The 144,179-nt window shown below is 40.9% G+C and overlaps 3 protein-coding genes across 7 annotated transcripts; 1 reads left to right on the top strand and 2 right to left on the bottom strand.

Moving 5' to 3' along the window:
- Positions 1-34,408: 34,408 nt before the first annotated feature.
- Positions 34,409-48,182, bottom strand: LOC124130892. Its single transcript, XM_046493946.2, has 5 exons — positions 47,950-48,182; positions 44,366-44,474; positions 42,013-42,080; positions 39,224-39,313; positions 34,409-38,582 (listed from the first exon to the last, which is right to left on the bottom strand). The coding sequence occupies exons 1-5, from the start codon at positions 48,089-48,091 to the stop codon at positions 38,260-38,262; spliced, it is 732 nt and encodes a 243-aa protein (XP_046349902.1). The 5' UTR covers positions 48,092-48,182; the 3' UTR covers positions 34,409-38,259.
- On the top strand, positions 45,831-61,758 carry LOC124130872 (transcription initiation factor TFIID subunit 6-like). 3 transcript variants are annotated; one of them, XM_046493927.2, is made up of 12 exons: positions 45,831-45,880; positions 50,814-50,997; positions 51,571-51,657; positions 52,483-52,636; positions 53,167-53,393; positions 54,381-54,446; positions 56,596-56,673; positions 57,074-57,175; positions 58,031-58,155; positions 58,691-58,949; positions 59,283-59,462; positions 59,845-61,758. In XM_046493927.2, the coding sequence occupies exons 2-12, from the start codon at positions 50,830-50,832 to the stop codon at positions 60,298-60,300; spliced, it is 1,902 nt and encodes a 633-aa protein (XP_046349883.1). In that variant the 5' UTR covers positions 45,831-45,880; positions 50,814-50,829; the 3' UTR covers positions 60,301-61,758. The 3 variants fall into 3 exon arrangements, with proteins under 3 accessions (XP_046349883.1, XP_048246626.1, XP_046349874.1); XM_048390669.1 differs by lacking the exon at positions 45,831-45,880 and adding an exon at positions 48,460-48,644 and having other exon boundaries at positions 50,817-50,997; XM_046493918.2 differs by lacking the exon at positions 45,831-45,880 and adding an exon at positions 48,460-48,644.
- A 1,144-nt stretch (positions 61,759-62,902) lies between these two features.
- LOC124130885 (amine oxidase [flavin-containing]-like) lies at positions 62,903-124,382 on the bottom strand. Of its 3 annotated transcripts, none has more exons than XM_048390592.1 (15): positions 124,102-124,382; positions 105,189-105,283; positions 103,184-103,321; positions 101,475-101,579; positions 100,348-100,439; positions 98,859-99,000; positions 86,316-86,379; positions 81,970-82,058; positions 79,766-79,925; positions 78,613-78,709; positions 76,838-76,949; positions 72,661-72,758; positions 71,801-71,912; positions 69,674-69,736; positions 62,903-66,056 (listed from the first exon to the last, which is right to left on the bottom strand). In XM_048390592.1, exons 1-15 carry the CDS (start codon positions 124,223-124,225, stop codon positions 65,913-65,915), a joined length of 1,635 nt encoding a protein of 544 aa, XP_048246549.1. In that variant the 5' UTR covers positions 124,226-124,382; the 3' UTR covers positions 62,903-65,912. The 3 variants fall into 3 exon arrangements, with proteins under 3 accessions (XP_048246549.1, XP_048246550.1, XP_048246548.1); XM_048390593.1 differs by lacking the exon at positions 98,859-99,000 and adding an exon at positions 91,696-91,837 and having other exon boundaries at positions 124,102-124,381; XM_048390591.1 differs by lacking the exon at positions 98,859-99,000 and adding an exon at positions 97,535-97,676 and having other exon boundaries at positions 124,102-124,377.
- Between the last annotated feature and the right edge of the window lie 19,797 nt (positions 124,383-144,179).

Here is a 144,179-nt window from a genome sequence, read left to right as displayed (position 1 = left end):
TTTCTCCGCTCTTTAAATCGCCATGTTGTGCTCATACGATAAAGCTCTACATGTTCTTTGAGCACAGAAAGACACTAGTTTGCAGATGTTATATCAAGTTCAGCATCAGGAGCCCAAACAGTATACATGTATGTGCTTTTCAGCACTATCAATCACTTATGTTTCCACACCTGTTCTTGTTCTCTCGATTATACGGTTGAACGGCATGTTTTTTTCCATAAACATACACTGTACTTATATCATAAAATGCCAGTGAAAGTAAACTACTGATCAAAAGAAAGCATACATTTTTAGATTGCTTAATATGTTACATACCTAGATGAAAGGAAACTTAATTCAGGTTCAAAACGATTCCTCAAATAGATAAAAGTGACAAAATCAATTCCATATACGCGGTCTCATTGGTTACCTATATTTCTTGTTCGGGTGAGTAAATCAGCGGAAGGGAATTGTCCATTTGATGGTTTTTGAACGATATCAGATCATCAGTATACCTGATCACGAAGCTTTAACGTCTTGGTCAAATTACCACGGTTTGACGTTGCCAATCCGAGCAGACATTCTGATTCATATGCATTAAGAAAAAGACCATCAAGAAGGACAGCGGATGCCTACCTCCTGCCGAAGTACTAAATTTTACATTGATGCTACCAATGAGGTCCAGCATTTCTCAGTACATTTCAGATGACATTTGCTTTCAGTTGTGACAAATTTACCTGAACCTCTGAAAATAGATATGTAACCATATCAATGGACACCCTGTTTTGTTAGAAAAGATCCGTGGATCAACTCAAATGTTTTGACAGAACTGAACCAGGTTCTTTTCTGAGATTGTAAAACGTCAAGAGTTTTTGAGAATCCACGTAGTATTAATTCCACTCGTTTCAAATACTTTCTGTGAATATAAAGAAAGTCCTTCCTTGATGTATTAAGGATTATGGTTAATCTTTGAGACAGGGATTTGGTGGTACATTTGTTGATCCAGCAATATATAACACGCTCAACATCATCAGCCACGTAGCAGTTTTGACTGACTGTCCGTGCATTTTGAGAAAAACCTTTCGTCGTAGATCTTGGGAAAAACCAAGCACTTTGATGTTATAACATGATGAAAATGCATAGAGGGTATACAAAGCAACCGATTGGGCACCAACACATCGCCAATTGGTGGCGAAAGATAGGCATGTCTTGCCTTCATCTGTGGAAATTTGAACGCCCAACGTTACGTGATATGTTTATGCAGCCAGTGACCATCTCTTTCTCAGAAGAAAGCCACGTTGGATACTGTTCCAAAAGGTAAATGCCAGGTCCCACAATGTTCGAATATTACAGGACTTTCCCAACATCAATAACGTACCCCAGATGCCCTGTGCGTCACACACGCCCGACCTCTCATCGATAGAACATCTCTGCGAATAGCTTTGGCGACAGATAAAACAACATCCAAACCTGCCGAACAACATACAGCAACTGCAACGTGCGTTATTAGCGGAGTTTATCACATACCCAAGCCGTCATTGGGAGGCTTACGTCATCAATGAGGCGGTGTGTCTTGTTTGGACGCCCGAAAAGGGCTCACAAGATATTAGTTTTATTAACGATTTGTTATCGAAGCATTCAGAAACTTTGTCATCAGACTTCTGTCTGTTTCTGTTTTGGAATATGACGGATATGACCCTGGATATGTTTAATTGCTTTTGATAATCCTTACCTAGTGCAATGAAATTGTTGGGTTTTTCGGCTTCTTGCATCATAAATGAACAATAAATTACACTTCAAACAACATTTCAAATGAGATGTGTACGTTTTATAGCTTTCTTTTCATCGGCAGGCCAAGTCGATGTTTACTTTCTTTTGATAAGTAGTTATTAATTAAGTCATGCTTACATTATTAGGTTAGAACCATTTGCTTTCCTTATTCCGAAACAATTTAAGTGTGAATGCTTATGAATCGTCAATACCTCGTACCCACATACCAAAAATATAATATGGGCAACATCTCTTTGTCACAGTAGTTATCCATAATAGATGCAGATTTGCAATTTAGGTGTGAGATGCTTATGAACCATCGATACCTCATACCCCCGACTGCTACATACCGAGAATATAAACTGCTGCAACGCGCACCATTTTAGGAGATATCCGAATGAGATGAAGTTTTGCAGTTGTGGTGTTGTACTCCATCAGGACATCCTGACCAACTGTCCACCCTGTTCCTGTAGACAGAACTCCATCCCCCCAGCTGGTCCAGTAGGGTTGAAAGTCACGACATCCTTCCAGCGAGGCGGGTCTTCCTTCATCTAAGATTGTAAGGTGGTTGTATCTGATGAATCCACGTTTTCCATTGTATCCTCGTAGTACGTATTCAAAGACTCCGTCAGATGGTTTCAGGACCGCATATAAATGTATGTCATCACATGTCTTTACTTTGAAAGTGAATGAAGATGTGTGTGATATTGTTTCAGGCCTCCATATTTTGTACACACGACCTGGTGCAACTGAAATAATAGATATCTTCAAATGGTGAAACTCAAATTAATCCGGATAAATCATTAACTGAGTGTAAATCCCTGTACAACTTTGCAAGGTCTGTCATTTCGTGAGAAGGACGTCTGTATTATGAGATTTTGATAGTTCCTTGCATCAAATTACTTTTGTAATAGCTCATTGTAATCCGTATTGCCTTACTGACGGACTCAAGTAGTTACAGATTTTTCTGTGTTCCACCTATTACACACCTGACTTACGTTTTGAACAGTATTCACTTCAAAGAACGCAAGTGCATATACAGTTGTGTAATTCAAAACCTGAGGGGTTAAGAGACAGCTCCATTCCTGCTTGGACAATATCAGGGATTTATACAAATAATGTACGAGATCACCGATCACGGAGCACAGGACGCTGACTGTTCTATCTGTTAAGACGCGCAATATATTTACATAGATAGTGCAAAAGATTTATGATTGGATGATACTGAAAAAGATGGTACTTGTCATCTTGTCTGACGTTCGGAATAAAAATAAAACAAGGACCGGCTGACTCGAAGTGAGCACAATGTTGGGTATCCATGTTGAACTGTGACATAGTATCTCATAGTTTCAGTGTTTTACCTACCCAGGTTGAACATGGGAGTATGAGTGAAGTGGGTGTTCATACACAAAAGTCTGAATGGAACGTGTGGAACGTTGTTGTAGTAAAGCAGCAGTAAGTTCCTGGATAAGTCAAACCACTGTGCCACTCAAAATGTAAATGCTCATACGGGCCCAGACTCCCATAATAAAAAAAGATGAAAAAGGTATACATAATATAAGCTATGCTCTTGATAAAGTTCATTTTCTTACCGCAGTTGGTCGTAATAGCACAACTTAGTACCATGATCACCTGTGAAGAAAAAGAACATGGATGTTACTTGTACAGTGAGTGAGTGAGTGAATTTGATTTTACGCCGCCTTTAGCAATATTCCAGCAATATTACGGCGGGGGACACCAGAAATGGGCTTCACACATTGTACCCATGTCGGGAATCTGAGCATGGGTTGCTGAAGACCTATTCTACCCCAGATCCTCAGGGGTCAGGTACATGTATGAATGCAAAAAACAGAACCTTCAGATCCTTTGAGCCCCAAATCAAAACCTTAACAAATTAAACAACAGTTAGTGGAAGAACAACTCACGTGAAAATGCATTGCTGATTGCTTCTATGTTCTCCCTTGTTGCAACTCTCCTCAAAGATGTATTTCAACTGCGATTGATAGTTCCAATGTAATCGGTATATTTCAGGGAAAAACAAACTATATATATATATATACTAGATATATATTTAATCTTCCTATATATGTACAATTACCATATCAGGACATTAGAAAGTTAGAGTGATACATGTACAAAGAGTATCAATGTATTATTTAGAGATTAGATAAAGAGCATCTGTTATCGTGAAACGATTGTCTCTCTCTCTATATATATATAGTCGGCTACAGATGGTGCCAAATGTGAGGAGGTCCAAATAGAGTATGCTTGTAATACACTCGAATTCGCATTTTGTCGTATGATTCTATTTCCGAAATAAATAGTTTTATCATAACCTCGGCAGCATATACATACAGTGTGATAGTATATTCAATGTCAGAATTTTGGTATCGTAAATCAACTTCATTGCAAAACATGAAACACATCTGTCTATTTTACTAATTTGGTCAGTCAACTCGTGGCTTGGAGACCTCGAGGTCGTCATGTTTATTTCACGAGTTCGAGATGTGTTAGCTGCACCACACACTATCATTTTGCCATGAGTCCAGAGGACAAAAGTCACTCTTTCTACTCTGATTTTCATACAAACATATTACGATGCGAATGAAAATAGATAATCATTACAAAGTAACTCGAGTGTCAAAATAACTAATCAGTTGGTTAGTTTGTTGTTTAACGCCGCAATCAGCAATATTCCAGCTATATGACGGTGGTATGTAAATAATCGAGTCTGGACCAGACAATCCAGTGATTAATATCCTGAGCATCGACCAAGTCAGCGAGCCTGACCACCTGATCCCGTCAGTCGCCTCTTACGACAAGCACAGTCGCCTTTTATGGCAAGCATGGGTTGCTGAAGACCTATTCTACCCCGGATCTTCACGGGTTTATAGGTTGTGTGGGGATAATATACATAAGCACGTGATTTCTTCACGTGTATACGCATTGCGTAAATGATATTTCTATGAACCTCTACTTGATAAACAGTACCAATGGCGCCAACGACTGCTCACGTGACTGTCTTGCTGACTGGCTGCTTCTTGTTTCGTTGAATGCAATCCTGTTCGACTGTCGTTGTAAAGGTACAGGTAAAGAGTTTTTACAGCATAAGTATAACTATTTATAATAAATATTAATTTTTTTGAAAGTAAAAACACAGGAGAACTGGTTAGCTACATTAACAATTTCACAAGTTAAACCCACCTCGTGTGTGCTCTTTCACGTCATCTTTGTTGATGATGGTGGGCAATGACATCCTTTTGGGTGGCACTCAGGAAATTCAATATTTAGATATCACTATCAGCTTATCATGCCCCAACAAAGTATCTTTAAAAGGAAATTATCTTTATCTATGAATGTCCTTAGTGTATTATGTGACTGTAGTTTGGAAGTCAACATCGTTTATTTATGTGTTTATGTCTGTCATGTTCTTATCACTTTAACAATCATTAAGTGTAAAGTTAAACCACTCTGTTCTGTTGATAACTGATACCAAACAAACTTCCAAATATACCAGATGCACTCTATGGACCAACCTTTACTAGTTAGGGGCTGAGGTGGGGGTGGATTAGGGTGGGGTGAGCGGACAGTTGAGGGGGGGGTGGGGGGGTGTCATGGGCTTTTCGAAGAAGAAAAGCTTGTTTTATCTCAAGAAAATGCTAGAAAGTGTTTGGCTTTGAGCTTCCAGAAAAGCAAACTCCAACCAAAGGTCCTAAGGCTGTTTACGATTGTGTGTAAAACCTGAACAGTTCGGAGAATAGCATGTTTTATCTGAAAATGGTTCACTTTATACCCTTCAAATCTATGATTATGAACAAAATACATATTTCCATTAAGAAGAACCTGAAATCAGTCAAAATCGTACAGGAAAGACTCTGATTATTTCTCCTAGCATGTATTCTAGTGATGATTCACATAACGATATTTAAATATCCTCCATTCCAAACATGTTCGCAAACTAAATACTAGTACTCGAATATCTGAATATATTTTTCTTCAATGAATTTATATTATATTAAGTTTTGAACTATAAAAGCGGCTTCTTTCAGTTTGTATTACAGACGCTTTATATCCCATTGCTCAGTCACATGATATCGGTTCATATGCGCATGTAAATGCAAATGATCTTAATAAGGTGTCACATTTGAAACAAGAAATACATAATTATAAATTATTATATGATGGTCAAACAATGAAAACTTTATATCCAAATTAAACTGATCTGTCATCCATGTTATCCCCGCATTTTCTGGATTAGTGTAAACACAACGCAGGATTCTTTGTTTTTAAGAACACTTTTCTCGGATCAATGTCCGGTCCAGGCCATAATTCTTTGTTCGTCTACACTCGCCACATATCGTTGGAGTGTGCGTGGTTCCTCACCATAATGGTTACTGAAGTTGCCAATGCAACCTGCCCTGGTCACATCACACGTACGCACGCACGCACGCACGCACGCAAGCACGCACGCAAGCACGCACACACGCATAATTTTACTCGTGGCTGCACAATTCAAGACAATGTATCATCTTGTACCTCACGTGAAACACGTGATACTTGCACACGTGGCCGCCCCATACAAAATAATGTATCATCTAGTACCTCACGTGGAAATCGTGTTAGTTTCACTCGTGGCTGCACTGTTCAAGGCAATCTAGTGAGACGGAATTTCGACCTTACGTCGCAATAAGAATCGAATGATGTCATCCATGCTGTCCGGATGACGTGAACAATACACTGGTGCACGTGAAGTGATTTATAAACTAGTCCACATACACATTTTATGAATTGTTATTTCTAACCCTATGGGTATTAAAATGTGATTTGACCACATAAGTGTACTGTAACATTGTATACGATTGTTAGATTTATTGCTATTTCATTTAGTATATACCGTAGATTCCGTGTGGCGGAAAAGCAAACTAGCGAAGAAAGAGGTATGCCTGTTCTCTTCTACCGGTAGCACCTACCAATTAAACAATATGAATGGTGTCATTTAAAACATGTTTGAGGTAGGTGAAAATGCCAAATACACATTGTTACCAGGTTACACGTACATTCTTGTCCAAAAGCAGTTTGTTGCCTAACGTCGCAGATACTCCCACCATATGACGTTGTCCTCTAAACAATAGAGTCTGTACCAGACAATCCAATGATTGATAGCATTAGCAATGATCCACCGAGCATGACCACCCGATCCATTAAAACATGTGCCAGAGAGTAAGGAGGTGTGAAAACTCTATTTAAACATTATAGTATTTCTGTTGACAAGTGATGTTTCATATTGAAAAATTCCTCTGAATGTCTACCATATATGTATAATATCTTGATCATATATTTTACTTCTGCGGCCTGACGTTAATTCTTTTAGGTGAACAATGGACTTGTCTTTGCATGTGTTTGTGACGCATTCCACCGATGGGGCAAGACATGCTCACCTTTTCGCAAACACCTGGTAAAATTACTATTTGATAGTGATTCATAAACAAATGCTCATGACACAGTCGGAATCGTATAATGGACACTGCTTTTAGTGGCGATTTCTTGTGGCGATGGAAAGTGTTGGTTTTGTATCGTTTTTATTTATATATGTTATAAATACATACTTAACAATCGTGTTACCTGTCAATATGTTCATGAATCTTGTTTAGCTTACGCTGTTCCGCTCGACGTTTCCGAAAATGTAAACCTCCAATTCAGAGATCATATTTGTACTTGCCTACTTGCTCATGGAAGTTGCCTGTGGCACCTAAAAAGGACACTAATGTGTATTTATTTTTACCGTGCGCCATTTCAGGGCGAAACATACAATAAAATAATACCACAATGCCCTTCATTATTAATACGTATACACCAACGTGTACACACATATTTTAATAAAGAAAATAACTCACGTTGAACAATGGGGACATAATGTTAACGTTAAATTGTCTGCACCGGACGCTTCACGTTTTTCTGTTTTTGCAATTGTATAGTGTTCTCATATATATTGTATCGAGTAAGAAGTACCTCCAAAGGGTACACATGTATTACACCGGACACCTATCTTCTATATTGGATTAGATCACGTGATGTTCAAATACTAGGATAATCACGCGCAAAGTAATAACGAAAACGGAGAAAAGTAGGTAAAATTAATTTTTAAATTGAGCTCCATGCACCACTTGTGTAGACTGAGTATTTAATGATGTTACAAATGAATAAAAATTAAAAATGTAATGGTTTTGTATGTTTTTCTGGTTATGGAATTACGGGATGCTGAACATCGGACCGTGAGAAATTTCTAAAATGGTAAGTGGTTCCTGATTGGTCCCGTATGACGTCATACATAGTAACTGCTTTATTTGGTAGAGCTACTATTTAGAGTTTACGATGAGCATCTGTTTGGCATGAAGCTGTATGCACTGTACGAATTGACGAGAAAGAATGAAGAATTGTTTAGTTATTTACGTCTGAAGAATAATATTTGAAATTGGAACGGAAAGGCTTGTGCCAAGTGTCGGATAGGATCAATGCATCTTCATCAGCTGATATCTCCCAAGTCATGTTACATTCTCTTGGGGTACTTGGGAATGAGGCACTTTACAATGTGTTGTGAGATCACCCTAGATCACTCGCGTAGGACGTGGTACTTAAACCAACATGGCGACTAATGCATTTGTATTAGATACATAGAAGCAATATCAGAAGAGGAAATGTGTTTCGGGACGTGCTTTAGATGACGTAGACTTGATTTCATTGTTTTGATTTCCAACATACGTTATCATGGAACGCTATAATACTGGACCGCCTCCGTGGTCTAGTGGTTGAGCGTCCGCCCGGAGAGCAAAAGGTCCGGGGTTCGATCCCCGACCGCGTCATACCAAAAGACGTTTAAAGATGGTACTTGTTGTTACCCTGTCTGGCGCTCGGCATTAAGGGGCTAAAACAAGGACTGGTCGGCTCGGAGTCAGTATACTGTGTCTGAGTGGGGTATTCATATTAAACTGCGGCATGGTATCTCAGTGAGCTAGCACTATAAATCGGCATTAGTCCGGACTAGTACAAGCAGCCATACAAACACACACACGTACATGCACGTCGCTATATAAGTGCAACACTTCACCTCACCTGACCTTTAATACTGATTAACAATTTACTCGACATCGAGCTTTAGCGTGCCACATCAATATATTTCCATGTGGTGTAGTTTTGTACCTATTTGTTGAACATTATTTGTAGACTCATAAGGTCGTAGCATTGATACAATAATGTGTGTAACTAAGTTAAGTTTGAGAAGCTACATTTTCAGAGAAGATATAGAGTATGCCAGCCATTCTTCAAAGTGATTGGGCGATCGTGTAGGTATAAAGGTCTATAAGAAAGATGACTGGGAATAATGAAATCAACTCGTTTTAATAGTTTCGCAACGTACTCGGATAATCAGATGAAAGAAGCTGTCTCAAAATCAGCACTAAAACACTATGACCTAAATAGATCTACGCCACACCTCCACAAAGGTCTTCACGCCGAATACCTGGGTTCGATACCCTAAATGAGTACAATCTGTGGAATCCATTTCTAGTGTCTTCCGTTGAAATGTTGCAGGAATATTGATAAAAGTGACATAATACACAACGTCACAACGTTTCACAGACTGCCTCCGTGACGCAGTGAACTGTGCGTCTGCCCAGAGAACAGAAGGTCGAAGGTTTGATCATCTGCCACACACCCAGTGAGAGAGAGAGAGAGAGTGAGAGAAGAAAGAAAGAGAGAGACAGGGAGAGAGAGAAAGAGAGAGAGAAAAAGAGAGAGAGTGAGAGAGAGAAAGAGGAAGTGGGGGAGAGAGAAAGAGAGTGAGAGAGAGCTATATAAGTGTAATCTTTTATGGTTTACGTGGTACTTTGGTAATTTGTAACTCATTTTTCAAAATGCACTCGTGGTATTCACCTGTTGTGAGTGTCCAATGTCCTCCATTAGTTCAGTTTTAGAGTCGTCAATCTGTCGCAGGCACGCATTCTCTGCCTGTTTTCAGGTGCAGCAGTTACGGTTATATACGGGTCTAACCGCATGTATCTTGTGAGACTGCATGACTCCAAATGTTGGGAATTCTGCTTCTGTATTCAAACGTTCCGGAATGACAACCCTTCCCAGTGCAAGGCCAGACCGCTGTTACAGGCATGTACATATATTTTACGTGCGCTTTGGTTGTACAGCGGACCCTTTTGTTATTTGGACAATTAAGCCCGTCAGTGACGGTATTATACAGTAGAGCATTTCTGTGACTCTATGTCATACATTAGAATCTGTAAGATGGGTGTTAACACGTCTTGTCAAGTAATAGAAGTGAAGTCGTGTTCATTAGAATAACTTCTTTCAGTTAAATGTCATTCAAACCTTGTTGATTATATATTGCCTTCAGTGCAATCTATCAAGAGAACACATGTCTGATCGGACCTGGGGACAAGAGGCACTGAGTGGCAGTAAAGCAGCAGTAAGTTCTGAAGAAGTCAAAACACAATGAGTGGTAGTAAAGCAGCAGTAAGTTCTGAAGAAGTCAAAACACAATGAGTGGTAGTAAAGCAGCAGTAGGTTCTGGAGATGTCAGAACACAATGAGTGGCAGTAAGTTCTGAAGAAGTCAAAACGCAATGAGTGAGAGTAAAGCAGCAGTAAGTTCTGAAGAAGTCAAAACACACAGACTGGCAGTAAAGCAGCAGTAAGTTCTGGAGAAGTCAAAACACAATAAGTAGTAGTAAAGCAGCAGTAAGTTCTGAAGAAGTCAAAACACACTGACCGGCAGTAAAGCAGCAGTTAGTTCTGGAGAAGTCAAAACACAATGAGTGGTAGTAAAGCAGCAGTAAGTTCTGGAGATGTCAGAACACACTGAGTGGTAGTAAAGCAGCAGTAAGTTCTGGAGATGTCAAAACACACTGAGTGGCAGTAAAGCAGCAGTAAGTTCTGGAGATGTCAGAACACAATGAGTGGTAGTAAAGGAGCAGTGAGTTCTGGAGAAGTCAAAACACAATGAGTAGTAGTAAAGCAGCAGTAAGTTCTGAAGAAGTCAAAACACACTGACCGGCAGTAAAGCAGCAGTAAGTTCTGGAGAAGTCAAAACACAATGAGTGGTAGTAAAGCAGCAGTAAGTTCTGGAGATGTCAGAACACAATGAGTGGTAGTAAAGCAGCAGTAAGTTCTGGACATGTCAAAACACACTGAGTGGTAGTAAAGCAACAGTAAGTTCTGGAGATGTCAAAACAAACTGAGTGGTTGTAAAGCAGAAGTAAGTTCTGGAGATGTCAAGACACACTGAGTAGTAGTAAAGCAGCAGTAAGTTCTGAAGAAGTAAAAACACACTGACCGGCAGTAAAGCAGAAGTAAGTTCTGGAGATGTCAAAACACAATGAGTGTTAGTAAAGCAGCAGTAAGTTCTGGAGATGTCAAAACACAATGAGTAGTAGTAAAGCAGCACTAAGTTCTGAAGAAGTCAAAACACACTGACCGGCAGTAAAGCAGCAGTAAGTTCTGGAGAAGTCAAAACACAATGAGTGGTAGTAAAGCAGCAGTAAGTTCTGGAGATGTCAGAACACAATGAGTGGTAGTAAAGCAGCAGTAAGTTCTGGACATGTCAAAACACACTGAGTGGTAGTAAAGCAGCAGTAAGTTCTGGAGATGTCAGAACACACTGAGTGGTAGTAAAGCAGCAGTAAGTTCTGGAGATGTCTAAACAAACTGAGTGGTTGTAAAGCAGAAGTAAGTTCTGGAGATGTCAAGACACACTGAGTAGTAGTAAAGCAGCAGTAAGTTCTGAAGAAGTCAAAACACACTGACCGGCAGTAAAGCAGAAGTAAGTTCTGGAGATGTCAAAACACAATGAGTGGTAGTAAAGCAGCAGTAAGTTCTGGAGATGTCAAAACACAATGAGTGGTAGTAAAGCAGCAGTAAGTTCTTGAGATGTCAAAACACAATAAGTTGCAGTAAAGCAGAAGTAAGTTCTGGAGATGTCAAAACACACTGAGTGGTAGTAAAGCAGCAGTAAGTTCTGGAGATGTCAAAACACAATGAGTGGCAGTAAAGCAGCGGTAAGTTCTGGAGATGTCAAAACTCACTGAGTGGTAGTAAAGCAGCAGTAAGTTCTGGAGAAGTCAAAACACAATGAGTGGCAGTAAAGCAGAAGTAAGTTCTGGAGATGTCAAAACTCACTGAGTGGTAGTAAAGCAGCAGTAAGTTCTGGAGATGTCAAAACACAATGAGTGGTAGTAAAGCAGCAGTAAGTTCTGGAGATGTCGGAACATAATGAGAGGTAGTTAAGCAGCAGTAAGTTCTGGAGATGTCAAAACACAATGAGTGGTAGTAAAGCAGCAGTAAGTTCTGGAGATGTCAAAACACACTGAGTGGTAGTAAAGCAGCAGTAAGTTCTGGAGATGTCAAAACACAATGAGTGGCAGTAAGGCAGCAATAAGTTCTGGAGATGTCAGAACACACTGAGTGGCAGTAAAGCAGCAGTAAGTTCTGGAGATGTCAGAACACAATGCATGGTAGTAAAGCAGCAGTAAGTTCTGGAGATGTCAGAACACAATGCATGGTAGTAAAGCAGCAGTAACTTCTGGAGAAATCAAAACACAATGAGTAGTAGTAAAGCAGCAGTAAGTTCTTGAGTAGTCAGAGCACAATGTAGGTCGTATAGTGAATTCTTACACGGGCCTAGATCCCCATTTCACATGGACGAAAAAGGTAGTTAAAGGTATTTTTGTTTATTGGTTTATTGTTTAACGTCACACGCAGCAATATTCAAGCTATATGACGGTGGTCTGTATATAATCGAGACATCCATTGATTGATATCTTGAGTTACCTAATTGGGATACGATGACATACATCAACCTGCGAGCATGACCACCCCATCCCTGTAGTCGCCTCTTACGACGAGCATGGATTGATGAAGAACAATTCAAGCCCGGATCTTCATGGGTAAACTTGATTTTGTAAAGAGTGTATATAATATAAGCTATCCTTGCATGTACATATCCGCTTTATAAAGTACAGTGTCTTACCGTAATTGAACCTAATAACACAAACTAGTACCATGAGCACCTGTGAATAACATGAATGATAAAATATTGTTATCTGTTTATTGCCAAATAGAAACGCTAAGTTTAACTCAGAAATCGGTACCTACTGAATAAAAATGTGAAATAGGTAAATAACCATACATGATCAATGAATCGGTAACAAATCATGTTAACATAAACAGGATTACGTTTACAATCATAAAATACAATACAATGTGTCAACTATGTGGCAGTAACAATACATAACAGGCCCTATACACAAGTCAGTGCGATCACGAATGTCCACAAACTGCCACAGTCACACGACGTGATTTTTGTCTGTTTGCTGTTTTACGCCGCACTCAACCAAGTCGGCGAACCTGACCACCCGATCCCGTTAGTTTCCTCTTACGACAAGCACATCCGCCTCTTATGACAAGCATGGGTTGCTTAAGACTTATTCTAACCTGGATCTTTACGAGTCGGTTCATGAGGTAGTTCAAGTATCCAAATTACGCATACTGCATTTGGTTCCCTCTTGATACTTTAGCGTAGATGTTCCTAACTGGCAAAGATCCTTTGTAAATGGTTGGGAATAAAATAGTTTTTTATTTCATAGATGGGCTCCAATAATGGCAACTGTGTCAAAAATACGATTTGCTCTAAAGTCTTGAGCATGCATATTGAACTTCGATGTCATCCTCTTGAATTAGACAAAAATGTAATGCTGATTCTGAACACTTTTTAGGGATCGTCCCACTCGCCCGGAACCCTTAATAAAGGTTTGATTACGTGTTGTTTTGCATCAACATTAAAGATTCATCAACATCTCTGGATACATGTTTGAATGCAAGCACATCTTCAGGTGTATGATTTTCCTTGAAGAACCTATGAGCCCAAAACCAAATCAAAATACCAAACCAAAACAGATAAATGTATAGTCTAAATACAATTTCAGAGTAGTTCAAGAAAGGCATTGAGTACAACTCACGTGACAATGCATTGCTTCTATGTTCTCCCTTGATGTAATTCTCCTAACAGATATATTTCAACTGCAATGGTTATCAGTAAGGTAATCAGTGTATATCAGGGTTGTATCTAGGTTACAGAAATGCATGTACAGAGAGTATATGCATTATTTAGAGATAAGATAGCGACTAGGGTGATGTTACAGATAATCTGTTCTCGTGAAACGATAGTATCACGAACAGAGGACGTCATTCCGAAATCATCCGGAACTTATCCTGCATTTGTAATGGTTAGTTCCAATGCAGGTCAAGTACAAGATACATCAAGAGTTGCAGTTAATTACTGACAGCACCTTTGGGGGCGACTAAAAGCATTATTTCACGATGGACAAATAATTATTTATATCAATTATAATCCTATATTTTACACACTATTAAAAGTGTAGAGACTGGTTTCGAACAATGGGGCCGTAAAGTATATTTATAAAGGGTTACGGATCTCTTACTTCGTGCATAGTGTCTGCAATGGGGACAAGTTTTCTAACAAAACTACTGACGTTACCTTATTTACAGATAATGTCCAGGTCATTTATAATAAATGAATGTTATTTATTTTCATTTTAGGAGTTGACGTTGTTGTAAAAACTATGTTTTTGGTATTTGCATCCAGACAATCCCATGGTTGACATCATGAGCATCAATTGGGAGACAGTGAAGTGCATCAACAACCAAGGAAGCGGGCCTGACCATCCAATCCCGTTAGTTGCCTTTTACAGCAAGCATGGGTTGTTAAAGACCTTTTCTATCCCGGACCTTCACGGGTAAATTAGATTCAAAATATATTGATAGCACCTACACCAGCCAGCTCATAAACTCCAGTTTAGTGTCCCTATGGTCTCACTCAAAGCATTCGGCAACAGAACTTTTGCTCACACTGTATCTGTGCTCTGGAATTCCCTTCCAGTGGAAATTAGACAATCTCCAACTCTGGACACTTTCAAGACAAACTAAAGACTCTTCTCTTTAGATGTGTCTATGACCCTGTGTGAGGCGCTATGAGCGACTACGTAGACGGAAATCGCGCTAAAGAAATGGACTTCATTATTATTATTTTTATTATTATTACGGCAAGCATAGGTTGCGGAAGACCTATTCTTCCACGGATCTTCACGGGTGTGTTGCTATTATATATGTGTAGTTATTTGTTGGGCTCAACGCGAATGTTCCGTGATTTTCCTAGTACTGTTTACATCTCTTCAGAAACCATGTAATGAATGGAGCTGAAACTTCATATTTCATCTCACTAATGATGACACCCCTATTTTTTTCAAGAGGTTCCAATATGATTTTCAACATGGCCACCATAAGAGCTGCAATGTACAAGGTATTTAAGGCCATTACCGTGTCATGTCTGTTCAAAAGGTAAAGAAATGTGGTGCATATTTAAATTGCAGTCGGGTTCAGCACACTAGTTTCTGTTATGTACGATGGTTTATATTTTGGCCTTGATTTGACGTATACGCTTTTACCATACTGAAAATGAAACTTCTTGTAGTCATTACTCAAGCATTGGTGTTTCAAATGTAATCGAATTTAGTATATGTGTAGGTGGTATTGGGGCTCAACAAATATGTTCTGATTTACGAGATATTTTGAATTTTGACCTGTATTTGACCTTGTGCTTTGCCCATGCTTCTAATTTCCTGGCATCACCTCAAAAACCAATGGATCTGAAATTCAAATGCTTAATCTCATCAACGATGACATCTTAATCTGTTCGAATCTGATTTTCAATATGGAAGTCACGAAAGGCATTTTGAAATTCCTACACATTTCGTTCTCTATAGTATTTGGCTCTGTAAATGTCGTCTTCTGGATTTGCCAGACTGATTATGAGGTAATCTGAGCTGTGATATGTATGTTTGTCTGATGATGACACTGAAATCTTTATGAAACAGTTAGGAAAAGGCATGGCATTGGATCAAGTATTTCTTAGAAGGTATCTAAGAACTGAAACCGAAACGTAACTTGACCTGTAACCAACAGAAGTTCCCCTGATGCTACAATTAATTGTGTCCAGTCATACACATTTGCGCATTTATAAGTCCATTCTGGAAACTTTTCATGCTTAGTCAGGACTCTGGACCAATATGTTTATTCCAAATTAAAGTATAACTACGAAAAACACTTTCCATAATCAAAAGAAATATCTGCTAAAAGCAGAGTCCGACTATATCATGAGCTTGCATTTACGAATCAATGTAAAGAAAGATGAACGTATCCTGCCCCAACCGGTGGCACCTGTCACAAAACATGCAATAATCATCAAAGAGTTATGGGGCGGTCGGGTAGCCTCGTGGTTAAAGCGTTCGCTCATCACGCCGAAAACCCGGGTTCGAATCCCGACACGGGTACAATGTGTGAAGCCCATTTCTGATGTCCCCCGCCGCGATACTGATGGAATATTGCTAAAAGATGCGTAAATCCAAACTCACTCACTCAATGAGTTATGCATGAATGCAGAATGCACATGTTGATGAATTCCTCAGTATCGTTGTGTAACCAACAGAAGGTCCTCTGAAGCTACCTTTGTACCACTCTTGAATGGTCCAACCAGCTTACATTGATGTGTTTCTCGTGTGTAACTGATGGCCGCACATCGCGGTTCTTCTCGGCAGGAAGCTGCACATCTTATCATCGACAGTGTGGTGACGACAACTGATGATGCTCGGCTTCTGTACAGGGAGCGTGGTGTTCTTCTCAGAAACGCAGCATTTTGATCATCTGAAATAACAGCGATCATGGGGCCACTGTTTTCAACATTTAAATTCAGTGACAATTCATGATAACTTTTTGCGTCACAGTATTGGTCCAGTTATTTATGACAGTTCTTTTCATACAAACGAGCGCAAAAAAGGGCGTTACTGCAAAATGTAAGCATTAATTTCTCCGCTCTTTAAATCGCCATGTTGTGCTCATACGATAAAGCTCTGCATGTTCTTTGGGCACAGAAAGAAACTAGTTTGCAGATGTTATATCAAGTTCAGCATCCGGAGCGCATACAGAATACATGTATGTGCTTTTCAGCACTATCAATCACTTATGTTTCCACACCTGTTCTTCTTCTCCCGATAATACGGTTGAAAGGCATGTTTTTTCCATAAACATACACTGTACTTATATCATAAAATGCCAGTGAAAGTAAACTACTGATCAAAAGAAAGCATACATTTTTAGATTGCTTAATATGTTACATACCTAGATGAAAGAAAACTTAATTCAGGTTCAAAACCATTGCTCAATTAGATAAAAGTGACAAAATCCATTCCATATTCGCGGTCTCATTGGTCACCTATATTTCTTGTTCGGGTAGGTAAATCAGCAGAAGGGAATTGTCCATTTGATGGTTATTGAACGATATCAGATCATCAATATGCCTGATCACGAAGCTTTAAACGTCTTGGTCAAATTACCAAAGTTTGACGTTGCCAATCCGAGCAGACATTCTGATTCATATGCATTAAGAAAAAGACCATCAAGAAGGATAGCGGTAGCCTACCTCCGGCCGAAGTACTAAATTTTACATTGATGCTACCAATGAGGTCCAGCATTTCTCAGTAAACTTCTGATGACATTTGCTTTCAGTTGTGACAAATGTACCTGAACCTATGTGACTATATCATTTGGCACCCTGTTTTGTTAGAAAAGCTTCGTGGATCAACTCAAATGTTTTGACTGAACTGAAACAGGTTCTTTTCTGAGATTGTAAAACGTCAAGAGATTTTGAGAATCCACGTAGTATAAATTCCACTCGCCTCAAATACTTTCTATGAATATAAAGAAAGTCCTTCCTTGATCGTATTTAGAATTATGGTTAATCTTTGAGACAGGGATTTGGTGGTACATCATCAGCCAGGTAGCAGTATTGACTGACTGTCCGTGCATTTTGAGAAAAACCTTTCTTCGTGAATCTTAGGAAAAACAAAGCACTTTGATGTTATAACATGATGAAAATGCATAGAGGGTATACAAAGCAACCAATCTGGCCCCAACACATTGCCAATCGTTACAGTGATCCCCTTCTGCAGCCAGTTGACCATCTCCTCAGAAGACAGCCACTTGGGATACTGCCCTGTCCGTCACGCACGCCCGACCACTCATCGATAGAACATCTCTGGGCGACAGATAAAACAACGTCCAAACCTGCCGAACAACGTACAGCAACTGCAACGTGCGTTATTAGCGGAGTTAATCGCATACCCAATGCCGTCATTGGGAGGCTTACGTCATCAATGAGGCGTTGTGTCTTGTTTGGACGCCCGAAAAGGGCTCACAAGATATTAGTTTTATTAACGATTTGTTATCGAAGCATTCAGAAACTTTGTCATAAGACTTCCGTCTGTTCTTGTTTTGGAATATGACAGGTATGACCCTGGATATGTTTATTTGCTTTTGATAATCCTTACCTAGTGCAATGAAATTGTTGGTTTTTTTCGGCTTCTTGCATCATAAATGAACAATAAATTACACTTCAAACAACATTTCAAATGACGTGTACGTTTTATAGTTTTCTTTTCAAAGGAAGTCCAAGTCGATGTTTACTTTCTTTTGATAAGTAGTTGATAATTAAAACATACTTAAATTGTTAGGTAAGAACCATTTGCTTTCCTTATTCCGAAACAATTTAAGTGTGAATGCTTATGAATCATCAATACCTCGTACCCACATACCAAACATATAATGTGGGCAACATCTCTTTGTCACAGTAGTTATCCATAATAGATGCAGGTTTGCAATTTAGGTGTGAGATGCTTATGAATCATCATTACCTCATACCCCCACCTGCTACATACCGAAAATATAATCTGCTGCACCGTGCACCATGCGAGTAACTATCTGCCACAGATGAAGTTTTGCAATTGTGGTGTTGTACTCCATCAGGACATCCTGACCAACTGTCCATCCTGTTCCAGTAGACAGAACTCCATCCCCCCAGCTGGTCCAGTAGGGTTGAAAGTCACGACATCGTTCCAGCGAGGCGGGTCTTCCTTCATCTAAGATTGTTTTGTGATTGTATCTGATGAATCCACGTTCTCCTTTGTATCCTCGTTGTACGAATTCATAGTGTCTGACTTTTCCGTCAGGTAGTTTCAGGGCCAGAAAAACATGTATCTCACCACATGTCTTTACTTTGAAAGTGAATGAAGATACGAGGGATATTTTTTCAAGCCTCCACTTTTTGTACTCATAACGTGGTGCAGCTGAAATAATAGATATCTTCAAAATGTGAAACGCAAATTAATCCGGATGAATCATTAACTTAGTGTTAATAAATCCCTGCACAACTTTCCAAAGTCTGTTATATTTTATTTTTTTTAACGCCGCACTCAGCAATATTCCAGCTGTATGACGGCGGTCACTGATGACAGAGGTCCTGACTGACATAATTACATTTGTTTGTTTGTTGTTTTAGGCCGCACTCAGCAATATTCCAGCTATATGACGGCGGTCTGTAAAATAATCGAGTCTGGACCAGACAATCCCTTGATTGACATCATGAGCATCGATCCACGCAATTGGGATCGATGAAATGTATCAACCAAGTCAACGAACCTAACCACCCGATCCCGTTAGTGGCCTTTTTACGACAAGCATAGTCGCCTTCCAAGGTCTGTCCTTTCGTAAGAAGGACGTCTGTAGTATGAGATTTTGATAGTTCCTTGCACCAAATTACTTTTGTAATGGCTCATTGTAATTCTTATTGCCTTACTGACGGACTCAAGTAGTATCAGGGTTTTTTTCTGTGCTCCACCTTTTGCACACCTCACTTAAGTTTTGAACAGTATTCACTTCAAAGAACGCCATTCGTGACCAACTCGTGTTATTCCGGGACAAGCCGAAATGCGACGCGTGCCCCTCTCATGGCCATTTTTGCGACCGGGTTCCGTCTAAGCGCAAACTGGCATACCTAAAACAATTGTCAACTCGTTGCGTAATGGTACACATATATTTCCCCGTATATTACATATATTTTAGATGCAATTTAAATCACATCGGGACATGCGGAATTATACAGTATGATTGTACACATTTAACTGTGTCTTGGGTATATTTTTAGATGCAAGACATATGTAAAATCAAAACTTATTTCTGAGGGATTCTTTGACGAAGAACTTGAAATCATACATGCATTCTGATTGGTTTGTCGTATTTTCGCACATAACATTCATCGATAGGGGGACGAGTCGTCTTACAGGTTACGGATAGGGGTGAGTGGTGACTAATGCAAAGAACGCAAGTGCATATACAGTTGACTTGTGTAATTCAAAACCTGAGGGGTTAAGAGACAGCTCCATTCCTGCTTGGACAATAACAGGTATTTATACAAATAATGTACGAGATCACCGATCACGGAGCACAGGACGCTGACTGATATCCAGTTTTATCATACAATGAGTAGGTTTCTCGGCAGTATAAAGCCAACGGATAAAAACGATATCCGTTGGGGTCATATGCGGATAGAGATGCAAATATCAATGGCCAAGTAGGGCAAGTCAGAATTAATCATCGGGAATCTGGATAAACAACAGGGATAATTGCTATCATTATCAAAAGAACAGTCTAATATACTTATAAGTTATAATCAGTGTCTAACTGTGACGTAACTGAGGCATTTATAAGTTTTGGCAACTTTGGAGATATAAATTTCGAAAACAATTTTGCGAGGGCACTAGGCCTAGCCAAGCGGGATCAGTAGCCATATCTGTGCTTGTAGACCTCTGCGGCTTGAAACCTTTTCCAGAAATTAAAATAGTTGGATTTGGCCGAAATATGTTTGAATTGTTACCTTGTTTGGTTTTGTCGCTGTGTGTACATCTGATTGCACTTCTTAACGTTATGACAGGACAGGCCGACTGTCAACAACGTCTGAACGTGGCCGTGACGTCTCGTAGACTAGGGTTAGAGTAGCTTCCCTTTGACAAAGGGCAGTTACTCTAGCGGACAGACCGATGGATTGCCGCGAAATGCAAGTGAAAACAATTGTTGTTTTGCGTGTATGTTGCTTCGCCACTGTATAAGAAACAGATTTCAGTTGGAACTACATTGGCTACTGTCACTGTCCGACTGACACATCACTTACCCTGTGACGTAATAAATAGTAATGCGCACAATCCAGGAAAACTCGCAATGTTTAGGTAATGTTTGTGAGAGAGGGAAAGCGATTTTGAAGCACAGAATTAAAGAATGACATTACATGATAAAAAGGTCATCACGCTTGTGTGTTTGGGGATGGTAAATATCCTGTATTAGGAATAAACACTATGTATTTAGCTCGCCGAGGCTCGCTAAATACAATGTTTATTCCTAATGCAGCATATACCCCCAAATACACTCGCGTGATAACCTCTATCTATCTGTTAAGACGCGCAATATATTTACATAGATAGTTGCAACAGATATATGATTGGATGACACTGAAAAAGATGGTACTTGTCATCGGGTCTGACGTTCGGAATAAAAATAAAACAAGGAATGGCTGACTCGAAGTGAGCACAATGTGGGGTATCCATGTTGAACTGTGACAGAGTATCTCAGATGGTTAGCATCATAAAAACTCAAAGTCGGATCAGTACAAGCAGCCACACACACACACACACACACACACACACACACACGCACGCGCACGCACGCACACACACACACACACCCAAACACATACACATACACACGCTGCCTTTCCTGTTACCGTATGTGCCTTGCACTGGTGTTATTCGCCTATTATGAGTAAAATGTGACTATGCATGTCGTAAGATGCGACTAACGAGACCGGGTGGTCAGGCTCGCTGTCTTGGCTGATGCATGTCATTGTATTCCAATTGCGTAGATCGATGTTTATAATGTCAGTCAGGATTGTCTGGTCCAGACTCGACTTTTTACAGACTGCCGTCATATAGCTGGAATATTGCTGACTGCTGCGTTAAACAACAAACAAATGTCTTTTATTGGTTATGTGTCTGAATCGTCAGTCCTGTCGCAGGCACGCTTTTTTTTCTAGCGGTATTCCGTCTGCAGCTGTTACGCTTTACATACATTCGTCACCATTCGCCCCTTTCCGTATCCTGTAAGACGACTCGTCCCCCTATTGATGAATGTTATGTGCGAAAATACGACAAACCAATCAGAATGCACGTATGAATACAAGTTCTTCGTCAAAGAATCCCTCAGAAATAATTTTTGATTTTACATATGTCTTGCATCTAAAAATATACCCAAGACACAGTTAAATGTGTAAAATCATACTGTATAATTCCGCATGTCCCGATGTGATTTAAATTGCATCTGAAATATATGTAATATACGGGGAAATATATGTGAACCATTACGCAACGAGTTGACAATTGTTTTAGGTATGCCCGTTTGCGCTAAGACGGAACCCGGTTGCAAAAATGGCCTAGAGCGGGTTACATAGAGGGCTAACTGCGTGTATCTTGTGAGACTGCATGACGCAACAAATAGGAAATTCCGATTCTATATTGGAAAGAACACCCATCCGTTCTGTTCGGAATGACCAGCCATCACATCCCTTACCCTCCCCCGGAGACCATCATACAAAGAATTTGATACGAGGGCTGGCTGAAAAGTTCTAAGCCTAACTGTGAAAGATCCGTACCAAGTCGATGGTTTTCATTTATTTCTCCACATAGTCCCCTTCCAGGTTTACACACTTTTGCCAGCAATGCTGCAAGGCCTGGATGCCGGTCAAGAAGAAATTTTCTTCTGCCACCCTAAAAAAGTCATTCACAGCGGAAATGACGTCATCATTACTCGGAAAATGGCGACCGGCTAGTTCCTTTTTCATTTTGGGAAACAGGTGGAAGTCTGACGGGGCCAAATCGGGTGAATAAGGGGGATGGTCAATGAGTTCGAAGCCACAATCATGGATCGCTGACTTGGCAACCACCAATTTGTGAACAGGAGCATTGTCTTGGTGGAACAGGACTCCTTTAGTGAGCATTCCCCGTCGCTAAGCTTTGATAGCTTCACGCAACTGTCTCAGTAGGTCAGCATAATATCTTTCATTGATATAGTCTGGCCTTCTTCAAGATAGTCAATCAGCAGAATACCCTTGGAATCCCAAAAGACTGAAGCCATCACCTTTCCAGCAGAAGGAACCGACTTGGCTTTTTTGGGAGCTGGTGATTCCGGATGCTTCCATTGTTGAGACTGAATTTTGGTTTCTGGTTGAAAGGGATGAATCCAGGTCTCATCCATGGTCACAAATCGGGCCAAAAAATCATCGGGATCTGCTTCAAAACGGCATTAATTGTCACGGGACGTCAGGAATCTGACACGTTTCTGATCCGCTGTCAAGAGCTTTGGCACCCATCTTGCAGAAACTTTTGTCATTCCCAACTCGTTGGTGATAATGTGCTCAACCCTCTCATGAGAGATGCCCACAACACTGGCAATATGTCGAATGGTCAATCGTCGATCAGCCATCACCATGTCATGCACCCGTGTAATGTTTTCCGGAATGGTTGCTGTTGAAGGCCTTCCTGGACGCGGGTCATCGTCAAGGCTCTCTCTGCCACGCTTGAATTCCGCAGCCCACTCCTTTACAGTCGAAAAGGAAGGGGCATCATCCATTAAAGTGGAGACCATGTCAGCATGTATCTGTGTTGGAGTTGCCCTTTCAGTTGCAGGTACTTGATGACTGCCCTATTGCCAGTTTTGTCCATTTCTGGTGATTTCAATGGCTAGGTTCACAAGATGGTCTGGTACAAAGACAATAATAACACTACAGTTGCACTTCTTATGTCTATGATACATTAAAGATTGTACTTGTTGGTTTCAAAAGTTTGTTTCAATCCGATTGAGATATCCCACTTAGGCTTAGAACTTTTCAGCCAGCCCTCGAATCAGTTATAAAAGTAAACATAATCGTGGGTTAATGTTACCACGTTGACATGAAGATGACACGGAATCTTATTCTGTAGAAAGTACTTGGTCAGACCGTTGTGTTGTCGTCATGGAAATTCATTTTCATTGCGTTGATGGTACAGCGGGTCGTGTTGTTATTAGTGAGGTGAGGTGAAATTGGGTTTAACGTCGCGTCCAAGATTATTGCACTTATATAGCGACGTGCATGCACGTGTGTGTATGTGAGGCTGCTTGGACTGATGCCGATTTATAGTGCTAGTTCACTCAGATACCATGCCGCAGTTCAACATGAATACCCCACTCAGACACAGTATACTGACTCCGAGCCGACTTAATGCCGAGCGCCAGACAGGGTAACAACAAGTACCATCTTTTAATGTCTTTTGGTATGACGCGGCCGGGGATCGAACCCCGAACCTTCCGCTCTCCCGGCGGACGCTCTACCACTAGACCACGGAGGCGGTCCTGTTATCAGTACATTGAGCACAGTCTATATAATAGTTACTTAACAGCAGTGTTTTACCTACCCAGGTTGAACATGGGAGTATGAGTGAAGTGTGGAACTTTGTTGTAGTAAAGCAGTAGTAAGTTCCTGAATAAGTCAAACCACTGTGCCAATCAAAATGTAAATGCTTATACGGGCCCAGATCCCCATATTCAAAAAAGATGAAAAAGGTATACATAATATAAACTATGCTCTTGATAAAGTTCATTTTCTTACCGCAGTTGGTCGTAATAGCACAACCTAGTACCATGATCACCTGTGAAGAAAAAGAACATGGATGTTACTTGTACAGTGAGTGAGTGAGTGAGTGAGTTTGATTTTACGCCGCTTTTAGCAATATTCCAGCAATATCACGGCGGGGGACACCAGAAATGGGCTTCACACATTGTACCCATGTCGGGAATCGAACCCAGGTCTTCGGCGTGACGAGCGAACGCTTTAACCACTAGGCTACCCGACCGCCCTACTTATACAGCAGCACAGGTGAGAAACATTTTGTTACCTGTTGATTGTCAAATTGGAACGCGAATGTTAAACCCGAAATCAGTACGCACAGAATTATTTTGAGTGAAACTAGGTAAAAAGCCATACATAATCAATGAATCGGTAACAAATCACATTACAATAAACAGGATTATGTTTACAACCATAAAATACAATACAATGTGTCAACTATGTGGCAGCAACAATACTTAACAGGCCCTATACACAAGTCAGTGCGCTCACTCACGAATGTCCAAAACTGCCACAGTAACACGTCGTGAATGAGTCGCGTGCTTCGTTCTTGAATCCAGCAGTGTTGGCAGAAAAGTTGGTGATTCCAGATACGAAACCGTGTTTTAAAATTGGAACTTAAAAACTAAGGAAAGATATACAAAAGCTAGTGTATATAGTATATATATATTAATAACTCTAAATGGCTGGAAATGAAATAGTCTTATTTGTTACATTGTCTCCAATAATTGTGGATGTTACCAAAATGTATCACTCAGTTTAAACATATTTTATGGATTGGGCACAAGTTATCACAACTTGTAACGCACTCTCCCATATATTTACACGTATGTTTATTTACAATTGATAAATTAAATGACAGAAAGGACAGTAAGAAATAGAGAAACGTGTGTACATTGAATTTGCTCCCTCAGACCTTTTTGTTTTCTTTATATACGTAATTACATTCCTAAAATTGGGTTCTTTCTCATGATTAGGTAAAACTGCATTGTCAACGAGCATCGGGTCAATATTTACATCCCATGTATCTTTCATAATTAAAATAGTGAGCGCATCAGTTCGTTTCTGGCTGATTTAAAAAATGGACATTCAATGAAAAAATAATATGAATTTTGACATGGGATGCCACATCGGCACTTTGGATCCTCGTTTAAATCTTTCCAAAATAAGTAATCTTTTAATGCATTATGTTAATTTTCTTGAGAACACATGACAAATATGATGGAACTTTATCTGTTCTTAAATTGGATATAAATCGAGAGAAGTTTTCAATATTCCTTTGTTGAATGTTAATATATTCCACAATTTAATAGAAGGTGGTATAAACAGGGATTCAGAAATAGCTGTAAACAACTGTTCATAACTGTATATGGTTGAAGATGAAATCGTCTTGTTTGATAGATTGGCTCCAATAATTGCGGATGTGTCGCCAAAACTTATCAGCTACCGATGGGATACCATGGTTCATCAACATCAAAGCCTAGGAACATGTATGATTTTGTGTGTTGTTTAACGCCGCACTCAACAATATTCCAGCTATATGATGGCGGTCTGTAAATAATCGAGTCTGGACCAGACAATCCAGTGATTGACATCATGAGCATCGATCAACGCAGTTGGGATACGATCACACTGACCACCCGATCCCGTTAGTCGCCTCTTACGACAAGCATAGTCGCCATTTACGGCAAGCATGGCTTGCTGAAGACCTATTCTACCCCGGATCTTCACGGGTCAGGTACATGTATGAATGCAAAAAACAGAACCTTCAGATCCTTTGGGCCCCAAATCAAAACCTAAACAAATTTAACAACAGTTGAACAACTCACTTGAAAATGCATCGCTGATTGCTTCTATGTTCTCCCTTGTTGCAACTCTCCTCAAAGACGTATTTCAACTGCGATTGATAGTTCCAATGTAATCAGTATATTTCAGGGCAAAACAAACGAGCCGTAGACGTTTATATTTAATTTTCCCATATATGTACATTTACCATATCAGGACATTAGAAAGTTAGAGTGATACATGTACAAAGAGTATCAATGTATTATTTAGAGATTAGATAAAGAGCATCTGTTATCGTGAAACGATTGTCTCTCTCTCTATATATATATAGTCGGCTACAGATGGTGCCAAATGTGAGGAGGTCCAACTAAAGTATGCTTGTAATACACCCGAATTCGCATTTTGTCGTACAAAGAGTATCGATGTATTATTTAAAGATTAGATAAAGATCTGTTATCGTGAAACGATTGTCTCCCGAGCACAAGACGTCCTTAAATTATCCGCACACGGATCGAAACGGGCAGCTAAGAGAACATACCCAGAGAGATGCGGCTGTGTCTTAACTGCAAAAATGTCATAGAAGATGAGAAGCATGTCCTTTTGTTCTGTCCCCTTTACGACGAAATACGTTTTAGCCTCTTCAACAAGTGCAATAGTTTATGGATAGATTTTACTTCTTTGACAGAGCAAGATAAATATATTAGGATTCTATCAACTGATGACCTCACATTTTACTGTGCCAGAACCTGCCATGACATTTTATATACCCGGAGGAATATTTTATATCACTGAGTCTTAAACATTGTATTGTATATTAATGTATGTATATTTTAATATTTAGCTTTTGCTATCTTTTACTATGTGCCTGTTAACAACGAACCGTCTCTCATAAATCGCTGTGCGATATGGTTGTATACAACTTTAATGTAACTATATTTTTAATTTGTTTTAACAAAAATGTGGTATACAAGTGAGACGTTAATAAAATCTTCTTCTTCTTCTTCTTCACAGTGTCTTTCATCTATAGCAGTTAGTTCCAATGGAAGTAATGACATATCAAGCGTAGCAGTTAACTATTGACAGCACCTTATACAAACAGCTGCAAGCGTTCTTTCCTGAATGACAAATAATTAGTTTTGATGCCGAATTTCGTTGTTTTCTCCATACCATCACACCAGTAATTACGAGAATACTAGAATTTACTGTGGAAATATTGATTATGATTGTACCATTCACAGATCTTCCTTCGCGAAGCACGATTGACCATTAAACAGCAATAATCTGAACTGCTGGCTGTGAGACACAGAGTACAACACAATATAGCTTAGGTCACTGGGATATGATTGTGGATGAGTTCGGAATGCATTAAAACTGAATTTATATTGCCACTTAAGTTCTTCACAATAAATTCGAACTTCATTTGTTAAAATTATGTTTTTTATCACACTTATGGTTTAGCCTGCATCTATACCTTTCCACACCAAACTGGGGGCACGGGTGGCCCAGTCGTCTAAGGCGCCGCAATTCGCTGTGCAGAGTTGCGTCCTTGAACGCGCCAGAAACCTATGATTGTGGGTTCGAATCCCGGTTCGCCCCGATTATGTTTCTAGGTTTGTCAGTACCATACCCGTGCTCGTGGGTTTCACCGAAGTGGTAAACGTCTGAGACCTGCATCACTTCGGGCTTTCCACCCACATTAAGCTGACACGCCGTGATATAACTGGAATATTGTTAAAAGCGGCGTTAAACCCAACTCACTCACTCACTCCACACCAAACTAGGGAAGCAGTTACAGAGTTGTTTGAAGAACTATTTTGGTGTGTATATACATTCATGTCAGATGGATTACACTGAGTGAGAATCAATCAAATTAGAACAATATATATATAAAGGTACTGTGAAATAAAGTTAGCGTTAGGTTACCTGTTAATTGAAAATACGGTGCGTTTACCTTATCCTACCATGACATTGTATGCTGGAGGTAACATATTAACACTGGACATCCCATGCCTCACAATCCAATATGATTGTTGACTTGCCACCATTTGGTAGTGTTTGGGTGTCTGGTTCCTTACATTTGGTAGTGTTTGGGTGTCTGGTCCCTTACATTTAGTAGTGTTTGGGTGTCTGGTTCCTTATATTTGGTAGTGTTTGGGTGTCTGGTCCCTTACATTTGGCCAATGTCAAAGGTCAGTGTTATGATAAGGAGGCATTCGTCACCACTCGCCCCTTTCCGTAACCTGTAAGACGACTCGTCCCTCTATCGATGAATGTTATGTGCGAAAATACGCAAACCAATCAGAATGCACGTATGATTTCAAGTTCTTCGTCAAAGAATCCCTCAGAAATAATTTTTGATTTTACATATGTCTTGCATCTAAAAATATACCCAAAACACAGTTAAATGTGTTCAATCATACTGTATAATTCCGCATGTCCCGATGTGCTTTAAATTGCATTTGAAATATATATAATATACGGACAAATATATGTGAACCATTAAGCAACGAGTTGACAATTGTTTTAGGTATGCCCGTTTGCGCTAAGACGGAACCCGGTTGCAAAAATGGCCATGAGAGGGGCACGAGTCGCTATTCGGCTTGTTCCGGAATAACACGAGTTGGTCACGAATGGATAGGGAGGAAGCATCGTCCAAATGCCAAAATGCGCATGATATGTGTGGGTATGCCTGCACAGGGTATGAAGGTTGACACTGCTGAATCAGGTCATTGCAACCACGTTGGCCGAGACATTAAACCTGCACTGTGTTGCAAAACGAATGTGTTTCCAAAACATGTTTCTTTACTTATAAGGAGCAGAATAGCTGCACCTGTTCACACTTGTAATTCGATATTACCATATCGTTTTTATTGGCGTCAATAAAATCGGTAAATGCATTATCGTGTCATTGGAGTTCCTGGTTTACCGATCACTGGATTGACGTGTTTGTTTATAGGCTGTCGTCGCATGGCAGGCAAAAATACTTAATTTTCCATGTAACATGTTTATCCTTTTCTTAAAAGAAAACATTTTGACGATCAGGCGAACAACGCGAGGTCGCTTCAGATATTATATCAACGGCTGGAGTAGGTAGCAGTGGTCGCAAGTTAGTGGCTTACAGATGACAGTTGGGATCACAGAACCTCACTTTATCATGTCAATTGGAATCTGATTCTCCATAGGGACGAACTTTTTCTGCCTGCTTTGACTGAGATTGGGTCTGGTGTCACACGTATCGGCCTCACAGGTCCCGTGTTGTTAGTGACTTCATCAACCAAACGGGGATCACCAGAATGCATCTTCCCGAGGCAAGAGAGTAAACTGACTTTAAAAGTCCAGTTTCCACCCTTGCCGAACTCGACTGGAATTACTGGGCTCGATCGTAGCGCCACCAGTGGCTATTACCAGGTATGTCCCCTATAAGCCTCTCCTATGGACCAATCAGATTCCACCTGTCGTATCACTTGCGTTTGTTTCACAAAAAATGGTGGCGCCCAGTCAGGACGATCTGATCGATAATCGAGATCTATATTGTGATAAAACGGGTCTTACATCGCGAAATGCATCAAATCACGTGAGCACCTTGATTAAAAACGTGAAAAGATTTGGAAAATATCTGCTGAGTTGGCGGTGCACATGCTTTGAAAATCCTGCAATCGACCGAAATCTGCACGACAGTTTACGAACCGGATTTCGATTTCGGTGCGCGATTTACATTGGACTATGCATAGATTCGTTAGTCCAGCCAAAAATAACTCCATAATACCAGCCTAGTTCGGCAAGGGTGGAAACTGGCCTTTTATAGTCAGTTAACTCTCTTGCCTCGGGAAGATGCCAGAATGCAGTGGCCCCTGCCTATTACCCAGATCTGGCACCGATAGAACACCCGTGGGGCGGATAAGAACGACGTTTGCGTGCAAATCCCGTCCCCCTGTCAACCTGCAACATATTCGTCCAGTCTCGGCAATCTGAGTTGCAAGCATTACCTCAGTTCCCGCTCGTCCAGTGTCGGCAATCTGAGTTGCAAGCACTGCCTCAGCCAAACTTTTGTCAGGTCCATGAGACAGCAGTGCAGAGACTTCCGTGCCAGGGATGATCGTCACGTTACTGACACCTCTGTCATTCATGTGACCTTATGACATGACACTACTGGTTATGAAGGCGATATCTAGGTTACCGTGTTCACAGATGTGACCACCCTATGGCTATACTTCATCGCTTTTTGATGCATTATATTAAAATCATCATTTTCTGTCGATTGTATTTTGTATTGGTTTCCCATACAAAAGACCTGAGTGTTCCCAATCTTGTGTATATGAGTGTATATCCCCACACTACCTTAAAAATGAATGTAATAATCTTGATGATCACTCAATGATTGCATTATTGTATGTTTCTATATTTTAGCCTAGCATTAGCATGTAGATCTATTAATGTTTTTAGGGTCATGAGAATTTCAGAATATGTTGCCGAACTACTTTTATATGTCTATGAACCTCTACTTGATAACAGTGCCAGTGGTCCACGAGTACTCACGTGTAAATACATTGCTGACTGTCTGTTTCCTGTTTCCTTCAATGCAAACCTGTTCAATAAGGTTTATTTGATTGTAAAGGTACGTTTTCAAAGCATGAATATAAGTATTAATAATAACTAATATTTCATAGGTCAGCTACAGGAGCGTAGGCCAGCTACATTCAGTATCATTGTTAGCATCATTTTCCAAATGATAAGTTAAAAAATCCATACTCTCGTGTGCTCTTTAACATCAAATATTGTTGATGGTTGTGGGCAATGAACGGTCAGCCCTTTCAAGCCCAGTAAAGTATCATTTAAAAGGGTAATATCTGTATCTTTGTACGTCCATAGTGTATCATGTGACAATAGTTTATTTATGTGTGATAGGTGTCATTTCCTTATCACTGGAAAATGCATTAATGGTGGAGACCAACCACTCCGTTCTGTTGATATCTGAAAATAATCATGAGAACATTGAATAATCTTCAAGATACGCTAGATTCACTTTCGTGATCAACCATTCGATACTCTGGGGCTGGGGGTGGGGTGGGATGGACGTACAGTAGGGTAATGGAGTCGTGGATTATTTTGTTAACGTACAAGATAAGTTTAGAAATGCGAGAAAACATTAATTTAACACCAGGATTTGTCAACAACAAAAAAGTTACCAAAGAATGTGTTTGGTTCTCGTTTCAGAGAAAAATATGTACATGTATATGTCTTCAAGTACAGGAGCGGTCGGGTAGCCATGTGGTTAAAGCTCATTTCTGGTGTCCCCCGCCGTGATATTGCTGGAATATTGCTAAAAGCGGCGTAAAACCATACTCACTCACTCACTTCAAGCACAGACAGGAAAAAATATTGTCTGAAACGAAACTCCACAGAAAAATCCAAAGTTGATTACGATTGTCCTTAAATCCTAAATCAGAGATGATAGTGCGTTTTCCTACAAATTCAGGATTTTGTGAATAATGTTTGATTTCATTTTGCATGATTTCGTCAGTTCCGTATCACTATCATTGTTTCGTGTCCTTCACCGTACGTGGGTCAACAACTAACAGACATTTATCTATCGAAGTGTGGTCGATCTAAAAATTGCGCAGCTTCTAGGGTATGACAATATAAATAAATACGTGTGTAAATACGTTCATGTGCGCGTGTGTGTGTCTATGTGTGTCTGTCTGTGTGTGTATGTGTGTCTGTGTGTGTGTGTGTGTGTGTACCATTCTAGATGCGTGTCTGTGTGTGTGTGTCTGTCTGTGTCTGTGTCTCTGTCTGTGTCTGTGTGTGTGTGTATCTGTGTCTGTGTGTCTGTCTGTGTGTCTGTGTCTCTGTGAGTGTGTCTCTGTGAGTGTGTGTCTGTCTGTGTGTGTGTCTGTCTCTGTGTGTGTGTCTGTCTGTGTGTGTGTCTGTCTCTGTGTGTGTGTCTGTGTGTGTGTGTCTGTGTGTGTCTGTGTGTGTGTCTGTGTGTCAGCAACCATGGGGACAGTCTGATATACCATTCAAGATGTTTTTACTGAGGTACCAAAACGCGCTGAATGGAAAGACAAATACTCATTTAGGAGGAACCACTGAGGGAATTATCAGGTTATCTATGACGTTATCACGTCACGATATCAAGTTTTGACGTCACAATTGGATAAATCTTACTTTTACAGGCGTGATTACAGTTAACCGTACATTTCTTTCTGTACCTACTCTGGGGACAATGTTTACATTTTCTAGGTACATTGAAGTGAGACTCACTCTCATGTTCCAGATCATGAAAGCTTAATCAAAAAAGAGAAAGAGCAATTTTTAATTTGCTTTGAGTTACGAAGTTCAAGCCGTTTTCACAATTGATAGAAAATAATATACATTTTGCGTAAAAGGACATTTTTGGACTTGCAAGTAAAATTAATCACTCTGCCAAATGTGCCAGAAGTTGTCGTTTACACGTTGTTAAACCATACATTTTAAATAACCACATATCTCCAAACCCTTATCTAATTGATGTTCCTAATTAATTATCTAATTGTGATTTATTTGGCTTCCTCATCGCGTGTTCTCTGCCCACCATGCTGTTACAGTATCATCATTCTGTTGTTATCACCAGTAGTGGATTCTTAATATTGTGACAGTACCCTCCAATATCTGGACCTGGTGAGTTGGTCAACATACTTAACGTGTATGACTCTTGCTCAGAACTTGTTTGATCGGGGTTACAACATTTAAAGCTTCAAAATGTTTTATGGTAGACATGGGGAGGACATTTCCAAATTTGATGCATCCGTGAAAAAAATGATGTCCGATGCAATTCACTATTTTGACTTGTACCATATGTTCCCATGTGTTTTCAGGTGAACAATTGACTTGCCTTTGCAGGGGGCAGAATACACTCACCTTTTTGCGAACGCCTGGCATCATTACTATTTGATAGTGCTTCATAAACACATGCCGCCTCCGTGGTCTAGTGGTAGGGCGTCCGCCCGGAGAGCGGAAGGTCCGGGGTTCGATCCCCAGCCGCGTCATACCAAAAGACGTTAAAAGATGGTACTTGTTGTTACCCTGTCTGGCGCTCGGCATTAAGGGGCTAAAACAAGGACTGGTCGGCTCGGGGTCAGTATACTGTGTCTGAGTGGGGTATTCATGTTAAACTGCGGCATGGTATCTCAGTGGGCTAGCACTAAAATCGGCATCAGTCTGGACTAGTACAAGCAGCCACACAAACACACACACACACACGTGCATGCACGTCGCTATATAAGTGCAATAATCTTGGACGCAACGTTAAACCCCATTTCACCTCACCTCATAAACACATCCTCATGATATAGTCGTAATCGTATAATCGACTCTGCTGTAAGCAGAGATTTCTATTTTCTATATGGAAAGGGTTATGTTGTTTTATCTACAGTACTATGTGTTTTTGGGTAACATTAAGAACTGATTGATGTGACTGAATTACTATGAATTTGTTTAAATGTTGTATAACGCTGCAGTAAGGATTATTCCAGCTATGTGACAGTAAATTGTAAAACGTCAGGACAAGACAACGTTATATGCTGAAAGGTTTCGATGACACATACTCAACCAAGCCAATGATCCAAAATAACAAAACTCACCACGTTATCCCCTAATTATTATATCTACCAAGTTTGGATGAAAATCTTGAATATTTTTTTTCACATTCTGCTCAAGAAACAACATCTTACCTCGTTTCAGCTGTGTCTAACTTGTTTCCTTGAAAACAGGAAAAACTAACATTCTTAAAATTCCCACCACTTCAGGCCCTAGTGAATAATTGTACCTAGTTTGGATGAAAAGTCTTTCACAGTTTTCAAGTCATGCACCGGAAACGAAATATGGATGCATGTACGGACAGACAGACCTGATGGTGACTACCGGTATTTATCCCCCTGCATTATATGCCGGGTCTCTTTATTTGATGAAAAACATAAAGTAGCTAGATTGACACGCTTGATTCTTTGTTATATATTGTCTAACAAGCGAGTTGCTGCATTTTGAAAACCCCAAACAGTGAATACACATTTACAGAGCAGTAAACACTGTTGCAGCAAAACACACTTCACCCGTAAAGTATTATGTGTGAATACCCCACACGATCACAGGTCAGGGATATTTCGTGGATATTCCATGTTTCGAGATCTCATATAGGATACACAAGGAGAAAATAATATTTCGTTGTGAGTGTGTTTATTATTAGCATAACAACGTACACATGCAAACATGTACAGATAACAAGACGCCTTGGTGGCTGGTGACTACAAGATGACACTGTGTGTGCAAATACACTCAATATTCTACTCCAGTCAGTGAAGCTATAGAGAATAAGTGCTGTTGTGTTACCCTGGTGTTAAATTCAAGGTGTTTAACTGAAGCTAGGTAGGAAACATTGTACTGACTATAGTTAGGTATGGATCAGGGACGTGCATCCGACTGTGACAACATGCTGTAACGCAGTAGATCCTGGAGAGACGGTCAAACTAACCAACATAGTCTCAAGGTACAGGAACCCACTGGAGACACCCTGTCAGATCAGAACAATGACAGGAGTAACATTTGTAAACATTCTTTGTAAATATTTCATAAAACATACAACATATTTTTCCAGGATATTATCACAATTCTGTAGCATAGGAAAATGCAAATATTCTAAATGTAGTTTGCCTTGTGCAGCAGTCAATGTACCACATGGATATTTGAGAATCAATACAATCTTGCTTGACAGTCTTGCTTGACAACGGTATAAGGATCCATACCGAACGTCACTTTTTACAGTATTAAAGAAGTTGTTATCCATAAAATTTTGTCTACCTTGTCATCCGTCTACTTCTAAGTAATGCCTATCAAACAATTTAATACAATCCCTGCTGGCTACACTAGAACAAACACGATCCACACACACCATTGTTAAAGGGGAAGTGTACACGCAAAAATCACTTTCTTTCTTGTTTTAAACTAAACGCAATTTTAGAATTAGTTGAAAAAATACACTCATTTTTCTCACAGTCAATGTAGCGAGCTCACAATAAGTGTGAAAATGTCATGCCGTTATGAGGCCTTCGTTTACCGAGCTAAACAGGCCTGAGTTATCCCCCTTAAAGTCTTATGACGTCATTCCTTTATCAATTGGCACCAATGACGTCATATTGCAAGGGGCATAAGCCATGGTGTGTTTATTATGGAGATAGAACTCTCTGTAAATGTGAAAAATATGAACCGATTTTATGAATAAAATAAATTTGATACATGTGATATTTTAATTGTTTTGCCTCCGAAACTATTAGGTAAATAATTTTCATGATGAAAAAGTACAAGAAAAATAGGTTTATTTTCGTGTGAACTTGCCCTTTAAGTATGTTAGAGCCAGAAACCTTCACAATGAGTTTGTGCTAACGGACACCATAAAAAACAAACCTGACGCTGTCAATATGATCAGTCAAGATGCCAAGGCACAGCCATCTTCATTCACAGGATAAATATATCGAAAGTACCAACAAGGAAAAATGTTACAATTACAATTTCATAACAAGAAGAAAATATCACAGTGTTTTCCCCGCTAAATACCTGGGGATAAAAGTTAATAACAGCTGCACATCCTCATGGTTTGTGCTCAACAGTTGGCTTGTTTGTTGTTTAACGCCCGCACTCTGCAATATTCCAGCTACATGACGGCGGTCTGTAAATAATCGAGTCTGGACCAGACAATCCAGTGATTAATATCATCAGCATCGATCCACGCAATTGTGTTCGATGACATGCATCAACCAAGTCAGCGAGCCTGACCACCCGATCCCGTTAATCGCCCCTTACGACAAGCATAGTCACCTATTAAGGCAAGCATGGGTTGCTGAAGACCTTTTCTACCCCGGATCTTCACGGGTCTGCTCAACAGATAAACTGTATCTCATTCCTTTTGGAAATAAATTGAAGTCAGTAGGGAGTTACAAATGAGACCTATGTTCTGGACAGTGATGGTTGTCTGTTATTGATGAGTGGACAATTTATTCCTTGGTCGTCTCAAGAGTGACCGTTATTCATTACAGACTTCACAACACCAGAAGTCACAGGCTGCATTAGAACACAGACCTAGGTTGACATCTTTGCATAGATTTATTACCAGTCAATAAATCTGACAAAAATAACATATTAAAACCATGCACGATCAAAGATAACATGGCCACAGGTGTACATACCATTCACTTCCTCAATATCATCCAATTTGGGTAGTTATAAACATGTAGATATGCCTGTTTTCAAAATGAATTCTGTTACATCTTTCAAAGACTTCATCCCCTATACCAGAACAAACATAATCAAACATTTGATATGGATGCATTTAGTTGTCTGTCAATGGCATTCCATCTGTATTTAGGCCAGGTGCTTTATATTTTTCGGATTACGGACCGCGGACTCTAATTTTTGAGAAAATGTAAAAAAATATAATCAGATTTCCATTTTTTTTTCCCCGATAGCCACGTAGTCAGTTATTTTATTTGTTATCATCACCTTTTAATAAAAAACATATGAATTTACCGTTGTAAACTAGTAAAAAAGATACATAATCGATCTTTGTTGATCTCGAAGCCGAACTTGAATAGCCTCCCTTGACAATTGTCATTGTTGTAAGGGATAGAATTTTTATTGTTACAAGGGGCTTTATCGTCACAAATGGTGGTCTTTTGAGCACAGAATATGTTTATAAAGTATGCCAGAGGCATTCTGCATTTAAAAAATGCATCTGGCTTTTCTTTTGTTTTTCCATCCTCCAACCCTGGACTTTGGGCTGAAAAATCCGTAATCCTAAAATTATAAAAAGCCTGGCCTTAGTACTGTTTACCTGGGCTGTATCAACAGAGAGGGGATCAACTTACGAAAATAGCGGACGGTTTTCATTGTGCCCATGTATGGGGTCTACCGACCTCTGACCTGTGACCTCTGACATCTGACCAGATGAGCCATGTACATTATCACAGACACATACCATAGAAACGATGGTTACCTAAGACACTACGTGAAGTTTCAAATAAGATGGAGAAGACACACATCTAATTCAAAATGCATTGATATGACGCCATGGACTTGATAGTTCCTCCCGGCACCTGTACAAGGCAACTTGTTGAAAATGTTTTCAAACATAACAGGTATTAAAAAATACTAATACTTTTAATAATTTGTGTTCATAGGATTTTCGGTAACATATTGAAAACAAGGTGTCAGATTATATGTTATCTGTATGAACTGGCAATACTGATAGCAATACAAATATGATCATTACAAATATTAAAATATTTATCGTACGTTTTTCAATAATGGCACATATAGAAAGTCTTTGTCATAAACTATCTATTTTCAATCTCATTAAGATCAGATCTTAGTTCTCGCTACCGCTAAACAAAGATCTGAAGACATCCCATTAGGGGTCACGTCAGAACAACCTTTCATCCGACCAATCAGAGTGTTGCTTACCAGATCATGAAAGTGACAGTCGGTATGTGGTTTCTAATCATGCAACCTCGAAAAAATGTAACACAGGGGTATTCCGAACGATAGTTACGGGTTTAACGACTGAATCAATACAATCTAGACCACATATCTGCCATTCAAGAATGTTCTTTTGTTCAGGTTTCAAATTTTTAATCGAGAATTTGTCAAAATATGTTTTGAAGCGTGGTCGCCAATTCAAAATCAGTGCCATAAAGCACGAGAAAGCTGCCTTCTGATTGGCTAATGTTGACTTCTTATCAGTCCTTCCATTGGTCGGTCAAAATTCGGGCAAGGTCTGTGTGACGTGACCTGTAATGGGATGTCCTCAGATCTTTGTTTAGCGATAGCGAGAACTAAGATCTGATTTTAATGGGACTGAATTCTTTTTAGATATGATATTACAAGTCAAAACTTTACAGTCTCCAAGGTGTTATTATCAATGCATTGATAATGTTGATTCATCTTGATATTTTGGAGTCTAATATCAATTCATAAACTTCAGTCACAGCCATAATAAATAAATGCTGAATTATTCAAGAACTATTCTGAGATGTCGTTCCACTGTGACAACTTCATCCTTTCCCGACCGGTGGAGACACTCATTTCTCGTACGTAGTGTGCGTTGTCCCACCCCCGATGTACCTGTCTCCGCAGCGCCATGTAGGGCATGTGGGTCTTCGGAATGGATGGACTGGGAATGAAATCATTCTCTATGCTGTACGAGGTGTGTATGGGGCGGGTGTGGTAGCGAAACGAGGCCATGCTTGTAGCAGGTCGTAGCATCGTTGTAGCCGGGATCTTGTTTCCCACTGCATGACTCAGATGGTGGTGTTTTTGTGTCACGTAGTGAGGATAACCATTTTCTGAAATCACAGAGATTAAGGGGCAGATCATAAGAAATGGCACGCGAAAGAGGGAGCTTGCTCAAATGTATCACAACTATAGAGGCAGGTAGAGGAGAGGGGTTTGGGGATGTGAAAAATGACAAAATAATTTTTCAGATATTTCTTCCTTTTTTTTAATTTGAACATTATTTAGGGTGTGGTCATTTATTATAGGGAGAGGGCGGAGGAACATGAATAAATGTTACCTGTATTAGCGGGGGCCATGAACATATGTTTAAATTGCCAGTCTCCCAAGACAATTTGGCAAGAAAAGTGTTGTTTTACAAAATAATTGTAGTGATAAACAGATTGTTTTTTTATTATTCTTTCACAACAATGAATATCTACTGAATTAACAGATTTATAAGATATGACCACTTATATATTTTTAATTATTCTGTCATTACAATAAATATCTCCTGAATTCAAAATGGAGTGAGTGAGTGAGTATGGTTTTACGCCGCTTTAGCAATATTCCAGCAATATCATGGCGGGGGACACCAGAAATGGGCTTCACACATTGTACCCATGTCGGGAATCAAACCCGGGTCTTTGGCGTGACGAGCTAACACTTTAACCACTAGGCTACCCGACCGCCCCGAATTCAAAATGGAACATACCAAGGGAAAAGTCCAATGAGGTCCTCATCCTGCTGAAGTCATCTGCGGACATCCGTACCGGGTCGTACGGGCCATTGCTGACTGCCGGCTCTACGCAAAAAAGAGAGAATATTTACAAACAACCATAGAGTATGTATGTCGTCTAACCCCAACTCTTTTAAATAATCAAGTCTGGACCAGACAGTCCAGTGATTACTGTAAAACGTGAAATTAATGCGTCTCCAAAAGAATGCGACCGCTGGCCCCTAGCCAAAAATGCGACTCAATATGAATGCGACACCTCCTCCTCTCAAGCATCAGTGGATTTATATCTAAACAAAATGTCCTCTGTCAGGTTTACAGGAGAATCCTCACCTTAATCCAACCTTACATTAATCTAATCACACACCAAATAGCACCGCTTATTAGCGCTGAGTAGAGTACATCAGCTAAAAGAATAGGCGCGCGCTGGCTCGTGTCGGCCTTTGATGCAGTCGCAAAGAGCAAAGACACCGTGTTGGGTGGCGTCTGTCAGGACTTGCAGGTGTGATCAGTGATGACATGAGTGAGTAGAACGCTTGTCTTGACCCCAGCAGTGACAATTCACAGGATGTAATTAGTGTTTGAATGACATTGTTTATATACTAGTAACAAGTGCTGCTCAATAAACAGTGATGTGGAATACATAGTTGTTTGTTTTCAGCGTATGTCTAAGTTGGTATTTCAGCTATCCAAAATGTATTATTGTTGATATATATGCGATGTTGAATCATGCGAGCAAAGACCACTCACATTTTTCGCATTTAATTCATGCTCGCGTTAATATCAAGATTTACAGTATTATTATGAGTAACACTAAAAAATGATGGTGTGCCATCACTGTGTCTGCCCATCTGATCCATTGAGTCGTCACTTACGACCAGCATAGATTGCTATGGCAAAGGATAGAATCTTAAAAAAACAGGTAAGATCTCGTCTCTCACGTCCTGCTTAGTTAGTGAAGAAGAGAATAATGACACCAGATGTTACGAGGGTTATAGAGGTCATATTGGGCAAAAGAGTTACTGAAGATGCTGATAGATGCTGACCAATTCTAAACCAGAATCCTCATGGGTCCTCAGCGTTAGGAATTGGCACTAGTCCTGTAGTCCTTACCAAACTGCCCAATAGTAAAGGGATCCTAAGGACTAGTAGAAATTGGCTCATTTTAAGGGTTTTGCTATATGTTAAAATTTTAAGGGCTAGTGGACAAAAACTGTTAGTTTCTAACCCTGGTCCTTAGTTTAGTTACCTCTAATTACATGCTATGACCATCTTCCCCTTGTAATACCCCTTGTAATGAAAACGCGATATCCAATCAGATCACTGTTCTTATCTTGTTAAGCTTCACAAAGATGGCGACTACCATAGGCAACAACCTAGTCGATCAGATAACGAAAACCTTCGCGATTTCATCCCTGAGATATAGGCAATCATTTGGGGGTTTAAACGATGTAAAATATATATTTGTGTCGATAAAAGACAGACAGCATTAATCACTTTCATACGAATGTGTACTAGTGGTGGGTGTTGATTTTGTGAAATGTTCTCCGATTGGACTATAGATATGTGCAATAGTACAATCATATTTAGCACAGGAAAGTGGGCTTGATATGGCAAGGGTGGAAACAAGACTTTGATAAAAAGGCGAGTGGATGCTCTTGCCTCGGGTAAATGTGCTATGAGGTGCTGGGGACACACTCTACCCTTGGTCTCCACAGAGGTGATGTAACGGCTAAGGATGGATCGGATTCCTATTATGGCACAAGACTATTAAAACTTTCAGTTGTTTGTTTCCACTGCTTCTTAAGAGTGAGTGAGTATGGTTTTACGCCACTTTTAGCAATATTCCAGCAATATCACAGCAGGGGACACCTGAAATGGGCTTCAGACATCGTACCCATGTCAGGAATCGAACCCGGGTCTTCGGCGTGACGAGCGAACACTTTAACCACTAGGCTACCCGACCGCCCCTGCTTCTTAAGAGAAGACAGCAGGTAATAGGCAGGCAACAGATGGACTGACAGACAGACAAGGAACACACTGCCACACCATGACAGCACTTGGATCTGCAGATAGGACATGGCTAACTGATACAGATTGATGTGGATGGCAACCCACAACATATCTCACACATAATATGTTATGAGTTAAAATTTTAAGTCACATTGGCAATATTTCAGCCATATCGTGCCAATCCAGGGTTAAACATGTTAAATACATTGTCATTTGAGACAACTGACAACGAAGGACAGTAAAATAACTAGACTTATCACAGAAAATCAGCATTAGAAATTGGCACTAGTCCTGTAGTCCTTACCAAACTGCCCAACAGTAAAGGTATCCTAAGGACTAGTAGAAATTGGCCCATTTTAAGGGTTTTGCTATATGTTATCATTATAAGGACTACTGGACAAAAACTGTTAGTTTCTAACCCTGAAAATGATATAAAACTAGCATGAAATCATAAAAAGGATATCACTATATATAATAATACATGATAAAAAACGGGCTATATATCACCAGCCACTGAAGGCAGATCACATACTGGGGACCATGGAGACTTACAGTACCTTTGTTAACTGCATGGACCCCAGCAGGATTTACATCATCCCTTCAAGTGTTTGCGATAATTGGCAAAGTGAGTCGAACATATTGAAATGACACATATTCTGCGATTGAAAACATGGCAGTTCTAAATTTACTTTAACATAACATGTAGAAGTTTTCAAAATGAGCTGTTTATTAACAATAATGGAATTGGTTCTTACTTTCAGTATGAAACAGATTCTCCTCCATGGCATCATCACCTATGACTCGATGGTATTTGTTGAATAGCCTGAAAAACAGACACAACCAAGCAGTGCTTGTCATGCTGTACAGCATTCAGAATATTCAGCAATTCAATATATAGTTCATATGTATACATGAGTATTAATTACCGTATTCGATGTAATAAACTCCCTGCTCTAATAAGCGCCCACGGCGATATTTGCTAATATATTGGCTTGTGAACAATACCAATTAGCACCCCTTCCGATTGATCAATGTACATAATACTTATTTAATCGCGTATTATACGCACTCATGTGTTATATGCACCCTTAATTATGGGCAATTAAATTCTGGAAAAATGTATCTCTCGTATATAAACATTTCAGGCCGTCAGCATAAACCACGAAATTTATCTTTCATTTTCACCAAAATAATTTTCTAATAAGAGCCCATTTTTAATTTTGAGAGCGCCCTAGGTGCTTATTATGTCCAATACGGTAAGCACCACCAACTTTTTTGGCATGAGTGAGTGGGTGAATATGGTTTTACGCTGCTTTTAGCAATATTCCAGCAATATCGCGGAGAGGGGCACCAGTTATGTGCTAAAGGTGGAAAATTGAACCCTGGTCTTCAGCATGACTAGCCTCTAACCACTAGGCTACCCCGCTGCCCCAACTTTTTTGGATTTGTGCGACATTACAAAATGTGTGATTCATTGTTGGAGGCATGACAAAATAGACGTAAACTGACAAAAACAACGCCTGGCACAACCATCACACACATGATGAAGCTGACACTAGCAATCAGTAATGATTTTCTGGCATTATGTGACGAAACCTAAAAACACTCAGTTCAACAAGGCTGAAAAGTGTCTGCGGCCGGCCCAGTCCACGAATAGGGCTGTCACATTATGAAGTGAAAGACGATTATCAGCTGATTATTGTCAACGTAGGAATCACCAGTCGCAGACGTAAAGTGTACGCTAGACGGGTGCGGTCCGCAGTACTCAGTGAAGCGCTTGATACTAATTAATTCAATCTCCGTGGCTGTGCTGTCACCCGCGACCTCCGTGAAAGTAATCAAAGCGCTATGGAAAATCACCCACTACCGAGAGGGACCACAAAACACTCAAGATCGCGTGTGCTTCGAGGCATCCGCCTTCCTATCTTCGCATCGTACGATCACCACTGACTCGGCAATCAGTGTCTGGAGTATCCAGCCCTCTCACGGATGACATTCGCGAGGCGTCTCCTCATACTGCGGATCAGACGTCTGATTTTCAACACTGGGATCCTCTGCCATTCCTGGTGCAGTGCCTGGGTCAGTTCATTCAGGTTTTGAGTGAGTGAGTGAGTGAGTATGGTTTTACGCCGCTTTTAGCAATATTCCAGCAATATCACAGCGGGGGACACCAGAAATGGGCTTCACACATTGTACCCATGTCCGGAATCGAACCCGGGTCTTCGGCGTGACGAGCGAACGCTTTAACCACTAGGCTACCCGACCGCCCCCCATTCAGGTTTTGAACTGGAGGGTCTCTAGCTCTCACTAGGTGCCCAAGAATAATCCCAGAAGTGTTCAGTTGGGTTCAGATCAGGGTTTGTAATTATTTTTCGGAAATGAATTTTGAATCCGGTTTGCTAAATCAATGTTCTTGTATTTCTAGGGGTTACATAAAAATTATTCCATAAAGACGAACAAACACTTGTGTAAAAAGTCCTTAAAATTGACCATCACTGTTATATGCCTCCAAGTTAAGAGCAGGATGTTGTTTTCTTCATAACTGTTTGGGTGAGTGAGTGAGTTGGGATTAACGCTGCTTTTAACAGTATTCCAGTTATATCACCGCGTGTCAGCTTAATGTGTGAGGAAAGCCCGAAGTGATGCAGGTCTCAGACGTTTACCACTTCGGTGAAACCCACGAGCACGGGAATGGTGCTGACAAACCTAGAAACATAATCGGGGCGAACCGGGATTCGAACCCACAATCATAGGTTTCTGGCGTGCCCAAGCGACGCAACTCTGCACAGCGAAACGCGGCGCCTTAGACTGGGCCACCCGTGCCCCCTCATAACTGTTTGGAATTCACATGTTAGCAGCATACAGAAACGGTAGGTGAAGGGTCACTTAAAAAATGCAGGTGTCCTGACAGTGACACACAGCCTTCATTTGAATTTAGTTAGGAAATGAATATACTGAACAAGGAATCATGACACTGACATAGCATTTTAATAATTGCACCAGCCACTGTTTCAGTGGGATTAATTTTTAATGAGATTAAAATTCATAAAACAACTTTGTTTTGCACTTACTCTTAGAGCATTATAGTGATGTTTTATCATTACATACCTTCTACCACTAGAGATGAAGCGGATTTTGTTGGCTCTGACAAAAACTCCATATTTGTCTCGACATTGAAAATATCTGCGTCCTAAAATCATTCCACAGCTGTCACCAACTGAAAATACAACATCAACATACAAAGTCAATAAATCACAATAACTGACTCCCTATGAATCACTATACAGAGTCAAGTAGCTAATTATATGTTGATATTGTAAATGCTGTACTAATAAATTGTATATTTATGATACTTATCCTATCTCACACTATGCATTTCTTCCTTTTTTCGATCCTTATGTGGAAACGTGAATAAAGTTTCCAGCTTCTAACAAAACAATTGGGTCCTACACTGAAATCCCAAGCGATGTGATCTACCCATGCTTTTTATCTTCAAAATCATTCTCTTCCTTAGCGCTAACAGGCAAGAGGAGCTGTGATGTGGGGATGTTTTTTAGAAGCTGGAAACTTAGGAATGAGTGAGTGAGTTTGGTTTTAAGCCGCTTTTAGCAATATTCCAGCAATATCACGGCGGGGAACACCAGAAATGGGCTTCACACATTGTACCCATGTCGGGATTCGAACCCGGGTCTTCGGCGTGACGAGCGAACGCTTTAACCACTAGGCTACCCGACCGCCCCACTTAGGAATGAAGAGAGGTAGAAGTGCATAGTGTGAGACAGGACAAGTATAAAACTTTAACATGAAAGAAGGAACTTTACGAATTCATGTTAAGATAGGTCTGCAGAACTCTATAGCTTGTACGAGGTGACTAAATAATTATTTGGATCAGCTTGTCAGTGTTAATGTGTGGATACGAAACTTTCCCTCGAATACGAAACTGCCGTCTATGATTTGAGAATGACTTTACGGCGGCCATCTTGGTTTGGCCTAGCCAGGCACACACTCCGTCGCAGTGGTGACTCAGCATAACACCACTGCCACAGGCTAATTTGCATATCACGTGACCGGACTTTTCTCTTGTTTGTAAACAAACGCGCTTTTTCAGAAATCAGTATAGAACCGACTAATGCAAGTATTTGGGGGCGCTTTACATATTGTTTTGCATAACTATATAGATATGCTACTACAACTGCGACAGTGAGTTGTATGACAATATATATTTATGCATCAAAGTGACCGTGTCGCTAGCTCTCCGTTGGGCTTCGATGACAGCACGTGGAGCCGTACAACCAATGCAAACATAGGATAACTACGCAAAAACAAGTAGATTTTTAAGTATTTGCATACTTTCTCAATGAAAGTTAACCATTCTTTGACATTTGTTTATGAAAATGTGTAGACTTGTCAAACATGAAACGGATGAAAAGCATATGCAATATCTTGAATGGGCTGTGAAAGATGTGACGAATCGTCACATGGCGCTGGCCTGTGGCAGAGGTACTATGCTAGCTGGCTACCGGCCGCATGGAACTCTGGGTAGGAGAGTGAGCCAGGCAGTTGAGTGACAACCTGTGTGGGTGCAGGAGGTGTATTGTGTTGGCAGTCGTTTTGAATACAAGTGTAAATGAAGAACCTGTGTCTGTCTATTTTAACAGTCAGGCTCTGTGAATCTAATGTGATATCTCTTTTCATGTCGGGTAGCCTAGTGGTTAAAGCGTTCGCTCGTCACGCCGAAGACCCAGGCTCGAGTCATGACATGGGTACAATGTGTGAAGCCCATTTATGGTGTCCCCCGCCGTGATATTGCTGGAATAATGCTTAAAGTGGCGTAAAACCGTACTCACTCACTCACTCTTTTCATGAAGATCTTGGGACACCACCATAGTCAGGTGAACCCGGAGCAAACTTTGACTGCCCAATCCATGAGAAGAATGCATGGGTTCTTGAGCCAGTCAGATGTTAGCTTACTAAACAGATTTAGCTTCATTATTTGCAACCTATATTTGGGAATATTGATTTTAGCAAAAGATAACACAAATATATCCTTGATAGTACACCCTTTTTGGTCTCAGTCCATTATTATATCCAGTTTCAAGATACACAAATCACAAATACATATCTGATTGCTGCGCTCACTAGTACTGAGAAATTAGAAGCCCTGATGCTGGTTGGTTGATAAGAAATTTCACATCCTTAGCATCCCTGTAAAGCCACCACCGTTAGAATTAGGCCTGGGACGGCCCGGACGGGTAACCCGAATCTAAGACAATTATCTCACACATGAACAAATTAATGAATTCTATATGAAGTTGCCGGCCAATGGAACTTAGTTTGGAATCCTAGGTGAAAACCCTGGGTTAGAGATATTCTTGAGACTTTCAAAGCAGCTTCTTAATCTTAAAAAAATGTAGAAAACAGTGACCATATATTTTCCGAGGAATTAACTTTTTGTCATGCTTATAAGTTTTACAAGCATAATGATTTTCTTTCTTCCTTCATTCAACTTTGTCCAGATTAAATCATTCAAAATTACACCAGTCATAGCATATTATTAATAGAAATACAATTACTGATCACCTCACTATGTCATGTATAACATTAGCACAACACAAAATATGTGTACCATGTAAATCTGTAAAGGAGCAATTGATACTGCAATAGTGTAATACAAAAGCCACTATGACTACTATAATTACACGTGTTCCCATTTGATGGATTGGGACAAGATATCTAGAAATCTTGCATAACAATCAATGGCTATATTTCCTCTATCAACAACCTCTGATAATTAAAAGGGCCAGGTCTGTTTCAGCTAACCCTTACTGAACAGTACATTTAAATACCGTCAAGTAGGAATGGGATGAGTCCAAATTTACTCACCAGCTTCTCTGTCACCCTATTACCCAGATATCCACTGTAGCACTCAAGAATAGGGTACAAAATGTCCGATTAGCAATTGTTTTAGCAACTGGCAAAAAGTATTTAGATACACATATAGACCAATCTGGTCATGCATGTGCTGACGTTGACCGTTGCTGCATTTAATATTTATTCAAATATATAATAATCAGACGGAATCTGTGCATAGTTAGAAATAAATGTTAATATTAGAATCTAGTGATTTGTAGCATAACCATTAAACTTGATCCTGATGGCCCTGTGGTGGCGCTGTGTCCTACTCAGTACCCATGTACCCAAGCTTCCCGTCCCAGTCCTATCATCAAGTTTACTAAACCAGGAAACGATACCACATGAATGAGAGCCGGGTCTAAAATAAATGTCCCTTGATGAGGGTCGTGATGGGTATTAGGGTTAACGTAAAACACCCTTCAAACACTATCGTAAACGTAAAAGTCATCTTTTTTTATCGTAAATGCTTATTGTAAAATACCAAAAAATAACTGCTTAACGTAAATAAATAATTTACTGCTTATCAAAAAATTATTAAAATGGTCAAAAACAGTCTGTCTTCAAGACCGAAATGCTTCGCCACAGAAAGCAATATGAATTGTCAGGATGAAACGAAAGCAGAATTAAAAGTCCCATGTCCTGCCATGGCTGATTTAGGAATTTCCCGCGACGATTTTATTGAAAAAGAAGAAAAATTACTGCTTAATGAAAAAGTACCCTAAATTTTACTGCTTACTGCTTATTGGACACACCCATCAGGATCCTCCTTGATTACGTACCTGGTTCATCAAGTGAAAGTCCAACCCATTCACCCTTTTTCGTGATGATGCATCCTTTATACTGAATAGTGCCGCGAAATATCTCCCCACCTAGTAAAACTTCGACCCTTTGACCAACGTTTATGTTAATGAACAACACCATGACTGCAAAACACGAGTGTTTCTTTGTAGCAAGTGATGTTTTATTCCTAGCGCCTCGAACGAGCACCTTGCTAGCTAACAGCCATGTTGTTTATTTCCGTAACCATGAAGTAGAAATGCTATTAGCCTAAAACCTATTGAATTTGGAAACACCTTTCATTCTATCAGAATACCAACTTACATATTATTAATATTCGCCTGACTTCCGAAAATGTTTTATAATTAGCCCCTTACTAAAACTATAGTTGCATGTCTTCTAGTGACATGTTTCCAATTATCCCCTTCATATTATCACATACTGTAATAAAGTTGTAAGGTAAAGAGTCTTTCCCAAATCGCGCTCGCGTATTTCCAACAACGAGACTTCAAGAGGATAAATGGCGTCTTCTGAGAAGTCGTGTATTGACATCCGCGTAAATTTTGCGTGTATTTATAAAATCTCCAAATGAAGCTCTTCATTAAACGTTCAAGCTGCTTTATGAAGTATCCATTACACATTTAGGATATATACACACACTCGAGGAAGCAACCTTTGAGTGAAAACCTTTAACGCAGTACGTGTTGATTTTATGTTGAACTTACAACTCCATCAGTTTGATAGGTCCCGTCTACACAATGAATCCCAATAGATATGATGAATGTACTGTGTAAAAGTAGAAATATTAGCAACTATTTTCCACTATACTACCATTCTCTAAGATAAAAGTGCTTCACCGTCAGTATGATGCCATCATGAGGTGAATTTTGTCTTTCCACTAAATTCCAGTGCACATTTTGTTGTGATGGTCCAACGTTATTATCAATAGTTCGTTGGTTGCGCATAAGAGATGTAATGATAGTTTGTAAGGAACTGGTAGGTGTCATTATCGATATAATCAGTCCTGTCACTTGTGAAGAAAATATTGTCAAGAATACACACATAAAATAAAGTTCCACTATCTTTTCTCGAACTTTCAAACTGCTGGAGGAAATTCCTACTACTTCTCAAGTGTTACTTGGAGCATGTTCTAATTCAGGGATTAATGTAGGCATTATCAGAAGTTGATATTTGGCCTTAGGCCAACTGAAAATATTGGTAAATATTAACTTATAATATTTTACTATTGCAAAAGAGATTTGGTTTTGAGAGACCAAAGACCTGTTTTACAACACCAATAGTAAGAGAAAAGCATTAATACTTTGTTTTATTCTGTTGTATTTAAAGATGCTGAACTACTTTTATACTCCACTGTTGCCCATGTCCATCTTTGTTCTAGATTTTGCTATTAGTACCATGTATGAAACTGAGACATTGTCTCTGTGTAATTATTAACTAATAGATGATAAGCAGTATACAAAAAGACTTTTCGATAGCACACAAAGCTGACTTGGAAAAACTTGAATAAAGCTTTACCAGGTCTCCCAATTTGCTCAAACCTTGTCTTTCTATGGCTAAACATTGTTTTTTTCCAGTCGCCTCAAAGACACTTAGTTGAAAGTCCTGGATGTCTCTGTGTTATAGATCACATTATGATGTCTTTAGAAGCACATAACCAATGATGGCTCCCCTCTTTGTTTTGAAAACTACCTGATGACAAGCTTAATAGGCCTTCTAAAAATGTTCCACATAACAACAAAACCAAATTTCATATTTTAAATTTTTAAATTCTACCAAACAATTTCTGTCATTACACATTTAATGTGGTAAAATAGGTCATTATTTTCTTGTCCGTTATGTCAATTCCTTTTATGTTTTTGTCATAAATGAGCAAAGACAAAGTCTTTTTTAAGTTTGAAATGCTTAATACAGTCCTAATGTTTATGTACTATAAATTGGATGTATGAGTGAATGGTTGATATCTTAGATAATGTTGTTAAAGGAAGTAATAAAGGGGAGAACGTTACTGATCATTAATAGTAATGATCAGTTGAGGCAGGATAACAATTAATGCTTTGTTACTGTCCTTCAGCATGCACAGTACAACCTAATATTCCCAGGGTCCATGGGTGGCCCAGTCATCTAAGGTGCTGTAGTTCCCTGTGCCGGAGTTGTGTCCCTTTGGCATGCCAGACACATATGATTGTGGTTATGAATCTCAATTCAACCTGATTATGTTACCAGGTTTGTCAGCACCATACCCATGTTTCAGCAAAGTGGCAAATGTTCACTTTAGACTGGACCCGTGAAGATTCCGGGGTAGAATAGGTCTTTAGTAACCCATGTTTGCCGTAAAAGGTGACTATGCTTGTCGTAAAAGGCGACTAACAGGATCGGGGGGTCAGGCTCACTGACTTGGTTGATGCATGTCATTGATCCCAATTTCCGTGGATCGATGCTCATGATATTAATCACTGGAATGTCTGGTCCAGACTCGATTATTTACAGACCGCCGTCATATAGCTGGAATATTGCTGAGTGCGGCGTTAAACAATAAACCAACCAACCACTTTAGACTGTCTCCCCCCCCCCCCCACCAAGCTGACATACTGTGATACCTGTAACACTGAACATTCAAAGCAACAGCATTAAACATTCATTCTCTCACATGGCCGAGTCACTCATTCACTGACAGCTTGATACAGTGGATAAGTTGGCTCTGGAATTTGTTCACTGTGGAGACGAGTCACACACTTATGATGCCCAACTCTAGCAATTAGTGATTATTTCAGTAGGATGTGTTCACGCAGTCTTGGTTTCTGCATCATCTAGCACCTGATGTTTTGAGTATCGTCGGTTCTTTTAGCAGTCAGAACATCAGGATGTCAAAGGGTGGCTCAAAGGATGGAAAGGAAGGGAAGGTCAGCAGTCACCTGACCGTGGAGTCCATGAAAACCATTGCAGAGTCAGTGGGAGTTTCTGGACTTGCTGATGAGGCAGCATCACAACTAGCAGAGGACTGTACATATAGGATGAAGCAAATTATTCAGGTAAGAATGAGATGAGGGGTTCGCACTCTTTCTTGGTGGAAATATAATAATCTGTATTTTACTTCATGTTAAGATACATATCCTTTTGGTATTCAGTTGTCTATGACATATGTCACATTTTCCCTGTTTAATGCATCTTCCTGAGGCAAGTGAGGTAACTGACTTTAAAGTCCAGTTTCCACCCTTGCCGAAATAGGCTGGTATTATGGAGTTATATTTTAGCTGGACCAACAGGGCTACAATTGAGCCCTGAAGTTCCAGCCTAGTTCGGCAAGTGTGGAAACTGGACTTTTATCATGTTTATAGTCAGTTAAGTCCCTTACCCCGGGAAGATGTATTTAATGAGGTTTTGCTATTTTTAACTTTTTGCCAATTTCTATTATCATTCTGGTTGCATTTTATAAACCTTTCTTTGCATGACATTGATTTATGTATAATGGACAGCAATCAACATGATCAAATTATAACCAGTTAATATTTTGTTTTGATTAAACATATTAAGTGTGTTTTGTTTTACAAATTGTTGCAATACATGTACCTGAATATAATGGTTTTCATTGTTCAACATTTCAGGAAGCTGTTAAGTTTATGCATCATGGTAAAAGACGGAAACTGTCTACATGGGACTTTGACCAGGCACTGCAGGTCAAGAACATTGAGGTAGTGAGAATAACTATAAGACATTGAAATGAATCTTAGCAGGGAGTTTATGAATGACATGGAATTCAATGATGTGGCCTTATCTTTATTATGTGACTTGGCATGTTAGCAGGATAAACCCAAATACTATCAGACATATTAAGATGAAACATTGTAGTCTTTATGAAGTTAGATACATCTGTAGCATAAAAACTGGACTTTCAGGGGTGTTGGTGAGATATGATATATGATATGATATGATATGATATGATATGATATATGATAATGGAAAACACAAATGAGACAAAGAGAATTGATATTCAATTAAACATTAGTTGTTGAGGATCATGTCTCCTTGAAATTTGTGGAAATCATTTGATCAACACGTTGTCTGGATGGAATCCTGGACTTGGCATTAATTCACTCTCTGCCTTGTTAATGATGCATTCCCTGGTCTACTTACCTACCATGCTTACTGCCATTGTCATGATTGTGCTGTTATTGAGGGGGAAATAAGCATTTCATTCTTGATCTGTTGCCTAAGGCGCTGCCATTCGCTGGGCAGAGTTGCATCCCATGGGCACGCCAGAAACCTGTGATAGTAGGTTTGAATCCCGGTTCGCCCCGATAATGTTTCTAGGTTTGCCAGCACCAAACTCATGCTCATAGGTTTCACCGAAGTGGTAAAAGTCTGAGACCTGCATTACTTTGGGTTTTGATCCCACATAAAAGCTGACATGCCTCATATAACTGAAACACTGTTCCAAGCAGCTTAGAACCCAACTCACTTACTCATTTGATTACCTACTTTCGAAATACGGCATGTTCAATTACTCCTTTTCGCAGCCCCTGTACGGCTTCCATTGTCCTGATCTGATCCCGTTCAGATTTGCCAGTGGTGGTGGCCGAGAACTTCATTTCAATGAAGAGAAGGAGCTGGACCTGCAAGACATCATTAATGGTCAACTGCCCAAAATACCTCTAGATGTCACTCTTAAAGGTAAGAACCTGATCATGCATTCTAGTGATCATTGTAACCCTTCAGAAAGGCAGACATTCAGTGAGCAGTCTAAATGCTGCAATTTGATTATTCGTTTTGAACTGTTATTATTCATTCAGGAGAAGCTATTGATTTTGGAAACCTTACAGTTCATCATCAATTGATGTCACTGCAATTGGCAGGTCAGGGATAATTTGTGTAATGTAAGTTGAAATTCTAAAGTTCCTTCTCTTTGACCCGTGAAGATTTGGGGTAGAATAGGTCTTCAGCAACTTGCTTGCTGTAAAAGGTGACTATGCTTGTCGTAAGAGGCAACAAACAGGATCGGGTGGTCAGGCTCGCTGACTTGGTTGATGCATGTCATCGATCCCAATTGCATGAATTGATGCTCATGATATTAATCACTTGATTGTCTGGCTCAGACTCGATTATTTACAGACCTCCGTCATATAGCTGGAATATTGCCGAGTGCGGCGTTAATCCAACCAACCAACAACCAATCATGTTCGTTCTTCTCACCACATATTCAGCTCATTGGTTGAGTATTGACGGAGTCCAGCCATCCATCCCAGAGAACCCTCCCCCAGCCACGAAGGAGCAGCTGAAGATTGAGAGCCTGGACACTAACATCAAGACTGCTATTGACAAGGTTCTCAAGCCCAAGACACAAGCCGAAGGAGGCAAAGCCAAACATAAGATGAAGAGTGGAGCTGAGATGGTCAAACTGAAGAATCTATCCATGCATGAACTTTCCGTGGTAAGACGGAGTGCAGAATGACATGAGGTTTATCCACAAGGAATTACAGGGGATGGGGGTTGGTCATAGGGGTTTGGGTAGTCCTCTTGATTTTCATGTAGTAAACAAGAATTTGGGGTGATCAACAAGAGGTCTGAGTGGTCAACAAGAGGTTCGGGTAGTCCATAAGAGGTTTGGGTTCTCAATAAGAGGTTGGGGTTGTCAACAAGAGGTTTGGGTGGTTAACACAAGGTTTGGATGGACAATAAGAGGTTTGGGTTGTCAACAAGAAGTTGGTTTGTCAAGAAGAGGTTTGGGTGGTCAACCCAAGGTTTGGATGGGCAACAAGAGGTTAGGGTGGTGTGGTCAACAAGAGGTTAGGGTGGTCAACACGAGGTTTGGATGGTCAACAAGAGGTTGGGATGGTCAACAAGAGGTTTGGGTGGTCAAAAGAGGTTAGGGTTGGGTGGTCAACAAGAGGTTTGTATGGTCAACAAGAGGTTTGGATGGTCAACAAGAGTTTTGGGTGGGGTTGTCAACAAGAGGTTTGGGTGGTCAACACGAGGTTTGGATGGTCAACAAGAGGTTTGGGTTGTTAATAAGAGGTTTGGGTTGTCAACATGAGGTTTGGGTGGTCAACAAGAGGTTTGGATGGTGGTCAACAAGAGGTTAGGGATGGGTTGTCAACAAGAGGTTTGGGTGGTCAACACGAGGTTAGGGTGGCCAGCAATAGGTTGGGGTATTCAGCAAGTGGTTGGAGCAGGCAACATGAGGTCATAGTTGGCAACGGGGATCAGAGCGTTATGGATTATGGGTTAACAGGGTTCCTGTATCCTAGTTTGATAATTTACTGGGTTCTGCAGGGTGGAGAAGGTTAAAACTGACAGAGAACCATCATAATTGATGTGTATTGTGCTGGGGACTGAATACGTTTGAAATTTAAAATATGAGTTTTAGTTGTGGATTCTGTCATGACCCAATCAACTCAATTTCATCCCACTCTTCCAGGAGCAGCAGTTGTACTACAAGGAAATCACAGAGGCTTGTGTCGGACCTGACGAGGGAAGACGATCGGTAGGTGGATCAGGGACAAAGATAATAAGCAGACCCGAGATCATAATTGTAATGAATACATTGATGAAGATATATCTGTATCCGTCATCAGGGTACTTGGCTGGGGATACATTTCATGTGTTGATTCTCATGTCATGAATACCAATACTGTCTGGTATTGTTTGATTGTTATTTGTTTATATATGTACCCTTTCATAGTTATACTTTCAGTCTAGATAAAAATGGGGGCATGTGTGGCCAGAAACTTATTATCCTGGGTTTCGAATTCATGTTTCTAGGTCTGTGAGTACTATACCCGTGCTCATGGGTTTCTCCAAAGTGGTAAACGTCTGAGACCTGCATCACTTTGGGTTTTCCTCCCACACCAAGGTGACATACCATGACATATATAACAATACTGTTGAAAGTGGCATTAGACCCAACTCAATCACTCTAAATAAAAAGCAAGGGTGAAAGACATGAGAGTGAGTGAGTGAGTATGGTTTTACGCAGCTCTTAGCAATATTCCAACAATATTATGGCTGGGGACTCCAGAAATGTACTTCACACCTTGTTGGGAATCAAACCCGGGTTTTCAGCATGCTGAGCGAAGGCTTTAACCACTTGGCTACCCAACCGCCCCCAAAAAGTGAGAAATATTATCAAAGATTGCACAAGTCACAATATATTCAGCTCAGTATATATCATGCAGCGTATCACACCTGCAGCTATGTGTGGTGATAGTGTGGACTATTTCTCACCACAGTACACATAGCACTATGGACACGGAGTGAGCACACACCAGGCACTTTGATTATTAGGTGCAGCTGGACTCCAGTGGCAGCATTAGACAGTGACACTGTGACTAGGTGTGACAGTCTAATTGTGAAGTAGCATTGCACAATATCATGTGAAGACTCGGGTTGTGAAGACCATTTCTGTTGTGATATTGCTATTAGAAACAGGATCATATCTAACTTAATTGATCAGTATATTGTGAGTTGTGTCAGGTATCTGGTTATGTGGGTAATGATATATCTCTATGTCTTATGATGTATACCATAAATGTGATACCACACCTTTGTTCAGGAAGTGACACAATCTTTTAGCAGTAACCTCAGTCTAAACTCAGAATAATGGCTATGCTTGTCGTAAAAGGCGACTATGCTTGTCGTAAGAGGCAACTATGCTTGTTGTAAGAGGCGACTGCTTGTTGTAAGAGACAACTATGCTTGTCGTAAGAGGTGACTATGCTTGTCGTAAAAGGCGACTATGCTTGTCATAAGAGGCGACTATGCTTGTCGTAAGAAGCGACAACGCTTGTCGTAAGAGGCGACTATGCCTGTCGTAAGAGGTGACAATGCTTGTCGTAAGAGGTGACAATGCTTGTCGTAAGAGGCGACTATGCTTGTCGTAAGAGGCGACAATGCTTGTCGTAAGAGGCGACTAACGGGATCGGGTGGTCAGGCTTGCTGACTTGGTTGATGCATGTCATCTTATCCCAATTGCATAGATCGATGTTCATAATGTCAATCATTAGATTGTCTAGTCCAGACTTGATTATTTACAGACAGCCATTACACAGCTGGAATATTGCTGAGTGCAGAGTTAATCAACAAACAATCAAACATAATACATTTGATTTTGATTGGAAAGCTATATTAAGCATCATTTCCTTTTGAAACAGAAAATGGTGTATTAAGCTGTTGTAGGAAAAGGTCAAGGGTATTCATCATGATCATGACTGGAGAGATTGTGATCATGATGATACTCTGGAATCTCAGTAATGCTGACTAAGGCATATTCGGAGTCATGGCATATTGGTATTAGACGTGCAGTATATGTTCCTGCTGTATATGTTCCTGCCCTCCAGACCCATGAAGATTCCGGGGTAGGATAGGTCTTCAGCAACCCATGCTTGCCGTAGAAGGCGACTATGCTTGTTGTAAAAGGCAACTAACGGGATCCGGTGGTCAGGTTGCTGACTTGGTTGATGCATGTCATCTTATCCCAACTGCATAGATCGATGCTCATGATATTGATCACTGGATTGTCTGGTCCAGACTCGATTATTTATAGACCGCCGTCATATAGCTGGAATATTGCTGAATGCGGCTTTAAACAACAAACCAAATCCTGCCCTCCACCTGTCTACTGCTTCGTGTTCCAGGAAGCCCTGCAGAGTCTTGCCACAGACCCAGGACTACATCAGATGCTGCCTCGGTTCAGTACATTCATATCAGAGGGGGTGAGTACAACATACAGTCAAAGAGTTAACACAGAAGATTTACAACAAAACTCATGAAAATGTTTGAAATATACTCCATAGTGTTAATACCAGTTTATTATTTTTGTGAAAGAAAACTTTCACTTTGTCCAAAATGTGTCCATAATAGGATTTTAATTCGTACCAGCCTCACTGAAAGACCCCTTTGTGGGACCTTTTCCAGTGCTTTGTCATGGAGAGACTGTTCTTGTCTCAATCTACCTCTCTTCTTCAAGACCCGTGAAGATCTGGGGTAGAATAGGTCTTCAGCAACACATGCTTGCCGTAAAAGACACAAACCAAAAACAAAAGAAGTATTATGTTGCCGACTGGCACAGAACTTCCTCTCTGATTTAATTTCTGTAATTATCTCCCCTGGAAGGTTAAAATCAACGTGGTTCAGAACAACCTAGCTCTGCTCATCTACCTGATGAGGATGGTCAAGTCTCTCATGGATAACCAGACGCTCTACTTGGAGAAATATGTAAGTTGTGAAAATATTCCCAAAAGTCCGATCTCACAAAAAAGGTATTTTTAAGCGTGAATATCAAATGTTGATGCTCATTGGATGAATGCTAGTGCTTCATGCTTTAAATTCCTATGACTTACTTCTGATTTCATCAAAGAAGAGCCAGTTACTCATGTCAATTTTGTTCTATCACGATCAGTCAATTGTAAAATGTTGCAATGAAGCATGGTCCAGTTTACAAATCAGTGATTGTGCAGTGAAAGCATCACTCTTTCTCATGACTTGTGCAAGGGAAGATACATGTTCAGTCAAACACTTTTGTGTCGAACTTTGATGTGTCGAACTTACTGTTGTCTCGAAGTAAAGACTTGATCCCTGGATATTCCTTCTTTATTCATCATTTTCAGTTGTCTCGAACCTCAGATAAGTATTTACATAGGTCCCTTCAACTTTGACACAACGGCTTTTGACTGTACTTGGTAGTAATAATATAATCACACTTTGGCCTAATATCATGATTCTGATCAGAAAATAAGTTCTATAAGTTCCATATTTAACCTAGTCACACAAGATGCAAGTTTCATTGATGTAAAAATGGGGGCGGTCGGGTAGCCTAGTGGTTAAAGCGTTCGCTCGTCACGCCGAAGACCCGGGTTCGATTCCCGACATGGGTACAATGTGTGAAGCCCATTTCTGGTGTCCCCCCGCCGTGATATTGCTGGAATATTGCTAAAAGCGGCGTAAAACCATACTCACTCACTCACTCATTGATGTAAAAGTAATGCATGAGTTATCTCCCCTCATTAGACCATTCATTTCCAGGAGTACATGTATTGACTATATATTATTCAAATTTCCTCTGTTACATAGCTGCATGAGATAATTCCTGCAGTAGCAACTTGTATTGTGAGCAGACAACTGTGTCTACGTCCTGATGTGGACAATCACTGGGCTCTCCGAGACTTTGCTTCCCGACTCATGGCACAGATCAGCAAGTAAGGATTTATATTACTTTGCACTTACACCATACTTTTAATCATGTTAAGAGCAACCATACCTAGTGCTTACGAATATTTTTTGATGGCCAGTTTGGCAGATAACATTTTCCATGCACTTGATTTTTGGGTAACGAAAAATACATGTAAAAAATTGTTATCAGAACACTGTTGGCAGATAACATTTTGCATACTCTTGATTTGGGGGTAATGAAAAATACATGAAAGTTTTTTTTATCAGAACACTTTTGGCAGATAACATTTTTCATGCCTTGATTTTGGGGGTATTGAAAAATGTGTGTCTGCAAAAGTTTTGAGTCCGAGTATGGCATGATATCTCAGTGGGCTGGCACTATAAAACAGGCATTTGTCCAGACTTGTACAAGCAGCCATGCACGCACACGAGCATGCATGTCACTATATACATGCAATAATCTTGCACACGACATTCAACACCATTTCACCTCATCAGTAGATATATGAAGCTGTGGCAGGAGCATGTAACAGACGACTTATTCCATCATTTCCATTGCAGAAATTTCAGCAGTAACACCAACAACATCCAAGCCCGTATCACCAAGACTTTCAGCAAGGCTCTGTTAGGAGACAAGTCTGCACTGGCCACACAGTATGGGGCTCTGTCGGGGTTGGGGGAACTTGGGCCAGAGGTGACGAAGACGTTCCTGCTGCCTCACATCAAGGGGCTTGGGGATAGGATGAGGATGGCACTAGAGGGTCAGATACTCAACAACGCTGACAAGATTGCTGCTGAACATATCAAGAAACAATTAACTGTAAGTGAAGGACTTGTGCGAGTTTATTTCATGGATCTTTGAAGAAGTTGCATTTATTTTTATTGTGAAAATGGTCCATATAGAGAATTTTATACATAAAGCATTGGCCTAAGTTTGTTACACTAAATTGTTTTCTCTGGCATCATAACAGTACAATAGCTGAGTGTTGCTATTCAGAAAATATATGTACAGTGCCCAGTGTAATATAGCTGTTAACACACATCAAGACCAGCTACAGAATTACATGGCTCTAATTATTGGTTGGGCTCTCTTGCTGATGATGGTTACTACTTTCCAGAAATCTAATAAAGACCTTGTTTTCTTCCTGCACAGAAATATGTCCCACCAGTCCTGAAGAACCTCAAATCTCCGAGCGAGACGTTAGAGGACTACAACAATGAGTTTGGGTATGTGGGTGCGCTGCTGTACAATGCTACCCTGAAGGAGAGGCAGACTCCCACAGTCAGCACCTGCCCTGTCACCCCAGCCAGGCCAACTGTGCAGCTGCAGCCGGTACGTCACTATAGAGGCATTTAGACTAAAGCTGAGTAGCGCCTGACATCTCACAACTACGGACTGATGATGCCACTGGCATCACGATACACGACAAAGAGATAAGAAATGATGAAATCACCGAGTGATTTGAATTATTTAGAGGTCTGCCAAAGTGTAAAGTTAAATGAGTCAGTTGTTTGAATGTTCCGGCAATTTCTCTGGCAATTTCTCATGAAATTCTATGATAGAAAACAGTTTACCCAAAATACATGATTTGCCTCTTGTAATATTGTGATCAGAAAAGTATGATAATTAAAACCACTTATCAATTCAATTTTCATTATGCCTTTCAAAACATGTCCACAGTGTTACTGTTCACGTACATTTTCTCTGTTTACAGTCTCGGCCTCAGATATTGATCCAGTCATCAGGATCTACATCACAACCAGGCACCCCCACCACTCCAAGGTTCCCCACCCCCACAGGAGCGGTACCAAGAACACCTACCACTCCCTCCCTGGGGGGGGCACAAAAGTATGTCATTGTCTCATCGCAGCCTCGCTCCACCACCCCTTCATCACAGAACATCACCATCAACAGTGGCAGTGCTGGGTCAGCCCCGACAATTGTTAAACTTGTTACCACAGCTCAAGGAGCTAACACTAACACAGTGCCTAGAACTACTCCACAGAAAATTGTGGTCATGTCCATGCCCTCTAGCGGGTCAGGGTCACAGCAAGGTCAGATGTTGACCCCAGGTGCTTCAGATGACCTTGGCGTCAAAAGTGTGTTTGGAGGTCAAGGTTCAAACTTTTCATTTGCAGTCAAAAAGGACCCAGAACAGAGAGATACATGAAGTAAAGGATTTAAGATGTCAAGGACCAAATATATCCAGGTGGATGCAAAGTGTGTGTTACTTTATGCTCAGCTGGGGGGCACAGGTGTCCCAGTCGTCTAAGGTGCAGCGATTTGCTGTGCAGAGTTGCGTCCCTTGGACACGCCAGAAACCTATGATTGTGGGTTCGAATCCCAGTTCGCCCCGATTATGTTTCTAGGTTTGTCAGCACCATACCCGTGCTTGTGGGTTTCACTGAAGTGGTAAACGTCTAAGACCTGCATCACTTCGGCTTTCCTCCCACATTAAGCTGACACGCCGTGATATAACTGGAATACTGTTTAAAGCGGCGTTAAACCCAACTCACTCACTCACGCTCAGCTGGATGATTACCATGGTTACAATGGATGTGAGATATCGTACAATGGAGACTTAACTGTTGATTCTGAATCGCAAAGGGATCGTCTCTGCTCCTCACATCTCTGTCATTCCAACATTGTCAAATAGGAATAGTGTGTTAAATCCTTAAATTTCTAACACGACTAAACAGTTTTCTGTATCAACCTCAAACAATAGATATGTGTACATGGGGAGCGTAAACAGCGCCAAACCTATGTGGCACTGCAACTCAATGTGGAGAGTTGTGCCCCTTGGCTGCCATGACAAAAGTAGTTGGTCCCTGACACTGACATCTTCCCGAGGCAAGGAGTTAACTGACGATAAAAGTCCAGTTTCCACCCTTGCCGAACTAGGCTGGTATTATGGAGTTAGATTTTGGCTGAACTAACGAGTCTATGCACAGTCCAATCAAAATCGCCCAGCGAAATCGAAATCCGGTTCGTAAACTGTCATGCAGAGTTCGGTCGATTGCAGGATTTGCAAAGCATATGCACCGCCAACTCGTTGTCAACAGATATTTTCCAAATCTTTTCATGTTTTTAATCAAGGTACTCAAGTGATTTGATGCATTTCGCAAAGCAAGAACCGTTTTATCACAATATACATCTTGATTGTCGTTCAGTTTGTCTCGACTCGGCGCCACCATTTTGTTTTAAGCAAATGCAAGTTATACAAGAGGTGGAATCTGATTGGTCCATAGGCGAGACATAGAAGGGAAATAACTCGTAACAGCCACTGGTGGCGCTAGGATCGAACCCCGGAATTCCAGCCTTGTTCGGCAAGGGTGGAAACCTGACTTTTAAATCAGTTAACTCTCTTGCCTCGGGAAGATGTGACACTGACTATCATTGGCTGACTAAGAACCAGGCAATGCTTGTGGTTTTCACCAAAGTGGTGATCTGTGATCATCACTATTGGAAGGAATAGCTCTTCTTGTAGTGACATTCCATACAGGGGGTCTCACATTGAATTGCATTCCACTTACATTGGCATATGTATAAATTTGAAACAGTATTGCTGTACATCATGACTGCACACATCATTATCATGTCTTTTGTAAGTAAAACAATATGCTGGTCACCAATGTTGTGTTATAAGTCACCAGATATCTCCATTATAATTTACTTGACTGGTGACGGACTTGAATCATTAACATTATGACCATGGATTCATACGGAGGCTTTGCTATTTTCTACCGGGGCGGTCGCATAGCCTAGTGGTTAAAGCATTCACTCGTCATGCCGAAGACCCAGGTTTAATTCCCAACATTGGTAAGACCGCCTCCGTGGTCTAGTGGTAGAGTGTCCGCCCAGAGAGCGGAAGGTCCGGGATTCGATCCCTGACCTCGTCATACCAAAAGACGATAAAAGATGGTACTTGTTACCCGGGTATATAGCGATGTGCATGTACGTGTGTGTGTGTGTGTGGCTGCTTGTACTAGTCCGGACTGATGCCGATTTATAGTGCTAGCTCACTGAGATACCATGCCGCAGTTTAACACGAATACCCCACTCAGACACAGTAAACTGACTCCGAGCCGACCAGTCCTTGTTTTAAAGCCCCTTAATGCCGAGAGCCTGACAGGGTAACAAGTACCATCTTTTAACGTCTTTTGGTATGACGCGGCCGGGGATCGAACCTTGGACCTTCCGCTCTCCGGGCAGACGCTCTACCACAAGACAACGGAGGCGGCCTATCAGATTTTGAACAATATCCCGATTTTTTTCCCAATTTTTCTGTCTTACCAATAATCCTTGGGAACTGATACTGTGTGAACCACTGAACATCTTTGTTTAGTCAACATTGTGCAACCTGCTTTTCATTGGACTGAACCTGGACATTTTCAGAACCATTGACAGGATGAAACATTTTTATGTATTGTGTACCAGTAGTTTTTTTCAGCAGGCACAACATCAACATCAACATCAACATGGGTGCTTGTTAAGTGGGGACCCGTATAGATTCGGGTTAGAATCGGTCTTCAGCAACCCATGCTTGCCATAAGAGGCGACTAAAGGGATCGGGTGGTCAGGCTTGCTGACTTGGTTGATGCATGTCATCGAACCCAATTGCGTGGATTGATGCTCATGATTTCAATCACTGGATTGTCTGATCCAGACTCGATTATTTACAGACTGCCGTCATATAGCTGGAAAATTGCTGAGTGTGGCGTTAAACAACAAACAAAACTTGTTTAGTGTATTGAATGAAAGAAACAAGTTGATTCAAGGTGAAATAACGTTTATTCTTAATGTAACAAAATTGCTAATTCTACAAAATAATCATTTATCCAGATCAAGGTACTGTTGAAAGAAAGTTATCTTATCCATGCATCCTCCGTAACCACAATTTGATAACCACCAGACTACCCCACACCCATGCAAGTGGAAGATAGTTACCATGGTTACAGGAATTCTCACGATTGATTTTTTTACTGATAGTGAGACCCTTCAGAAATGACAGAAAATCCGGAACGTTGTAATTTTCTAGAAAACATAGGGATGCTGGTAATGAAATTGTTGTCATTGGATTTCATACGTTAAATGTGTTCTCACTAATGTTAGCTTATTTTGTACGCAAACATAGTATTGACACTGGCACAGAAACAAGCTGACAGATTAAAGAGTCCTGGACCAAATGAAATAGCAGGTGAGAATCGTGTGATAGATACCATGTGACAATCACGACAGAATGTGAATCCTTAACACGCATCATAATCATCATAATAGTTACATCAGATTTAATTGTTGCAGCTTTTATCGATATTTTCATCTTTGTAAAAAAACACCAAATCAGAATTCACAGTTGGTTGAAGATCAAGGTCTCGCTAAGCATAGAGCTCTCCTATAACCGAGTAAAGCGTCTGGGATATCATAGGGTTATGAATTTTCTGAAAATTACATGTGAAACATCTATCCATGCCCAAACTAAACTGAACAGATAATGTTCAGCACCATATCCCCATCTGGTGGAGCCGTGTGGTCAACAAGTGAATACTTGTTCAGTCTGGGAACATATATCGCCAACAACCTTCGACCTGATGCCACAATATCTGCATTATTAAGGAAATAACATTCTTGTAAGCAAGTTATGAGGTGTTTTATGCAGTGATTTTTTTAACAACAGTCAACAATGTCTATATTTTGCTAAAACAATATACATAACAACATTCAAATGTCAATATAATCAACATTAAAATATCAATATAATCTATGGACATAGTTACTACACCACAACCTGAAGATGAGCTAGTTTTCCTATTTTTTGCGGTACAAAATTTAGAAAAGTTAAAAAAATATTCTACTGTGTAAGAATTCATTGAAAATGTCTAATCTGGATTTTCTGTACAGTGATATTTAAAAACAAACCAATGGGTTTTAAGATCTTAAGGGAAGTCAAAATGATCGCACCTTAATAAGAAATAATAAAAAATAGGTCTAACTCTTGTTTGAGAAACACTTAGAAATGTTTTATCCAAATATCTTTTCAAGGAAGAATACTGTTCCAGAAACGACTCAAAGACAAAATAATGTCAAATGAGCCAAATAATTTGGGGTAAGGTAGTTTCTTCGTCCAGTTGCATCTCCCCTCCAAATCTGTAGACGTGGCCGGAAGGGGCAACATCTTGTATGCATAGAGACTGACTACTTATATGTTTTGGCTTCGTCTAGCAAACAAATATGTTGTCAACACATCAAAGCTGTTCTCATAAGTCAGGCATGTTTCTTTTTGAGACTGACAGTCTTAGCAATCTCTTCACGATGAATCTTAGTTTCAGCTAGCACCTGCTCTTAGAAATGTATCTTTCAGAATATGCGCTGGTTCTTGAAATAGTGCAGGGCATGTTACACATGGTGATTTGTTTTCCCAAAATGAAACAATTGAGTTATTTTAAAAACTTCCAATCTGATCTTGCACCCTAAAATAATAAACATTAGGCCAAAAGGAAAAACGTGTGTTTCTGGTTTCTCCACCAACCCTAATCTAGAGCCCCCAACCCTAATATTGAGCGACTGGCCTTATTCTGCAACCATAAATCCTAATCACGATACTGCAACCCTAATTTAGAGCCCCCGACCCGAATATTGAGCAACCAGCCTCATATGCAACCGTAAATCCTAATCACGATACTGCAACCCTAATAATAGAGCCCCCAACCCTAATATTGAGCGACCGGCCTCATTCTGCAACCGTAAATCCTAATACGATACTGCAACCCTAATTTAGAGCCCCCAACCCTAATATTGAGCGACCGGCCTCATTCTGCAACGGTAAATCCTAATACGATACTGCAACCCTAATTTAGAGCCCCCGACCCTAATATTGAGCGACTGGCCTTATTCTGCAACCGTAAATCCTAATCATGATACAGCAACCCTAATTTAGAGCCCCCAACCCTAATATTGAGCGACCGGCCTTATTCTGCAACCGCCAACCCTAAACTGGATCCTGCAACCCTAATAATGGAGCCCCCAACCCTTATCTGGAGCCCATAACTCAAATCTGAAAACACCGCCTCTAAATCTGTTTTCTCGTGTGATCACCGTCCTGTTATTTTCGTATTTCACTAATCCGAATCAGAGCATTTACTGCTTGACTGTAAACTATATTGTCATTTCAAAGCATAATGCAAATTACTGAAAAATAATCAAATATGCCCAATTGACCCTATTTAGGGAGGGACCGAAATAGGAAACACGCATATTTGTTTGAATGTTGTGGCCTAAGACTAGATTTTATAGTTGTAAATTTGTTTATACACTGACCGGTTTGTATATTACCGGTACTATAACATGTTTCAATGGAAGTCCAAATCACCCCTAGATAAATATGTATATATATATATCAGATAATATCTGTGACACTCCCAGAGCTAATACTAGCAAGTTGTAATTAACATTTGTTTTCAGTTTGTGTTGCAAGTCAATGATATTTTGGCAACTAAACATGATACATGGCTCAGCTGAAGTCCTTAAATAACATTATACAAACAAGCAGCTCTAGTAATATAGTTATCAAATGTTAATGATCAACAACTTCCTGATGGTAATGAAGACAAGTCTAAAAATATTTTAGAATTCGTTAGGTGGTACATGTTGTACTTTCCTGAAGACTTGGAATCAATAGCAGATGGCTTGGACGTGGCAGCCATCCCTGAATAGGATATTTCTGAGGTGTGATGACAGTTCAGATGCTTTCATAACATTGATAGATTTGACTATATTGTTGATGGCTTATCTGAGGTATTTGTAGTAAACAAATCCTCCGGCCCCTGCTGCTGATAACAATGAGGTGAAGCCAAGGAGTTTCAACAACCCTGGGACTGATGGAGCATTGCTTTCCCAGAAAGAGACGTCGAATGGCCGTGCCTTCACCTCCTGGAAAAGAAGACAGATTTCTTAGTTGTGTTTGATGTGTATGCTTAAATATAGTGCCACGGCACCGTAGCTCACCTGCAAATGTGTTCCATGGTTAACAATGTCAACAAAGACAGCCACTTATCAACAAAAGTTGCTGTCAGTGGCCATATTGAAAATCAAACCTCGTCAACAAATTGGGGTGTCAACATTGGAGGGAACAAGAAGGTGAAGTCTCATTTTAATTGGTCATGTGGTCTCTAAAAAGATGTTTACAGTGTGATGAAATGTATGTTGAGAGAATTTAGGAGCATTGTCAAAGTGCAAAGGTCATTTCAAGGTACAAAAATATGAAATATGGCCAAAAATGGAATATGTGGAGCCCAACTACACACAACAAATTTCATTACATTTTGAAGTATAATCACTGAATAACAGCCATAAAAAGCTTCTTCAATATGGCAGAAAACCAAATTCGAACGTCTTGAACAAATTCATTGATCTATCAGTTTACAGTGCAAGGAAATCCATTTTGAGAGGGACATGGTCAAAGTGTAAAGGTCAAATAAGGGTCAAAACTTATTAGAACATATCAGAACATACTAACTACCATTGTCCCATATTTCATTTCAATTGGATCAAAAATGGCTCAGTAATGGCACCAAATAGGTTTTTCAATATGTTGAAATTTAGAGTGAGTGAGTGAGTTGGGTTTAACGCCGCTTTTAACAGTATTCCAGTCATATCACGGCGTGTCAGCTTAGTGTGGGAGGAAAACCCGAAGTGATGCAGGTCTTAGACGTTTACCACTTCGGTGAAACCCACGAGCACGGGTATGGTGCTGACAAACCTAGACACATAATCGGGGCGAACCGGGATTCGAAACCCACAATCATAGGTTTCTGGCGTGCCTAAGGGACGCAACTCTGCACAGCGAATCGCGACGCCTTAGACAACTGGGCCACCCATGCCCCCTTGAAATTTAGAAGCAGATCTCTTTGACCAATTAGTGTGTCATCAGTGGTTGGAACACGGATGGGAAGTTTCATCTTCATTGGTCGAGTGGTTTCTGAGAAGATGCTTACGACAGATGGTAGGCAAACAGGCAATGACATAATCTCACTTCACCTTCTATTCCCTGAAGGTTTATACTTTCATCATATTAAAGAAAAAAATAATAATACCGTATTCGACGTAATAAGCACCCAGGGCGCTCTCAAAATTAGAAATAGGGGGCTCTTATTAGAATATTATTTTGGTGGAATAAAACAGAGTTGAAAGATAAATTTCGTGGTTTCCAGAATTGAATTGCCCATAATTAAGGGTGCATATAACACACGAGCGCATGTTATACACGATTGAATAAGTCTTGTGTACATTGATCAATCGGAAGGGGTGCTAATTGGGATTGTTCACTTGCCAATATATTAGCAAATATCGCCGTGGGCACTTATTAGAGCGGGGCGCATATTACGTCGAATACAGTAATCTTGGTTCTCAGGCACCGCCCCCATCATCATAAAGTCTTGACAAACATTTCGTCTTTATGTCCATTTTCAACAAACAAAAATCCTAAAATATTCTACATCTCGAACACACGAACCAGGCAGTGAATTGCTACAATACTGAAAAACAATGAGATCACTGGACATGAAGATTTACAAATTCAATGGTGTTTGTGTACTGTATGTTGGACAATATGTCATCCACAGAGATTAAGATTACAAGTGTACTAGTCCCGAGTATTAGCAAGGGTGAGGTGAGGTGAATTAGGGTTTAATGTCGCGTCCAAGATTATTGCACTTATATAGCGACGTGCATGCACGTGTGTGTGTGGCTGCTTGTACTAGTCCGGACTGATGCCGATTTATAGTGCTAGCTCACTGAGATACCATGCCGCAGTTTAAAATGAATACCCCACTCAGACACAGTATACTGACTCCGAGCCGACCAGTCCTTGTTTTAGCCCCTTAATGCCGAGCGCCAGATAGGGAAACAACAAGTACCATCTTTTAACGTCTTTTGGTATGACGCGGCCGGGGATCGAACTCCGGACCTTCCGCTCTCTGGGCGGACGCTCTACCACAAGACCACTGAGGCGGTCTATTAGCAAGGGACAATGAAAACATATTGCATGGGGGACATAAATTTGATATGAATTTGAAACAAGTTTTGTATCCTATTTACTACAAATGATTATGCCATGTTCATGTGTCCTCATAAGGAGAGTAAAGCGCATGAATACAACAGGTGTAAAATGTAAACATGGAGCCGCATCACATCCAGTATCCATACAGTATCATCAAAGAGACCGCTGAATATTTTGGGAAATCCTAGCTAATGGCAGACTTTTGTCACAACAATATTGCCTTCATTTTCGTTTTTGTGATATGAACATATATTACATCGAATGAACAAGATGTTTTATGTTGAAATGACTGAAATAATGTGAACAAACAGCTCAGCAAGCTGGTACTTGATTTATTGAATGTCATCATGCCCTAATGAATATTGATGACGAATATACAAGAATACCATTGAATCATGGCTGAAGTCAATCCCTGCACCGATATTACAGAAAACTATGGTTATAACGAACTCAAAAGGACCACTAATTTTAGTTAGTAATAACCGTAGTTCGTTATAAGCATATATACAGCATACATACAACAAATGACGGAACTAAAAAATCTGTTCGTTATATCGGTCAGTTCGTTATAAGCGTGTTCATCATAAATGTAGTTTGTTGTACCCAGAAACTTGAAACACCACATCGATTGAATGAAGTCAATCTCATTAAAATCAGATCTTAGTTCTCCCTACCGCTAAACAAAGATCTGAGGACATCCCATTACGGGTCACGTCAGAATGACCTTTCGCGAATTTTGACCGACCAATGACATGACTGACAAGAAATCAACATTGGCCAATCAAAAGGCAGCTTTCTCGAGCTTTACGACACTAGTTTCCAACTGGCGACTACGCTTCGAAACATATTTTGACGTGTTCTCGATTAAAAAATTTAAACTGATAAGAAGACCATTCTGGAATGGCTCATAGATGGCCTAGATTGCATGGATATAATCATAAAACCTGTAACTGTCGTTCGGAATACCCCGTGTTAAATGTATCGTGGTTGCATGATTAGAAAACACATTCCGACTGTCACTTTCATGATCTGGTAAGCGACGCTCTGATTGGTTGGATGAAAGGTCGTTCTGACGTGACCCGTAATCGGATGTCCTTAGATCTTTGTTTAGCGATAGCGAAAACTAAAATCTGATTTTAATGAGATTGAATGAAGTGGAGCTCTGACCATGTGATTCACTTAGGTCGTGGACTAATGTAAATGTCGAAGTGAAAAAACTGCATTGGTTATTCTCAAACAGTACTCTTTTCAACCTCCCTTCTATACTCAAAGGCTTCAATTAGGGTTTGGCGTCTCTGCATGAACCACAGCCCTACTGGCTCCTTAGTTGGTCAGACTCGCTGACTTGGTTGATGTTTGCATCGTATCCCAATGGCATGGATCGTTGCTCATAATATCAAACACTGGATTGTCTGGTCCAGATTTGATTATTCATTTAAGTGGAATATTGCTGAGAGCAGCGCGAAGAAAAAAACTAAAAACATCTTACCATATCTTCTGGCTCTGCCTGCCAAATTTGGTCAGCCCTGATCTTGCCCATGGTATGAAGGATCTGTGAACAGAAAGGAACGCAGCATTATAAAAGTGAGAAGAGGTACATTGCCTGACAAGTGTGGTGCATGTTTCTCCATCTTCCCGAAGCAAGGGCGTTAACTGACTATAAAAGTCCTGTTTCCAACCTTGCTGAACTAGGCTGGAATTCCGCAGTAACATTGGACTAACGACTCTATGCATAGCCGAATCAAAATCGCCTGATGAACTAGACATCCAGTTCACAAACAACATGGATGACAAAGTGCAGACTTCGGTCGCCTGCAGGATTTGCAAAGCATGTGTACCCTCAAATGGGCATTGACAGACACTTTGCAAATCTTTTCATGTTTTTAATCACGGTGCTCCAGTGATTTGATGCACTTCACGATGTAAGACCCAGTTTTATCACACTCAGATCTTGATTATCCATCAGATCTTCTTGACAAGGCACCACCATTTTGTTTGTAGCAAGTGCAAGTGAAACAAGTATTTGTCACAGAAGTGACGAAATGTCCCCCGCCTGTATATACACCAAAATACCAAATATGATGACAATCCAGCGATTAATAAGTTGTTCGAGATATCGCGGCAACACCGTTTTCCAACTCCAAAAGCAGATTTGCCTGCTGTGACCTTGAAAATAGGGTCAAGGTCACCAAAACCGACTGGTGTCTGCGGTGTCTGTATATACACCATAGTTCCAAATATTAAGACAATCCTGCGATTAGTTCTTGAGATATCGCGGCAACACCGTTTTCCAACTCCAAAAGCAGATTTACCTGCTGTGACCTTGAAAATGGGGTCAAGGTCACCAAAACCGACTGGTGTCTGCGGATTCTGTATATACACCATAGTTCCAAACATGAAGACAATCCTGCGATTAGTTCTTGAGATATCGCGGCAACACCGTTTTCCAACTCCAAAAGCAGATTTGCCTGCTGTGACCTTGAAAATGGGCTCAAGGTCACCAAAACCGACTTGTGTCTGCGGAGTCTGTATATACACCATAGTTCCAAATATGAAGACAATCCAGTGTTTAGTTCTTGAGATATCGCGGCAACACCGTTTTCCAACTCCAAAAGCAGATTTGCCTGCTGTGACCTTGAAAATTGGGTCAAGGTCACCAAAACCGACTGGTGTCTGCGGTGTCTGTATATACACAATAGTTCCAAACATGAAGACAATCCTGCGATTAGTTCTTGAGATATCGCGGCAACACCGTTTTCCAACTCCAAAAGCAGATTTACCTGCTGTGACCTTGAAAATGGGGTCAAGGTCACCAAAACCGACTGGTGTCTGCGGAGTCCGTATATACACCCTAGTACCAAATAGGAAGACAATCCAGAGATTAGTTCTTGAGATATCGCGGCAACACCGTTTTCCAACTCCAAAAGCAGATATGCCTGCTGTGACCTTGAAAATGGGGTCAAGGTCACCAAAACCGACTGGTGTCTGCGGAGTCTGTATATACACCATAGTTCCAAATATGAAGACAATCCAGTGTTTAGTTCTTGAGATATCGCGGCAACAAACAGGTGGGATGTACGGACGGACGTACGGACGGTCGTGAATACTATATCCCCCGCTTCGCGCTTTCGCGCGGCGGGGGACAATGAAACATGTGATTGGTCAATAGGAGGGACATAGAAGGGACATACCGTATTCGACATAATAAGCGCCCCGCTCTAATAAGCGCCCACGGCGATATTTGCTAATATATTGGCTAGTGAACAATCCCAATCAGCACCCCTTCCGATTGATCAATGTACACAGGACTTTTTTATTCGTGTATAATACGCACTCGTGTGTTATATCACCCTTAATTATGGGCAATTAAATTCTGGAAAAATACATCCGTCGCATGTAAACATTTCAGGCTGTTAGCTTAAACCACGAAATTTACAATCTTTCAACTCAAAATAATATTCTAATAAGCGCCCCCTGTTTCTAATTTTGAGAGCGCCCTGGGCGCTTATTACGTTGAATATGGTACTCGTAATAGCCATTGGTGGCACTACGATCGAGACCAGAAACTCCAGCCTAGTTCGGCAAGGGTGGAAAGTGGACAATGGTGACTGCCTACCTCCCTGGCTGCTCGCTCCCCGGCCTGCACCGCGCCGTCCATGTAGCCAGACCACTGAGTGGCCGTCTCTGTCCCCGCAAAGTACATCCGGCCAATCGGCCGCCTCAGATAACTGAAGAATAACAACATCAGTGTACAAGAACAAGATGATGTACACTTTTCTGCCATCCCTCCCCAAATTCTTGTCAAAATAATTCATGCCTCTCCCAAACTCGAATCCAAAATTTGCATCTGTCTAAAATTTCTTGATTAACTGTCAGGTAATTCATAACTCCTCAATTGGTAACCTCCAAATTTCACTAAGTAAAACTATGACACCTGATTCCAAGCACATATGGTTAAACTGCAGTGAATTCCAATGTTTTCGTTTCATCAGAATGACGAATCGTTATCATAGCTTCCACATCAACAGGTGATACAGGTGGTCCAGTCGTCTAAGGCCGCAACTCGCTATGGAGAGTTGCATCCCTTCCACACACCATAAACCTATAATTGGGGCTACAAATGCCTGTTCACCCCGATTACATTCCAGCACCATAGCAGTGCTCTGGATTTCACCAAAGTGGTAAACGTCTGAGACCTGCATCACTTTCCTCCCACATTAATCTGACACGCCATGATATAACTGGAATACTGTTAGAAGCAGCTAAAAACTAACCCAATTACTCTACATAAGAAAGGTGAAAAAGTAACCACTGATGCAGGAGTGAGGACTTCACTCTTGGTTTTGGTCTATGAAAAAGGGGCTACCAACACTTAAGAAATAGAAAAATAAATCTACAATGCAGGAATGCTTTGCTGATGCAGACTACCACAAAAACAACCACAGCCCTGCTGCCTTATTCCTCTGATGTACTCACCTGCCAAACTTGGTGAGGAAGCCAGGAGGCATCATCGTCGTGTAGCATCCTCCGGACCACTGCTCCCCCAGCCAGTCCTTCTCTTCATAATGCACAGGCTACATCCCCAATAGATACATAGGTAGTCAATACAGCTAGATAATATATGCAATATTACATCGTGTAGCATCCTCCGGACCACTGCTCCCCGAGCAAATCCTTCTCCTCATAATGCACAGGCTACATCCCCAATAGATACATAGGTAGTCAATACAGCTAGATAATATATGCAATATTACATCATGGTCGTATAGCATCCTCCGGACCACTGCTCCCCCAGCCAGTCCTTCTCTTCATAATGCACAGGCTACATCCCCAATAGATACATAGGTAGTCAATACAGCTAGATAATATATGCAATATTACATCATCGTCGTGTAGCATCCTCCGGACCACTGCTCCCCCAGCCAATCCTTCTCCTCATAATGCACAGGCTACATCCCCAATAGATACAAGGTAGTCAATACAGCTAGATAATATATGCAATATTACATCATGGTCGTGTAGCATCCTCCGGACCACTGCTTCCCCAGCCAATCCTTCTCCTCATAATGCACAGGCTACATCCCCAATAGATACAAGGTAGTCAATACAGCTAGATAATATATGCAATATTACATCATGGTCGTGTAGCATCCTCCGGACCACTGCTCCCCCAGCCAGTCCTTCTCCTCATAATGCACAGGCTACATCCCCAATAGATACATAGGTAGTCAATACAGCTAGATAATATATGCAATATTACATCATGTAGCATCCTCCGGACCACTGCTCCCCCAGCCAGTCCTTCTCTTCATAATGCACAGGCTACATCCCCAATAGATACATAGGTAGTCAATACAGCTAGATAATATATGCAATATTACATCGTGTAGCATCCTCCGGACCACTGCTCCCCCAGCCAGTCCTTCTCCTCATAATGCACAGGCTACATCCCCAATAGATACATAGGTAGTCAATACAGCTAGATAATATATGTAATATTACATCGTGTAGCATCCTCCGGACCACTGCTCCCCTAGCCAGTCCTTCTCTTCATAATGCACAGGCTACATCCCCAATAGATACATAGGTAGTCAATACAGCTAGATAATATATGTAATATTACATCATGGTCGTGTAGCATCCTCCGGACCACTGCTCCCCCAGCCAGTCCTTCTCTTCATAATGCACAGGCTACATCCCCAATAGATACATAGGTAGTCAATACAGCTAGATAATATATGCAATATTACATCGTGTAGCATCCTCCGGACCACTGCTCCCCCAGCCAGTCCTTCTCTTCATAATGCACAGGCTACATCCCCAATAGATACATAGGTAGTCAATACAGCTAGATAATATATGTAATATTACATCATGGTCGTGTAGCATCCTCCGGACCACTGCTCCCCCAGCCAGTCCTTCTCCTCATAATGCACAGGCTACATCCCCAATAGATACATAGGTAGTCAATACAGCTAGATAATATATGCAATATTACATCGTGTAGCATCCTCCGGACCACTGCTCCCCCAGCCAGTCCTTCTCCTCATAATGCACAGGCTACATCCCCAATAGATACAAGGTAGTCAATACAGCTAGATAATATATGCAATATTACATCGTGTAGCATCCTCCGGACCACTGCTCCCCCAGCCAGTCCTTCTCCTCATAATGCACAGGCTACATCCCCAATAGATACATAGGTAGTCAATACAGCTAGATAATATATGCAATATTACATCGTGTAGCATCCTCCGGACCACTGCTTCCCCAGCCAGTCCTTCTCCTCATAATGCACAGGCTACATCCCCAATAGATACATAGGTAGTCAATACAGCTAGATAATATATGCAATATTACATCATGGTCTTGTAGCATCCTCCGGACCACTGCTCCCCCAGCCAGTCCTTCTCCTCATAATGCACAGGCTACATCCCCAATAGATACATAGGTAGTCAATACAGCTAGATAATATATGCAATATTACATCATGTAGCATCCTCCAGACCACTGCTCCCCCAGCCAGTCCTTCTCCTCATAATGCACAGGCTACATCCCCAATAGATACATAGGTAGTCAATACAGCTAGATAATATATGCAATATTACATCATGGTCGTGTAGCATCCTCCGGACCACTGCTTCCCCAGCCAGTCCTTCTCCTCATAATGCACAGGCTACATCCCCAATAGATACATAGGTAGTCAATACAGCTAGATAATATATGCAATATTACATCATGGTCTTGTAGCATCCTCCGGACCACTGCTCCCCCAGCCAGTCCTTCTCCTCATAATGCACAGGCTACATCCCCAATAGATACATAGGTAGTCAATACAGCTAGATAATATATGCAATATTACATCATGTAGCATCCTCCAGACCACTGCTCCCCCAGCCAGTCCTTCTCCTCATAATGCACAGGCTACATCCCCAATAGATACATAGGTAGTCAATACAGCTAGATAATATATGCAATATTACATCATGGTCGTGAAGCATCCTCCGGACCACTGCTTCCCCAGCCAGTCCTTCTCCTCATAATGCACAGGCTACATCCCCAATAGATACATAGGTAGTCAATACAGCTAGATAATATATGCAATATTACATCATGGTCTTGTAGCATCCTCCGGACCACTGCTCCCCCAGCCAGTCCTTCTCCTCATAATGCACAGGCTACATCCCCAATAGATACATAGGTAGTCAATACAGCTAGATAATATATGCAATATTACATCATGTAGCATCCTCCAGACCACTGCTCCCCCAGCCAGTCCTTCTCCTCATAATGCACAGGCTACATCCCCAATAGATACATAGGTAGTCAATACAGCTAGATAATATATGCAATATTACATCATGGTCGTGTAGCATCCTCCGGACCACTGCTTCCCCAGCCAGTCCTTCTCCTCATAATGCACAGGCTACATCCCCAATAGATACATAGGTAGTCAATACAGCTAGATAATATATGCAATATTACATCATGGTCTTGTAGCATCCTCCGGACCACTGCTCCCCCAGCCAGTCCTTCTCCTCATAATGCACAGGCTACATCCCCAATAGATACATAGGTAGTCAATACAGCTAGATAATATATGCAATATTACATCATGTAGCATCCTCCAGACCACTGCTCCCCCAGCCAGTCCTTCTCCTCATAATGCACAGGCTACATCCCCAATAGATACATAGGTAGTCAATACAGCTAGATAATATATGCAATATTACATCATGGTCGTGAAGCATCCTCCGGACCACTGCTTCCCCAGCCAGTCCTTCTCCTCATAATGCACAGGCTACATCCCCAATAGATACATAGGTAGTCAATACAGCTAGATAATATATGCAATATTACATCATGGTCGTGTAGCATCCTCCGGACCACTGCTCCCCCAGCCAGTCCTTCTCTTCATAATGCACAGGCTACATCCCCAATAGATACATAGGTAGTCAATACAGCTAGATAATATATGCAATATTACATCATGTAGCATCCTCCGGACCACTGCTCCCCCAGCCAGTCCTTCTCTTCATAATGCACAGGCTACATCCCCAATAGATACATAGGTAGTCAATACAGCTAGATAATATATGCAATATTACATCATGTAGCATCCTCCAGACCACTGCTCCCCCAGCCAGTCCTTCTCCTCATAATGCACAGGCTACATCCCCAATAGATACATAGGAAGTCAATACAGCTAGATAATATATGTAATATTACATCATGGTCGTATAGCATCCTCCGGACCACTGCTCCCCGAGCAAATCCTTCTCCTCATAATGCACAGGCTACATCCCCAATAGATACATAGGTAGTCAATACAGCTAGATAATATATGCAATATTACATCATGGTCGTGTAGCATCCTCCGGACCACTGCTCCCCCAGCCAGTCCTTCTCCTCATAATGCACAGGCTACAATTATGACCAGATTTCTCAATGCACTGTCCAGTCAGCTGAATTTCTGTGCTACTACAGGTATGTATACAGTGGAATCTATCAAAGCCAATCTCATTTGGGACAAACATTTTAGTCTGGATTCTCTATTAAAATGAGGCACATCAAAATATTCCTTCAACAAATATTCTGAAATGCATTTTACCATTTTCCAAAAACATCTGTATACTAATCAGAAATCACTTACATGCAATGCCTCATCAGTCTGAAAGACCTTGGAGTATAAGTGAGCTATTCTTGACTTTCGTTCGTCTGGAGTCAGCTCCACGTATCGCCTTGCCTTATCTGCCAAGATGAACCTGGAAATACAATCCACAGTTGATTCATCGCCATCTCAAAGTGGTCCTGAAGTATTGGAAAGGCAGGAGCTGCCACTATCTGTATCCAAACAGTACATTCATGAATTAAAAAAAGAAATTGAAATCCAATGCTCCATCCTGTCGTCACTGATGCTGCAGTTGAAGCACCAGTCTGCAAATGTTGCCTCAGCTGATAATAGACCACACATAAACACTTAAATCTACTGAAAACGATGCAAAAGTTTGGCTCGCAGACTCAAAAGTTTATGGCATAGACTGAAGTACAAGAATTGTTGCAAAGAAATTACAAGAACACTATTGTCAGCATTCTCATATTTTCAACGTTCCAGATGATGAGATTCTTCATTTGACAAGTACTATGTACATCTATTTGAGATGTTTTAAGAACATTCCATTTGACAAGTATTAAGTACATTCCATTTGACAAGTATTAAGTACATTCTATTTGACAAGTATTAAGTACATTCTATTTGACAAGTATTAAGTACATTCCATTTGACAAGTATTAAGTACATTCTATTTGACAAGTATTAAGTACATTCTATTTGACAAGTATTAAGTACATTCTATTTGACAAGTATTAAGTACATTCCATTTGACAAGTATTAAGTACATTCTATTTGACAAGTATTAAGTACATTCTATTTGACAAGTATTAAGTACATTCCATTTGACAAGTATTAAGTACATTCTATTTGACAAGTATTAAGTACATTCTATTTGACAAGTATTAAGTACATTCTATTTGACAAGTATTAAGTACATTCTATTTGACAAGTATTAAGTACATTCTATTTGACAAGTATTAAGTACATTCTATTTGACAAGTATTAAGTACATTCTATTTGACAAGTATTAAGTACATTCCATTTGACAAGTATTAAGTACATTCCATTTGACAAGTATTAAGTACATTCTATTTGACAAGTATTAAGTACATTCTATTTGACAAGTATTAAGTACATTCAATTTGACAAGTATTAAGTACATTCTATTTGACAAGTATTAAGTACATTCTATTTGACAAGTATTAAGTACATTCTATTTGACAAGTATTAAGTACATTCTATTTGACAAGTATTAAGTACATTCTATTTGACAAGTATTAAGTACATTCTATTTGACAAGTATTAAGTACATTCTATTTGACAAGTAGTAAGTACATTCTATTTGACAAGTATTAAGTACATTCTATTTGACAAGTATTAAGTACATTCTATTTGACAAGTATTAAGTACATTCTATTTGACAAGTATTAAGTACATTCTATTTGACAATTATTAAGTACATTCCATTTGACAAGTATTAAGTACATTCCATTTGACAAGTATTAAGTACATTCTATTTGACAAGGGATAAACATTAAGTGCATTGTCCAAGAAATCTGCATCTGCAAAGCACAAAACACACCAGATTAATGAATTAATGACAAATTTGTAGGTAACTGTAATGTATGTACCCTGCAAGAATTGCTATGAAGCCATATGAAATCTGGAAATAGTTGGACAAAAATTAAACCGATGTGCAGGCCCAAGCTTCACAAAGGGATTGTAGCACTACAACTGCCTTAACTTCCATACTTTAACACAGGCTTCAACATGAAGCTAAGATCACTTCATGTATGACGCCCTGTGTGTCTTACCCCATAAGTGCTGGGTGTGATCCGTCGGGCATCACATGGTCCAGGGTGAACCCCACCAGCCCATCCTTGTCATCTATAGCGGAGGAGCCACACAGCCCTGAAACAACAGGTAACCACACATTACAGGGTTAGAATGAGTGTCTGTCTGTCTGTCTGTCTGTCCAACTGACTGACTCTGAGTCAGTGAGTGACTGAGGATGGTTTGGATGCTGAATATGCATGAGTGAGTAAATGTGTGAATGTTTGTTTGTTTGTTTGCTTGTAGTTTAACTCTGCAGTCAGCAATTTTCCAGCTATACAACGGCAGTCTGTAAATAATCAAGTCTGGACCAAACAATCCAGTGATTGACATTTTGTGAATGAGCATACGAGTGAGCGAGAGAGTTTTTAAGGCCCCATCGAACATTATTCCAGTTATGTCACCATGTGTCAGCTTACTTATATGGAACCACAATCATAGGTTCCTTGCATGCCTAAGGGATGCAACTCTGCAGAGACAAATTGCAGCACCTTAGATGGCTGTGCCACCTGTGCCCCGAGTGAGTGACTGAGTGAGAATTGGTGTTTGATGTTCGACTAATTTCAGTCTCATGCTGTTCACTTATTGGTTAACTGTTAACTCCAGTACAGCAAATATATTCTTCATCTAAAACTAGAAGCTCTAGTCATAATGACAACACATGCATACATGCATACATAATAACTGATGCATATGGGGTTCTTTTCATTTCCAGTATTGCCTTAATTGGGGTCGAAATAAATATTCTTGATGTCTAAGAACAGATTCTGAATGCAATGTTGGTCAGTACCTTTTACAAGTAGCACCCTTGGTCTTTTAACACTTTCACTTGTCAAATCCAGGGGTAGAATAGGTCTTCAGCAACCCATGCTTGCCATAAAAGGCGACTATGTTTGTTGTAAGAGGTGACTAACGGGATTGGGTGGTCAGGCTCGCTGACTAGGCTGATGCATGTCATTGTATCCCAACTGCGTGGAACGATTCCCATGATGTCAATCACTGGATTGACTGGTCCAGACTAGATTATATACAGACCGCCGTCATATAGCTGAAATATTGCTGATTGCGGCATTCAACAACAAACATCACATCACATCATTTTATCTTGTCTGTACATTGGTTCTGAGTACTGACCTTTCCGTCTCCAGAATGGTGTGCTATAGTACATGAATGTTTTGATGACCGATCCCATTGGCGCCCTCTGGAGAAGCTGGTTGCGCAGACTTGGAAGTGGTGGGTCGTAGATGATCTTGTTCTGGATGGGCAAGGGGGCTGCTATGATCGCATACTTTGCCTGTCATGAAGAAAATCATGTTTAAAGAGAGTACAACAAGCACAAAACATCAGAGAATAAACCTAGCAACAGTGGAAATACACTATACAAATATTGAAAGGATACTGAAATATGGAATTCATCAGTTTTGTGTATCGTGCAATAAGACATATATTGTTTTGTTCTTTGGTTGTTTAACTCAGCAATATTCAAGCAATATGAGTCGGGATCAGAGAAGCTAGTGTGGGGTACTACCTGATTGGCTAATACAAGTGTGGGGTACTACCTGATTGGCTACTACAAGTGTGGAGAAACTACCTAAATTGCTTCTACAACAAGTGTGGGGTACTACCTGATTGGCTACTACAACAAGTGTGGGGTACTACCTGATTGGCTACTACAACAAGTGTGGGGTACTACCTGATTGGCTGCTACAACAAGTGTGGGGTACTACCTGATTGGCCACTACAACAAGTGTGGGGTACTACCTGATTGGCCACTACAACAAGTGTGGGGTACTACCTGATTGGCTGCTACAACAAGTGTGGGGTACAACCTGATTGGCTGCTACAACAAGTGTTGTTTTTACGTTTTGTTTCAGTTAAGTTACATATTATTTGCTTTTATTCGCTAGAGAACGGAAGCTATATAGAGGATTCATCACGAGTGTTTTTTAATATTGGAAATATCAACCGAGTCTTAGTTAATCGGTATTTGCCGAGCCTTTGACGAGGCAAATACCGATTAACGGGACGAGGTTGATATTTCCCATATTAAAAAACACGAGTGATGAATTCTATTTATCATTTTCACATTTTTGCTTCCAAATTAAGGAATAATTGCATTAAACATTAACATCAGCAACTTGTCGAAATCTTACGTATAGATCGTGCGTAGTGATACATGTTTTCCATAGCCATGTAAACCAAAATAAACAATTCGCTGAGAAAAAAAGTTCCTCGGATTATTTTAAACAAAATACTTGAACAGACTTTTGCAGAATAATTGAAACTTTAATAACGGTAACAACAACGATTCTGTGTAATCTGATTATATCTCTGGTGTAACTTCACTTATAATATATAGTTTCAAATCAAACCGCTCGCTCTTCCGGTTATCTAATTTGCATATCTAATTTGCATACTTATGTCATTGGGGTATGACATACATGTTTTTATGTCATAAGCTTATGTCATGGATAAATGCTTAAGTAAAATGATAAATCAGCATACACGCTGAACTGTTATACATAGACATAGTTATGTCATCAAAAGGTTCCTATTATCGGGTACTCAAGCACGAGCCAAGTTTCATCCCCCGGTACTCAAGTATAAGAATGGTCCCTGTTGAAGCCCTACCTCCAAGAGAATCAGTCTAGACAAGTATTTGTCACAGAGTGACGAAATATCCCCCGCCATATACACCATAGTACCAAATATGAAGACAATCCAGCGATTAGTTCTTGAGATATTGTGGCAACACCGTTTTCAAACTCCAAAAACAGATTTGCCTGCTGTGACCTTGAAAATGGGGTCAAGGTCACCAAATCTGAAAGGTGTATGCGGTGTCTGTATATACATTATAGTTCCAAATATGAAGACAATCCAGCGATTAGTTCTTGAGATATCGCGGCAACACCGTTTTCCAACTCTAAAAGCAGATTTGTCTGCTGTGATCTTGAAAATGGGATCAAGGTCACCAAAACTGACTGGTGTCTGCGGAGTCTGTATATACACCATAGTTCCAAATATGAAGACAATCCAGTGTTTAGTTCTTGAGATATCGCGGCAACACCGTTTTCCAACTCTAAAAGCAGATTTGTCTGCTGTGACCTTGAAAATGGGATCAAGGTCACCAAAACCGACTGGTGTCTGCGGAGTCTGTATATACACCATAGTTCCAAATATGAAGACAATCCAGTGTTTAGTTCTTGAGATATCGCGGCAACAAACAGATGGGACGTACGGACGGACGTACGGACGGTCGTGAATACTATATCCCCCGCTTCGCGCTTTCGCGCGGCGGGGGATAAGAACATGCAAGTCAATCGAAAGCTGTCACTCACTGTGTATCGGTTGCCGTTCACATCTTGCACTACAACTTCCGAGGGCTTATGTTCTATTTTCGACACAGGGTGGTTCAACAACACTCGATCTGTAAATGGAAGACATCACATACATATACATAACCAAACCTTCCCTGTAGTAGTTGTATAGACTATCATAATCACAATAGTGTGTGAGTGAGTTGGGTTTAACGCTGCTTTTAACAGTATTCTAGTTATATCACGGCATGTCAGCTTAATGTGAGAGGAAAGCCCGAAGTGATGCAGGTCTCAGACATTTACCACTTCGGTGAAACCCACGAGCACAGGTTTGGTGCTGACAAACCTAGAAACATAATCAGTGCGAACAGGGATTCGAGCCCACAATCATAGGTTTCTGGCACGCCCAAGGGACGCAACTCTGCAGTGCAAATCGCGGCGCCTTAGACAACTTGGCTACCCGTGCCCCCCCATCATCAAAATAAGGCCAATTCAAACAAATTATATATTCAGTGATATCCTTAATCTCTTATTGGTTTGTTGACGACCTGGAAGATATAAAGTGTGCATGACAATTCCATGCAATCATAAAAGACTTTTTCTTTTGAAACAATTATTGGTAAAATTCAGAACTAAAAGGCATACACTTACCATTGCACAGGTTGTGTATGTTTGGATTCAAATGGGCAATAAACCTCAATGCAACTCAACATGCTAGGAATGATTTTAATGGGTGAGGTGAGATGAAATGGGAATTAATGTCGCATCGAAGATTATTGCACTTTATAAGCGACATGCATACATGTTTGCGTGTATGTGTGTGTGTGTGTGTGGGGGGGGGGGGGGGGGGGGGATGGTTGACCAAGTCTGGACTAATAAATGCTGATTCCATAGTGCTTGCCCACTGAGATACCATGCCGCAGTTTAACATGAATGAATACCCCACTCAGACAGCATAGCAAGCTGGCCAGTCGCTGCCTTTTGATGCTGAGCACCAGGCAGGGTACTGGAAAAACATAACTTATCCTCAGGTTTAACCCTGAACAAGGAATAGTTCACTGGACATCCTGGATGTCGTGAAAGAAAGTGGTGTGAAAATAACATTAGGTTGTACTGCTCCACCTGAAGGATTATCTTGTCACTAACAAAAATCTGCAGATGACACTGGTCCAGTGGCCTTTATAATCTGCAGATGACACTGGTCTAGACACCTTTATTATCTGCAGATGGCACTGGTCTAGTCACCTTTATAATCTGCAGATGGAACTGGTCTAGTCACCTTTATTATCTGCAGATGACACTGGTCTAGACACCTTTATTATCTGCAGATGGCACTGGTCTAGTCACCTTTATATTCTGCAGATGGCACTGGTCTAGTCACCTTTATTATCTGCAGATGACACTGGTCTAGTCACCTTTATTATCTGCAAATGGCACTGGTCTAGACACCTTTATAATCTGCAGATGGCACTGGTCTAGTCACCTTTATAATCTGCAGATGACACTGGTCTAGTCACCTTTATTATCTGCAAATGGCACTGGTCTAGACACCTTTATAATCTGCAGATGGCACTGACCCAGTCATCTTTATAATCTGCAGATGACACTGGTCTAGACACCTTTATACTCTGCAGATGACACTGGTCCAGTCACCTTTATAATCTGCAGATGACACTGGTCTAGACACCTTTATAATCTGCAGATGGCACTGGTCTAGACACCTTTATAATCTGCAGATGACACTGGTCTAGTCACCTTTATAATCTGCAGATGGAACTGGTCTAGTCACCTTTATTATCTGCAGATGACACTGGTCTAGACACCTTTATTATCTGCAGATGGCACTGGTCTAGTCACCTTTATAATCTGCAGATGGCACTGGTCTAGTCACCTTTATAATCTGCAGATGGCACTGGTCTAGTCACCTTCATAATCTGCAGATCGCACTGGTCCAGTCACCTTTATAATCTGCAGATGGCACTGACATAGTCACCTTCATAATCTGCAGATGGCACTGGTCTAGACACCTTTATAATCTGCAGATGGCACTGGTCTAGACACCTTTATAATCTGCAGATGGCACTGGTCTAGACACCTTTATAATCTGCAGATGGCACTGGTCACGTGACCTTCATAATCTGCAGATGACACTGGTCCAGTCACCTTCATAATCTGCAGATGGCACTGGTCTAGTCACCTTTATAATCTGCAGATGACACTGGTCTAGTCACCTTCATAATCTGCAGATGGCACTGGTCTAGTCACCTTCATAATCTGCAGATGACACTGGTCCAGTCACCTTTATAATCTGCAGATGGCATTGGTCTAGTCACCTTCATAATCTGCAGATGACACTGGTCTAGTCACATTCATAATCTGCAGATGGCACTGGTCTAGACACCTTTATAATCTGCAGATGACACTGGTCGAGACACCTTTATAATCTGCAGATGACACTGGTCTAGTCACCATTATAATCTGCAGATGGCACTGGTCTAGACACCTTTATTATCTGCAATTGACACTGGTCTAGACACCTTTATAATCTGCAGATGGCACTGGTCTAGTCACCATTATAATCTGCAGATGGCACTGGTCTAGACACCTTTATACTCTGCAGATGACACTGGTCTATTCACCTTTATAATCTGCAGATGGAACTGACCTATTCACCTTTATAATCTGCAGATGACATTGACATAGTCACCTTTATAATCTGCAGATGGCACTGCCCCATTCACCTTTATACTCTGCAGATGACACTGGTCTAGTCACCTTTATAATCTGCAGATGACACTGACATATTCATCTTTATAATCTGCAGATGACACTGACATATTCACCTTTATAATCTGCAGATGACACTGACATAGTCACCTTTATAATCTGCAGATGGCACTGGTCTATTCACCCTTATAATCTGCAGATGACACTGACATAGTCACCTTTATAATCTGCAGATGGCACTGACCTATTCACCTTTATAATCTGCAGATGACACTGGTCTAGTAACCTTTATAATCTGCAGATGGCACTGGTCTAGACACCTTTATACTCTGTAGATGACACTGGTCTAGTCACCTTTATAATCTGCAGATGACACTGGTCTAGTCACCTTTATACTCTGCAGATGACACTTGTCTAGTCACCTTTATAATCTGCAGGTGGCACTGGTCTAGACACCTTTATACTCGGCACATGACACTGGTCTAGTCACCTTTATAATCTGCAGATTGCACTGACATAGTCACCTTTATAATCTGCAGATGACACTGGTCTAGTCACCATTATAATCTGCATATGGCACTGGTCTAGACACCTTTAAAATCTGCAGATGGCACTGACATATTCACCTTTATAATCTGCAGATGACACTGACATAGTCACCTTTATAATCTGCAGATGGCACTGACCTATTAACCTTTATACTGTGCAGATGACACTGACATAGTCACCTTTATACTCTGTAGATGACACTGGTCTAGTCACCTTTATACTCTGCAGATGGCACTGACATAGTCACCTTTATAATCTGCAGATGACACTGGTCTAGTCACCATTATAATCTGCATATGGCACTGGTCTAGACACCTTTAAAATCTGCAGATGGCACTGACCTATTCACCTTTATAATCTGCAGATGACACTGACATAGTCACCTTTATAATCTGCAGATGGCACTGACCTATTAACCTTTATACTTTGCAGATGACACTGACATAGTCACCTTTATACTCTGTAGATGACACTGGTCTAGTCACCTTTATAATCTGCAGATGACACTGGTCTAGACACCTTTATACTCTGCAGATGGCACTGGTCTAGACACCTTTATACTCTGCAGATGACACTGGTCTAGTCACCATTATAATCTGCAGATGGCACTGGTCTAGACACCATTATAATCTGCAGATGGCACTGGTCTAGACACCTTTATAATCTGCAGATGAAACTGACATAGTCACCTTTATAATCTGGAGATGGCACTGACCTATTCACCTTTATACTCTGCAGATGGCACTGACCTATTCACCTTTATACTTTGCAGATGGCACTGACCTATTCACCTTCATAATCTGCAGATGACACTGGTCTAGTCACCTTTATAATCTGCAGATGGCACTGGTCCAGTCACCTTTATACTCGGCAGATGACACTGGTCTAGTCACCTTTATAATCTGCAGATGACACTGTTCCAGTCACCTTCATAATCTGCAGATGACACTAGTCTAGTCACCTTCATAATCTGCAGATGACACTGGTTTAGTCACCTTTATAATCTGCAGATGACACTGGTCCAGTCACCTTCATAATTTGTAGATGACACTGTCCAAGCATACATTCACCTGATGACACTGACCACTTACCATTCCCTATCTTCTCTGCCATTTTAATACTGATCTGCTGGGATCCACCCACAAACTTTCTCTCCTAACAAAATAAAAAACCAAAACATATTTGTTAGATCAAAACACATTCTCAATTTTCAATGAACAACAAGCTTCCTTGTTTGAGACTGATATTTAAAATAGAATCGAGGGAATATTATTTAGATACTCTTTGGCAAATTATACTTATTAACACAACTGATGGAGTGACCAAGGTAGTGATAGTTCTAGGGACCTTCAATTCTGATTACTTGTCACTCTGGTTCAAGTGTTGATTTGCCAGATAAGAAATAATCAGTTACCAAATAACTTGTCTCAAGCAGGGAATCCTTGATTCTGACAAACATTAATAGTCACATCTTTGGTGCATGAAGTCCTTATTGTTCCACATATGATATTCATCTTGCCGATATTAAATTATCCAGATCTTGAAATTAAACATCACAAAAAGTTAGTTAATGACATTACAACATCCTTTTTTACAAAACATCCATATAATTTATTCATCATCATAAAAAATCAACTAAATAATATCAAGTTACAAACCGTATTCATGAAGAATAACATATCAAGCATATTCATTGCTGGTGATTATTTGAAATGAGATACTCAATAATCCATTATTATCCATAGGTGGTGTGATGATACAGTCAATCCACAATACAATCCACATCATCATACATCACATTGACACACAGTAGGCCTTAGCTCTCTCAGAGACTGGTTTCATAATCTGGCAGTCATTTCCAAATTAGCTTTAGACTTCTATCAATATGAGTGACTGAGTGAGTTGGGTTTAACGCAGCTTTTAACAATATTCCAGTTATATCACGGCATGTCAGCTTAATGTGGGAGGAAAGCCCGAAGTGATGCAGGTCTCAGCCGCTTACCACTTCGGTGAAACCTATGGTGCTGACAAACCTAGAAACATAATCGAGGCAAACCGGGATTCAAACCCACAATCATAGGTTTCTGGCCTGCCAAAGGGACCCAACTCTGCACAGCGAATCGTGACGCCTTAGACGACTGGAAAGTTCGCAAAGGGAATCGGTTACCAGATGAAACTGATCATACAAAGTGAGTTTCCAGAGGAGTGGAAGAGTTCATGTCATCACTCAGTGATTGATGCAATCGGCCTTAGTCCAACAACTCCTTAAATTTACTGCTTGAGCTAGCTGCAATAATAATATAGTAAAGCAGTCAAAAAGTTTCAAATAGTTCATTATAAACATCGGTATGTTACAGCCGAGTTCATTACAGCCAAGTTCTAATGTACTTACCCAAAAGCTGACTAACCAAATCACAGAATGATTACATGATAGTAGAAAGACTTCATATTTAAGATCTACTGAGTTTCCTAGGTTCATAGAATACCCATGCATGCTCTACCAACTGTTGATGGGATTCTTGTGCCTTCACTGTATCATCACACCTTGACATATAAACACTGAATAACATGAAGGGCAAGACGGTGTTGAGCAAGACACATGAAGCATGCAGAGCAAAGCAAGTTAACAGACACATAAAACCTTCAACGTTCAGACACAAACGTTTGACAATATCGGCTCCTCTTTAAACTGAGAAACCCCTGCAGTGTGTGGGAGGGAGCTGAGCTGTGGATTAGATGACTACTATGTTTGTTTATTTGTTTGTTTGTTTGTTGTTTAACGCCACACTCAACAATCGTTCGAGCTATATGACGGCAGTCTGTAAATAATCGAGTCTGAACCAGACAATCCAGTGATTGACATCATGAGCATTGATCCATGCAATTGGGATCAATGACAAGCATCAACCAAGTCAGAGAGCCTGACCACCCGATCCCTTTAGTCGCCTCTTACGACAAGCATAGTCGCCTTTAATGGCAAGCATGGTTGCTCCTATTCTAACCCGGATCTTCACAGGTCTGACTGCTGTTGGTATTTATAGTCCTTACAAAGGGACATTACTCCATGGGCATGGGCACATATCAAGTCTTGGTCTAGACATTTTAATTTGTGCCCTGTGGCATTCAGAAGCTCTGTTTTGGTGAATATACCTATGATTTCATGCATACGCACATGCACATGCACACGCACACGGACATGCACGAGCGCACGCATGCACACACAGTAATCTACTTATAACGAACTGACCGATATAACAAACATATTTTTAGTCGCGGCCATTTGTGCCATATATGCTGAATATATGCTTGTAATGAACAATCGTTATTACGAACTTAAATACGTGGTCCCTTGAGTTCATTATAACCGCAGTCTACTGTATCTACAAAGGTACACATTAGTGGCCGTATAAAATATTTTACATACAAATGTATGCATTGTTTCTAATGTACATTAGCATCATGCCAGGAGGTATATTTACATGCATAATTTGGGTCATATAAACACAGCAATCACAGATATGTGATCCAATATATGTTCACCATTAGATAACTGTCAATGGAACCAGCCAAGGAAATCAACTTTGAAGTGGTATTACAACTCTTGAAATACACTTCATCACCTACCCACACCCAAAACTTTCATAGTTAACCGCTGCAGAATTATCTACACTAAGCCCATCTTGCAATCCAATGTACATTTTAGGTAACTTTAATGACAAACAAAGGGTATCACAGGAAAAGTTACATACAGTTTTGGATACAGTTTACTCAAGTTGTTACTGATTAGAAGGATCAATTCTAGTTTTTGAAGCATCATTTTTTTTTTGTGATAAACATTTTTTCCATGTCAGACTTGTAGCAATCACAAGTCAATAGTTTGTAGTTTGCAACTTTTAAAAATCTGAATTTCAATAACTCTACCACAGAATTCTCCAGTTCATGCCCCATTTAGTCGTATCTACCAATCAATAAATGTTGTTTTATGCAACCATCAGCTATATTTTATCACGGTCACATGTTTTGTGTGTTTGATCATTGTTTAACGCCACACTCATAATATTCCAGCAGTATGACGGCGGTATGTAAATAATTAAGTCTGGACCAGACAATCCAGTGATGGGTATCATGAGCATCGGTCCATGCAATTTGGATACGATGGCATGCATCAACCAAGTCAGCAAGCCTGACCACCTGATCCTGTTAGTTGCCTCTGACGACAACGTAGTCGCCCATGGCCAGATGTAAATAATCGGGTGAGGGCCAGACAAGCCAGTGATGGACAACATCATCAGTGATAAACCACCTACTGTCAGCAAGGTGACACTCAAGAGTGAGTGAGTGAGTGAGTGAGTGAGTGAGTGAGTGAGTGAGTGAGTGAGTGAGTGAGTGAGTGAGTGAGTGAGTGAGTGAGTGAGTGAGTGAGTGAGAGTTTGATGGTACGCGCTTTTAGCAATATTCCAGCAATATCACGGCGGGGGATACCAGAAATGGGATTCACACACTGTACCCATGTCGGGAATCGAACCCGGGTCTTCGGTGTGATGAACGAATGCTTTAACCACTTGGCTCCCCGACCGCCCCGACACTCAATATGGCCACCTGGTTCTCCTCTCTGGCAGCTCTTCTGACACCCATGACATGTTTGGGACTTACTGTGCCCTCATACCAAGGAGGCATCTAACCAGACAGCAAGGGTCCCTAACATGTGTCCACCTCTTCTGACACCCATGACATGTTTGGGACCTACTGTGCCCTCATACCAAGGAGGCATCTAACCAGACAGCAAGGGTCCCTAACATGTGTCCACCTCTTCTGACACCCATGACATGTTTGGGACTTACTGTGCCCTCATACCAAGGAGGCATCTAACCAGACAGCAAGGGTCCCTAACATGTGTCCACCTCTTCTGACACCCATGACATGTTTGGGACCTACTGTGCCCTCATACCAAGGAGGCATCTAACCAGACAGCAAGGGTCCCTAACATGTGTCCACCTCTTCTGACACCCATGACATGTTTGGGACTTACTGTGCCCTCATACCAAGGAGGCATCTAACCAGACAGCAAGGGTCCCTAACATGTGTCCACCTCTTCTGACACCCATGACATGTTTGGGACCTACTGTGCCCTCATACCAAGGAGGCATCTAACCAGACAGCAAGGGTCCCCAACATGTGTCCACCTCTGATGCAGAATCCTAAGTTAGCTCAGAAGCAGGCGGACAAACAAAAGGATGTCTAGACAAAAGTTTGTTGAAATTAGCAGTGAAACATATATTCATTATCATATTTAGAATATACATTCATTTTCAGATCAAATTTCAAAAAGTCTTGCGACAAAAATTTTTTCATATCTCCGACATCTGAAGTTCCTTGTGTCCAGCTGTTGTAAACTGGGCACCTTTTTAAATAGTACAGTTCTTTATATGAAGCCAAAAGCAAAACATAAGTCATTTTCATTATCAAAGAGTTTAAAAACCAAATGCTCCACTGTATTCCGGGGAAGAAGGATTTCATGTGCTACAGCTTTGTCACAGCCTCTCCTTTACCGGGATTTTCCAATAATAAGCACCCCATAAATAAAGTACATGGGCTACAGATTTTGAAACAATTTCCTAATTGTAACCAGCTGGTAACAATCGCAATCTATAAATCTGTTAATCAAGAGTGGTCTCCCTTTCAAAACATCATGTGACCAAACAGACACAACTGCATCAAGTTTTTAAATGGTAAACATTCAAATTTATGCTGTGGAATATCAGCTGGTAGGAGATACAACATGTTAATCCATTTTGTTTAAAGTATATCAGATGTTATCAACCCTTTAGAAATGTTCTTGAAATCTTAATGTTTCTTCGTATTCATGATATTCTTTGAAAAAGAATCTTTGAAAAAAATATGTCATCCCTGAGCATGCAAATTTAACTTAATTCAGTTACATTTCTATCAGAATAACTTGTCCCAACTAGAAGCCCATATTTCTGAATAATTGCTATTTGGGGCCAAGTTTCTGTTTCAGAATCCATATTTTCTGTAACAGAAGCCCTGGGCTTATTATCGGAAAACCCTGGTAAGTATGAAAGGATCTCTACAAAAGTGTCAAGAGCATCCACGGCATGAAACACCTCCCTTATGGTAAAATGACAAGCATCTGCCAGTGTATACCATATTCATGGCAAGTAAATTAGAGAAGAACGTACTTCTCTAACACAATGGCACATTTGTCATAACTGGAAGCAACAAAGTTCCTCTCTCTTATGTTTATTAATTTTTGCGTAGTCTGGTTGAGATTGAATTTCAACCATAATTCCTACTTTTCAAGCACCTCCAAAAATCATTTGGTCCACCTCATGACAGATTTGAATCCTGATGTTACATTGTTACAAGCCACAAATATAGTTCCCAGTGACAGGTGCTTGCAGGAAGAGCGCCTAGAACTAAGGACATAAGGTTAACTATGGCCAGGGGTACCTGTGCCCCATTGTCAGTGCTATTAATCCTGTCTGTCCCCCCAGCTGATTTCATGTACCATAACAGCGCCAGGAGGGACACCTCCCTTGGTTCACCACACATGTTTAGCTGCACAAGTTCACGCCCCACATAGCGACCACCCCTGAAAACAGACCAGGAAGCTAGTGTCTTCTGTCTCTTGGGATCTGTCTTTGAAGTTGTTTACATGGAGGTAGTCACATGGAGTCAGCCACATGGAGTCAGCCACATGGAGTCAGTCACATGGAGTCAGCCACATGGCGGCAGCCACATGGAGGCAGCCACATGGAGTCAGCCACATGGAGTCAGCCACATGGAGGCAATCACACGGAGTCAGCCACATGGAGGCAGCCACATGGAGGAATTCGTGGAGTCAGCCACATGGAGTCAGCCACATGGAGTCAGCCACATGGCGGCAGCCACATGGAGGCAGCCACATGGAGTCAGCCACATGGAGTCAGCCACATGGAGGCAATCACACGGAGTCAGCCACATGGAGGCAGCCACATGGAGGAATTCGTGGAGTCAGCCACATGGAGTCAGCCACATGGAGTCAGCCACATGGCGGCAGCCACATGGAGGCAGCCACATGGAGTCAGCCACATGGAGTCAGCCACATGGAGGTAGCCACATGGAGTCAACCACATGGAGTCAGCTACATGGAGTCAGCTATATGGAGTCAGTCACATTGAGTCAGCCACATGGAGTCAGTCACACAGAGACAGTCACATGGAGTCAGCTACATGGAGGAAGTCATGAAGTCAGTCACATGGAGTAAGCTACATGGAGGAAGTCATGGAGTCAGTCACATGGAATCAGCTACATGGAGGAAGTCATGGAGTCAGTCACATGGAGTCAGTCACATGGAGACAGTCACACAGAGACAGTCATATGGAGTCAGCCACATGGAGTCAGTCACATGGAGTCAGTCACATGGAGTCAATCACATGGAGTCAGTCACATGGAGTCAGTCACATGGTGTCAGTCACATGGAGTCAGGTACATGGAGGCAGCTACATGGAGTCAGCCACATGGAGGTAGCCACATGGAGTCAGCCACATGGAGGTAGCCACATGGAGTCAGCCACATGGAGGTAGCCACATGGAGTCAGCCACATGGAGGCAGTCACATGGAGGCAGCCACATGGAGGCAGCCACAAGGCCACAGCCACATGCAGATGTAAGAGGTATATTCATAGGTGTAGAATATTTGGAACTACTGTTATTATTGTATGCTGCTGATTTATGTATTTTTGATGACAGTGTTATTGGTTTGCAAAGAAAGATTGACATTTTATGTAAATATGGTAAATCATGGGGCTTACAGATAAATATGGATAAGACAGAAATATTAGTTTTTTGAAATGTTGGTTATTTACGACATTATGAGAAGTGGTATTTTGATGGAAAGCTACTAAAGACATCAACTTACCGGTATCATAATTATTTAGGTATTATGTTTTCTACTAGGTTGTCATGGACAGTGTGTACAAATACACTTGTTTCAAAAGCCAGTAAAACTCTGTTTGTTATTAAGCAACTACAGCATAAATACCCAAATATTCCTGTAAATATGTTATCTAAGTTGTTTGATTGTCAAATAAAACCTATTTTGTCATATGGGGCGGAGGTGTGGAGCTTCCAAGAAAGAGCTGTTATTGAAAGATTTCATAATAATTTTTGTAAATATGTATTGGGTGTTGGTAAACATGTACTGAGTAGAGCAGCTTTAGCCGACTGCGGTAGACATGGACTTTATATAGATTACTACCAAAAATATGTAAAGTACTGGTGTAAATTGTTAAGAATGTCAGATGATCGTTATCCCAGACAAGGTTACCTACTTATTAAGAAGTTAGATTCAGCAGGAAGGAGTGAGTGAGTGAGTGAGTATGGTTTTACGCCGCTTTTAGCAATATTCCAGCAATATCACGGCGGGGGACACCAGAAATGGGCTTCACACATTGTACCCATGTCGGGAATCGAACCCGGGGCTTCGGCGTGACGATCGAACGCTTAAACCACTAGGCTACCCGACCGCCCCTCAGCAGGAAGGAAAACATGGGCATCTTGTGTAAGATTGTTGTTACACACGTATGGTTTCTGTATGGTTAGTCAAGATACTGGAGGTATTTCATACTTTCTGTCAATGTTCAGACAGAGATTAGAAGATTGTGGAAAATAGGGCTGTTACGATTCACTCGCGTATTCGGTGAATCGAACCGTAACCATTCATGAATTGAATTCGTTATTCATGGCCACTAGAATCGAATATTTATGAATATGCTATCATGTATATTTACATAACCTGTACCTAAAAATATCCATAACAACTTATTATATGCATAGATTTCTTTCAATGACAACACTCTAATAATATTTAATTTGATAGTATTGTTTTCACTGGTCATTGTCGCATTTGAGCAGATACTAGTCCCTGCATAAGTGCAGTATATAAATGTATAATTTAATAATAAGTAACAAACCATGTCAAATAAATTATGATGTTATTGTTTCACTGAATATGATAAATAATACATAAACTGACTTGTTATTGTAATATATATGTTATTGTCGTATATACCCTATATTCGTGATATGAATTGTATTCGCCTCATAGTGTATTCGTTGCAGCCCTAGTGGAAAACAAAATATTTTTAGTATTATCAATGATTCAAAACCCTTGCGCATTATAAGAACATGAACTCATTGCTGACTGTTGAATATTATGTTGCAAACATCAATGTTAAGGAATTAAGAAGATACATGTTTGTTGAGATTGCATGAACTGCCGTTGCGTTGTAATATCAGATGTAAAGAAGCTATAACTGTTAACCGAATTTGTAGGATATGTACTGTATTCGACATAATAAGCGCCCAGGGCGCTCTTAAAATTAGAAATAGGGGGCTCTTATTAGAATATAATTTTGGTGAGAAAAAAATACAGAGTTGAAAGATCGTAAATTTCATGATTTATGGTGACAGCCTGAAAAGAAACAAAAGAAAAGTCTGTGCATATTATACACGACAGATATATTTTCCAGAATTTAATTGCCCATAATTAAGGGTGCATATAATACACGAGTGCATATTATACACGAATAAATAAGTGTTCATTGATCAATCGGAAGGGGTGCTAATTGGGATTGTTCACTAGCCAATATATTAGCAAATATTGCTGTGGGCGCTTATTAGAGCGGGGCGCTTATTACGTCGAATACGGTAATACCAATAACATTGAAGATGAACTCCATTTTATATTTGATTGCGAGGCATATGTTTTGTTTAGAAATAAGTACATACCGATGTGGCACATTTCATCAAATATTTGCAAATTTCATAACTTACTGACTTCTAATGATGTGTCAATCCTTAACAAAAGTGCTTAGTATGTTAAAGAAGCTCTGAAATGTAAATATACACTTGATAGAAAGTACCGCCTAATTGCCATATATATATATATATATATGATATTGATCTATCGACTGTGTACATGAGCCGATGGCCTACAAAACAGAAATAAACTTGCTATACTGATATATCAGAGAGAGACTAATTGAGTACACATTTCTATGTGCTAAAGACGACTTTGTGCACACTTGATTACGACTAGCCGAGAACTGCTCAACCACTAATACGACACAATAGCCCAGAATAATCAAACACCACACACACCAAATTAAACGTCTTGATTTAATCAAATTTGATTTAAACTGGATGAAAGACTTGTTTGCAAAATTTCAATTTCTGTAAATCTGTGATTCTGCTTGAACATATTGTTAATACAGACTGAAATGTGGCTACCTAGTTCAGATCCAGAATAGTTAGTGGAAACAAAGATTAGTTGTCAATCCCTGTTAGTAAGTTAATAATCCACAAAAGTAAGTTAATAATCCACAATAGTAAGTTAATAATCCACAATCCATAACTACATACAGCCGATCTGCAGAGTGGTAGCGATGTGTGTCTATTTTTAATCAACAAATAATTCACAAATAATTTCAAATTATTCACAAATAATTCATTTCATACTTAAACTTCACGCAAACTCAACTGAGCAGACGGTCATGACACATAGAGAAATTCTGCCCTTTGTGTGATGTAACAAGAGCACTGAATGGTCTGAGCTCTCGTAGGTTTCCCTCTCCCCGAGGCACGTGGTATAAAACCTAACGAGGGACGCATAAAACCCCATGTACCCCAAGTGATGCTGCTACAACAAATTTATCTTACCAACATGTTTTAATATGACATTGTAAAATAATTCAAATAAATTCCAAATTGATAGAAAACAGCTGCTCGATTAAGCTGAGATAAGCTTACGCTATGTCACGTGACATCCATTGGCTCGGAAAAAACGGCTTTTTGCTTTGAAGCGGGATATAAAGGATTTATTCTGTCTCTCAGAAATGCATGTGCAGACTGTAGTACTTGTGGCGGGGTATAAGAGATATATTCCCCCGCTGAAAAATGTATTACCCTTCAAGGCGGGTTACACAGTATTTTATCAAGATCACGAGGACCAATCAGAACTCATCATTCTGACATGGAGGTATGATAAAGCAGATTGGCAGTATGTACTCATGGGTAATGGAGAAATGACCAGTGTCCAGTCCACACAAACCTATGAAGTATAGATGAGTAGCCTATACCCTGTAAAATATGGTAGTTAATCAACCATGCTTGAGTCCAATCCCAGTGGCTTTCTATATGTCACTGGTTGTACAGGTGTCATACACAACACACAGAGGTGATAAATCAGTGACCAATAGACACATGCTCCTCAAGGTAACAAGAAAGAGAGTGAGACTGTATGTCAGAGATACCTGAATGCCTTCACCCATAGCTTCCTCATACCAAGTTTATTTAAAGGATAAACAAAAATGGAATTTCAAACATCTTGAGAGAAATATATGCAAGAGAAAAGACCGAGTTTCATATTACTTAAGACAGACAGGGTAAAGTGACAGATTACTTCTGACAATAATTGGTATAGATGACACAGGCCCCGTGATGCCACTTGCACAGAATAACTCAGTGTCTTTTGTTTTCCAGAGTTCAACGTGCTGTGTTGGACTGATAGAACAACAAGGGTGTGCCGTATTATCGGTATACCGATAAATTGAGGTTAATTCTTTCCACGATACGTATCACAATATTTTTTCATGCTCGCTATATCGAGGTGATGTCAAATAGCGAATTTTTAATGTTATTTTCTTGCCAAATGTCTTCACTGCCCCGCAGCATATATCCAGGGCCGCAAGATGGCTGCGTATTGATTGAATAACATCATGTTGTACCAGCATCTTGTTTTGTTCCATTCATAAACTTTAATTCATACCTTAATATATCAGATTTCTGCTGAATCCAACAATTATAATGAAACAATATATCGTGATACAAATCGCAATATGGTCTTGTGTATCGCAAAATATTGTGAAACACTTTAAACCTCAAATACCCATCCCTATAAAACAAGTACAGAAACAAAAGGCATCTGTCATACATGGTTCTAGGAGTCACTGCCATAAAACTGGTTGTGATCTTTTGCTTTAATATCCGATACAAACATGGATGTGTTTTGTATTTCAAGACCTCAAGGATTGTCAGCAATTTCAAGATGGTTTCAAATCTGTTCAATCATCAGGACATGAATTTATGTATCACTGACAGCAGTCAAAATAGCTATCACGTCCTTTCAAACTTGAGGGAAGAGATCAAACAGAGCCATAGGCATTGCATTCAAGCACAGAAGAGCTACATCATTAGATATGAAAGGGTACGGTGAGAAAAAGAGGAAATATCAACAGGTTAGGATTCACCTGTCCCCCATTTTCAGTTGAGAAAATTCTGTTCGCTCCACCACAGTTGGCAATGTACCAGAGAAACCACAGGACGGAGACTTCATAGGGTTCCGAGGTTACGTTTACATTTACGAACATTGTCATGAGTGACTTCGTCAATCTACAATATCAGATATACAGAAATAGATACCTTATTACAAAAAAAGCTAATGAAGAATTAAACTCTTCTAAATTATTAAGGGATAAGAAAAACGTTTGACAAAAAATTGGTTAATTTACATCTAAATTTCTTAAATACATCAGGCAGTGAAGTCATGTTAACAATATTTCAGTTATATCCCAGCATGCCATTTTAATGTGGAAGGAAAGCCCAAAGTGAAGGAGTTGGTACGTACATGTATACACCATTTGTGAAAGTCACAAACATGGTGCTTAAATATAATGGATAATCAGGGCAAATCAATTGAGTGAGTGAGTGAGTGAGTTGGTCTTATCGCTGCTTTTAACAGTATTCCAGTTATATCACAGCGTGTCAGCTTAATGTCGGAGGAAAGCAGGAAGTGATGCAGGCATTAGACGTTTACCACTTTGGCAAAACCCACGAGCACGGGTATGGTGCTGATAAACCTAGAAACATAATCGGGCCAAACTGGGATTCAAACCCATAATCATAGATTTCAACTCTGCACAGCAAATCACGGCACCGTGGACAAATGGGCCACCCGTGCCCCCAGGGCAAGTCAAAGGTTAGGACCTATAAGGGGGTGATCATGGCATGGCTGGACATATGAGAGTTCTTGTAGCTTGCTTTTGCAATTGAACACAAATTTTGCCTACAAACTTAAAAAAGAAGGTGTACCTGTGAAAAACAGTCTCCATTTAAACATGAAACATAACTTAAGACATATTACAAACATACAGTAGACACTGGTTAAACTGGAACCTGCCGTTTCCATTAACAGGTTCTTTCAAGAATATTGGAACCAATATCAAGGAGAAATAATTTGCAATGGCTAGGTTCCAGGTTAGTAGGGTCCAACTGATGAGGTTCCACTGTAGACGATACAAACATCTTCCCAAAAATATCTTTAAACACAAGCAGAGAAACAAGCAGATAACAAATAACACTGTAAACCAAACTTGATTAGCTCCAAACAATAATCAAATAAACACGGTAAACAAGTTCCTCAAACCTGTAGCAATACTTTCAACAGTTACATCACTTCAACACAAACAAACAATGTTACAATTCTCAGTCATAGAAATGAAAGGTAAAATGCCAAATGGACAGAAAGTCGGATACCAACATGGATCAGACAACAGTGATGTCACAAATTATCACCTGTCCCCCGTTTGTTGTTCCAAATATCCTAAAGGAACCACCGGCGCCCTTTACATACCACAGAAACCATAGGGCCGATACTTCATAGGGCTCCGAGGTCACATTGACCTCGATAAACTCACGACCAAATGAGTTAGCAGCTCTGTGTCCAGATAATAGTGGAAAACAATTGAGAGAAAGAAACAATTTATAATTTTAGGTTTCGCATGATTAAGGTTATGTAGTCACTTTGGAATAGGAAATGAGTAAATGTTTGATACCATTTCATATATATACTGATTCAAAAATCAATCTCATTAAAATCAGACCTCAGTTTTCGCTACCGCTAAACAAAGATCTGAACACATCCCATTAGGGGTCACGTCAGAACGACCTTTCATCCGACCAATCAGAGCATAGCTTACCAGATTATGAAAGTGACAGTCGGAATGTGATTTCTAACCATGCAACCTCGAAAACTTTAACTCCGAACGATAGTTACGGGTTAAACGACTGAATCCATAGAATCTCGACCATTTATTAGCCATTCAAGAATGTTCTTTTGTTCAGGTTTCAAATTTGTAATCGAGAATTTGTCAAAATATGTTTCAAAGCATAGTCGCCAATTTGAAATTAGTGCCGTAAAGCACGAGGAACCTGCCTTCTGATTGGTCATTCCATTGGTTGGTCAAAGTCCGCGCAAGGTCGGTCTGACGCGACCCGTAATGGGATGTCCTCAGATCTTTGTTAAGCGATAGCTGGAACTAAGATCTGATTTCAATGAGATTGATTCAAAAATAGGACACTTTTTACAATTACATTTTATTAATATTGGTAATAGGTATAGAAAAGACTCATAACATTAACAGACAGAGTACAATCTGTTTATATTCTGTTTCTTGTTGTGTAGTCACCAGATTTGTAGCTCATGTTTTCGTGTTGAGTGAGTGAGTGAGTTGGGTTTAACACTGCTTTGAACAGTATCACCGCAGTCTGTCAGCTTGATGTGGGATTAAATTTAACTTTTTGGGAACGATAGTCAGTACTCTATTCCGCAAGCCAACATGGAAATGATGTAAGGAGACAAAAAGTAGTTCCTGCTCGGTGACCTCATCTGCATATTTAATAGATCGAGATACCAAGTTTATTGGGATTATTGTATCGAAAACACTATCCATTGTAGGATAAAAGAGCTTAGTCATCATTATCTCATAATGACAAATGATGGGTGACATCTGGCTGACGAACAGGAAAGGATATGACCTTGACCTAGGGTCAAGGTCATCTTGTTGCAGAGGAAGCTGTCTAAGAATAATGACAAATAATGGGTGACACCTGGCTGACGAACAGGAAAGGATTTGACCTTGACCTAGGGTCAAGGTCATCTTGTTGCAGAGGACGCTGTCCAAAGATTTTGAGTAGAGATCATCTCTTGGTTGTTTTGTTACAGAGAAAACCGCTTAAAGAATATGAGTCAGTAGAGACTAACACAATGGTTATAAGATCCTACCTTGTCCAACAATGTTTATCAAAGAACTGCTGCATTGTCATGCTGTCCCACTCCGCGGCATGGGGAGCAGTCCAGGGGGCGTCCAGGGGAATCTGAAACAGACGGCTACTTGTAAATACACCGAGGGAGCTTTTCAACATGGCCGCCGTGGGTGCCATTTTAAACTTCAGAATACAGTGAATGTGTACCGGTAAGGTTGTATGTCCCACGTAACAACATTCCAAATAATTTTTATTAAAAATCTGTAGAGATTATTGATCCAAAGTTTCAAAAATGATGACAAGTCAAATCAAAATCAGTCTTTTGTTATTATCCAATCTGCATGACTCCCTGCATCTTATGACAGCCGACCCGGGAAGATCCGGGGTAGGATAGGTCTTTAGCAACCCATGCTTGCCGTAAAAGGCGACTATGCTTGTCGTAAGAGGTGACTAACGGGATCGGGTGGTCAGGCTTGCTGACATGGTTGATGCATGTCACCGATCCCAATTGGGTGGATCGATGCTCATGATGTCAATCACTTGATTGTCAGGTCCAGACTTGACTATTTACAGACTGCCATCATAAAGCTGTAATATTGCTGAGTGCGATGTTAAAAAAACAAAACAAACAAACCTATGACAGCCTCTTAGAGCTGCATGTGTACATGGTGTATTGGCAAAATATTTGTATGTCAATCAGCATTGTGATATGTATATTAGGAGCTAAAGTGTTTGACACTAAACAACACTGATTGACACTTGATGTACATTCAGATCCTATTTTGTACAAATATTAAAGTAAATATTACGATGGCAAAGTCAGCCACCATTTTGTCATGGATACAGGGGAGATAACAACATGAGACAAAAAAGATTTCCACGTTTCCGTTTGTCAATCAATTTCAAAGGTAAACATCATTTGTGAATGAATTTCTGAGTTATTACTAGATTAAACGAAAAAAATAATAACGAAGCTTGTTATACTTGTTTTACACACTATATTGGAACAGTCAAAAAATTGCAATACATTTAGTTTGAAAAGCGTATGGCATACGGGAATACCATGCAGTCCTACTGCCCCTGAATAATCAATTCTGGACCGTGTTAGGATAAAACAGAACAATCACATCATCCATAAGTTCCTACCTCTTCCCCCAACTGGTCGATGGTACGAAACAAGTTGTTCATGTCAAGCCATGAAAGCAGCCCTCCCATTGGTGGAAATGTGCCACGGAATCGCTTCATACTGCCCTGTTGGGATAAAAGATTATTCTGGTATGAGAAATGCTATATTATGCATGGGTGATCATAGGTGCTTCTTAAGGATTGTTAATCATGTTTTGTGCACTCACCAATGAACTGTCACAAATTTGTGACTGTTATACTTTGATGAATGAACAAATATATATATATATATATAATGTGAAAAACAATCTTTAAATAGAACCACAATCAAGGCCAGTACAGAGCTACAGATACGCTGCATATTTGCGTAGAATACCACCCAAAACTATTTAAAACCCAATTACTTTCAGTTACCGTGCTTACAGAAACACATGCATTAAATGGAAAATGCAATTGTTTCAAATTGCAAATGCAAATTTCCGACACACAATTACAAGCTAATTTACTTTACGAGCCAACCGCATGTATTATACATCTAAACATTATGAATATCCTACTAATAATTAATACAACAGATTGCAAACACATGTTCAGATATACAATGAACACTTTTTATAACCAGTATGTGAAATAGCATGATTGAATTAACACTGAGATCACAATGTGATTCACATTATACCCGTCCCTTTGATGCTGGTTGCAAGGTGATGAATTACAAAACAAACATCGTCAAGTGTGGTCGCTGTCTGGTATTTGGGCTCGATGTAGGATGCTGGACACCTTGTAAGATTGTCATTTTTGGCCAAATCATAAACATACCCGGTACATGTCTAGCAAACAATACAGAACATTCTGCTCATAAAATTAAATATTCTATTACAGTAAACTACACTTACAACGCACACGATTATAACAAAATGACAGATATAACAAAATGTTTTCTTCAGTCCTATCCATTTGCTAAATATATGCAGTATATTATATGCTTATAATGAACTATAATTAGTGGTCCCTTTGAGTTCATTATAACTGTAGTTTACTGTACTGTTTATTATATATGGTTCAGTACAATATAATTGATTATATATTTGAATATAATAAGTGGTAGTCTTGAATTATACCGGATACCAACAGACGTATTTGTTTGATGCTTCTAACGAAGCAGCAAGCGACAACATGGCTATTTGAAAAATAGGGAGATAATTCTAAAAATAAGCAGAGAAAATAACCGCTCTTTCATTTACATGGTTTAAAATTATGAAAACTCGAAACTGAATGTCAAAAACATCGAAAATCACACAACATCGAAAATGTATGCAAAAACAAATGTTCCATAATGGTGTGCGGCAACCTCATCCATTGCAAGCATCTGGCCACATTTCAACAAACACTGGCATTTTCATGAACTATAGTCACTAAAAATTACTTTTACTTTCAACTTTATTTACATGGACTTGTGTGGTGGCAAGCCCTCCAAACCCCTGGTAATTTAGTGAGACAGCAAAAACTTACAATCTTTTACTAAAGATGAAGCTCGGACACATCAGTATGCTGCCATCTAGCCAAATATATAGTCTCTTTAATCAACAAAGATCTTATTTCATAGTCTACTGTAAAAAAACCCATGAAAAACCTGTGCGTATAGTATTAACAAGTGAGCATGTTTTTAAGGCGACCTAACTCTTTGAACATGAGTGCTGAGAGAATATGTGTGATGATAATCTGTTTACCCTTGAGAAAAAGGCTAAATCTTCAACCTCGTTGGTGAGAAACGTCTTGACCCCGAACTCTCGTGCCAGTCGCAGTAGACGGTTTTGTGTCGGTCCCACATAGGCCCCGCCAAGGTCAACATATCTGACCTTGTCATTCTGAAACAAACATGTGAAACTTCAGTCACTTTGTCTGTGTTCAACATACAAAATTGAAAAGTTTGTTTTGTTTGTTTGTTTCTCGTTTAACGCCGTACTCAGCAATATTCCAGCTAAATGACGGCCGTCTGTAAATATTTGAGTCTGTGAACCAAACAATCCAGTGACTGACATCATGAACATCGATCCAAGCAATTGGGATATGAGGACATTCATCAACCAAGTCAGCGAGTCTGACTACCCGATCCCATTAGTCGCCTCTTACGACAAGCATAGTCGCCTTTTATGGCAAGCATGGGTTGCTGAAGACCAAATCCCCTCGGATGTTCAGTGGTCCAAAATTGAAAAGAGGGCAGAACAACATATATCATGTATATTGCACCTGATGCTAAAACTGCATAAAGTTATTATAGTTATCATTATTGTTATATGGGACAGAACTGAAACTAAAATGTTCACATCAGCAGCATTAGGGGTACTCTTTGCATGATGAATCAAGTCAGACATTAGTTGTTCAGAGCTATTTGACTGACTAACAAAACACAACTTGTACAAACTATCTACAAAATCTGGTAATTGAAAGCCAGTCAATGGCCAAATCAGGGCATGGTATCTGCATGATGGGGTAAATATGACAAAGAAAAAACACATCAACACCTGTACCCTGTCTATCCTGAGCCTTCCTGTACAGTGAATGTCCATCTTCATACCCTTTCCCTGGCTTCAAGCATCAACACATCAACACCTGTACCCTGTCTATCCTGAGCCTTCCTGTACAGTGAATGTCCATCTTCACACCCTTTCCCTGGCTTCAAGCATCAACACATCAACACCTGTACCCTGTCTATCCTGAGCCTTCCTGTACAGTGAATGTCCATCTTCATACCCTTTCCCTGGCTTCAAGCATCAACACATCAACACCTGTACCCTGTCTATCCTGAGCCTTCCTGTACAGTGAATGTCCATCTTCATACCCTTTCCCTGGCTTCAAGCATCAACACATCAACACCTGTACCCTGTCTATCCTGGGCCTTCCTGTACAGTGAATGTCCATCTTCATACCCTTTCCCTGGCTTCAAGCATGATGACCTCCACCTCATCACCACTGTACCTACCTGTACTGTGAATGTCCACCCTCTGTCCCCTGCCCCGGCTTCAAGCATGATGACAACAAAACCCTACCTCTACTGTACCTACCTGTATAGTGAATGTCCGCCCTCCGACCCTGTCCCTGACAACAAAACCCTACCTCTACTGTACCTACCTGTATAGTGAATGTCCGCCCTCCGACCCTGTCCCTGACAACAGAACCCTACCTCTACTGTACCTACCTGTATAGTGAATGTCCGCCCTCCAAACCTGTCCCTGACAACAAAACCCTACCTCTACTGTACCTACCTGTATAGTGAATGTCCACCCTCCAACCCTGTCCCTGACAACAGAACCCTACCTCTACTGTACCTACCTGTATAGTGAATGTCCGCCCTCCGACCCTGTCCCTGACAACAGAACCCTACCTCTACTGTACCTACCTGTATAGTGAATGTCCGCCCTCCAAACCTGTCCCTGACAACAAAACCCTCCCTCTACTGTACATACCTGTATAGTGAATGTCCGCCCTCCGACCCTGTCCCTGACAACAAAACCCTACCTCTACTGTACCTACCTGTATAGTGAATGTCCGCCCTCCGACCCTGTCCCTGACAACAAAACCCTCCCTCTACTGTACATACCTGTATAGTGAATGTCCACCCTCCAACCCTGTCCCTGACAACAAAACCCTCCCTCTACTGTACATACCTGTATAGTGAATGTCCGCCCTCCGACCCTGTCCCTGACAACAGAACCCTCCCTCTACTGTACCTACCTGTATAGTGAATGTCCGCCCTCCGACCCTGTCCCTGGCTTCAAGGACAACAACATCAACACCTTGTTCTCGTAGTAACTTGGCAGCAGACAAACCTGAAATAGCAGTAAGTAAATGAACACGTAGTTTGTTTCACACCATAGTATTAAGTAAGTAATTTGACATGTTCATAATATAGCACCCTGACATGCATCAATCCTGTTTGACGCCTTGTAAAACAAGCATAGTCGGTTCCATCTTCCCGAGGCAAGTGAGTTAACTGACTATAAAAGTCCAGTTTCCACCCTTGCCGAACTAGGCTGGTATTATCATGATTATGGAGTTAAATTTCCTCATTCCCATCTTAATTTTCAAATCTCAGTTACCAAGGTTACAGTCATCATTCGTGAACAAATATGAAATATTGTTGTGAAATTAATTATATCGTCCTCTTTGACGTGTAAAACATAAGTACACTTGGGGATAAACCCAAATTTTACAGTCATCCATGGTATGTACTTCCGTCAACATGTTCAATATAGAAGGTAAAATTACCTAAAATCTACACAGAAATTCATTCAATGATGTTCCTTTCGAAATTGATTGATAAAAAGGCAGCATATTGGAATTTTTTTTTCTTACGTTGTTGTCTCCCCTGTATCCATGACTACAAAATGGTGGCGACTGACCATGCTGTGAAATATTTACTTCAGTATGTACAAAATATGATCTGCATGTACAATAAGTGTGAATCAAGGTCAATAACTTCAGCTCCCAATACATCGTAATACATATCACAATACAGATCCCTGTATCACAGGGCGGTCGGGTAGCCTAGTGGTTAAAGCATTCGCTCGTCACAACGAAGACCCGGGTTCGATTCCCGACATGGGGACAATGTGTATAGCCCATTTCTTGTGTCCCCCGCCGGAATATTGCTGGAATATTCCTAAAAGCGGCGTAAAACTATACTCACTCACTCACTCACCTGTATCACAATCTACTGCAGTACTTTTTTTTTTGCCAATTTACAGGCCTAGTTGGAAGACTCAGTAATCAAGATCTTTGCAAATGAAATCACCCATGTTTTCCTTCCTCATTCCAAATCCAGTTAATGACATAATTTTGAGTTTTAATTTCCTACAAAATAAAACACTACGTAAAAACAAACACCCCTCTGTGGCTCAGTAGCTAAACCAGTTCCTTTTACACAAATCATTACAAGAGAACTGTTGATGAGTGACTTGTAGACTCGGAATGTGAGCCATTGTCATCCTGATGTCAAAATGGAGGACTGTATTGTCATTCTAGCGCCTCAAAGCCAGCTAAATTAGGGTTGTATATTCCACAGGGAGCTGAGAATGAAAACATTAAGTGCATACTGAGCCATTCCCTGAAGTTACATGAGTATGGAGTTTAGCACTACTTAAGAAGCCTCATTATTATTATTATTTACAGATTAAAATAAAATGCAGCAAAGAGGGTTTGTTATTATTATTATCATTATTATTGTTATTATTATGGAGTTTAGCACTACTTAAGAAGCCTCATTATTATTATTATTTACAGATTAAAATAAAATGCAGCAAAGAGGGTTTGTTATTATTATTATGGTGTCCTCCCATTAGTTAGACGTCCCAATAGTTAGACAGCTTATAACAACACTTGAAACGGTTGGGTGCACACTAATCCTTATGCTTGTTACCTAAGACTTTAAAATGGAATAGTCCAGATAAGATCTGACAAACAAAGCAAAGCAGCTTTAAATAGACACTTTAATATTAAAGTCGCTCTTCCCTTCTTCCTCTTTAACCTCCATCAAAAAGAACTCACCGAATAAAATAAAAACTAAAAACTAAATCACCAATCACCCGAATAATGGAAGGACTAAATATTTTTCAGTGGAACGCCAACGGACTCACCTCCCACGGCCATGAACTAAAAACTAAATTTAAACTAAATAAAGGCCCTCACATGTATTTGCTTGTATACAGGAAACCAAATTCTCAAAAAAAATCCAAATTCACACTACCTAACTACAACTCAGTTAGAACTGACAGAGCTAAACCGAAAACAAGAAGATCCGCAGGAGGAAACGATCTATTCGAGGGCCTATAAACATATTGGCTGCCTTATCGGCGTTTTCATTACCGTATATCCCTACGTGGGCGGGTATCCACAAGAAGGTTACTTGTTTGCCTGCCTTAGTTAGGACGTTGGAGCTTTTGAGTTTTTTATTTTTATTTTTTGGTATTTAATGATACGTACCCCAAGATCATTTATATTTGTTTGATGAGTAGATAATCTCAACTCAACTCAGTTTACATGTGCTGAGAGTAAGGTATTTTAGATTAATTAAACGAAATTGTAACATATATACTCCCTAAACTGTGAGTCCCCTATCCCTACTCAGTACTTTAATCTAATTAGGACTGATCCATTACACCTGTAGGTACAATCCCTCTTTGCCTAAGTAAAATTGTCTAACAATTGGGACGTCTAACTAATGGGACGTCTAACTAATGGGATATAACCATTATTATCATTATTATTATTATTATTATGGAGTTTAGCACTACTTAAGAAGCCTCATTATTATTATTATTTACAGATTAAAATAAAATGCAGCAAAGAGGGTTTGTTATTATTATTATCATTATTATTGTTATTATTATGGAGTTTAGCACTACTTAAGAAGCCTCATTATTATTATTATTTACAGATTAAAATAAAATGCAGCAAATGTTATTATTATTATCATTATTATTGTTATTATTATGGAGTTTAGCACTACTTAAGAAGCCTCATTATTATTATTATTTACAGATTAAAATAAAATGCAGCAAAGAGGGTTTGTTATTATTATTATTATTATCATTATTATTATAAAATACAGAGAAGCAATCTGATTGTCAATTCACTGAATTAACCTACGCAGATCAGCATGATAAGTGGTTGGCAAAATGTAGATTACCTTTTATATTTAGACTGACTTTTGAAAGTTGACCTCAATCTCTACCAGTCCAGAAAAATATGCAAGTCTGTAAGTCCAGAGACAACTGGAAGATGTGTTGCCAAGATTTGTGACAGGTAGTATGTCTTTCACACAGGGCATATGAACAAATATACACAGCTGGCAGGCAGGCAGCCATGTACACCATAAAAAGGTGACAGCGTCACTTTCATCCCTGTAGATTTGCCCCTCAATCCTAATTAAACCCCTGGAGCCCCAGGCACACTTAGCTATATTACCATCGTTCATGAGGTTTTCCATACATTTGAAACAGTCAGGGTGTTTGCCTGCATGCCATGACAGAATATCCTCACCACAACCCACCCTGTGAACAAATCAAAGCCATGAACACTAAAACTGTTGATTCTGTGTCTTGACTGACACAGACATGATGGAGACATCCTCACAACCCTCCCTTGTGAACACAGAATCACCTAAGACTGCTGACTCGGTCTTGACTGACACAGACATGATGGAGACATCCTCACAATCCTCCCTTGTGAACACAGAATCACTTAAGACTGCTGACTCGGTCTTGACTGACACAGACATGATGGAGACATCCTCACAACCCTCCTTTGTGAACACAGAATCATCTAAGACCGCTGACTCGGTCTTGACTGACACAGACATGATGGAGACATCCTCACAACCCTCCCTTGTGAACACAGAATCATCTAAGACCGCTGACTTGGTCTTGACTGACACAGACATGATGGAGACATCCTCACAACCCTCCCTTGTGAACACAGAATCATCTAAGACCGCTGACTTGGTCTTGACTGACACAGACACGATGGAGACATCCTCACAACCCTCCCTTGTGAACACAAAATCATCTAAGACCGCTGACTCGGTCTTGACTGACACAGACATGATGCAGACATCCTCACAACCCTCCCTTGTGAACACAGAATCATCTAAGACCGCTGACTCGGTCTTGACTGACACAGACATGATGGAGACATCCTCACAACCCTCCTTTGTGAACACAGAATCATCTAAGACCGCTGACTCGGTCTTGACTGACATGGACACATGATGGAGACATCCTCACAACCCACCCTTGTGAACACAGAATCACTTAAGACCGTTGACTCGGTCTTGACTGACACAGACATGATGGAGACATCCTCACAACCCTCCCTTGTGAACAACTCTCCTTTGTGAACACAGAATCACTTAAGACCGCTGACTCGGTCCTGACTGACACAGACATGATGGAGACATCCTCACAACCCTCCCTTGTGAACACAGAATCATCTAAGACCGCTGACTCGGTCTTGACTGACATGGACATGATGGAGACATCCTCACAACCCTTCCTTGTGAACACAGAATCACTTAAGACCGAGTCAGCGGTCTTGACTGACACAGACATGATGGAGACATCCTCACAACCCTTCCTTGTGAACACAGAATCATCTAAGACCGCTGACTCGGTCTTGACTGACACAGACATGATGGAGACATCCTCACAACCCTCCTTTGTGAACACAGAATCATCTAAGACCGCTGACTCGGTCTTGACTGACTCGGACATGATGGAGACATCCTCACAACCCTCCCTTGTGAACACAGAATCATCTTAGACCGCTGACTCGGTCTTGACTGACACAGACACGATGGAGACATCCTCACAACCCTCCTTTGTGAACACAGAATCATCTAAGACCGCTGACTCGGTCTTGACTGACACAGACATGATGCAGACATCCTCACAACCCTCCTTTGTGAACACAGAATCATCTAAGACCGCTGACTCGGTCTTGACTGACACAGACATGATGGAGACATCCTCACAACCCACCCTTGTGAACACAGAATCACCTAAGACCGCTGAGTCGGTCTTGACTGACACAGACATGATGGAGACATCCTCACAACCCTCCCTTGTGAACAACCCTCCTTTGTGAACACAGAATCATCTAAGACCGCTGACTCGGTCTTGACTGACATGGACATGATGGAGACATCCTCACAACCCTCCTTTGTGAACACAGAATCATCTAAGACCGCTGACTCGGTCTTGACTGACATGGACATGATGGAGACATCCTCACAACCCACCCTTGTGAACACAGAATCACCTAAGACCGCTGACTCGGTCTTGACTGACACAGACATGATGGAGACATCCTCACAACCCTCCCTTGTGAACAACCCTCCTTTGTGAACACAGAATCATCTAAGACCGCTGACTCGGTCTTGACTGACACAGACATGATGGAGACATCCTCACAACCCACCCTTGTGAACACAGAATCATCTAAGACCGCTGACTCGGTCTTGACTGACACCGACATGATGGAGACATCCTCACAACCCTCCCTTGTGAACACAGAATCATCTAAGACTGCTGACTCGGTCTTGACTGACACAGACATGATGGAGACATCCTCACAACCCTCCCTTGTGAACAACCCTCCTTTGTGAACACAGAATCACCTAAGACCGCTGACTCGGTCTTGACTGACACAGACATGATGGAGACATCCTCACAACCCTCCCTTGTGAACACAGAATCATCTAAGACTGCTGACTCGGTCTTGACTGACACAGACATGATGGAGACATCCTCACAACCCTTCCTTGTGAACACAGAATCACTTAAGACCGCTGACTCGGTCTTGACTGACACAGACATGATGGAGACATCCTCACAACCCTCCCTTGTGAACACAGAATCATCTAAGACCGCTGACTCGGTCTTGACTGACACAGACATGATGGAGACATCCTCACAATCCTCCCTTGTGAACACAGAATCATCTAAGACCGCTGACTCGGTCTTGACTGACACAGACATGATGGAGACATCCTCACAATCCTCCCTTGTGAACACAGAATCATCTAAGACCGCTGACTCGGTCTTGACTGACACAGACATGATGGAGACATCCTCACAACCCTTCCTTGTGAACACAGAATCACTTAAGACCGCTGACTCGGTCTTGACTGACACAGACATGATGGAAATATCCTCACAACCCTCCCTTGTGAACACAGAATCATCTAAAACCGCTGACTTGGTCTTGACTGATTTTGAGAGTCAACAGCTATTTTGCAACATTTCATTAATTTACTTCAGCACTTTTTAAAATATCATTATAACCACCTTCAAATGGTTGGCCAACTCATCAAAGATGATTTAACACCTAATCACCACAGGTTCAGTACTTTTTTGACAATCTCCTCTGTCAGGTTCATCATGTCGGCCATTTTGACGGCCTTTCATGAAGTAAATATCATGATGCATTGTCACAGGTACACCATTTTTTAATTGTATGGTCACATGTTGATTGGGTGGTCACTATTTGTTGATTGGATGGTCACAATTTGTTAATTGGGTGGTCACAATTTGTTAATTGGGTGGTCACAATTTGTTGATTGGCTAGTCATAATTTGCTGATTGGGTGGTCACAATTTGTTGAACGCATGTGCACAATTTATTCATCGGGTGGTCACGATTTGTGAATTTGCAACCCGGGATGATTGTGGGTCAATGTTCATATGTCATCCACTGGTTTACAGGCCACTGTGATATAGCAGAGATATGTCTGACTGCATTGCAAACCAGCAACCACACACACTCATGCTGACCCTATACATGTTAAAGTGCCCGATGGACAGCAACCCATGCTTGTCATAAGAGGCAACTAACGAGATTGGGTGGTGAAGCTCGCCCACCATTGCGTGGATCAATGCTCATGATATCAATCACTGGATTGTGTTAATATATACATAACTGATAACTGACGGGATCGGCTTGTCGGGCCCGAGGACTTGGTTGATGCATGTCATAATATCCCAATTGCGCAGATTGATTGGTCATGATGTCAATTGAATTGTCTGGTCCAGAGTCGATTATTTACTGACCGCCGTCACATAGCTGGAATACTGCTTAAACAACAAACAAACATGTTCAAGTGTTTTTAACTGTATCTGTTTTGTTTAATGGAGAGGTCTACACTGTGAAAGCCAACAAAATCACAACTCATTTCAGACAGGGGCACAGGTGGCCCAGTCGTCTAAGGTGCCGTGATTTGACGTGCAGAGTTTGTATCCCTTGGGCACGCCAGAAACCTCTGACAATGAGTTTGGGTTCCGGTTCCTCCTGATGTTTCTAGATTTGTCAGCACAATACCCCTGCTCCTGCCTTTCACCAAAGTGGATGGAAATAATTAGGCAGTAACCATGGTAACCTACAGTAAGCAAAAACAATTCCACCACTGAAAATGGGAATCCATACAATCTTTGTTTCACCTTCATCGGCCTTGTAGTTTTTAGAAAGCTAAAAATATATAAGTGGTAGTATAGATAATGGGGATATTAGGAACTGCTCAGCAAAATATAGCACAGATCGTACTCATATTATTCGTATAAACCTAAGACCCCTATGTGCATTGTAAGGGTTTGGGCCTGGTCCAGGGGTGGTGGTCCAGGATCCCCATCATGTATACTACTAAAGTTAATGAGGGGCAGAAGGACAAAAGAAAAGGGTCTCACACAAACACCAAACACCTACCCAAATACATCTTTCCGAGGCAAGAGAGTTAACTGACTTTAAAAGTCCAGTTTCCACCCTTGCCGAATTCGGCTGGAATTACTGGGCTCGATCGTAGCGCCACCAGTGGCTATTACCAGTTATGTTCCCTATAAGCCTCTCTTATGGACCAATCAGATCCCACCTGTCGTAGACTAAAATCTAGTCTCTGAAATGAACATATCGTACATAAAAAAACAGTTGTTTAGTTATCTTAATAAAAATATAATAAAAAGGAGCCCAGTGACTCTCTTCATTTTCAGATACTGCAGTGATCTAGACTTGCCAAACATTATAGACTTGCATGGGCTGTATTTGATATATATTTGTATCAGGGTCTGTAAGACAGACTACACCTGTCGTATCACTTGCGTTTGTTTCACACAGTCAGTCAGGACGATCTGATGGATAATCAAGATCTATATTGTGATAAAACGGGTCTTACATCGCGAAATGCATCAAATCACATGAGCACCTTGAATAAAAAGATTTGGAAACTATCTGCTGACAAGTGGGCGGTGCACATGCTTTGCAAATCCTGCAATCGACCGAAATCTGCACGACAGTTTACGAACCGGATTTTGATTTTGGTGCGCGATTTTGATTGGACTATGTATAGACTCGTTAGTCCAGCCAAAATGTAACTCCATAATACCAGCCTAGTTCGGCAAGGGTTGAAACTGGACTTTTATAGTCAGTTAACTCTCCAGCCTCGGGAAGATGACCCAAACACACTACCCGGGATCCATCAGCATAAAATGTTACATAAAGAAAACAATACTAAAACTAAATGCATGCTCTAGATATCTATGACATCTGCAGCGTGTACTTGTGAAGTCCTCCCAGTACTCATGTCTGATGATGTTCACCTGAAGTCAGGCTCCCTGCTCATATTGATTTCATTCTGGCCTCTAATGATCCAATGCTGGATACCAAAGGCGACATCATGCCGTATTATCTGTCTTCCAATGTTCCGAAGTATTTCTTTAGGAAATCAATTTGGTGCAAGACATTTCCTTCTGACAAGTGACTGCCTAACCATGAAATAACTGGATTCAATTCCCGGTGAATTTCAATAGACTTCTGGATGATGGAGCTCGGAACAGTCTCCCTGGCTTCAGTGTCCGCTTGTCATCAAATGGCACAAATCTCTTCAAGTCTCATGCCAATACATTCTACAAGGTTAATTAACCAGGGTGTGATTGATCACACGTTGACCTAATCAGGGATAATTCAGATCTTGGGAGAAAATTTCGAAGTATTTCTCGAGACAACATTATGACTTTCATGTAGTAATGAGTGAATGTTTCTGAAGCCGGGGTCAGCAAATCTTTCTTGCCATATCTAAAATTAGCAACATTTGACTTGGAAAAACAGTAGCATATTGCACAAGAAGAAATCCTCTCTTGAAAAGCACTACAGGAAAACTAACTGGGAAATACATAGGATGGCACAAACCTCATATTGTCCAATAATTCATTAAGGCCACACATTTTTTATTTTTTGTTTCACAGGCAGCTGGAAAAGAGTGAGTGAGTGAGTGAGTGAGTGAGTGAGTGAGTGAGTGAGTGAGTCGGGTTTAACGCCGCTTTTAACAGTATTCCAGTCATATCGCGGCGTGTCAGCTTAATGTGGAAGGAAAGCCCGAAGTGATGCAGGTCTAAGACGTTTACCACTTCGGTGAAACCCACGAGCACGGGTATGGTGCTGACAAACCTAGAAACATAATCGGGGCGAACCGGGATTCGAACCCACAATCATAGGTTTCTGGCGTGCCCAAGGGGCGCAACTCTGCACAGCGAATCGCGGCGCCTTAGACAACTGGGCCACCCGTGCCCCCAGCAGGGAAAAGAAATAAATTAAACACAAAATATTATATTTACTATGTCTCCCGCTAGTAATATCGTCCTCATTATACAATAAAAATGTTACACATAAATTCCATGTGTACATCACTATCAGTGATTCAAGAAGCCAGCTGCAGTTTTAACTCCACAGCAGAATGACTTTCATATAAATAAATAAATAAATAAATAAATGATTGACATAGCTATTTATTTCTATTTCTAATCGACCGAAAACCTAGAAAAAATCTGTGAAACATAAAACTAAAACGGAATACCAGAAATGGGCTTCACACATTGTACCCATGTGGGGACTCAAACCCGGGTCGGCGGTGTGACAAGCGAATACTTTAACCACTGGACTAGCCCACTGCCCCTTCGCACTCAGAACTGATGGAATTCATCAGGAAGCTGTGGAGCATCCAAGCTACATCCCTGTGCGTACATGTGTTAATTGAGGCTGCCCTACAGCCACATCTCTCAGGAAATGAAACAAGACCTTAGTCTGTAACTTTACTATGGCTGACAACATGATCTTCGTATCAAGTTGGAGTTGCCATATATCCTGTTTGCTTGCATTTTGGTTTGTTTTGTAATTTTGTTTGTTGTTTAATGCAGCACTCAGCAAATATTCCAGGTATATGATGGCGATATGACAATAATCAAGTCTGAATCAGACAATCCAGTGATTGACATGAGCATCGATCTACAGAATTGGGATACTTCACAGGGGTAGACAAACATGGGTTGCTGAAACCAATTCTAACCGGTTCTTCACAGGGGGAGACAAGCATGGGCTGCTGAAGACCAATTCTAAACCGCTCTTTATGGGGATGCTATATCAAGCTACACCACCTTCATCCTCCAGGGGCGGTCGGGTAGCCTAGTGGTTAAAGCGTTCGCTCGTCACGCCAAAGACCAGGGTTCGATTCCCGACATGGGTACAATGTGTGAAGCCCATTTCTGGTGTCCCCCGCCGTGATATTGCTGGAATATTGCTAAAAGCGCGTAAAACCATATTCACTCACTCATATTCATATCCTCCAGTTACACTACCTAGCACCTCCCGTTGAACTACCCCGTACCGCCAGTTACAATATTACAGAACTGCATTTTATCAGAAACAACAATCCTCAATTGCTACAAGATTAATCCATAATTCACGAAATGTTAAACCGAATGTATTCCACATGCGTATTCCACCTCAACCATGTATATTTCATGTCAATCAATGCTGAGAAATGCACATCTGCCAATCACATGACAACAATGGGTGATAAAGAGGTTGAATCAGGGCGATTAGGGTCGCTAACTTCCACAGATGAAATTGCAAGAAACCAATCGATGGCGAAGTATTGATTGGGTGAAATCAATGATGACTAGACCGCGATGTCGCCCCTTGGACTGACAGACAATGGCATATGTGAATCTTGACAGGTACTTGTGTCCTTGCAAACAAACACTGGATACAATTCATTACATTTCTGTGTCAAGTATGGTTTGATGCAAAAAAACTTGAACTCAGTACAACAATAGCTAAAAAGAGGGATTTATCAAAGCTTAATAACTTCCCTTGGAAAGCAGCCTGGGAAAATATTGTTATTTTGTTCAAATTTGGGTTCTTTTTTAAATTTCTTAATTTTCAATTCAAAAGTATTTATACATTGTATATGACATTGCACTTAATACAAAAATGTAAAATTAAGTATCAACCTCTCCCTCTTTATTGGTCCTGTTATCAGTAAAACACTGGCCACCATGACAAGGCCATAGCATTAGCCATAACTATAATGACATCAATTTAATTTACCGCATTCGACGTAATAAGCGCCCCGCTCTGATAAACACTCACAGCGATATTTGCCAATATATTGGCTAGTTAGCAATCCCAATTAGCACCCTTACGATTGATCAATGTACACAAGACTTGTTTATTTGTGTATAATATGCACTCGTGTAAATTCTAGAAAATATATCTGTCATGTAATACGCACAGACTTTTCTTTTGTATCATTTCACTCATTCAGCATAAACCATAAAATTTATGATCTTTCAACTCTTTCACCAAAATTATATTCTAATAAGAGCCCCCTATTTCTAATTTTGAGAGTGCCCAGGGTGCTTATTACGGTAAATACGGTAAATTAATTTATGACACATATTTAATTCCCATATGTGAATTTGTACTGACATTTAGTAAATTACTACAGATGTGGGCCCTCTAAGCAGATCTAGCAGGTGAACATTTAGTCCCTGAAAGAAAGTTATCTTTTTAAACAATGCTTAATTTTACTCATCCAATAAATTTGCTGGAGTTGAACTCATTTTCTAATTGATTCTCTAGGGTCTAGGAGATCTAGAAAAATCCCTGCTATGACTCTTCAAAATATTCCCCTTTGCAGAGAAATAATATAAGAATTGTTGTTCTACCAAGACAAGTAAAAGAAATAGGTACACTTTTCTAATATTTCAGTTTACAGAACAACTGACATATACAAGCGACCTCAAACCCTTTTACTTTAGATGTATTTGGCAGGCATATGTTTAATGGATCTGATAAATGAGTTGGTCCATAAAACGAATAACTGTTATTTTTTATTATAACCAATCATAAGCATAGTATAGAAGTATATTACCCATAGGGTTAGAAATAGGCGAGTGCATAAAAATCCCATGTTTAGTGTAGGGCTGGGATGGGATGGGTACTCTGTTGCTCGGGGCGATGGGTCCTGAGTAACACCTGCCTGCCCACAGGGCTACCAGGACAAGTGGTGTTTGCATTTCTTTCTGACTATGCACAAATCCTTTCCGCCTTTTATACATTTGATTAGAGATAAAACTGCAGTAAACTTCAGTCAGTGGTACATGTGTCTGTAAGTTGTATTTTACACGGTTCCGGTAAAACAATTCCCTACTAGACTATTGTACTCAACTCTTGAGATCTACAGTGGGTACCCAGGTGGAGTCGTGGTAAAAGGGGACAAGTATCTGGGTGGAGTCGTGGTAAAAGGGGACAAGTACCCAGGTGGAGTCGTGGTAAAAGGGGACGAGTACCCAGTCGGAGTCGTGGTAAAAGGGGACGAGTATCTGGGTGGAGTCGTGGTAAAAGGGGACGAGTACCCGGGTGGAGTCGAGGTAAAAGAGGACGAGTATCTGGGTGGAGTCGTGGTAAAAGGGGACGAGTATCTGGGTGGAGTCGTGGTAAAAGGGGACGAGTACCCGGGTGGAGTCGTGGTAAAAGGGGACGAGTACCCGGGTGGAGTCGTGGTAAAAGGGGACGAGTACCCAGGTGGAGTCGAGGTAAAAGAGGACGAGTACCCGGGTGGAGTCGAGGTTAAAGGGGACAAGTACCCGGGTGGAGTCGAGGTAAAAGGGGACAAGTACCCGGGTGGAGTCGAGGTAAAAGAGGACAAGTACCCGGGTGGAGTCGAGGTAAAAGGGGACAAGTACCCGGGTGGAGTCGAGGTAAAAGAGGACAAGTACCCGGGTGGAGTCGAGGTAAAAGGGGACAAGTACCCGGGTGGAGTGGAGGTAAAAGGGGACAAGTACCCGGGTGGAGTCGAGGTAAAAGAGGACGAGTACCCAGGTGGAGTCGAGGTAAAAGAGGACGAGTACCCGGGTGGAGTCGAGGTAAAAGGGGACAAGTACCCGGGTGGAGTCGAGGTAAAAGAGGACGAGTACCCAGGTGGAGTCGAGGTAAAAGGGGACAAGTACCCAGGTGGAGTCGAGGTAAAAGAGGACGAGTACCCAGGTGGAGTCGAGGTAAAAGGGGACAAGTACCCGGGTCGTAAATGTCAACTCATCCCAGCCCTAGTTCACTGGTGCAACTATCTGTTCACATGCACCAGTACATTGTTTACCTCATCCAGATGACAGTGTTGACGTCATTCAAATCCTGTTGTGATATAAGGTCAGGGTGACATCACACTAAAAATGACATTGCTGAAGATTGTTGATGTTATTTAAAAAAAAAATTGTTTTCAAAGACTGGTCGTGATAAGAGCATTTTTCTAAAGGGAAGTTCAAATGGATAAAGAAATAATGGGTAACAAAGAAATTATTACACTCGCATATGTGTCACACTGATTTTTAAGAAACTCTCGCTCATGCTCGGAAATACAAGAATTCTGACACTCGTTTTATAAAACCAGCATGACAATATAATCTCTGTACACAGAGAACAAACAACACCGAGATAGTAGGGTTACACATTATCAACAGATTGTCATGAGCCATCTCTTACACACAATTAAACCATCATTCCTTTGTCTTTGACCATGCTCTAACTTTGTTTGTTTGTTTGTTGTTTATGTCTGTAAATAATCGAGTCTGGACCAGACAATCCAGAGATGACATGCATCAACCAAGTCAGCGAGCCTGACCACCCGATCCCGTTAGTCGCCTCTCACGACAAGCATAGTCACCTTTTACGACAAGCATGGGTTGCTGAAGACCTATTCTACCCCGGATCTTCACGGGTTCTGAAGTTATGCAACTCTAACACATTACCGATTTGGTGAAACCAATGGTTATAGCGTTGACCAACTCGGGGTGATTCTGAGATTCATGCCACAACTGATTCGAGTCTGCACACTGAATAACAAATACCACTTTCCACCAAAGGTACATCTCATTTCTTGAAAAAGAAAAGTTCAACATTCCACTGCCTCATTCCTCAGACAGTCAAAAGTATGAATATCTTCAACCGTACTGACTCTCTATGCTCTGGATTCCAGCCGTAAATGATAAGACGAAAGACAAATTAACCCTGTAATTGGCCCTCACTAATCCCGATTAGCTTCCACTGTCATCAAGCACCTATCACAAGCACTATGGGGCAAGCTGTTTAGATCACTAAGCTATGTGTTGACAACATAATTGCTGCTCACAGGGACATAAAGAATCAGCAGTAAGACCTCTCCTGGAGATAGACACAACACAATACTGTGGAATCAAAGGGCCATTCAGTAGATTAATAAAACAGATTAAGTTGCATTAGCAATTGTCTAGTTAATATGACATCAGCTTTATTTTGCTGTCCTTTGTCAAGAGGTCTTTAACAGTATAAACTTTGGTGCATATTTTTCAATTGTGCAACAGGTTGGTTGGTTGGTTGGTTTGTTGTTTAACGCCGCACTCAGCAGTATTCCAGTTATATGACGGCGGTCTGTAAATAATCGAGTCTGGGCCACACAATCCAGTGATTGATATCATGAGCATCGATCCACGCAATTGGGATCGATGACATGCATCAACCAAGCCAGTGAGCCTGACCACCCGATCCCGTTAGTCGCCTTTTACGACAAGCATAGTCACCATTTATGGCAAGCATGGGTTGCTGAAGACCTATTCTACCCCGGAATCTTCACAGGCACTCACAGGGCACTGACTGGTGTGCCCCAGAAATCACATGTGACAACTAGAAGAATACCTCTAATCGGTATTTGAACTTGATGCATGTCATTTTATCACCCCACTCAGGAATATTCCAGCAATATAATAATCGAATTTGGACCAGACAATCCAGTGACTGACATCATGAACATCAATCTACGCAATTGGGATAAATGACTTGCATCAACCAAGTCAGCGAGCCTGACCACCCAATCCTGTTAGTTGTCTCTTACGACACGCATAGTCATCTCTTACATCAAACATCGGTCGCTGATGACCTGTTCTAACCCGGATCTTCACAGCTGCATTTAATGGGCTAGATAATAAACAGCTGAAATTTAGAAGCTCGCCCCGTTCCTTAACAATTAGATTGATAGCCTTTAGAATTCCTGAATCTCCAAATCTATTTTGTGAATCATACTGTGTTAACAATTCAAATGTTCATCATTTTCCATGTGTTTCATCATATTCCATCTTTTTGTCACGGTTATTTGTTTGATACTCGCTTCATCACCTTCATATAATAAACATTCCCACATGGTAAACTGTAAGCAGGGATGAGAATGGATATTTTCCTTTTCAGCTAAAACATCTTTGCAATGGAGCATGGTCCATAATCTGGGGGTGTTTTTTTGTTTTTTTAAACAAATTTGTGGTCACTAAAATTTGTGGAAATTTGCGGACGATTCTCATCCCTGTGTAAGCATGGTTAGGAAAATAGGATTTCTAAGTGTGCCCATCAGTCACAGCAGATCTATCTTAAAGTGTCAACACAATGTTAACCATGTTAACTGTGCCATCCACTACTAAAATACAATTAATTTCTAAGCCTGCCATCACTATGTGGCATGTGGGTCGACGTGTTGTCTTTCAGGATGACAATGTTTATGCTCACCGTGCACGAATCGTCAATGTTCACCACCAGCAGCACAACACCCATAGAATGGCATGGCCAGCGATGACCCCAGCATTTCCCCCACTGAACACGTCCGGGACATGACAGAGAGACGTGTGCGTCAGCGTCATAGGCGGCTGACCACATTGGCCAGGTGCTGCAAGCGGAGTGGGACAGAATCCCTCAAACTGACATTGGGATAATGTGAGTGAGTTGGGTTTAACGCTGACCTTTAACAGTATTCCAGTTATATCACGGCGTGTCAGCTTAATGTGGGAGGAAAGCCCGAAGTGATGCAGGTCTCAGACGTTTACCACTTCGGTGAAACCCACGAGCACGGATATTGTGCTGACAAATCTAGAAACATAATCGGGGCGAACCGGGATTCAAACCCACAATCATAGGTTTCTGGCATGCCCAAGGGACACAACTCTGCACAGCGAATCGCGGCGCCTTAAGACGACTGGGCCGTCCGTGTCCCCCATACGCATAATGCACCATCAAGAGAATGAATGTTTGACAAATAGTGGCGTCATTACGCATTACTGACAAAAAAAACGTCAACTTTGTCAAAATTCTCAACTTGATCTCATCAAGATCATTGGTGGTAATAGTCTACTGTCATACTTGACTACCAGTTGTAAAGTGTTCCTATTTAATTTATTATTAGTATACAACTATAACTAGAAACATATATCTTACAATATTGGAAAATTTAAGGAGAGTCTATTGTATGATTCTGACTACTTCTTGATGAAAGTGTAACCCATGCATAAGCTTTCTACAGAATTTGTTTTCTGGTCCTCAAAATTTGGCTTTTCTACGTTCATATATGGCATTTCATGATCATGAGTTTATGAATTACTGTCAAACTGTGATGACACCAGGTGTTCGTGAAAAAGTGAACGTATTCTGCCCCTCTAGCCCCACTCGTCACAAGCCAGGGGCGTCGCGGGCAAAAGGCACAACAAGGCGTCAACAGATATTTTCACAATCTTTTCATCTTTCTAATCAAGGTGCTGACATGATTTGATGCACTTTGTGAAGTAAAACCACGTTTTACAACAATATAGAATTTGATTACCAATCAGATGGTCTTGACTGGGTGCCACCATTTTGTTTGAAGCAAATGTAAGTGATATGAGAGGTGGAATCTGCTTTGTCAGTAGGAGGGACATAGCTGGGACATAATTCACAATAGCCACTGGTGGCGCTACGATCGAGCCACGAGGTTACAGGGTAGTTCGGCAAGGGTGGAAACTGGACATTTACAGTCAGTTAACTCCCTTGCCTCAGGAAGATGTCCTTAGGATGGCTTGTCATATCTTGATTGAGAGAGGTATCAAATCAGAGCCAATATTAAAGGTCAGGTAGGTACTACTTCCGGTGGTTATCATCCTTGTCTATCACTGAACGAGTCAGACTTAGCCATGGATCTGGAAAAAGTACAGGATCTGCACAACTGAAAACCAGGGTTTGAGGCATTTTACAAGCGAGGACACCAGCGGGTTCCGTTTCCATGTCTGTGCTTGATGACCTCTGCGGCTTGAGGAATTTTCCCCAATTTACAACAGTTGGACTTGGCCAACCTTGTTTCACTTTGTGCCTGGGTGGACATCTCACTGCATTTCGTAATGTTACATGACTTATTGGTGAAAACTAATTTGTTTCAGAAAACAGGGTAGTGAAATACTTTTTTCCTTTGTTAAATGGAGATGGTTTTGGGGTTGAGTTTGGTTTGTTGTTTAACGCCACACTCGGCAATATTCCAGCTATACAACAGCGGTCTGTAAATAATCGAGTCTGGACCAGACAATCCTGTGATTAATATCATGAGCATCGATCCACGCAATTGGGATCGATGACATGCATCAACCAAGTCAGCGAGCCTGACCACCCAATCCCGGTAGTCGCCTTTTATGACAAGCATAGTCGCCTTTTACGGCAAGCATGGGTTGCTGAAGACCTATTCTACCCCGGAATCTTCACGGGTCAAATGGAGATGGTGAATCACATGAAAAATGTTTTTGTCCAAAAAGAACTACATTTTTCAGTGCCCCCTTCAGAGAAAAAACAAAAATCCCCGCCCAACCCAACCCCTCAAAATGAATAGTTACTACCTTAGTCAGCACACATGAGACGCAGGTTGAGGTGACATACCCTCAAGTTTGGGGGCCTTGACACACCTGACCCGGAGACACAACCCAGATACACAGTATGAGTAGTTCATGACTAAACACACAATCACAAGCCCTGATGGCGTCAGGTCACCCTGATATAAATTACCACCAAAAATCTGCGTGACCTTTATTCAATGCAAGAAAAGTATTCGATTGTAGGTCAAGGACACAGAACTCGACAAGATAGCTTGTTTGGGGGGGGGGGGGGGGGGGGTATACATTAATAAGTGTTAAAGACCTGCTACATTAACCTATCTTCCATAGTGAAGTATATTTCCACAGTATCAAACATACTGCAGTGAGATGAGACTAATCTTAAATGTGACCTGGCTTCTCGTGTCAGTCAATCCTAGATTTGTGTCATTGTGCTAATTCTAACAACAGAATATCTGGCTTTCACACATGTGTTTTTTAATATATAACCATCTGTTTATGTCACGAGACACACATCTGTGGATTAAAAAAAAGATCGGAAACACTTTATATCTATACTTATCATTTAAAGAGTTGTATGATCGTAATTCTACTTTTGGCATTGCTAAATAAGGCATTAGATCAAACCAACTAAATGTCAGATAACAACAATTTCTATATGGCCTGTATTAGTTGCTGCAGTGTCCGAAAACAAAACTGGCTCAATCTTTTTATTATCGCTACTCTAATATTAGATGTGTCCTTCCACAATGAAATAATGAGAATAGGGCTCCGTGTATGTTTCGAAGTGAATTATTGAGTATTATTGAGTCCACAGCTCGCCTATATACTTGTACCCATTAATCGTCCTGTCTCAGGAGGTCTCAACGCGTCTGTTACACGTTTACGTGCTCATACATTAATATCTTGTGGAACAAACGCAAAAATAATCCATGTTTCAAATCACGACCCGCACGGACGAGTACCGCAGCACCAAAAGCACGTGCGGGATATAAACACGCGATCAATATCCAAGGAGGTCCAAGACTGGCGATGCCGTTGTTTACCATTATTTGCGAAACTTCCGCGTATTGCTTGCAGCTACAAAATGGCATTTTTTGCACGTTTTAAGCATTTGAGCATACTTACCGCTAAGTCCGCCTCCAACTACAATAACTTCGGCTTTGTACTGGTTCATGCTACCTCCCTGCACAGCAGTGCTCGCAAATGGCAGTTTCACAACACTGCTATCCGAGAATTCGTCACGTGACATCTGTCAGTTGAGGATCAATATGGCCTCTTCCGCGACCAAGTGGTTCAGGGACGACCGAGCTTACTGCAACAAGCAGACTTAATTATTTGTGTTTCAGGTGTCAAAATAGATTGCGGCGGGAAACAGTGTTATTGTATCAGCATTGCTATTGGGAGATTTGTCGGTAGCTGGCCACGGTTCCCGCTAAAGTATGGCCTTGATGCGCCATTCCTGCAGTTTATATATAACCATTTCGACCCTTGCGCAAGTGAACCCAGACCACAATGATGCTAATAAAACTAATGAGGTTCAACCCTTTAATGTGCAAGCACTGTATATAATGGCCACTATATCCTCTTGCAGCTGCTGCTCGTTTGTTTGATCGAGAGATGCTAATTACTATCTCGTGTAATTGGAAATGGTGAATTAAAAGAAGATAATTTAAATAATAGTACTAAAACAGATGTAGATCTATATTTTGCCCATATTTACGGAAATTGAGTAGGATGATATCATGTTAAAATTATATTTAACGTTGAATTATTTATACATGTTAAAACACCAGTAAAAAGTATTTTTCATTCATTAAGTGGGGGCGGTCGGGTAACCTAGTGGTAAAGTGTTTGCTCGTCACGCCGAAGTCCCGGGTTCGATTCCCGGCATGGGTACAATGTGTGAAGCCCATTTTTGGTGAACCCCCGCCGTGATATTGCTGGAATATTGCTAAAAGCGGCGTAAAACCATACTCACTCATGCATTCATTAAGAAAGGGGTGGGCCGGTTGTGTAAGTTGCGGCATATAAAGACGAAATAGTGCGTGAATATATTTATCGCCGCTGTCAGTAACATTTAATCTATATCACGGCGGCCTGTTAAGAATCGTGCTCAGATCTGGACCAGGCAAACCAGTGATTGCATGGGTAACACGAGTCGATGACCGCCAGTCAGCTACGTCACAAACGTAGGACGCTGGGGTCCATGTCTACCCCGGGACATGAGGTGAGGACATTCAATCAGCTACGTCACAAACGTAGGACGCTAGGGTCCATTTCTACCCCGGGACATGAGGTGAGGACATTCAATCAGCTACGTCACAAACGTAGGACGCTGGGGTCCATATCTACCCCGGGACATGAGGTGAGGACATTCAATCAGCCAAGCCACAAACGTAGGACGCTGGGGTCCATATCTACCCCGGGAAATGAGGTGACGACATTCAATCAGCTACGTCACAAACGTAGGACGCTGGGTTCCATTTCTACCCCGGGGCATGAGGTGAGGACATTCAATCAGCCACGTCACAAACGTAGGACGCTGGGGTCCATGTCTACCCCGGGACATGAGGTGACGTTATTCAATCAGCTACGTCACAAACGTAGGACGCTGGGGTCCATGTCTACCCCGGGACATGAGGTGACGACATTCAATCAGCTACGTCACAAACGTAGAACACTGGGGTCCATTTCTACCCCGGGGCATGAAGTGACGACATTCAATCAGCCACGTCACAAACGTAGGACGCCGGGATCCATGTCTACCCCGGGACATGAGGTGACGTTATTCAATCAGCTACGTCACAAACGTAGGACGCTGGGGTCCATGTCTACCCCGGGGTCAGGATGGGGAAGACAATAGCAAAATACTCAAATTCTATGTACCAATTCGAAAACTTCTTTGTTTCATGATATAAAGTTCCACACACATTGATATCTTGGTTTCATGATATATAGTTCTACAGATATTGACATCTTTGTTTCATGATATAAAGTTCTACACATATTGATGTCTTTGTTTCCTGATATAAAGCTCTACAGATATTGACATCTTTGTTTCATGATATAAAGTTCTACAGATATTGACATCTTTGTTTCATGACATATAGTTCTACACATATTGATGTCTTTGTTTCATGATATAAAGTTCTACACATATTTATGTCTTTGTTTCATGATATAAAGTTCTACAGATATTGACATCTTTGTTTCATGATATAAAGTTCTACACATATTGATGTCTTTGTTTCATGATATAAAGTTCTACACATATTGATGTCTTTGTTTCATGATATATAGTTCTACACATATTGATACCTTTGTTTCATGATATAAAGTTCTACACATATTGATATCTTTGTTTCACGATATATAGTTCTGCGCATATTGATATTTTGCTTTCATGATATAAAGTTCTACAGATATTGATATCTTTGTTTCATGATATATATAGTTCTACACATATTGATATTTTGGTTTCACAAAGAGAAACCTTTGTCAGTCAGAGCTCGGCTCGACATTGAAAAGTGAATGTTTAATTTAATTCATGTCAAGCATTGCATTGTCATTGGAATAGATCTGGTAATCCTTGTGTAGCTGATTATTGATGTGGATGACGGCAGATGGTCAAGATATGAGCTCTGGGAGCGCACGTACACACGATTAACCACATTAATGTCACCATAATGGCTCCAAATGAAAGGAAAACTGTGCTGCCCTTCCCGAGCGGTTACTAATGAGAAGTTTAATATATATATACGTTAAGATATTCACAGTTACCAGCTATTCCTTTGTTCATAATTAAAATTACAACATAGCAAGATAGTGCATATGCCTGGTGACAGGTGCGTTTTATGAGTTTGCATTTACTCACGCCCCGATATCTAGGCATCAACTTCTCACCGATGAACCGGTGTTGACCAAAGTATTACCCAGGTGAACCCGCGTTAACCAAAGTATTACCCAGGTGAACCCCTGTTGACCAAAGTATAACCCGAGCTGACCAAATTATTACCCAGGTGAACTTGTGTTAACCAAAGTATTACCCAGGTGAACCCCTGTTGACCAAAGTATAACCCGAGTTGACCAAATTATTACCCAGGTGAACTTGTGTTAACCGAAGTATTACCCAGGTGAACCCCTGTTGACCAAAGTATAACCCGAGTTGACCAAATTATTACCCAGGTGAACTTGTGTTAACCAAAGTATAACCCATGTGAACCCGTGTTAACCGAGTTATAACCCAGGTGAACCCGCATTGACCAAAGTATAACCCAGATGAACCCGTGTTGACCAACGTATTACCCAGGTGAACCCGCATTGACCAAAGTATAACCCAGATGAACCCGTGTTAACCAAAGTATTACCCAGGTGAACCCGCATTGACCAAAGTATAACCCAGATGAACCCGTGTTAACAGAGGTATAACCCAGGTGAATCCCTGTTGACCAAAGTATAACCCAGGTGAACCCGCATTGACCAAAGTATAACCCAGATGAACCCGTGTTAACCAAAGTATTACCCAGGTGAACCGGTGACTAGTTGACTAGTGTTAGCTCATGCTAACTGATAAGCCATACTTTAGTTGACCCAAGTTGCCCATACCTAGTGAACCCGTGGGGTGAGGTAGTCTGTTTTGCGGCCTCCAAGTGACGTCATCCGTAAAAAAAGTAGTTTCAGTTAATGATTCAATCATTAATAAAAACAATTTAATGAATATAATTAACTACGTATTGATAGTGTATAGTTTGCCAATATGGGTCAGGGAAAATTAACTTTCGATTGTTGAAATAGCTTAGAATTAAAGATGCAACTTTGATGATGATTTTGCATGGCGTTTGTTGTAATAAGCGGCTTTTTAAAGTTTCTTGTCATTTAATATGTGTTATATAGAAACGGTACAGTGGCAGCTCTCTGAAGCAATGAAACACTTGTCAACCACTCCTAGTTGTGTGTTGTAGGACATGGCTATTGTCTCTCTCCATCTCCTTGCAGCCATCATAATATCTAAGGTTGCATTGTATGTGTTTTATGTCGAATAGTGCCCGAAGTTGTCCTTGATTAACACTGGATATAACTAAGGTTGAATCCACTCAACCCCGGTCGCCAGAAATGTGGTAACCTCGGTTGACTCAGATTACTCAAATTCTTCCAGTCGAACGCACGTACTGACAAACTAGACACCTGTTCTCCAAGACTCAGTACCATACAGGTGCCCTGAACGCACGTACTGACAAACAAGACACCTGTTCTCCAAGACTCAGTACCATACAGGTGCCCTGAACGCACGTACTGACAAACTAGACACCTGTGCTCCAAGACTCAGTACCAAACAGGTGCCCTGAACGCACGTACTGACAAACTAGACACCTGTTCTCCAAGACTCAGTACCATACAGGTGCCCTGAACGCAGGTACTGACAGACTAGACACCTGTGCTCCAAGACTCAGTACCAAACAGGTGCCCTGAACGCACGTACTGACAAACTAGACACCTGTTCTCCAAGACTCAGTACCATACAGGTGCCCTGAACGCACGTACTGACAAACTAGACACCTGTTCTCCAAGACTCAGTACCATACAGGTGCCCTGAACGCACGTACTGACAAACTAGACACCTGTGCTCCAAGACTCAGTACCAAACAGGTGCCCTGAACGCACGTACTGACAAACTAGACACCTGTGCTCCAAGACTCAGTACCATACAGGTGCCCTGAACGCAGGTACTGACAAACTAGACACCTGTGCTCCAAAACTCAGTACCATACAGGTGCCCTGAACGCACGTACTGACAAACTAGACACCTGTTCTCCAAGACTCAGTACCATACAGGTGCCCTGAACGTAGGTACTGACAAACTAGACACCTGTTCTCCAAGACTCAGTACCATACAGGTGCCCTGAACGCACGTACTGACAAACTAGACACCTGTTCTCCAAGACTCAGTACCATACAGGTGCCCTGAACGCACGTACTGACAAACTAGACACCTGTGCTCCAAGACTCAGTACCATACAGGTGCCCTGAACGCACGTACTGACAAACTAGACACCTGTGCTCCAAGACTCAGTACCATACAGGTGCCCTGAACGCACGTACTGACAAACTAGACACCTGTTCTCCAAGACTCAGTACCATACAGGTGCACTGAACGCACGTATTGACAAACTAGACACCTGTGCTCCAAGACTCAGTACCATACAGGTGCCCTGAACGCAGGTACTGACAAACTAGACACCTGTGCTCCAAGACTCAGTACCATACAGGTGCCCTGAACGCAGGTACTGACAAACTAGACACCTGTTCTCCAAGACTCAGTACCATACAGGTGCCCTGAACGCACGTACTGACAAACTATACACCTGTGCTCCAAGACTCAGTACCATACAGGTGCCCTGGACGCATGAGGTTTGACGGCCTGTAATACAAATGGACAAAACCTATCGGCATTTTATCAACTACGCATGTGTAATGTTGGTGTGTGACGTACACTTATCTAATGTTGGCGTGTGACGTACACTTATCTAATGTTGGTGTGTGACGTAATCCTATCTAATGTTGGTGTGTGACGTAATCCTATCTAATGTTGGTGTGTTACGTACACTTATCTAATGTTGGTGTGTGATGTACACATATCTAATGTTGGTGTGTGATGTACACATATCTAATGTTGGTGTGTGATGTACACATATCTAATGTTGGTGTGTGACCTACACATATCTAAAGTTGGTGTGTGACGTACACATATCTAATGTTGGTGTGTGACGTACACATATCTAATGTTGGTGTGTGACGTAATCCTATCTAATGTTGGTGTGTGACCTAATCCTATCTAATGTTGGTGTGTGACGTACACATATCTAAAGTTGGTGTGTGACGTACACCTTTCTAATGTTGGTGTGTGACGTACACATATCTAATGTTGATGTGTGACGTACATATATCTAATGTTGGTGTGTGACGTAATCCTATCTAATGTTGGTGTGTGACGTAATCCTATCTAATGTTGGTGTGTGACGTAATCCTATCTAATGTTGGTGTGTGACGTAATCCTATCTAATGTTGGTGTGTGACGTACACATATCTAATGTTGCTGTGTGACGTACACTTATCAATGTTGGTGTGTGATGTACACATATCTAATGTTGGTGTGTGACGTACACATATCTAATGTTGGTGTGTGATGTACACATATCTAATGTTGGTGTGTGATGTACACATATCTAATGTTGGTGTGTGATGTACACATATCTAATGTTGATGTGTGACGTACATATATCTAATGTTGGTGTGTGACGTAATCCTATCTAATGTTGGTGTGTGACGTAATCCTATCTAATGTTGGTGTGTGATGTACACATATCTAATGTTGGTGTGTGATGTACACATATCTAATGTTGGTGTGTGACGTCCATATATCCAATGTTGGTGTGTGATGTACACATATCTAATGTTGGTGTGTGACGTACACCTATCTAATGTTGGTGTGTGACGTACACATATCTAATGTTGGTGTGTGATGTACACATATCTAATGTTGGTGTGTGACGTACACATATCTAATGTTGGTGTGTGACGTACATATATCCAATGTCGGTGTGTGACGTACATATATCTAATGTTGGTGTGTGACGTACACCTATCTAATGTTGGTGTGTGACGTACACATATCTAATGTTGGTGTGTGACGTACACATATCTAATGTTGGTGTGACGTACACATATCTTATGTTGGTGTGTGACGTACATATATCCAATGTTGATGTGTGACGTACACATATCAAATGTTGGTGTGTGATGTACACATATCAAATGTTGGTGTGTGACGTACACATATGTAATGTTGGTGTGTGACGTACACCTATCTAATGTTGGTGTGTGACGTACACACATCTAATGTTGGTGTGTGACGTACACCTTTCAAATATTGGTGTGTGACGTACACATATCTAATGTCGTTGTGTGACGTACACCTATCTAATGTTGGTGTGTGACGTACACTTATTTAATGTTGGTGTGTGACCTACACCTATCTAATGTTGCTGTGTGACGTACACACATCTGATGTTGGTGTGTGACGTACACCTTTCAAATATTGGTGTGTGACGTACACATATCTAATGTCGTTGTGTGACGTACACCTATCTAATGTTGATGTGTGACGTACATATATCTAATGTTGGTGTGTGACGTACACATATCTAATGTTGGTGTGACGTACATATATCTAATGTTGGTGTGTGACGTACACATATCTAATGTTGGTGTGTGACGTACACATATCTAATGTTGGTGTGTGATGTACACATATCTAATGTTGGTGTGTGATGTACATATATCTAATGTTGATGTGTGACGTACACCTATCCAATGTTGGTGTGTGACGTACACATATCTAATGTTGGTGTGTGACGTACACATATCTAATGTTGGTGTGTGATGTACACATATCTAATGTTGGTGTGTGATGTACATATATCTAATGTTGATGTGTGACGTACACACATCTAATGTTGCTGTGTGACCTACACCTATCCAATGTTGGTGTACGACGTACACTTATCTAATGTTGGTGTGTGATGTACACATATCTAATGTTGGTGTGTGACGTACACATATCTAATGTTGGTGTGTGATGTACACATATCTAATGTTGGTGTGTGATGTACATATATCTAATGTTGATGTGTGACGTACACCTATCCAATGTTGGTGTGTGACGTACACATATCTAATGTTGGTGTGTGACGTACACATATCTAATGTTGGTGTGTGATGTACACATATCTAATGTTGGTGTGTGATGTACATATATCTAATGTTGATGTGTGACGTACACCTATCTAATGTTGGTGTGTGACGTACACCTATCTAATGTTGGTGTGACGTACATATATCCAATGTTGGTGTGTGACGTACACATATCCAATGTTGGTGTGTGACGTAAATATATCTAATGTTGCTGTGTGACCTACACCTATCCAATGTTGGTGTACGACGTACACTTATCTAATGTTGGTGTGTGATGTACACATATCTAATGTTGGTGTGTGACGTACACCTATCCAATGTTGGTGTACGACGTACACTTATCTAATGTTGGTGTGTGATGTACACATATCTAATGTTGGTGTGTGACGTCCATATATCCAATGTTGGTGTGTGACGTACACATATCTAATGTTGGTGTGTGACGTACATATATCTAATGTTGGTGTGTGACGTACATATATCTAATGTTGATGTGTGACGTACATACATCTTATATTGCTGTGACATGCATATCTAATGTTGGTGTGTGACGTACACATATCTAATGTCGTTGTGTGACGTACACCTATCTAATGTTGGTGTGTGATGTACACTTATTTAATGTTGGTGGGTGACGTACACATATCTAATGTTGGTGGGTGACGTACACCTATCTAATGTTGGTGTGTGACGTACACATATCTAATGTTGGTGGGTGACGTACACGTATCTTATGTTGGTGTGACGTACATATATCTAATGTCGGTGTGTGACGTACATATATCTAACGTTGGTGTGTGACGTACACACATCAAATATTGGTGTGACGTACATATCTAATGTTGGTGTTTGACGTACACATATATATCTGGTGTGACATACGTTGGTTATGAATGCCAAGATGTACAGTATAGGACGACGTGAGCTACCATTGCTTCCTATGCATATCTCAAGTACATAGCAATAACATGAACATAAACACACCGAACACTGTCAGTATACAGCTGCGACCTTCGGAGTTTATTGGATAAATTACATCTACACTCTCAGCAGCTAACACCTATGGCTCGGTATATTGATGGGAACAATTTGCCACAGAAATTGCTTGAAAAAAATGCTTCAAACTGTTGAGAAAAAAAAGGAAATTGTCTGACACAATAAATACCCAGCAGAACCCAGAATATCAATTGTTTGGTCCTCAAGGGGGGATGGGGGGAGTTCTCCATCCAGGTCGATGAAACAATCCACATTGGTTTAACGCTTGGTGTCTTGCATTGACAGGCTAGCACAATATCATATTTTACTTATTGTTAAACATGTTTACTCTTAATAAACACACATGACTGTCGTACACAAATAGAATTTAACAACTGAACACGTAACATGATCATATGTCTACTTGTTTGTTGGTACATGCAACACTCAACAATACTCCAGCATACGATCGATTGTAAATAATCGCATCTGGACCAAACCAACCAGGGATTGATATATGGGCAACGATCTACGTCACTGGATAACGATGAAGCGCAGAGCCTGCCCATACGATCACTTAAGACGCTTAGTTCTATCAGGATTGTCTGGTCCAGACTCGATTATTTGCAGACCGCCGTCATATAGCTGGAATATTGCTGAGTGCGGCGTAAAACAACAAACAAGGAAAGTATCAGCATATGTTTCTGGCAACCTATTCTATGGAAGCGTATTAGTGCCACATTCTAAAAAAATATCTTCCGTGTAGATGATAAATATATATATGTACAAACGATGATCTACGTTGAAGTTACTTTCATCTACGCATATGATATTATATTTGTGAGTATTGTTTCTCAGACATTGATATTTTTCGATTTCAGATGATACTTTCTACTATGTAGATTATAACATCATCTACGTTTTTCGGTTTGTTTTGTTTGTTGTTTTACGCCGCACTCAGCAATTCCAACTATATGACGGTGGGCTGTAAATAATCGAGTCTGGACCAGACAATCCAGTGATTGACATCATAGGCATTCGATCCACGCAATTAGGATCAACATGACATGCTTCAACCAAGTCAGCGAGCCTGACCACCCGATCCCGTTGGTCGCCTCTTACGACAAGCATAGTCGCCTTTTACAGCAAGCATGGGTTGCTGAAGACCCATTCTCTACGTATATATGTGAGTATAAATACGCTTCTATACTATTCTAACAAGCCCTCATGCCAACATGCCCATATGTAGGGCGAAACTATCTGTACCCTGATACGCAAAAACATATAGAAGAAATGTACATAGACTATAGAAAAGAACGCAAAACTGGCCTAGGCACCTTTAAACTTGTGTTCCAGTAACTAGTCATCAGCCACTGTACAATAAATAATTTGCGTGAGAAATCGATTTCTGTAGACAGTGGCCCAGTCTACAGAACTGTTGGCAGCATACAGATGGCCTGACCATGGAACTGTTGGGCGAATTCACTCGCCGACAGCTTTCATTGTGAGAACCAAACGATGCCCGAAGCTGGAATGATTTGATTTGATGTTGGTGAAGAGATGTTCAAAGACGAGTCGAGTTGATTTACAAGCCCCATGCGTATAACTGCTTGGTTTGGTGGTAGAGTTGACATAATTTGTACCGACATTAGACGTTTGTTCTGAACTCCGCGTGTCGTGGTAGATTAGTTTATGTTGTCTAAGTCCATTTCTGAGATACGTACGTTAAAACTTATGGGAGGACTTACTCCTATCAGCAATGAGGCTGCTAACTTCCTTTTGGTATGCGGGATTCGGCGATCTGTTTGAAAGCTATTCGTTTCTGAAGTGTTGTATGCGGGACGCAAATAAAATCGTATTTGAAACTCAGGTCCAACATTTAAAAAAACATTAATGGTGTACTAATTCCTTTATAATAATCCGTGACGATCCGGGGTAGAATAGGTCTTCAGCAACCCATGCTTGCCGTTAAAGGCGACTATGCTTGTCGTAAAAGGCGACTAACGGGATCGGGTGGTCAGGCTCGCTGACTTGGTTGATGCATGTCATCGATCCCAATTGCGTGGATCGATGCTCATGATATTAATCACTGGATTGTCTTGTCCAGACTCGATTATTTACAGATCGCCGTCATATAGCTGGAATATTGCTGTGTGCGGCGTTAAACAACAAACCAACCAACCAACCTTTATAATATTGATTTTTTTTATATATTTATGGTAATTTAACGACTAATAGCACCGCGCTATACCAAAAGACGTTAAAAGATGGTACTTGTTGTTACCCCGTTAGTCGCCACTTACGGCAAGCATGGGTTACTGAAGACCTATTCTACCCCGGATCTTCACGGTTCTGCTATCTCGTGTGTGTAGGCATTACATTTATAAGTGTTAAAGATCTGCTACATTAACCTTTCTTCCATAGTGAAGCATCACCTGCTCTATTTAGTCGCCTATTGCGACCAGCATACCACATTGCTGGGGACCTATTCTGCTCCAATCGTATGTACATGGACGTATGATGGAAGTATATGCCAGTCTGTATATGTACCTGTATATAAGAGATTTTTGTTTATTTGTGTGTTGTTTAACGCCGCACTCAATATTCCAGCTATATGACGGCGGTCTGTAAATAATCGAATCTGGACCAGACAATCCAGTGATTGACATCATGAGCATCGATCTTACATATAACATAGCTTCGCGATAAATCGCAAAGAGCAATGAAGAACGAAGTGTGGTTTATTTCACGATAAAACATTGCTCTATCATGAGCTTCTCTGGAAATTCGAACATTACGCTCACAACTTAATGACGTCGTAAAAAAGACGACGTTATATTTAGAAGGGAAGTGTCTATTAAGTTGATTCTCATAGATGTAACTGGGCAACGTAGATAAACGCAATGGCCGAACGATTGACCCCACGACATGGAAGAGACATGGAAGAGACAAGACGATCGGCATTGGGAGAAAAGGTGCAGATTATCGACGTGAAAATTGTGAGAATACCATACGTAACCCCCCGTACATAAAGCTTGTACCGTTTCTTGACATCCTTAAAAAGGCTGCGCTCATCATGGTTTATTCTCCCTGCAGTGTTATTGTACGATAAACAACGACTACGAGTTGTTTAGTTGTTAAATATACAACACTCAACAAGTGCGCCTGTCCACCACGGCAGGATGACCCATGGATGCGTTAAAGATATGTGTACATATATATGATCCGCATTTACGTTTGGGTCGAATTACGTGTATTACAAGTGTATATCTCTGTATACGTAAGTTTTGTATATTTGTTTGTTGTTTAACGCCGCACTCACAATATTCAATCCATACTGAACCGCAAAAGAAACGTCACCATGGATAGATATAGAAACCTTATTTGTCCAAACACTGTAAACATACTTTGAGACATATTAAAAATATGAAACTTGGCAAAACTGATCATCAAGGATGAAATTAAAGTGTCATATGTTCTTAATGTTAAACACAACACTAGTCTCTGAGAAAATGGCATCACAAGTCAGTATCTCGTGTGTCCGTCATGTGCATTGATGACTGCCGTGCAACATCGATACATGGAATGGATGAGGCGGTTGATTAAGGCCATAGGCACTTGAGCCCACACTCTGAGGAACGCCTGACGCAGTTCAGCTGCAGTTGTCGGCCTTGGTGTCATTCAGCCGTCTTTGAATCTCGTCCCACAGGTGCTCAATGGGATTTAAGTCGGGACTGAGGACAGAAACTGAAACTCGTGGTTGCGGCTACGTGCAAAATGAGGTACGGCGTGTGGTCTCAAGACGTGATCAATGTACCGAGCTGCTGTGACACCATTGCCTCTCCCTGGACCGATGTTCTGAAAGACCACAGGTCCGACCCTCTGTGCAAGACCAATTCCACCCCATGTCACGATGCTCTGACCACCCCAAGAGTCTCTCTCAACAACACAAGCATCCGAATAACTTTCCCCACGGCGTCGCCAGACACTCTCTCTCTGCTATCTACAGTTGAGATACAGTAACGGCTCTTGTCTGAGAAGAGGACTCTTCTCCACTGCTGGTTGCGCCAATGCTGGTGCTGTGTTGCCACTAAAGACGGTCCTGGCGATGACGTGTTGTCAGTGTGGCCTATGACAGTGGAGGTGTTTGCTCGTCAATCGTCGACGCACTGTATCCGCACTAATGTGTCGCTGGTATGTCGAGCAGTTTCCGCAGCAGTAACAAAGCGATCTTGAAGATGCTGTCGCACAATCTGACGATCCTGATGTCGGATGGTGACCCTTGGTCTTACACTACGTGGTCGGTCATCTGTAGTGTTGGTGGCCTGGTACCGTTGCTGGAACCTGTATATGGTCCTTACGTGGACTTGAAATGCATTGGCATTTGTCCTGCTTGCAATCGTCCAAGGGCTTGGTGTCGCTGATTTCTTGTCAATCTTGGCATGTGGTAGCAATTCAATAACGAATGAATGTTATCCGATCTGGGTGGATTTTTATAGGGCAAGAAATTGGGGAACGCATGTGCATTTCAATTTGCACGGAACTCACGTGCATCGGGTTATCATGGACGTTGCCCTAATGCGTTTGGGCGATCGGTTTTATTGTCATCTGCTTTGTTTTTTTATTATCAAAATTCATTTTTCCGGACAAGGTCATGTTAAATTTTAGACATTTTGACAAAAATTACCCAGATGTTTAAATGACAACTTTTCATGCAATGTTACTTGAGATGACGTTTCTTTTGCTGTTCAGTAAATATGACGACGGTCTGTAAATAACTCGACCAGACAATGAAGTGATTGACATCATTACCATCGATCCACGCAAACGGGATACGATTTCTTGCATCAACCAAGTCAGCGAGCCTGACCACCCGATCCTGTTAGTCAACTCTTACGACGAGCACGGGGTGCTGAAGGCCAATTCTAACCAGGATCTTGACGGGCCGTACACGTAAGTATGCACCTGTACGTCTGGTAGTCGTGAAAGTATGTCCTTCTGAATAGCATTAAGTGTAAGAACGCATGTTGGCGTGACATGAAAGTCTGTGCACATACGGAAGTATTATACTTGCGCATGTGTGAAAAGCGTGTTCACCCCAACAAATCCCCCCCCCAAAAAAAACAACAAAAAAACACATTAATCTTGTAGCAATTGAGGATTGTTGTTTCTGATAAAAAGCAGTTCTGTAATATTGTAACTGGCGGTACGGGCTAGTGGTACAGGAGGTGCTAGGTAGTGTAACTGGAGGATTAAGTGAGTGAATATGGTTTTACGCCGCTTTTAGCAATATTCCAGCAATATCGCAACAGGGGACACCAGAAATGGGCTTCACATATTGTACCCACGTGAGCAATCGAAACCGGATTTTCGGCGTGACGAGCGAACGCTTTAACTACCGAAATATGATCTGGTGCAGGAAAACAGCAAAATGAAAAAGAAACTGACAGAAGGAGTTAGTTATATTACGTTGATGTTTTATAACATTTTTGTCACTCGTGAAATTTTAACGCAAATATATTGTTTGTAACGAAAGCGCCCCAAATCATCAATTCTACGCAAGGCCCGTTTGATATAAATATAATGAGGCGACCTCTTGTGCCCAGTGCCCGCTGTTGTCTAGCGACAGGCATTTAATGAGGCCCCCAAACGCCTGGATGGCATGCCGTCGGCGGGCTTCCACTGTCTGATAAAGCTGCTGTAATTGAAACTAGCGCATGGACATACAGATCCAGGTTATTGCTCCATACAACAGCTGTATTAACCGCGGGTAACATAGACTTGCACAAGTCTCCAAAGCAATAATTATTAGTTTAGATTATAACTTCTAGATAATATAAATAATAAGAACAAATTGTCCCCATAACAGACGGACGTGCTTACTGTCGGCTTATCTAGATTTGTCTATTGTAAGGATAGAATTACTGTGAATCCATGCACTTATTATTCAGTGGAGCCTCGGAGCAAGGCTACGGATACTGCAGCAGAACAAGTTACGAGAAGCATCTGTGGACTATTAACACGAGATAACTGATCCACAACCAGACATAAGGCTGACTCTGTTATATGGTGAATTACGCATCGAAAAGACAATTACAGAACGACTCCTATAAAAACTGGGACAGATATCATTTTGCATATATTATGTTTAAGGGCTTAAAAAATAATATTTATTCGTCCTTCGTAATTCTGGCCAGTACTTGTTACTTGCAACCTGTTCCTTTTGTCTCGACAACAGCCGCATTTAGACTGGGCGAGTGAGTGAGTTTGGTTTGACGCTGCTTTGAAAGGTTGTATCATGGCGTGTCAGCTTAATGTGGGAGGAGACCCGTGAAGATCCGGGGTAGAATAGGTCTCCAGCAACCCATGCTTGCCGTAAAAGACGACTATGCTTGTCGTAAGAGTTGACTAACCGGATCGGGTGGTCAGGCTCGCTGACATGGCTGATGCATGTCATTGTATCCCAATTGCGTGGATCGACGACCATGATGTCAATCACAGGATCGTCTGGTCCAGACTCGACTATTTACAGACCGTCGTCATATAGCTGGAATATTGCTGAGTGCGGCGTTAAACAACAAACAAACAAACACAAACTTTGCTCGTTTCTTGGTCATTCTGCACTCCTACACGCAGTTACAGTAAATGAGCGTCTTAACTTAACCCTCCTTTCTAAATTGAGATTTTTGTTTCACGACCAACGATTCTCCCCTTGAATCTAAAATGCCCTTGAAAGGGTCCAGCTGAATGCTTCCGAACATTTGTACATAAAATTGCCAGTATATATAGTGTTTATTGTGATAGCATTCAAATATATATTGTTTATTCAAAAATAGGTAAACGTCTTAGACCTACATCACTTCGGGCTTTCCTCCCACATTAAGCTGACACGCCGCGATATAACTGTAATACTGTTAAAAGCAACGTTAAACCAAACTCACTCACTCACTCCAAGGGCATAATACAAACATTTTACCCAGCACGTGACTGGTAATTCATAATAGGCTGTGTTGTATATTAATAGCCTAAAAACCTTTTCTATAGATTTTTAGAAATCTCTGCTGAAAGAATAAATAATACACTCGAAAAAAACACCTCACTAAAGGCACAATATTTTGTGTAAGTACCTCGATTTCCCCTTCTTTAGCCTCTCCCGGGGCATGGGAATTGATGGGAAGAGATGAGTGAGGTGAGGTGAAATGGGGTTTAACCGACGTTATTTTATTGGATTATAGAGACGTGCATGCACGTGTGTGTGTGGCTGCTTGTACTAGTCCGGACTGATGCCGATTTATAGTGCTAGCTCACTGAGATACCATGCCGCAGTTTAACATGAATACCCCACTCAGACACAATATACTGACTCCGAGCCGACCAGTCCTTGTTTTAGCCCCTTAATGCCGACAGGGTAATAACAAGTACCATCTTTTAAAGTCATTTGGTATGACGACGCCGGGGTGGAACCCCGGACCATTCGCTCTCCGGGCGGACGCTCTACCACTAGACCACGGAGGCTGTCGGAGGAGAGGGGAAGAAGTGGCCTAATATTTACTCTGATACTTCGGTTGGGTGGTAATTTAGCCGCCTATCGTACCCAGGTGGCGTGGATCATTGCTCCCGATTTCAAACACTTGTTTACTAGTCAGGATTCGATTATTTACAAGCCGCTGTGATATATTGCAAACTGTGACGTTAAACAACATTCACTCATGATACAGGCATTGACGCGCGCCACTGATCGTGACATCACGTGTGTGGACGTATTTTCTCCTCCGCCACCCTCCATCCCCTGCAGGGACAAAGAGAATCTCTGCCGAGTGTCTTTTGATATCAAATATATCAACATGAGTTGATAAAAGTGGAAAAATTCCGAGGCTTGCCGAGTATTTTTGCCACGTTTATCAACGAGTGTTGATATATTTGATATCAAAAGACACAAGGGTGAGATTTTATTTATCATCCAACATCATTCCTCCAGCTTTTTCAATTTGTAAACAGTAATTAGCAGTGTCTTCAGTGTAAAAAGTACTGCTAACAGCTTCAGTAGCAGAGCCATTAGTGATGTCATTTGATTGTGACGTCATGGTAACCAGTGACGTCACGATGGTCTTCAATTCATTGTGATGTAATTTCATTGCAGCGATATCTACAGTGTAGATATCGCTTGATCTCATCCAAGCGAAATCTCCTGTGGGAGCCAGTTTTGGATGATAAATCTCGTTCGTTACCTATAAACTAAAGGTCTCCTGTTCTTCACTGACATAAAGAACAAATACTATCTGCAACATCAACTCAACTTTCATTTATTTATTTATATAAGATAACCACGCTATAAATCGCAGAGAACAATGAAGAACGAAGCGTGTTTTATTTCACGATAAAACAATCATGGTATGACGCCATTTCTGGAGATTCGAACATGCGATCGCAACTTGATGACGTCGTAAATTGAACGATGTTAGTTTTTAGAGGGGTGTGCGTCGTGAGTTGTTCCCCATAGATGTAGCTCGGCAACGCAAAGAAACGCAATGGCCGAACGATCGCATTCATAAGTGGGAGAGACATGCCAGTTGGTTTTGGGAGAAAAGGTACAGATAATCGACGTGAGGATTGTGAGAATATGCGGGAAATACCAAATTTCACCAGCCTGTTCCTAAAATGGACTTGTCAGACATTTCTATGGTCGGATTCTAGTTTTCATATCAAACTATGGGTAAATATTTTCAATGTTTGTACATATAATACAACATCATTAAAGTGGTTGTGCATAATGAGATATCTTACATAAGAAATATACGACTCGTGGTCGTTGTTTTATCTTACAATAAAACACTGCAGGGATAATAAACCACGAGGGGTTTATTCTCCCTGCAGTGTTTGATTGTACGATAAACAATGGACACGAGTCCTTTATGTCTTAAATAAACGGGAAGACATATTCCACAAGGCCACTAAACCTGAGAGGAGGCACGGGTGGCCCAGTCGTCTAAGGTGCCGCGATTTGCTGTGCAGAGTTGCGTCCCTTTGGCGCGCCAGAAACCTATGATTGTTGGTTCGAATCCCGGTTCGCCCCGATTATGTTTCAAGAATTGTCAGCACCAGCTCGTGGGTTTCACCGAAGTGGTAAACGTCTGAGACCTACATCACTTCGGGCTTTCCTCCCACATTAAGCTGACACGCCGTGATATAACTAGAATACTGTTAAAAGCGGCGTCAAACCCAACTCACTCATTCACTCACTAAAGCTGTGCGAGAAACGCCACAGAGCTCTGGTGGTAAAGGTGCTGTTTTCAAATTCGTTTAGTCGTAGTCATCGACGGAAATGTCAAATTACTGGCCTTCAGAACCACTCGGCTTATAACGCCAAATGCACAGGTTTGTATGTAACTCTGAGGTGTACGATGTCAGACCCTGGGGTTCCGGCTGCTCGTCTCCGCGTCTTGTTATCCGCAGTCTTAATCAATGCCGTCTTCACTTGGTCGTCTCGGAGTCTCGTCGCACAACAGGATTTTTGCAAGTTTCGATTTTATCGTTAGCACAATGTCTTGCCTAATTTGAGTTGAATCACTTCAGTGTTGGAGGAGTCCATGTTTACACAGGTTTCTAGAGTGTTTACATTTTCTCCCAAGCGGAGTACGACCACGTCGTCCTGTTGCAATGGCTCTCTTGAACAGGAAGGGGAAGCGTTATTTTGTACAGAGATGTAAAATGCTTAAGAAGAAATGCTTACCGAGCCATTTCTATTCTAATCGCAACGTTTCAATATAGGTGCACATTTGATGGCAGCAACAAGCCCTGTCTTCTTTGAATGGGTCCGGACCGGGGTCAAGGACGCCGCTAGTCGCTGTGAAGAGTTGCGTTCCTTTGTCTGAGTCTGCTGATCGAGGGTTCTAATATCCAATTCTTCTTGATTGTGATATTAGTATATCAAATATTATCTACTGATATTTGATTTAAACATATTTTATTCACAAGGAAAAAAGATTGGGAACGAATTTTCACAACTTAGATAGACCGCTCCCAAAATATTTACATGATTAGCGTTTATATAACATAACAATTTCAATATACACGTAAACAAAAGGAGTGAGTGAGTGACTATGGTTTTACGCCGCTTTTAGCAATATTCCAGCAATATCACGGCGGGGGACACCAGAAATGGGCTTCACACATTGTACCCATGTCGGGAATCGAACCCGGGACTTCGTCGTGACGAGCGAACGCTTTAACCACTAGGCTACCCGACCGCCCCGCAATCAAAAGGAGACTTTTTATATACTTAAAGCAGCAGGTAAAGGAGTTTTACTTTTAATTAAATATTTTAGAGCAGTTGCTATATTAATGTACGGGTGAGTGAGTATGGTTTTACGCCGCTTTTAGCAATATTCCAGCAATATCACGGAGGGGGAAACCAGAAATGGTCTTCACACATTGTACCCATGTCGGGAATCGAACCCGGGTCTTCGGCGTGAAGAGCGAACGCTTGAACCACTAGGCTACCCGACCGCCCCTATTAATGTACGGAGTGAAACAAGTGTACATTTAGATGAGATGAGAGTTGATCATGATACTTGGCATGCCAGCACTGTGTATGCAGGGCTTCGCCAAAATAGTGCGATTCTAGACATACCGAAACCGAGTGTCTAATTCACGTACACAATGTGGGGCTAAACGCTCATTTCGACGACGATAAACACGTTGCCTTCCATCTCGCCGGTGAAGAAGAAATCGTGATTCGTTGCTAAACCACGCTCGTCTCCAGTTTCTCAAATGCCAAGGCTGTAAGGAATGGCACCAACGCAAGCGTCGCTGTCGATGGACCTGTTGCAAAACAGGTACGATAACTGGTCTTCTTGGTCGGATTCTAGCCTCGCGAAGATGGTTCCTGACAGTCTTGTCCGATATCCGCCTCAGACCAGGGATGCGTCCTGCAGTCTCCGTAGCTGTGGCATTGCGATGACGTAGGTGGAACAGTCGAATGTAGCGGTCCTGTGCAGGGGTGGTAACTCTTGGTCGGCCGGTTCTCGGACGGTCTGCAGTGGGATCGAACTGTGTGTATCGGTCCCAAAGGCGGCGAATGGTGCTGTGGTGGACGTTGAAGTGGCGTGCGATTCCCCTCTTTGAATACGTCCTATGGCGATGTTCCGATCGGCAGTGCCGAGTCTCGGCATTATCGAACTTGAAAAATGCTGACAATTGAATATTATTACAAATTATTGGCCTATGCTTGCCTTTTTCTAGCCACTACCACGAGTTACGAATGCCATAACTTGCACGTGCATTTTGCTATACTGTTTTCCTCCATGACATTTTTTAACAAGTGTGAAAACAATGCCGTTTTAAGACATTGTAATCGACAATGTCGAATATCAGGCCACCAACATTTTCCAATAACATAAATCCAACTTATATCCCGGATTTGTTTTTGTCGTCAGGTTCAATGAATTGCATACTACCTGTGCGTTTCTTTTTTTGAA

Source organism: Haliotis rufescens, unplaced genomic scaffold (assembly GCF_023055435.1).
Source record: "Haliotis rufescens isolate VD_foot unplaced genomic scaffold, xgHalRufe1.0.p SCAF_9, whole genome shotgun sequence".
Classification (NCBI taxonomy): Eukaryota; Metazoa; Mollusca; class Gastropoda; order Lepetellida; family Haliotidae; genus Haliotis; species Haliotis rufescens.
Note: the sequence above shows the minus strand (reverse complement) of the source record. Positions and strands in the feature narration are given on the sequence as shown.

Excerpts from the sequence above, each read along its gene's own strand:
- LOC124130892 (XM_046493946.2), bottom strand. The coding sequence starts at position 48,091 with ATGGTGTTGTTCATTAACATAAACGTTGGTCAAAGGGTCGAAGTTTTA. Across the intron at positions 39,314-42,012 it reads GAATCTGTTTCATACTGAAA|AGCCGGCAGTCAGCAATGGC; the intron begins GTAAGAACCAAT and ends TTTTTTGCGTAG. Across the intron at positions 38,583-39,223 it reads CTCATTGGACTTTTCCCTTG|AAAATGGTTATCCTCACTAC; the intron begins GTATGTTCCATT and ends CTGTGATTTCAG.
- LOC124130872 (XM_046493927.2), top strand. The coding sequence starts at position 50,830 with ATGTCAAAGGGTGGCTCAAAGGATGGAAAGGAAGGGAAGGTCAGCAGT. Across the intron at positions 52,637-53,166 it reads TCTAGATGTCACTCTTAAAG|CTCATTGGTTGAGTATTGAC; the intron begins GTAAGAACCTGA and ends CCACATATTCAG. Across the intron at positions 57,176-58,030 it reads CGCTCTACTTGGAGAAATAT|CTGCATGAGATAATTCCTGC; the intron begins GTAAGTTGTGAA and ends TCTGTTACATAG.
- LOC124130885 (XM_048390592.1), bottom strand. The coding sequence starts at position 124,225 with ATGTCACGTGACGAATTCTCGGATAGCAGTGTTGTGAAACTGCCATTT. Across the intron at positions 103,322-105,188 it reads GGCGGACATTCACTATACAG|AATGACAAGGTCAGATATGT; the intron begins GTAGGTACAGTA and ends TGTTTGTTTCAG. Across the intron at positions 79,926-81,969 it reads TGAACGGCAACCGATACACA|GCAAAGTATGCGATCATAGC; the intron begins GTGAGTGACAGC and ends TCTTCATGACAG.